General features: G+C 46.8%; 2 protein-coding genes and 1 pseudogene across 6 annotated transcripts in view; 2 read left to right on the forward strand and 1 right to left on the reverse strand.

Annotated features, from left to right (window-relative positions):
* CSGALNACT2 (chondroitin sulfate N-acetylgalactosaminyltransferase 2) overlaps nucleotides 1–12713 on the forward strand; it is a 61241-nt gene extending 48528 nt beyond the window's left edge. For both annotated transcript variants that reach the window (XM_066243692.1, XM_066243693.1), the window contains one exon: nucleotides 10403–12713. In XM_066243692.1, coding sequence (XP_066099789.1) covers nucleotides 10403–10695 — 293 coding nt within the window. In that variant the 3' untranslated portion in view covers nucleotides 10696–12713. The remainder of the gene's footprint in view (nucleotides 1–10402) is intronic.
* An 11762-nt stretch (nucleotides 12714–24475) lies between these two features.
* RASGEF1A (RasGEF domain family member 1A) lies at nucleotides 24476–104188 on the reverse strand. Of its 4 annotated transcripts, none has more exons than XM_066243698.1 (13): nucleotides 103893–104188; nucleotides 35004–35204; nucleotides 33675–33797; nucleotides 31692–31829; nucleotides 30600–30821; nucleotides 29880–29954; nucleotides 29372–29464; nucleotides 28867–28969; nucleotides 28701–28780; nucleotides 27824–28015; nucleotides 26856–26979; nucleotides 26400–26472; nucleotides 24476–26151 (listed from the first exon to the last, which is right to left on the reverse strand). In XM_066243698.1, exons 2-13 carry the CDS (start codon nucleotides 35196–35198, stop codon nucleotides 26127–26129), a joined length of 1443 nt encoding a protein of 480 aa, XP_066099795.1. In that variant the 5' UTR covers nucleotides 35199–35204; nucleotides 103893–104188; the 3' UTR covers nucleotides 24476–26126. The 4 variants fall into 4 exon arrangements, with proteins under 4 accessions (XP_066099795.1, XP_066099793.1, XP_066099796.1 ...); XM_066243696.1 differs by having other exon boundaries at nucleotides 26856–27024; XM_066243699.1 differs by lacking the exon at nucleotides 103893–104188 and adding an exon at nucleotides 52723–52852.
* Nucleotides 104189–118717: 14529 nt separating this feature from the next.
* On the forward strand, nucleotides 118718–121648 carry LOC136313030 (cold shock domain-containing protein E1 pseudogene; annotated as a pseudogene).
* The last annotated feature ends 22531 nt before the right edge of the window (nucleotides 121649–144179 follow it).

Below are 144179 nucleotides of genomic sequence, written 5' to 3' on the forward strand. Positions count from 1 at the left end.
ACCTGTGAATTATATTATGCTAAATGGAACAAACACTGCCTATAACGGAGGGCCTGAGTTGGGGTGAAGTATTCAAGGGGCAAAAAGGGAGTAGGGACTTACAAAATTCAAAAAAAGGAGAAAACCTTGGTCAAGTATAAAATGATTTGCTTGTAAGTGATGGTCGACTAAGAGATATAATGAGAGGGATAAGAGGGAAACAGAAAAAAGGAGAAAAAATAATAATTTAAATAAATAAATAAATATCTGTTGTATTAAGTGGAGCAAAGACTAAATACAATGGAGACCTTGGGTTGGGAGGAATGCTAATGAGTTAAAAAGCAAAGTAAAAAGCACCCAAAATGCCACAAAAACAAACAAAGAAACCCAAAACAAAACCAAAAAAAACTTGAGTCCCAAATTAAATAATTTTTTCGTGATTGAGGATTGAATGGTAGGAAAAATAAAAGGAGAAAAGAAGAAATGAATAGAAAAGGAGAAATAAGAAAAAGGGAAAAATGAAGGAAGAAAAAAGGAAAAGAAAAAAAGCAAAAGGGGAGAGAGTGAGAGTTAAGGGTTTTGGAGTGTATCCCTAAAGGAGAGTAAGGATGAAGAAAAGAAATAAAATGTAACACTAATGGGTAGTGTAGTTCAAGAAAAGGGAAGAATAAGATGGGCAAAGAATAAAAGGACCGAGGTGGAGGAAATAGAAATAATAATAATAAAGGCAATAAGATAGAAGAAACAAACAACAACGACGAAAAAATAGTGGAACAAGTTATAAAGTCTGTGGATTTTTCTTGATTTTGAGAAGTTAACTTCTTCCTTTTTCTTTTCTCTCCCTCCTCCTGGTCGGTGACTCTGTACCCCAGGCTCTGCCCCTGTGGAACGCTTAGGTAGGGATTTGCAGTTGATGAGATTCTACGGCAATGTCATATAGTTGGCTTCAGTCTCGTTGGTAGTCAAGGCTTGTTGGCGTTTGCAGGGTCCAACAATGAGAGAGTTTGCTTTCCCGGAGCATCCTAGTCTCCCCTTCCTGAGTTAGCAGCCTGGTGATCCAGCTATGAGGCTGCCACTGCTTCTGCCTGGGGAGTAAGAGGCTCAAAGAGCTGGGAAATCCCCACTCTATCCCCACTCAGCGCAAGGCTTTGGGTAAGGCTCTGGCAGTCAGAGCCTCCAGTGTAATCAGGCGGGGCTGGGAGCCAATTTTCTCAAGGTGACTTTCAATAAGCCTCTAGGCCTGTTCAGCGCCTAGCATTCAATGGGACCACTCTCCCAGGCTTTCCACACTTTGTAGCCTGTTTTGGCTGGGAAGAAGAGGCACTAGTCGCTGCTTGCAGTACAGATCTTAACATCTTCCAAGTCCCTCTTGTTAGCATATATCCCTGAGTATGAAGGCTCTGTCAATCAGAAGTTCCCCTGCCCCTTTAGCAAGAGGCACTAAAAAATATCATGCCTCTTGTCTTGGATTGCTGAACAGAGAGAGATCTTATCAGTTAGAGCCCCGTGGGTCAGTTGGGAGGTGCGCAGACTGTCTTTTTTTTTTTTTTTTTTAATAAATTTTTATAAATGGTAATGGGATGACATTAATAAATCAGGGTACATATATTCAAAGAAAACATGTCTAGGTTATTTTGTCATTAAATTATGTTGAATACCCCTCACCCAAAGTCAGATTGTCCTCCGCCACCCTCTATCTAGTTCTCTGTGCCCCTCCCCCTCCCCCTAACTCTCTCGCTCCCTCCCTCCCATGTCCTCCCTCCCCCCACCCCTGGTAACCACCACACTCTTGTCCATGTCTCTTAGTCTCATTTTTATGTTCCACCAATGTATGGAATCATGTAGTTCTTGTTTTTTTCTGATTTACTTATTTCACTCTGTATAATGTTATCAAGTTCCCACCATTTTGCTGTAAATGATCTGATGTCATCATTTCTTATGGCTGAGTAGTATTCCATAGTGTATATGTGCCACATCTTCTTTATCCAGTCTTCTATTGAAGGGCTTTTTGGTTGTTTCCATGTCTTGGCCACTGTGAACAGTGCTGCAATGAACATGGGGCTACATGTGTCTTCACGTATCAATGTTTCTGAGGTTTTGGGGTATATACCCAGTAGAGGGATTGCTGGGTCATAAGGTAGTTCTATTTGCAGTTTTTTGAGGAACCACCATACTTTCCTCCATAATGGTTGTACTACTTTACAGTCCCACCAACAGTGAATGAGGGTTCCTTTTTCTCCACAGCCTCTCCAACATTTGCTATTACCCGTCTTGTTGATAATAGCTAATCTAACAGGGGTGAGGTGGTATCTCATTGTAGTTTTGATTTGCATTTCTCTAATAACTAATGAATCTGAGCATCTTTTCATATATCTGTTGGCCATTTGTATCTCTTCCTGGGAGAAGTGTCTATTCATGTCCTCTTCCCATTTTTTTATTGGATTGTTTGTTTGTTTGTTGTTGAGTTTTATGAGTTCTTTGTAACTTTTGGATATTAGGCCCTTATCTGAGCTGTTGTTTGAAAATATCATTTCCCATTTAGTTGGCTGTCTGTTTATTTTGATATCAGTTTCTCTTGCTGAGCAAAAACTTTTTATTCTGATGTAGTCCCATTCATTTATCTTTGCCTTCACTTCTCTTGCCATTGGAGTCAAGTTCATAAAATGTTCTTTAAAACCCAGGTCCATGATTTTAGTACCTATGTCTTCTTCTATGTACTTTATTGTTTCAGGTCTTATATTTAGGTCTTTGATGCATTTTGAATTAATTTTAGTACACGGGGACAGGCTGTAGTCGAGTTTCATTCTTTTGCATGTGGCTTTCCAGTTTTCCCAACACCATTTGTTGAAGAGGCTTTCTTTTCTCCATTGTGTGTTATTGGCCCCTTTATCAAAGATTATTTGACCATATATATGTGGTTTTATTTCTGGGCTTTCTATTCTGTTCCATTGGTCTGAGTGTCTATTTTTCTGCCAATACCATGCTGTTTTGATTATCGTGGCCCTATAATATAGTTTAAAGTCAGGTATTGTAATGCCCCCAGCTTCATTCTTTTTCCTTAGGATTGTTTTGGCTATTCGGGGTTTTTTATAGTTCCATATAAATCTGATGATTTTTTGTTCCATTTCTTTAAAAAATCTCATAGGAATTTTGATGGGAATTGCATTAAATTTGTATATTGCTTTGGGTAATATGGCCATTTTGATTATATTTATTCTTCCTATCCAAGAACAAAGAATATTTTTCCATCTCATTGTATCTTTCTCGATTTCCCTTAACAATGCTTTGTAATTTTCATTATAAAGGTCCTTTACATTCTTTGTTATGTTTATTCCTAGGTATTTTATTTTTTTTGTTGCAATCGTGAAGGGGATTATTTTTTTCAGTTCGTTTTCTAATATTTCATTGTTGGCATATAGAAAGGCTATGGACTTTTGTATGTTAATTTTGTATCCTGCGACCTTACTGTATTGGTTTATTGTTTCTAATAATCTTTTTGTGGAGTCCTTCAGGTTTTCGATGTATAGGATCATATCATCAGCAAAAAGTGATAGCTTTACTTCTTCTTTTCCGATATGGATGCCTTTTCTTTCTTTGTCTTGTCTGATTGCTCTGGCCAGAACTTCTAGCACCACGTTAAATAAGAGTGGAGAGAGTGGACAACCCTGTCTTGTTCCTGATTTAAGGTAGAAAGTCCTCAGTTTTATGCCGTTTAATAGGATGTTGGCTGATGGTTTATCATATATGGCCTTTATCATGTTGAGATATTTTCCTTCTATACCCATTTTGTTGAGAGTCTTAAACATAAAATTGTGTTGTATTTTATCAAAAGCCTTTTCTGCATCTATTGATAAGATCATGTGGTTTTTGTTCTTTGTTTTGTTGATATGGTGTATTACGTTAACCGTTTTGCGTATGTTAAACCATCCTTGAGATTCTGGGATGAATCCCACTTGATCATGATGTATTACTTTTTTAATATGTTGTTGTATTCGGTTTGCCAGTATTTTGTTTAGTATTTTAGCATCTGTATTCATTAGAGATATTGGTCTGTAGTTTTCTTTCTTTGTGCCGTCCTTGCCAGGTTTTGGTATGAGGGTTATGTTTGCCTCATAAAATGTGTTTGGAAGTATTGCTTCTTCTTCAATTTTTTGGAAGACTTTGAGTAGAATAGGAACCAAGTCTTCTTTGAATGTTTGATAGAATTCACTAGTATAACCGTCTGGGCCTGGACTTTTATTTTTGGGGAGGTTTTTAATAGTTTTTTCTATTTCCTCCCTGCTGATTGGTCTGTTTAGGCTTTCAGCTTCTTCATGACTCAGTCTAGGAAGGTTGTATTGTTCTAGGAATTTATCCATTTCTTCTAGATTGTTGTATTTGGTGGCATATAATTTTTCATAGTATTCTACAATAATTCTTTGTATATCTATGATGTCTGTGGTGATCTCTCCTCTTTCATTTTGGATTTTATTTATTTGAGTCCTGTGCCTTTTTTCCTTTGTGAGTCTTGCCAAGGGTTTGTCAATTTTGTTGATCTTTTCAAAGAACCAGCTCCTTGTTTTATTGATTTTTTCTATAGTTTTTCTGTTCTCTATTTCATTTATTTCTGCTCTGATTTTTATTATCTCCTTTCTTCGGCTGGTTTTGGGTTGTCTTTGTTCTTCTTTTTCTAGTTCCTTAAGGTGTGAAGTTAAGTGGTTTACTTCAGCTCTCTCTTGTTTGTTCATAAAGGCCTGAAGTGATATGAACTTTCCTCTTATTACTGCTTTTGCTGCATCCCAGAGATTCTGATATGTCGTATTGTCATTTTCATTTGTCTGTATATATCTTTTGATCTCTGCGCTTATTTCTTCTTTGACCCATTCATTTTTTAGAAGTATGTTGTTTAGTTTCCACATTTTTGTGGGTTTTTCCCCCTCTTTTTTGCAGTTGAATTCTAGTTTCAAGGCTTTATGATCAGAAAATATGCTTGGTACAATTTCAATTTTTCTAAATTTGCTGATATTGTCTTTGTGGCCCAACATATGGTCAAGTCTTGAGAATGTTCCATGTACACTAGAGAAAAATGTATACTCTGTCGCTTTGGGATGAAGTGTCCTGTAGATGTCTATCATATCCAGGTGTTCTAGTGTTTCGTTTAAGGCCAATATATCTTTATTGATTCTCTGTTTGGATGACTGATCTAGAGCTGTCAGCGGTGTATTGAGGTCTCCAAGTATGATTGTATTTTTGTCCGTTTTTGTTTTTAGGTCAATAAGTAGCTGTCTTACATATTTTGGTGCTCCTTGGTTTGGTGCATATATATTAAGGATTGTTATGTCTTCTTGATTCAACTTCCCCTTAATCATTATGAAATGACCATTTTTGTCTCTGAGTACTTTTTCTGTCTTGTAGTCAGCATTATTAGATATGAGTATTGCTACGCCTGCTTTTTTTTGGGTGTTATTTGCTTGGAGTATTGTTTTCCAGCCTTTCACTTTGAATTTGTTTTTATCCTTGTTGCTTAGATGTGTTTCTTGTAGGCAGCATATAGTTGGATTTTCTTTTTTAATCCATTCTGCTACTCTGTGTCTTTTTATTGGTAAGTTTAATCCATTTACATTTAGTGTAGTTATTGACACTTGTGGGTTCCCTACTGCCATTTTATAAATTGCTTTCTGTTAGTTTTGTATCTTGTTTGATTCTTCTCTTTTGTTTTTCTATCATTTGTTTTTGTTTGTTTGTGTTCCATACTTCTTTCCTCTGTTGCTACCTTTTTTAAGTTAAGTGTTTTTGTGGTGGTTTTTTCAAGGGTGGTTACCATTAAGTAATGAAAAGGGTACCTACCATATTCATTGTAGTACCCTATCTTATGAGTATTTCTGCACTTCATCGTCCTTTGCTACTGTTAATCTCTATCCTCTCCCCCCTTTTTTTCCTTTGTTGTCACAGTTTAAGTTTGGTTTTATTGTGTTCTTGGTGGAGCTTGTTACTTGTGGTGTTGTTTTGTTTTGTTCTTTGTATCTGGTTGGAAAACCCCCTTTAGTATTTCCTGGAGTGGGGGCTTTCTGCTGATAAATTCCCTCATCTTTTCTGTATTTGTGAATGTTTTTATATCTCCTTCGTACTTGAAGGATAGCTTTGATGGGTATAGTATTCTTGGCTGAAAGTTCCTCTCTTTCAGGGCTTTAAATATTGGGGTCCACTCTCTTCTAGTTTGTAGAGTTTCTTCTGAGAAATCTGATGATAATCTAATAGGCCTTCCTTTATATGTTGTACTCTTCTTTTCCCTGGCTGCCTTGAGAATTTTTTCTTTGTCATTGGTTTGTGTCATCTTTATTATGATGTGCCTTGGAATTGGTTTGTTGGGGTTAAGAAAACTCGGTGTTCTGTTTGCTTCTTGAATTTGAGGATTTAGTTCTTTCCACAGGCTTGGGAAGTTCTCGTCTATTATTTGTTTGAGTATATTCTCTATTCCATTTTCTTTCTCTTCTCCCTCTGATATACCTATTATTCTTATGTTATTCTTTTTGATGGAGTCAGATAATTCCTGTAGGGCTTTCTCGTTTTTTATTATTTTCAAGTCTCTTTCTTCTTCTCTCTGTTGTGCCTCAAGTTGTTTGTCTTCTATTTCACTAATCCTATCTTCAATCTGGGCTGTTCTGTTAGCTAAGCTTGTTACCTCGTTTTTCAGCTCGTGAATTGAGTTTTTCATTTCTGTTTGATTTGTTTTTATAGTTTCAATTTCCTTAGTAATATATTCTTTGTGTTCATTGAATTGTTTTCTGATTTCCCTAAATTGCCTTTCTGTGTTTTCTTGTATATCTCTGAGTATTTTTAAGATTTCTATTTTAAATTCTCTGTCATTTAGCTCCAAGGCTTCCAATATGTTAAGTATTTTCTCCATAGATTTTTCCACGTCTATTTGTGTTACCTCTTTTTCTTTTGTATCCATAATATTCGATTTCCTCTTTCTTATTGGCATCTGAGGGTGGTCTTGTTGATAGCACTAATTAGAATTAATAAAAAGTAAAAATTAAAAAAAAAAAAAAAAAAAAAGGTAAAACACCCCACCAAAAAAAAAAAACTAATAATTTATTATTTCCCCCTTTTTTCTTTCTTCTCTTTCCCTCCTCTTCCCTCCTTAGGGAAATATCGTGATGACCTGTGAATTATATTATGCTAAATGGAACAAAAACTGCCTATAATGGAGGGCCTGATTTGGGGTGAAGAGTTCAAGGGGCAAAAAAAGGGAGTAGGGACCTACTAAATGCAAAAAAAAAAAAAGGAAGAAAATCTTAGACAAGCATAAGATGATTTGCTTGTAAGTGATGGTCGACTTAGAGATATAATGAGAGGGATAAGAGGGAACCAGAAAAAAGGAGGAAAAAATAATAATAAAGAAGAAAAAAATAAAAATAATAAGTAAAAGTCTGTTGTATTAAGTAGAGCGAAGACTAAATACAATGGAGACCTTGGGTTGGGAGGAATGCTAGTGCGTTAAAAAGCAACGTAAAAAGTACCCAAAATGCCACAAAAATAAACAAACAAACAAGAAAAAAACAAAAACAAAAGCGAAAAAGAAAAATAAAGCCAAAAAAAACCCTTGAGTCCCAAATTAACTAATTTGTTCGTGATTGAGGATTAAATGGGAGGAAAGTAAAACAAGAAAAGAAAAAACGAATAGAAAGGAAAAAATAAGAAAAAGAGAAAAACGAAGGAAGAAAAAAAAAGGAAGAGAAAAAAACAAAATAAAGCAAAACAAAAAAAAAACAAAAGAGGAGAGAGTGAGAGTTAAGTGTTTTGGAGTATAACCTTAAAGGAGGGTGAGGATGAAGAAGAGAAATAAAATGTAACACTCATGGGTAGTGTAGTTCAAGAAAAGGGAAGCATAAGATGGGTAGAGAATAGAAGGACCGAGGTGGAGGAAATAGAAATAATAATAATAAAGGCAATAAGATAGAAGAAACAAACAACAAAAAAAAAAAATTAGTGGAACAAGTTGTAAAGTCTGTGGATTTTTCTTGATTTTGAGAGGTTAACTTCTTCCTTTTTCTTTTCTCTCCCTCTTCCTGGTCGGTGACTCTGTACCCCAGGCTCTGCCCCTGTGTCACACTTAGGTAGGGATTTGCAGTTGATGGGATTCTATGGCAATGTCATATAATTGGCTTTAGTCTTGCTGGTAGTCAAGGCTTGTTGGCGTTTGCAGGGTCCAACGATGAGAGAGTTTGCTTTCCTGGAGTCTCTCTCCTAGTTCCCCCTTCCTGAATTAGCAGCCTGGTGATCCAGCTATAAGGCTGCAACTGCTTCTGCCTGGGGAGTAAGAGGCTCAAAGAGCTGGGAAATCCCCACTCTATCCCCACTCAGCGCAAGGCTTTGGGAAAGGCTCTGGCAGTCAGAGCCTCCAGTGTAATCAGGCAGGGGTGGGAGTCAATTGTTGTCAAGGTGACTGTTTAGTGCCTAGCATTCAGTTGGACCACTCAATCCAGGCTTTCCACACTTTGTAGCCTGTTTTGGCTGGGAAGAAGCACTAGTCTCTGCTTGCGACTAGTGTAGTATAGATCTTATTATCTGCCAAGTCCCTCTTGTTAGTATTTATCCCTGAATATGGAGGCTCTATCAATCAGAGGTTGCCCCCACCCCTTTAGCGAGAGGCACTAAAAAATATCACGCCTCTTGTCTTGGATCGCTGAACTGAGAGAGATCTTATCAATTAGAACCCGTGGGTGCGCAGATTTCGTGGGTTAAGCTAATTTCAGTGATTGGGTCCACAGCTGTGCTCCCGAAGGTATTTCAGGCTGCCTGAGCGCCCCTCCCCCAACGCTTGATTGTTAGCTTGAATGGCTGGGTGAGGTGCCCCGCCCACGGAGAGAATCTCCCAAGGAGGGAAGACCACCTTGGCGCCTCTCCCGCTCGCCCCGCTGCTGGCGGCTGGGGCGCACCGGGCGCAGGATAATGGGGCACCCTGGGTGTGCGGGCCAGTAGGTTGCTCTGGGCGCGTGGATTGCCCAGGGCACGCACGCGAATGGGGTGCTCCGGGCACCGGTTCCTGGGGTCTCTCACTCACAGTGCACGGGCTGCTGGGAACGTTAGCGGTGCTCGCTCTGCAACCGGACCGGGCGCGCGCCGGCGAGCAGCTTCTAAGTGTGGGCAGTACTCGCTCTGCAACTGGACTGGGCCCACACCGGCGGCTGCTCGCCGCTCCCGAGTGTGGGCCGACTCACCGCAGGCGCACTCCCTCCGCAGCTCCCGAGTGTGGGCGGTACTCGCTCTGCAACCAGACCGGGCGCGCGCCAGCGGCTGCTCACCGCTCCCCAGTGTGGGCTGACTCACGTCAGGCGCACTCCCTCCGCGGCTTGAATGAACGTCCCTGCGTTAGCTTCTTCTACACCCTCGTTTCTCAGATTCAAGTGATAACAGTCCTTTTGCTTTCAGTTTGTGTGGAACTCCGGAATGCTCCGAGGATAAATTTTTCTGTTTCTAGTTGATAAATTTGTTGTGATTTTGGGGAGATCTGTTGGACGCGCTGCTCACAGCGCCATTTCCGTGACGTCACTCCACTGTCTTTTAAGCTAATTTCAGTGATTGGATCCGCCGATGTGCTCTAGAAAGGATTGCAAGCTGCCCGCGCACCCCTCCCCAACGCTTGATTGTTAGCTTGAATGGCTGGGTGAGGTGCCCCGCCCACAGAGAGAAGCTCTGGTGTAGGGAAGATCACTTTGGCGCCCTTCCCGCTTGCCTTGCAGCTGGCGGCTGGGGTGCACTGGGCGCAGGAGAATGGAGTACTCTGGGTGTGCGGGCGAGTGGGGTGCTCTGGGCACGTGAGCGAATGGGGTGCTCTGGGCACGCCAGTGGCTGGGGACGCTCGCTCGCAGTTGCGCAGGCTGTTGCTCCCCCAGTATGGGCGGGCAGTTGCACGGTGGGTTGACTCACCACAGGCGCACTCCCTCCTCAGCTTGAATGAACGTCCGTGCGGTAGTTAGCTTCCTCCACACCCTCAGCTCCCTCCCCACTCTGAGATTCAAGTGATAGCAGCCCTTTCGCCTTCAGTGTGTGTGGAACTCCGGAATGCTCCAAGGATAAATTTTTCTGTTTCTAGTTGATAAATTTGTTGAGATTTTGGAGAGATCTGTCGGACGCGCTGCTCACGGCGCCATTTCCGTGACGTCACTCTATTTGACTTTCTAAATATTTCCTATGAACTTTGAAGTTTACAAAGCAATCTCACATATTTAATTTCATTTTGATATTCTTAACAGACCTTGAGCTCCTAGATGTCATATGGTAACTAGACTTCCAAACTAGGATGTCAGTCCTCAACATGAGGCATCTGTGGGCTCTATACCATACTGTCTCATTTGAAGCAGAACACTTAAACCTTTATTAGATTGACTGTGTCCTGGCTGCCAGGCAGTTACATACAATGTTAATTTTGACCCTACAGGTGGATTTGACATAGAAGTTAAAGGTTGGGGTGGAGAAGATGTTCATCTTTATCGAAAATACTTACACAGTGACCTGGTTGTGATTCGGACTCCGGTTCCTGGCCTTTTCCACCTGTGGCATGAGAAGCTCTGTGCTGATGAGCTGACCCCTGAGCAGTACCGCATGTGCATCCTGTCCAAAGCCATAAACGAAGCCTCGCACTCGCACATGGGAATGCTGGTCTTCAGAGAGGAAATAGAGACACACCTCCGCAAACAGGCGTACAGGACAAACAGCGAAGCTGCCGGCTGACTTCGTCTGAACCACAGACCAGCTTTATTTATTTGGCCTTAATTCCTGTCCCAGATGCAGTGCCTCTTTCAGAGCAGATATGCTTATCTTTTGTGTTCTTTCTGACATTGCTTTACTTTCACAGTTAACTTCATATGAGAAGAAAAAGCAACTGTTTCAATGCAGAGCCTCTGTTTTGTAAGAGTACTGCATTATGGAATCATTTAAAAATTGAAGTTTAGTGTTTGGTCCCAGAAGTAGTTTTGAGTTAGTTTCTACTCTGTGCTCATGCTCTGGGGCATCCTGGTTGCCTCTGGGCTGAGGGTGGGATGTGTGGTGACAATGGACAGGGAAGGAGCAGTCCGCTCCCACAGAGATGGAGACAGGTTGAGTGTGTGGACAAGGGTTCTTCACCTGCCGACCACTGAGTGAACTTCCTTGGTTTTTAAACGAAGATCTTTGGTCAGTTGCTTAAAGAATTTCTTTTTTTTCACTGAAACAGAGGCTAATTAAGTGACACATCTGAAATTCCCAGCCAGTCAAGAGAAGACAGAAGTTAAAACCCCTTAACTTCATGTTACTTAGTCCCCTGAATGTCTGCTTTTGAACAAATGGGTTACAGTAGAATGTACTCAGATTAGAATCTATGACTTGATTCAAAATATGAAGTGTTATCTGTCATTATGTTCAGGATTAGAAGTCAGAGTTGCTGTAGCCTGTTTTGAAATCACCATGGAAACATCACTGACAGACATTTATGTGTATTGGAACACAAGACACTAGTAGTGTGTGGGAACCTCAGTGTACATGAGCCAGGGCTGCCAGAGCCTCCTCGTGGTGGATGGTGCAGAGTAGATGAGCATAGCATGGCACTCTGTGGCTTTGCTTTGTATTGTTTCATTTAGCATGGGCCCATATGTATTCACTGTTCATTTTTTCCTAATATGTTATATGCTCCACCTGTATTTGCACTATTATAATACTTTGAGTTGAGAGTGTTTCACTGAAGGGAGAAAAAAGAAATTTAATGAGGGATACCATAAGATCACACTGATTTGAGAAAAAAGGAGGAGAGGGAAGGTAGTGCTAATGGAAATCTAAACTATAGAAAATTTTAGAGATATATATCACTTGCAGATAGAAGAATGATTTGAGGTATAATACATGAGATAAGATAAATAATAAATTATATTCGGATAGGACTATACCATGTTATTTATCACACATCTTTTACCCTGGGATCAATTACTAGATCCAGAAATTGGAGATGGTTTGAAACGTGTGGGCATGCATAGATTTTTGAAACCTTGGCTTTTTTTTTTTGGAGAGAAGGGGAGAGAGAGAATCATCCACTTGTTGCTTACTTTAGTTGTACATTGCCTCTTGTACGTGCCTTGACCAGGGGATTGGCCTGGTTACCTCAGGCTCAAGTAGAGCCAGTGACCTCGGGTTTTGAACTGGGTGACCTCAGCATTCTAGGTTGACACTCCATCCACTTCGTCACCACCAGTTCGGCAAACATTTGGCTTTTAAAAAGGGACCTATGTTGTATTCTTTCTATTTGTACATAAACCTCTGAAAAATCACAGAAGAAAAATCATTACTCTTTTGGCTCAGTAAATCATACCATCTGAAATATATATTATAAATTTCAAATTTCTTGGTGCTACATGAATTCAATTTTGTAATAACTCTTACTAATTATTATAAGTTTTAAGTTGGGGTAGCACTTAGTCTTGTTTTAAGATATGAAATGACTGTGCAAAATTATTCAGATTATTGTCTCCTTTTATATACAAGTATTTATTATGAAGGACAGTGAAAGTAAAAGAACCTAATTATTTGCAAAGGTAAGTTTCAGCTTGTTTTCTGACAGGATCAAATGACTTTATCTTTATTCCTGTTTTAATATTAATTTTAATTAACTAGCTGTTAATTTAAAGATGGAAGCTAAGCAGTGGAAATAGTACTATGTTTTTGGCATTAAACAGTACCAATAAAATATTTTATTACCAAAAATTAAATGAAAATGTAATAAATTAATTTTTTTCTGTTGTAAAATAGCATAAGTACAGAAATGTGTGCAGCTCTAATTGTGTACTTTAAAGAATAGTAAAGCAGACACTAAATCACCAGCTACCCAGATTAAGAAACAGAATGTTACCAATGAAAATCTTTCTGTGTGTCCCTTCTTGGTCACATCGCATTGCTCTGTCACTGTCCTGGTTTTTGTGGTAATTTTTCACTTGTTTTCCTTCTTAGTTTTCCCAACTGTGTGTGCATATCTACCCAATGGACTATTTAGTTTGCCTGTTTTTAATTTAAGTACATATTATTTCAGTATATCTTTTAAACTTTAATTCAGTATTATGTTTTCGAGGTTTACTCATGTTATTCTAAAAATTAATTGTTATTGTTGACTAGTATTCCACTGTGTGAACATGGTCATGCACTGCATAATGACCTTTTGGTCAATGACAGACTGTCTATATGACAGTAGTCCCATGATTATAATGGCGCTGACAAACCCTGTTACCTTATGATGTCTAAACATCAGAATCATTGTCTTGAGGACTAAGGAGCACGTCATCGCCTTTTTGTATCAAATTTATTAGGATGACATGGTTCACAGAACCATACAGGTTTCAAGTGTACAACCCAAGAAAACATCATCTGCACACGCATGGTGCACCCATCGGCCCAAGCCAATGTGCTGCATCTAGGAAAGTGTAAGAAACTAAGACAAATGGTGTAATTTTTTAAAAGAAAGTTTAAAAAGTTAAGTTTTATTTTCTTTGGTTAGAATAAGAGAGGGTCCTAAGTCTCTATGGTTAATTCCAATTTTTATTGTTGAAAGTATGAGTATGTTATTTACCCATGTGTTCTGTGTACTGTGTATTAAAATGGGAAGTACTGTTTACTTAACTACCTCACATGTATTAGGCATACTAAGTTAAATTATATGAATTGTTTCTCAATCTTATTAAAAGCTTAAAAATTTGGACTTATATGCACCACAAGTATGATAGCATTTTATTCTACCACAGTTTGGTAAACCAGAAAACAAAGTTAAGTACTTGGATCTGGTCAGTCAGTGCTCTTTGTGTGGCTCCTGTTTTAATAGAAGTGGATGAGTAAGCCCTGGCCGGTTGGCTCAGCGGTAGAGCGTCGGCCTAGCGTGCGGGGGACCCGGGTTCGATTCCCGGCCAGGGCACATAGGAGAAGCGCCCATTTGCTTCTCCACCCCTCCGCCGCGCTTTCCTCTCTGTCTCTCTCTTCCCCTCCCGCAGCCAAGGCTCCATTGGAGCAAAGATGGCCCGGGCGCTGGGCATGGCTCTGTGGCCTCTGCCTCAGGCGCTAGAGTGGCTCTGGTCGCAATATGGCGACGCCCAGGATGGGCAGAGCATCGCCCCCTGGTGGGCAGAGCGTCGCCCCCTGGTGGGCAGAGCGTCGCCCCTGGTGGGCGTGCCGGGTGGATCCCGGTCGGGCGCATGCGGGAGTCTGTCTGACTGTCTCTCCCTGTTTCCAGCTTCAGAAAAAAGAAAAAAAAAAAAAAAAAAAAAAAAAAAAAAAGAAGTGGATGAGTAATCAACTATTTCAAAAGGTCCAAGGATTGTTTTTAGGTATTTTAGTTATGACCATATTGTAGAGATCGATCATGGTACTAAAATAGAAATAAGACCGTTTTGGGGGGTGGGGGTGGGATGTCATTAAATTTGAGACTGTAGAGCCACATTTAAAATACCTCAGGCTAATTACTGTTAATTTTTTGTGTTGAACTTAAAAGCTTTGCCAGTGAGGTTAGACTAATTGGATTGTAATTGGAGAACAGTGTAGACTTTTCGCTTGTAATAAAACATTAGGTTCATTTTTAGAAGTAATAGAGCTTCCATTTTGAAAATTTAGTATTAAGGTCTTGGAATATGAATGAATACAATTTGTCATTTGTACAGTATTACCTATTTTGCTCCTAACATTTTAATTAACTACTGGAAATCCTTAACCAATTGCAGTGGTTTCTAGGGGGGAAAATGCCATGAAAACCCCCATTTATTTTTCCTCTTCATTTTCAAAATGATTTTGGTTGTTTTGATTAGAGTCTGTGCTAATATTCTTTTTGTACCACAGCCCATTTGAATACAGCTGAACTTAAAAAAAAAAAGATTAATTGACAGGATCTCATTTTTAATGAACTTAAAATAGCAAAACCACTATTTTCTTCCCCAAACCTGTAGGAAATAGCTTTTGCCAAAGTGAGGGAGTAGGATACTGTCAATATTTCACCTTGTTCTATAGGAGTGATGTGGTTTGTAGAGGCATTGTTTCTGTTCCCACCCCCTTTGCCCCCTCCACACCCCCTACCGCCTTTCCCTGGCTGCCACCACACTGTTGTCTGTGTCTGTGTGTTATTTATTTATATAGAGAATTTATTTTTGCTTATTCCCTTCACCTTCTCTCACCCAGCCCTCCTAATTCCCCTCCGTCTGACAGCTGTCAGCCTGTTCCCTGTAACCCTGCCTCTGTTTCTACTTCTTTCTTCAGTTTATTGTGTTCATTAGATTACACATGTAAGTGAGATCATGTGGTATTTGTCTTTCTCTGCCTGACTGACTTCACTTAGAATAATCTCCAGGTCCATCCATGCTGTGTTAAACCAACTGTTCTCAAAATGTGTATTGAAACCCCACTCTATGATTAGTTAGCCCATTCTAGACACTCAGGGCCATAGTGAACAAAACTACTGGAGCTCCTGTTGTAGTTCTGGAGACAGAGCTGTAGCACAGTACATTCCTCGCATGTCTGTGGTGGTGCTTGTGTGACCACGCCTGCGCTGCCAGACCTAGAGAAGCACAGCACGTAAACCATGTTTAGTGCATCACACTTGATATTGATGATGAACAACTGTGTTACCGGGTTATAGATATACTACACTTCTGTAATTTTAGAGTGTGCTCTTATGAAAAAAAAAGTGTGTGGTATTACGTTGGCAGCAGCCTCACAGACCTGTTCACTGCTGCTCCTGACCACATCACTTTCTCTTGTGCTTGATTTCATCCCATGTTGTTTTATAAATGTGGTGTAGCCCACATGTGCAGTATATACAGTCTACAGAAGCACACAGTGATGTCCTCGGCATTTTCACTCACTCACCACCCCCTCACTGACTCACTGAGAACAACTCCAGTCCTGCAGGCTCTATCCGTGGTAAGTGACTTGTACAGGGATTTCATTTTTATCCTTTATAGCACACCTTTACTGTGTTCAGATACATATGTACTTACCATGGTATTAAAGTTGTCTACAGGATTCAGTACAGGAACTTGCTGCACACGTGTGTAACCTGGGAGCAATAGGCTATACCATGTAACCTGAGTTTGTTTTAGGCTAACCATCTAGGCTTGTATAAGTGCACTCTTGCCTAATGACTCATTTCTCAAAATATATCTCATCATTAAGCAATGTGTAACTGTATATACTACAATATTTATTAATTCTACTGTTCATAGATATTTGGATTGTTTGTAGTTTTTTTTGTTTGCTTTTGCTGTTATAAGCAGTGTTGTCATAAATACTGTTTTACATGTCTCTTACAAGTGTGCAAGAGTTTCTCCAGGAGTCACGGCACTGGGCCATTCATTGTGTGCACATTCAACTCACTTTCTAGAGTAGATCGACCACATCCACACTGTGAAAGAGTTCACTTTGCATTCTTGGCAATACTTAATTTTGTCAGGTTTATTAATTCTTGCTAATAGCAGGTTTAGGCATGAATTATAATTTGCTTTTCCAGTCTTTTTGCCCATTTTTAGCAGTTCATAGAAATATTTCATGTATTCCGGATATAATTTCTTGTTGGTTACATATTTGCAAACACCTTCTCCCAGGATGTGATTTGTCTTCCCTTTACTACCCCCACCCCCTTCCGCTGGTAACCTCGATTACTGCTGTCTGTGTCTGTAAGTTTTTTATATCCCACATTTGAGTAAAATCATATGGTTCTTAGTTTTTTCTGACTTATTTCACTTAGCATGATATTCTCAAGGTCCAACTATGTTGTTATAAATGTCACTATGTCACTGTTTCTTATGGCTGAGTAGTATTCCATTTTATATATGTACCACATCTGTGTGTGTGTGAGACAGAGAAAGAGACAGAAAGAGGGACAGACAGGAAAGGAAAGAGATGAGAAGCATCAATTCTTCGTTGTAGTACTTTAGTTGTTCATTGATTGCTTTCTCACATGTGCCTTGACTGGGGGCCTACAGCAGAGTGAGTGATCCCTTGCTCAAGCCAGTGACCTTGGGTCCAAGCTGCTGAGCTTTGCTCAAGCCAGATGAGCCCACACTCAAGCCAGCAACCTAAGGGTTTTGAACCTGGGTCCTCTGCGTCCCACTCCGATGCTTTATTCACTGCACCACTGCCTGGTCAGGCTGTACCACATCTTCTTTAAACAATCCTCTATCAAGAGACACTTTGGTTGTTTTCATGCTGCGATGACCATGGGGGTGCATGTGTCTTTGTGAGTAAATATGATCTGAATACCTCAAACATATCTCTGCGTTTCCTGGTTAGGTCTTTAACCTAAGTAGAAGAGATCTTTGTGAGTCTAACGATTGTGTTTTACTTCATTCCAGCATCACCTTACTATATGGTCCATATTTTACCCACTAATCTGCCAAACCACTCTCATCTGTCAGATGTCCATCCATTCACAGGTCTGATGTGGATCTTCATCTGTTCAATCAGGCTTTCTGTCTATCATCATGCCGTTAGATTACAGTCTAGATTACTGTAACTTGACACAAGTTGTTATCTCTGAGAGTTAGTCCACTTGCCATGTTCCTAAAGATTGTCTATTTAAAACCTAGATACTTTCATGTATATTTTAGAATAAACTTGTTAATTTTCACAAAAAACCTTTATGAATTTGATTGGAAATTCAGTGAATCTATAGGGTCACTTTGGGGAAAATTCATATCCTTTCTGCTATAGAGTTTTCCAATCCTTGATCATGACCCATCTCTATAGGTCTCATTGTCTTCAGTTAAGTTTTATACTTTTTACACAGTGGCCTTAAGAATCATTTTTAGATTTTTCCTAGATACATTTTATTTTTGATGCCATTGTAACTATCTCTTATTTATTTATTTATTTATTTGTATTTTTCTGAAGCTGGAAACGGGGAGAGACAGTCAGACAGACTCCCACATGCGCCCGACCGGGATCCATCCGGCACGCCCACCAGGGGCGACGCTCTGCCCACCAGGGGGCGATGCTCTGCCACGACCAGAGCCACTCTAGCGCCTGGGGCAGAGGCCAAGGAGCCATCCCCAGCGCCCGGGCCATCCTTGCTCCAATGGAGCCTTGGCTGCGGGAGGGGAAGAGAGAGACAGAGAGGAAGGAGGGGGGGGTGAAGCAAATGGGCGCTTCTCCTATGTGCCCTGGCCGGGAATCGAACCCGGGTCCCCCGCACGCCAGGCCGACGCTCTACCGCTGAGCCAACCGGCCAGGGCAAGTTTGAAATCTTAGAAGAAAGATACAGAGTTGTTTGCAGTATACTCTTATTACCTGTGTAATATGAACAGGACCTATAGTGATAGCCTCTCTTTTGTTTCTGATATTATTTACTTGTGCTTTTTTTATTAGCTGTGCCAGAGGTTGACAAATTTTTTTCAGTCCTTTCAAATAACTGGCCTCTACAAGCCACGTATGACAGAGCCAATTGCTTCACATACTCTTAACATGGTATTTTCAATGTTTTTGCTTAAATTTTTTAATTCCTGTTGGGTATATAGAATTGGGCAAAAGTAGGCTTATAGCTGTTCATATAACAATACAATAATTAATAAATAAGAATGCAAGAATAAACTGTGTTTCACATACAGCAGTGAGCCTACTTGTGCCCACTCCTAAGTAGAGTTATTTGATTGGTTTTATTTTATTATCAAGGAAGTGATGTCAGTTACCTTTTCATATGCTTATTGGCCATATATCTTCTTTTGTGAAATGCATGTTAAAATATTTTTTTTGTTTTTTAGCTCCCTTTTTATTTTATTTACTTACACTTATTTATTTTTATTTATTCATTTATTTATTTTGACAGAGACAGAGAGAGGGATGACAGGGATAGACAGGGAGAGAGATGAGAAGCATCAATTCTTCGTTGCGACACCTTAGTTGTTCATTGATTGCTTTCTCATATGTGCCTTGACCAGGGGCTACAGCAGAGTGAGTGACTCCTTGTTCAAGCCAAGCCAGTGACCTTGGGCTCAAGCCAGCAACCTTAGGCTTCAAGCCAGCAACCTTTGGGCTCAAGCCAGAGACCATGGGGTCATGTCTGTGATCCCATGCTCAAGCCAGTAACCCCATGCTCAAGTTGGTGAGTGTGTGCTCAAGCTGTATGAGCCCACACTCAAGCTAGGACCTCAAGTTTTGAACCTGGGTCCTCTGTGTTCCAGGCCGACGCTCTATCCACTGCACCACTGCCTGCTCAGGCTTTTTTAAAAAAAGTTAATCCCAGAAGTTACTTCTGTATTCTAGATGTGAGTCTTTTGTCAGATTTAGATATTGCAAATATCTTCTACCAGGCAGGAGAGTATAATTGGTTCTTTTTGTTTTTGTTTTTGTATTTTTCTGAAGCTGGAAACGGGGAGAGACAGTCAGACAGACTCCCCGCATACGCCTGACCGGGATCCACCCGGCACCCACCAGGGGCGACGCTCTGCCCACCAGGGGGCGATGCTCTGCCCCTCCGGGGCGTCGCTCTGCCACAACCAGAGCCACTCTAGCGCCTGGGGCAGAGGCCATGGAGCCATCCCCAGCACCCGGGCCATCTTTGCTCCAATGGAGCCTTGGCTGCAGGAGGGGAAGACAGAGACAGAGAGGAAGGAGGGGGGGTGGAGAAGCAAATGGGCACTTCTCCTATGTGCCCTGGCCGGGAATCGAACCCGGGTCCCCCGCACGCCAGGCCGACGCTCTATCGCTGAGCCAACCGGCCAGGGCCTATAGTTGGTTCTCTTAATGTTATCTGTTAATAAACAAAAGTTCCTAATTTTAATAACGTATACTTTATCAATTTTCTTTCTTTTATGGCTAGTGATTTTGGTGTCCAATTTTTTTAAAAAGTAAAAATTTTTATATTTTCTTTTAGACATTTTACTGCCTGCCTTTAATATTTGGATCTGTGGGCCCTGGCCGGTTGGCTCAGCGGTAGAGCGTCAGCCTGGCGTGCAGGGGACCCGGGTTCGGTTTCCGGCCAGGGCACACAGGAGAAGCGCCCATTTGCTTCTCCACACACACCCCCCGCCTCCTTCCTCTCTGTCTCTCTCTTCCCCTCCCGCAGCCGAGGCTCCATTGGAGCAAAGATGGCCCGGGCGCTGGGGATGGTTCCTTGGCCTCTGCCCCAGGTGCTAGAGTGGCTCTGGTCGCGGCAGAGCGATGCCCTGGAGGGGCAGAGCATCACCCCCTGGTGGGCAGAGCGTTGCCCCTGGTGGGCGTGCCGGGTGGATCCCGGTCCGGCCCATGTGGGAGTCTGTCTGTCTGTCTCTCCCCATTTCCAGCTTCAGAAAAATACAAATATATATATATATTTGTATATTTGGATTTGTGATATATCTGAAAGTGATTTTTGTATATAGTATGCAGCAGGAGCCAAATTCATCCTCTAGAAGTTTTTTAGTAACAATTTGCTATGAGCAAAATCCATTTTGGTGTGTAAATATCTTTATCTTATTTTAAAATATGTTTGAAGGATATAGAATTCTAGATTGGGGTTACTCTCAGACCCGGGCTGATGTCACTTGTTTTCTGGCGTCAACTCTTTGTGTTGTGAGTGAGCTATCAACTCCACAGTTGTTTCATAGGTAATCACTTATTTTTTTTTTTATCTCTGTTCTGTGTCATTTGACTTATAGGTGTGCAGATTTATTTTTTTCTGATCCTGCTTGAGATTCTCTGGGCTCCTTAGATTGTTGCCTTTCATCGATTTTGAAAGATTCTCGGCTATTAACATTTTCATTTCTGCCTCATTCTCCCTCTCCCTGATAACACATGTTAAACGTGTATCCTTCATGCCTCTCAACCTGTTTCACTTTTCCCAGTCTTTATCTCTGTTACATTCCTGCAATTTCTTCATAATTATGACCAAATGGATTTGGGAAAGAAACTTTATTTGGTTATTCTAGAAATGAAAATGAATTTTTGAAATCCAACAGGTGGGTTTAACAAATTAGACACAGCTAAGGGAAGACATTTTTTAAACTAAAATATAGATGTGGGGAAAACAGCTGTGTTAGGCTTGCTTGCTGGCTCCCCACCTGCAAGCACTGGGCACAGTCAGTGCAGGAGCGCATGGGGGAGACTCACGTGTGTCTCTGAAAGCTCTGGTACTCTCCCAGATCACTCTCCGCCACGGTGAGGTGCAGTTCCTTGATCCCCTCCGCTGCCACTGTATGGGGCAGTTTTCCTGATCCCTTGCCCTTCACTGCGAAAAGTTTTCCTTTGCTTATTTGCTCACCTGACTCTGTGAGCCTCCAGTAAACAGGAATGGCCTGATACTTTCCAGCTCCACCGTTCCTCTACCGTCTCCCCAAATCCAGTATGAACCAGCCTGGCCTCAGCCACCAGCATTACAGGAGATCAGAACCTTTGCTTCGACAGGGTAACTTAGGGACAGTGCCACTTTAGGGCAACAATAAACTTGATCTTGGCTGGACTTTTTTTTCTTTTTACCACTGTGATCTGTGCTACAAAACTTAAGGAAATTCACTGAGTTGTGATTGCAAATTATTAGAGTTAAAATTTTCCTCATCTTCAGGCTGAGGGTAAATACAGGTTTGTGGAGTGTTTTATTTCAGATTCACTGTGATGCAGAGAGGTGTCAGCTTTGTGGACAAGGTCTCCTTTCTGACCCTTCTTCTGAAGCAAGCCCTGGACTTTCTTCCCTGCCCCACTGTAGACTTGGAAGTGGAAGCTCAGGGTCTCCGTCCTCTGGGCAGAAGCTGGCCTCAGTGCTTCCCTAACCCTCTGGGCTCCTGCCTTCATGGGGACGGTTTCAGTTTTGCATAACTTTGTTAGCAGGTTTCAGCAGGCGAGCACTTTGTCCTTCATGCTGCAAGAGGTGGACAGGAGCTCGGCTCATCTTCTAGACCTCGCTTCCTCCACAGGGGCTGCTGATCTGCACCTGAAGCTCTGCTGTGTGGGGGTATCTTTGTGGGGTTCAGCAGCTCTTCACCTTCCTCACAGCGTCATGGCTTCCTTTTTGGAAATTAAGCTAGAAATTGTGTTGTCAGAATCTGAGGTTACCAGCCTGGAGGTGAGTTTCTCATTTAGAAAGTAGTTTTGAATCTGAAATTTGTGTAAATGTATGGAATGGTTAAAAACATGTTACTGGCCCTGGCCGGTTGGCTCAGCGGTAGAGCGTCGGCCTAGCGTGCGGAGGACCCGGGTTCGATTCCCGGCCAGGGCACATAGGAGAAGCGCCCATTTGCTTCTCCACCCCTCCGCCGCGCTTTCCTCTCTGTCTCTCTCTTCCCCTCCCGCAGCCAAGGCTCCATTGGAGCAAAGATGGCCCGGGCGCTGGGGATGGCTCTGTGGCCTCTGCCTCAGGCGCTAGAGTGGCTCTGGTCGCAACATGGCGACGCCCAGGATGGGCAGAGCATCGCCCCATGGTGGGCGTGCCGGGTGGATCCCGGTCGGGCGCATGCGGGAGTCTGTCTGACTATCTCTCCCTGTTTCCAGCTTCAGAAAAATGCAAAAAAAAAACAAACATGTTACTCTTTGGTAATGTTAGAATATGTGTGTGTTGCTGTTCCTTTGAGGAGGGCACTTAAAATCTTGCTTCCCTTTCCCCAAAAGGTTCTGCTCTGCAGGAGGAACAGCATTGTGTAAATAGAGGGACCACTGCACGTGCTCAGCTCACAGTGCCTGCTTCCAAGGGACCAGGTGCCTGCTCCGTGCCTTCTGTCATTGCAGCCACCCTGCGAGAGAGAGCAGCAGCCGTTCGAATCATGAGACAATGTAAGGAAACAGGATGTCCCAGGGTACCCAACTGGGAGTTGGAAGCTAGAAATCGAACCTTCTTACACTTAGCCTGTTTTGCCTCCCCTAAGGAATCTAAACACCTATGTCATATACAGGTGTAGTAGATGACTTCACGTCTTAGCTTTGTCACAGAAGGCTCTGTGGCCTTCAGTGAGATCCTTAGCTTCTCTTCCAGTCACATCCGATCTGTGACATAAATTTGTTTCTGAAATGTATGGCAAGTGAAAGGTAGCATTCAGTCATCATGCGATGTTATTAGGAACTGCACACCATGCTGGTCACTAGCCACACAGCTCACAAGTGGCTCCTTCCCAGAAAGAGCCAAGATCTAGCGCATGAGACAGATGCCAGCAATGCAGTGGAAGGAAGGTGGGGCCTGGACAAGCTCAGTGCTTCCCCAGGAAGACGTAGGAGGCTCTCCCATAGTGTGTGTGGGAACAAGGAGGTACAGACTGTGGCGTGTTGAGTGTACTGTGCCAGAGAGATAGGGTACCCAGGAGAAGTGGGCTGTGAGGGTGAGCAGGAGCTAGTTCCTATAGAGCCTCACCTGCTGGAAGAACTCCTCAGGCTTGCCTGAGTCCCCGTTTCCCACTCAGCAGGTGTACAGTGGGCCTGAGCATCAATTCCAGAAAGGTCCCAGTGCCGCTCCTGCTGGTCTGGGACCCACACCCAGAGCATGGCCTGGAGGGACTGCCCTAGGGGTGAGCGGGAGAGCTCCAGCCAAGCAAGCTCACTGTCCACTTGCAGCTCAAGCTCCGTGTCCAAGACAGACCCAAATGAGCTGTCCATTCTCAGACGAAACAGGAAGAGACTTCCAAAATTAACTTTATCAAGAAATTAAGGATGCCATTGAATTTAAAGACTTAATAAGTGGTATCATTTATCCAAAACTTATACTTGTAGGTGTCCTCATTTGCTCCAAAAACCTGAGCACCTATTGTGTGCTGTCCACTCCAGAGGCCCTGGGGGAAGGAGGCAGCCTTCTGTCCAGTGCTGTCTGATGCTATTTAAACATGCAACCACAGCTGGCCTGACTACGTCTCAGTGCCCAGTACCTGTATGTAACTAATAGCTATTAGCCTGGACAGTGCAGCTGCAGAACAAGCCCTCTCTACAGGAAGTCCCCTGTTAGGCAGTGCTAGTCTGGTGGGTGTGACAGGAAATGGGCTGAGCTGGCTCTAAGGAGTAGGGTAAGGTTTGGTGAGACAGGCTGGGAAGAAGCAGGTGGGAGTTTGGCTTCCGTTCTAGTCTCTTCTTTTTCTTTTAATTCTGCAGCCTCTCGTGTGCCCTTCCTAAATCCCTTTTCTTTAGTGCTCTTGAATGTAACTCATTATAACAGAAAGAGCCCCTTCTAGAACTGCGTCCTGCAAACTGCTCTTCAGAAAGATGCCAGCAGGTACCCCATTTCCCCCACCCCAGGAGAGACCCACAGTGCTCACAAATAGTTAGTTCTGATGTGTCCTGCAGTAGAGCAACCTTTACAATCCTGTTTAAGTTGGGGTTCCCAAACTTGCATGACCATGTCACACAAGCAGCTTTTAACATCTTTTGGGATCATACTTTGAGGAAAGCAGGACAGGAACAGGCCACCTGAATAATTTTTGTTTTGCATTATTTATCTGAAAAGCCCTTTGTCAAAATGTGTCATGTGGATGACAGCTACTCCTAAAAAACCGTGGTGGGTCCGGCAGTCTTGCCGGCCACCAGCACCGGGCTGTGCAGTCTCACTGGCTGCGCACAGAGCAGGCACGTAGGGGAGCAACATGTTCTTTATTGATGCAAGTGTGTCCAGTCACTCAACAACTGACATGCTGCGTCACAGTACAGCTCTACACTTACAGTTCTTCGAAAAATACCAAAACATCATAGTTAGGAAATGTATCCAACTGGGAAGATGAGGTGGCAAACACAATATGCCAGGTATGAGGACCCAGTGATGTGTGCATGATGGAAAAGTTCCTTGGCACAGGTACAGAAGATGTCCTAACAGCATATTCCAAATATATACTCTCAAGTTTTAAGCCTTTATCTCAAATACATAAAGCATTATGTACTATCAGTATACAATATGTACTATCTGAAACATCTGAAAAGTACAAAAACACTGTGACAATACAGTGTAAATATTCTTGCTCCACCTAGAGCTAACGGTGACGTCCACAGCACCTCGTATCACCAGACACCTCCGTCCTGAGGCCGCGTCCGCACATCTCCGGGCCTCCCAGGTGCTGTGGGAAATACCTCGTGGGGCCCACTGGAGGCATCCAAGGAGACGGGGTGCACAGCAGTGCAAGCCCACTGTGAGGAAGGTGGAGTCAGCATGGAGGGCCCACCTCCCACTTCCCAGGTAGCTGGACGTCGCCATCCCACAATGAGGAAGTCAGGAATGGAGTGTGCTCCTTGAGTTTGGGGGTGGAAAACACCTCCAAGGGACAGGCAGCTGTGTGTGCACAGGGCTCCGGCAGGTGCTGGCCTGGCTGGTTTCCTGTCTCAGATGCAATTAGGGGAGGAGGCAGCTGTCCACTGGACACTGGTTCATGCGTGGTTCTTTCCACTTGGTGGTTGGGTTTCAAAAATGGCTTAACTGTCCCCACCCTAAGTCTATTTAGTTTGCTCTTCATTACAGCTAAGTGTGTCTCTCAGTGACAGCCTGGAAAACTGCCCCTGCCTTACATCATTTTAGGTTTTCTGTATTCCTAGAATGCAGCTGATGATTTACCAGACATATTCCAACAGAAAAATGTGCTGCCAGGTGTCCCGTGGCCCCTCTCAACCCCATAGATCCCTGACAAAGGAAAAGAAAAATGTGAACTTGGGAAAGCCTGCACTCTGCAGTTTGCCTCCAGTAGTGTGCACAGGAGACCTCCTGCCTCCCGAAGCCTTACTGGAACCTGGGCCTCCCTGGCGCAGGCTTTGTGGGCAGGTGCCTGCAGTCCAAGGGGAGCTGGCACAGCGCCTCCTACAGCACACAGCCAGAGTGGCAGGAGGCGGCCCCCAGCCCCCTAAGGCACTAGCCCGACAGACACTGGCTGGAAGGGCTTCCAAGCAGGCAGGGTACACATTGGTTTTGGTTGGGTTTTTTTATATATTTTTTCATAAGATGTGAATATAATCAAAAGTAGAAAATAAAAATCTACATTTCATTAAGACCAAGATTTTATCATGGATGCCATCTCCCGTGACACTCTTTCCCCACCCTCCCCGAACCAGGGCACTGCCCTGTTACTTAAAATAAACAAACAAAACTCTGTGCCAAAGGCTGATGCATGAAATAATTACCATTTTCCCCCGGTAAAAGTTATATACAAAATTGACCCCAACCAGTGAGGCCACCTCGTCTCAACCCAGGTCAAGATTAAAGCTTGGTCCATGTGTGTGCTTCATCCACGTCTGCAGCCGCCTCCACACCTTCAGGCTCTGTTGAGGAGAGTGGTCCTAGAGGTCGACAGGGCACCGCAGTCAGTGTGAGCACGCAGACTGCAGGCCCAGCTATCGGGAGAGGCCCGCTTTCCAGGAACCAGCGGCCACAGTCAGCCCCCAGGCCCCGGCCTCCTTCCCAGAGGGAGCTGCACCGGGGTCCCTGCTTTCCCCGGGCTGCCTTTTGGAAGGATGGACTTAGTTCTCCCCCTTTCTCACGTAGAGCTGGTCTGGGGGACTCCCAGGCTGGCCCCTCTCACCCCTACCTCAGGGTCTTCCAGCTGTCCTTTTCCATGTGGTTTTCGGGACCTTCATTCTCAAAGGAGGCGATGAAGAGCGCTGGGAGACACAGGGCCCTCAGCACTGTGTCCATGTGCAGTCAGCCCACCACCGGGTCAGGTATCCCTTCTCACCCTCACTCCAGGGCACAGCTAGGCTAGCAAGGAACTCCCGGACCAAGGGAACAGTGCCCTCTGGCCTGGGCTCGTCCACACGTTGCTGTGTGCGGTTCCAGCCTCATTAGGCCCTGGGCTCCCTGTGACTGAGAAGCTGCCTGGCTCTCTCAGGAGGACTTGGGGTCTGGTCTCCTTTTGACTCTATCTTTCATGTGAACTGCCCACACCCCACTCTCACAAACTCCCCGTCAGTTGAGCTTCCCTGTGTAACATGAGGCCCTGGGTGAGGGGAGTCTGGGGACGTGGACTACATGGGGGCGGCCTCACCTTCCTCACTGTAGATGGGTGCCGTAAGCAGGTAACTCTGAACCTTCTTGTCCTTTTCAAAGGGACACTCCACCTGTGTCCATGTCCTGAACTCGTGGATCTGTCTGGAGATCTCCCAGAATTTCTGAAGAGCCACAGAACAAGCTGGGTGTTCACTTGCCACCTTAAGCTAGAAGACTGGTGAGTGATAGGGCTGTGTATTCTGGGGTCTGCTGCTCAGCCCCTGGTCCCAGCAACAAGACAGTGGCCCTGCCCAGCTGGCTTCATGGCCATGGAAGCACTTGTCAGAGCCAGCAGGTGTTCCAGGACATACTTTCCCGCCCTCGACTTGGGCCATCGTGATGGCAGCAGTCTTTGTCTCCCCCCCGTCAGCTCAGGGACCCCAATAGGGCCCCATCTGTGACCCAAGGCTGAAGCAGGCATGTCAGCCAGCAAAGTACCACTACCCAGGACACTGCGATCTCACTCTGGGTCCTGGGTGGGAATACGTAACTCCCACCCCTTACCTGTGTGAGGTGAACACTGAACCACCTAGCTCCCCTACGCCACCCCTGTCACCTTTGTCCTACCCTCCTGCCCTTGGCCAGACAGGTCTCCACTTCCATCTGGAATTCTGTTGCCTCCTCCTCCCTGCTTCTGTCCCTCCTGCCTGAAGCTTTCCTGATTCCCACACCCCCAGAGGTGGCTCCTTTGTTTCCACGTGGGGTCAGTGTTGGGACCAGTGTCCTGGGAGGAATGTATGTTCCCTGTGGTTCCGAGCCCTATAACCAGATCACCCACCCAGGAGGGTAGGGCCAACCTTACACCTCAAGATCAAATAGTATGACCCACCTTGGAACCATCAGTCCTAAAGACCTTTTGCCACAGGGCATGGTCTTGCTGCTTGCCCAGCCCTGAAGGAGTCCCCTGCCCTGTGCTCCTCTCCTGGCCTGGCCCCTCCCCTCAGATTGCTGTGGGGCAGAGCTCACCTTGAAGTTGATATGCCCATTGGGCAGATGGGTGGCGTGAATTTTGTGCAGGAAGTAGATGTCTTTAACGAAGAGGTTGAACACAGGAATAACAATCTTCTCCCGGCTGCTGTTAGCCATCTGGGACCTCTGGGTGGCCCCCTGGAGGGCCGTGCGGTAGTTGCAGAAGTTGCTAGATGGGTCCATGTGGTGCTGTGTACAGAAGGTAGGGAGCCACACATGGTGGGCAGAGCAGAAAACCAGGTGAGGGGCGTGATGTGTCCTCTCTGAGCCACTCAGGCTGTCACCCAGAAAAGGCCTTCCTTCCATAGAGCCAGGGGCGCCATGCTTAGCACAGGCCCCAGCCTTGCGGGTTTGGTCTGACGTAGCTGAGTGTCCCTGCTCTGCTGAGCCTGGTCTCCTTCCTCTCAAAACCTTCCCTCATTCCTCTGCTTAGACCAACACCTCCCAAAACTGACCAGCTCCACAGACACATGTTGCAAAAAAAATGGATTTTGTCATCAAACATATCTGGGCAAGGCTACACAGGAACTCCCCTGTCAGCCTCAGGACCACCCAGATGACCTAGTGCCACGGAAAGTTGGGCCAGGGTCAGGTCCCATTGCTGTTCAGTCAGCAGCAACCAGTGCAGGACTTGTGAGCCCGCCTTTGTCAACTCTCTACCGACTACTCCCCAGAGCTTGCTCTAGGCGAAGCCTGATGACGAAAGTCAGGGCTGAGGAGAGTTCAAACATCTGGCCTTCCAGCATGACCAGGTCAGGCAGGCTGCACAGCCCAACACCAGCCAGCACTGTGGACAGCAGGTCCTGGCAAGGGGCACAGTGGGAGGGGAGGCCCGCCCTCCTCAGGCCAACACAGGGTGAGGCTGGGTGCCTACCTCCAACATGTCGAACTTGGCCGTCTTAACTTTGGACCATGTTTTCTTTAGCCGAGCCACAGGACTGAGGTTCATGCCAGCTGCAGAGGGCAGAGGATGGCGGGCAGGGTCAGGATGGGGGTCGGGTGACAGAAGCTGGTGGGAAGCCCCAGGCCCAGGCACTCACAGATGATGGCCATCATGGAGTTGAAGTTCCCGATGTTGAAGCACTCCCGGGCCACGTCAATGAAGAACTCCAGCATGCGGGTCCTGTGCTTCTTCTTCACAACCTAGAGGCGGCCGGCAGCTTCCGTGTGAGCCCCACAAGGGTTCCCCTACACCAGGCCCTGGAGGGAACCTGGTGGAGCTACGCAGGGGCCCACAGAGCTGTTGGAGCCATGGTGGGGGTACTGGCAGGCTGCAGGGGGGGGGCACGCAGCTGAGGCATCTCCAATGTCAGGCAGAGGACAGGAGGGCAGGCAGAGAGGACGGAGGGCCCCTGAATGAGCTCACAGATTGTACTGGGCACAGGGTGCACTCCGCAGATGGGGACGGGGTCAGCACTGCCAAGGCTCTGGCAATGGAGGCTTCTCATCTCCACTCTTGAGTTTCACATCTGAGTGTCTCAGGCAGCACCATGAGACTGGGGAGGAGATGGTGTCGCCCTGCCTGTGTCCACCAGCAGCGCTTACCCGGCACACCTCCGTGGCCACTAGCATGCTGAGACAGTTGAACCAGTTATCATAGGCCTCCAGGCTGTGGGTCTTGGTCAGGTCCCCTCGGCACTGGGGAGGACAAAGCAAGTCACAGGAAGCCCAAGAATGCTGCCAGTGGGTGTTGTCCAGCCCTGCCCTGCCCTGCCCTGCCCCCAAATGGAGGAACGGGAACCTCGGCCACAGGAGGAAACAAAGTGTACGGGGGCAACTGGACAGGTCCTTTGGCTAGCTTGGGTCTCTAGGAAGCCCAGGGCTAGTCTTAGAGTCCAGGCTGGCTGCCCAAGTCCCTGGGAATGTTGGGCCCCCTCCCAGCATGCATCACCCTCTGTAGCCTTCTGCTGACCCCCTGGAGCAGGTGCCGGAAGGCCAGACCCACATCCAGGGGGTCGTGAAATCAGATAACAGAGATGCTCAGGTGTGCTGGGTGGGGTCCACACCCACCATCCATGGGTTTAGGTGCCAGGCCCATCCTCCAGCTCCTCACCCTGTGCTTATCCCGAGAGTCCATGTGGGTGATGATCTGCATCAGGTCCTGGGGGTGAATGCTGCTGACCCTCTCCTGGGACAGGAGACAGTGCAGAAGTGATAAGTCCTGGGCAGGCCCCACACTTGGGTGGAGGATATGTTTGGAGCAGCAGTCAGGATTCGCCTGCAGGTGTGCTCAAGAGCCCCTCCTTGATCAGAGCACCCAGCCAGTGGGCAGGTCCTGCCAAGGCCCCCAAATGTACCCCACAGGTCTGGAAGGCCCTCCCCAGAAAGGGAGGGAACAAGGCCTCAAGGGAGGGAGGTAGAAGCCCCAGGGCAGTGGCTTCCCAGTACAGGGGACATTCCCAGCCCAGGGAAGAAGCAGGATAAGCTGACAGAGTAAGGAAAATGGCTCTTCTTTTCAAAGCCCCTTACCTCCTCCCTGGCTGATCTTCCACCCTGAGGCCACTTCAGTCCTCAATACCCTGTCCCCTCCCATTAACACAGGGATGCTGTGCTTCCTAGGACCCAAGCATCAGGAACAGAGAAACCTGCTGTTTAAGTGGACACACACCAGCCAGAGGCAGTGATCAGCTGGAAAGCAGGCTTCCCCTGATACCCCAGTCTGCCCAGCGAGAGAAATCCTGCAGTGCTTATACTGAGAAAGGTGCCAGGACCCAGCATGAGCATGAGTAGAGGCTCCCAGCCCCATCCTGGGCAGGCACACTGCACCACTGACCAGTTCGATATGAGTCAGCTGCTGGGCCAGCACTAGGGGGTCACAGCATAGGGCCAGGATATCTTTCTGAGTAGCTGGCGGCTTGCCCTTGAGGATGGGCCCTTTGTCCACAGCTGGTGTGCGGAGCTTCTCCCGAAGCTCCTGGAGTTGGCTCCGGGCAGCCAGGGACAGCAGCAGGCTCTGCATCATTTGGGCAATGGCCTTCTTCACCGTACCATTCTCCTGTTGGGTCAGGAGCAACCGAGGTGTCAGTGTGGGCCAGTAGCAAAACCACTACCTCTGGCAGGACCATCACCTCTCCACAGACATGCCTGACTTCAAACTCTAGGTCTTTCAAACCTGCCATCAGCATTTAAGCTTGACAGAGAGGGGTACAGTGCAGGCTCCTCTGAAGCCTTCCAGAGAGGGTGGCTTAGCAGGCTGTTCTATGAGAATGAGATCTGAGGACCAGAGAGGACAGCCTGAAAACCAACTTCACTGGAAGCAAAGGTGGCCAGCAAAGCTACTTCTCAGGGCTGTCCCATAGCAAGAGGGAAGAAGGCATTCAGAGGGCTTCTTCTACAGCCAGCAGCCTTCCCTCCCTGGTTGGGGGCAGACCTAGTCCTTCCTGCCAAAGCTCTCCCTAGGCTCTTTGATCCTCTGGGCAGACCGGCACTGCTGAGCACATGGAGCACCATCTTTGTCACGGTGCAGCCAGCCCAAGCTCCCTGTCGCCCTCCCAGGTTCCATCTCCACTGAAGGCACAAGCAGGCTGGGAACCAGGAAAGGTTGACAGGCTCTTCTCTCTAGGCCCCCACTCTACCCACCCAGAGCCCCAGTGAAGGTGAGGCCAGAGCTCATTCCATGTCCTCAGGCCAAGGTCTTCTCCCTGCTCAATGTCTCCCACATGCAGAGCGGAGTCTAGTCTGTGCTGCTAACATGAGAGAAATGACCAAAGGGAGTCCCCCAGCTGTCCTCCTGGGGGAGTTATAGGAAAGGGTACCACATACAGAGCTATCCCTAAGGAACCCCTCACACACATACACACACACACACACACACACACACACTCACACACCAAGGAGCTCCATCAGAGTTGCAGGAGGACCTCACCTCATCACACTGCATGATCTGGTGGGTGATGGCCTTCAGTTCGGCCATGGCCTTCTCATCCTGGAAATCATAGGGGAAGGCCTCTGTCCATTCCTTCAGCAGCTGCGCAATCTTGGCTGAGAAAGACTTCAGCATGGCCTGGGGTGGTAGGGCACAGAGTGAGGCTTGACTCACCAGAATGAGTGACAAGATGACAAGTGGTATACCAAACCCCCCAGGACCCCTGTGCTGGTGCAGGAATGACCCCTAGCTGGTCCACCTGCAGTTTTGTCATACCTGCTTTGTTTCATACTCCCTTGCAGACCCTGAGAAAGAAGATAGACCCCTGCTTAGCTAACTGGGCTCAAGAAGGACCCCTGCTTAGCTAACTGGGCTCAGATTTTAAAAAACAGCTTAGCAGCCATTTCTACACAGGGATCTCTCACCCAAGCCATGCTTCAGGGAGAAACCTACACTGATCTGCCTGCCTGCAGTATGCTTCTGCCATTTGAGCCAGCCCTTATAAAGGAGTTCCTGGAATTGTATTTCAGCCAATAGAACTGATGCATTCTCTACCCAATCAGGGCTGCTCAGCTATAGCATCTTCACCCACCAGTCAGAGCAGCTCCATTCTGACATTTTTTTGAACCAATCAGATTGTAAGGATTTGGAGTCCTCATTTGCATGAGGATGGGCCAACCTGGACAGGAGCTTCTCTATGTAAATCAGCTCCACACCTGCTTAGGAGGATATGCCTTCCCTTCCCAGTAAAGACTGGTTTCCTGGCTGGATCTGAAGCACCAGACAGCTGGCCAAAGCACCCCAGAGCTGCCTCACAGCTGTGTCATGGCTGCCTCATAGGTGTGCTGCTTCATAATTGAGCTCATCACTTCTGAACTGTTCTCAGCTGTTCTATACAATTGAGTTGCTTGCACTGAATAGTTTCTTTCCCCACGAACCCCCAAATTGGGGATTCTTGTTGGCATTAAATTGGTGCCAACAACCATCAGTTGACACCCATAAGTCAGCATTCTTTTTCACTTAAGTAAATTCATTTTTAAAAACTTGCCTCATCACTGCCATGGCATAAAAAGCTAGTTTTGTTTGCTGTAGTTACCCATCAACAAGAATGCAATGAAAAGCTAGCAAATTCACTTACAGTAAATGAGAGGCTCTTGACTGCCCCCTCAGGTAAAGCAGGTTAGCAAGTGCTGGGGAGGAACACAGACCCATGGAGGCAGCTTCCTCCCCATTTTGTGTCATTAAAGATGGTCCTGGCACCCTGCTGTGGCTCCAGGAGAGGAGAGGAGGTAGTGCCAGGTGTTTGGCTGAAGTATCCCCCTGAAATGCCCACATGGAACCACCACCACCTCTGCCCCTGGCACCTCCTGTGCTGCCACCACCACTTCTTGCCCTCCCTGATCACCTGCCCTGCCTTCCCAAACTGGGCCACTCCACCTACTGATGGCCAAAACTGCCCTCGGGGCCAGGCTCCCAGAGGACCCAATGTACCCCAGCCCTGCATCTTCCCAAGCCTCTGCTACCTCTAGCCTACCTGACTCTGGCTGCCCTAGCTCTAGCTGGTCCTTTAGTGACAGTTCCCCATGCCTGGCAGAGCCTCTCCCAGCCGGCCCCACAATCCCATTGCCACTGTTTCTGGCCAGAGTCCACTGCATGGGCATCCCAGGCTTTGCTGTTATTTCCTTCAGATGTAGCCAGGGCTCCGTTTTGAGGGTCCTGGCACTGGTCAGGAGAGCTGGCAGAGCAGTCCACTGGGGCCCTTTCTTGGGGGGGGGGTGAATGCTCACCAGCAGCAGTTACTTCCGCATTCTGGGAGGTGAGCCACACCCCAGGTATGCCAGGGGGCCAGAAATAAGCAAACCTGCCCGCCTCAGGGAGGGCCTCAGGCCAAGCTCAGCCAGACCCTGTGCTGCCTGCTGGCTCTGAGCATGCTTCTCCTGGAGCAAGGGTGACAGGGGCAGCCTCCAGTCAGCACACCTTTACCTTCTCAGACCTGGCCTCCAGCTGCTGCCTCTGCTCCACGGAGATCTGCCCCACACGGACCAGCAGGTCATGAGGGGACATGAAGACTCGGGAGCTCAAGAGAAATGTGAAAATGTATGTTCTCTGAAGAAAGGAAGAAGAGGGAGAGAGGGTGACATGAGGTCAAGCCTGGTGTAGGCCCCACGCTGCTGCTCTATCTGGCCCTGCTGGCTCCCAAGCCCAACGTCACAAGGCGGCAGCCATGGTTTCTGCGTGGTTTACTTCACCCCAGTGGTGGGATTCAAATAATTTAACAACCAGTTCTCTGCCCTAACGACCACTTTAAGTATTAAAGAAAGGTATTTATTATTTCATGCATTTAATACTTAAATAAAAATAATAAAAGAGGTACATAGAACTAGATTATAAGAAAGAGTTTTGTTTTATTTTTTGTATTTTTCTGAAGTGAGAAGTGAGGAGACAGAGACAGACTCCCTCATGCACCCAACCGGGATCCACCCGGCAAGCCCACCAGGGGGCGATGCTCTGCCCATCTGGGGCGTTGCTCTGTTGCAACCAGAGTCATTCTAGCACCTGAGGCGGAGGCCATGGAGCCAATGGAGCCTTGGCTGCAAGAGGGGAAAAGAGAGAGAAAGGAAAGGGGGAGGGGTGGAGAAGCAGTCGCTTCTCCTGTGTGCCCTGGCTGGGAATCGAACCCGGGACTTCCACACGCCCGGCCAACGTTCTACCACTGAGCCAACTGGCCAGGGCCGTAAGAAAGAGCTTTAAGATATTAATGAAAAACATTAAATAATACTTGACAAAACAAACAATAAAACTGTTAAGATATTTCCATACTGCTTCCTGATTGGCATCCTCACTTGCAATTTTTTCACCAATGGACACAATGTACATTACTATGGACTATGGACGCTTAGAATATACTGTTGCACAGATGAACATTAAAAAAGAGTAAGGAATGTAAATTTGTGATTTCCACATTGGGCGACTGCCCAGGCACCCACCTTAGAGAGAACCCTGACTACAAGTGCCATTTTAATAAGTGGTTCGCAAAACTCAACAAAAAGTTAGGTATTGGTTCTGCCGAACCTGTGTGAACTGGCTGAATCCCAAAACTGGGCCTGGCCCTTTAGACTCCTCTTCATCCCCCAGGGCCCCGCCCATAACTTGTATCGCTTGCTTGTGCCACCAGGGCTCTCTTCCCCTTTTTGGAGGCCACAGGGAAGTCATACCTCTCCCCTGATCCTCCCTCCCCAACCCAGAAGCAGTTACCCCTGGAGCCCAGATCTCCCCCACCAGTCCCCACTTTCTCAAGGCCCAGGCACTCACATCAGGGTAATGGTCCACTGTGGGGACCAGGTGCTCCATCAAGGCCTCCAGGGTCCCAGAGATGAGGCGTCCATCCTGGAAAATGAGATCCCCGGAGCCGCTGGCCACGCCTCCACACTCCCCCATGCTGGGCTGCACCAGTCCACTACAACTGGGCCCAAGTATACTGGAGAAGATGACGGATGTCTGGGGCATAGTTTCCTATGAGAGAGGAACAAGGCTGTGAGACATCCCAGGAGTCTCCCCCGGGTCCTCCTCCTGGCCTCATGGTGTGAGTGGTGTGCTATTAAGACATCAGCTGGTGTGGGCAGGCCTGCCACCGCTAGGTGTCTGATAACTGTTTCTTCATTACCTATCCATGCACACCATGCCTCCTTCCAGGCACTGGGACACACAGAGCCCTGCCTCCTGGGATTATATCACACTGGGAGAAAAAAAAAATATGGAGAAATACAATGCCAGGAGGAGAGCTTGAGCACATGAGGTGAGGGATGGGTCAAGGCAGCCTTGGGTAGGTGGCATTGAACAGGTGATGGCGTTGGCGTGGCAGCTCTCTAGGAAAAGAAAGAAATGTTCTAGGTACAAGGGACAGCAGATGCCATGGCTCTGAGGCCACTGTATGCTGAGGGATGAGCAGGGAGAGTGGTCTGAAACTAACAGGCAGGCTGACCCCCAGGGGCCAGAGTGTGGCACGTGTTTCTCTACAACAGGAAGTGTGGGAGCCCTGAGTACAGCAGTGACCTTACAGCAGTGACCTGACTCAGGGGGAAGGCCACCTTGGCTGTGATGTGGAGACCAGGTGATGGGTTTTGCCATAACTCAGGGAGACCTTGCTCAGATCAGGAAACCAAGACAAGTGGCATAGGGAAACTGAGGCAGATAATTAAATGGCCAAGCAGTTTACAGCCATCTAGTAAATCACAAAACCCCAGGTTCCCTAAACAAGGACACTGAAGATGAAATGGTTTACATGTCTCCTCCCCAACCAGAGGGAGCTTAAATCATCCTACTCACAAGAGATGGAAAACAGAAACCCAATTAGTGTGATTTGTGCCATCCACACCCAAGAACAGAGAAGTCAGAGGAATATATATCATTTGGGTATATCAGCATAAAGCTGAGAATATTCTATTGAGGACCTGCCCTAAGACCACCCCTAACTCTCAGCCTTTAAAACTCTCAAGAGGAAGGACCTCACCTGACCTGTGGTGGCGCAGCGGTTAAAGTGTCGACCTGGAACACTGAGGTATCCAGTTCAAAACCCCAGGTTTGCCTGGCCAAGGCATGTATGGGAGTTGATGCTTCCTGCTCCTCCCCCGCCCTTCTCTCTATCACTCTCACTCTCAAATAAATAAATCATAGAAAAGCAAAATTAAAAAAGAGGAAAGACCTCTCAGGAGCACGCCTGCATGATTCCCTTCCCCCTCTGCTTCCCCCTGTTGCCCCCCCGGGGTGTCACCTCTTGCTCCTGAGCTGCAAGGGCCCTTCTACTACCTCTATAACTCTCTAAATAAACTCTAAACTTTCTCTTATAACTTGAGTTCTTAACTCTGAAATGTTTTCTTTGCTGAACTCAAGAACTGAAGCCTAGCCTCGCCGCCAGCATGGTAGCAGCAGCGGAGGAGGGGAGAGGGGCTGATTTTGGAGAACGTCAAGGATGGTCTCTGGCCCGTGTGACTGATCTGCCTGGGGAAGGCATGAGGGGTGGGGTTCGAGGAGACACCTGGAACTTGTCAGGCATGTTGAATTTGAGATGCCTGTTAGACGCAGATGTCTGGGGATGGGGTGTGTCCGGGCTAAGGCTGCCCCCACCCTCGGGCTGTGTCATGGGAGCAGAGGGTTCCCACCTCGCACTGCAGCAGTGCCTGTGCTGGAAGTGCTTGTGCAGCCTGGCAGTCTGCAGCCCTATGACCCACTAGTTCCTCATTGCCTAAGGCAGCCAGCGCACCTGGTAGGGGCTGCATGGGGATTTGCCAGCCTCAGGCCTCCAAAGCTAGTGCTCCCTCTTGCTGGCCTGGTGTGGCCTGACCCCCCCACCCCTCCCCCTTACTCCAGACAGTCCCACCCTTGGGGGGCAGGTGGGCTGAGTTAGAGTGGAGGAGATAGGCCTCCCTGACTGGGCAGGGCACAGCCAGGCTATGCCCTCTCCTGTTACTGGCAAGCAGATGCCCTGCCCCAGAGCCAGCCTCCTCAGGCAGCCACATGCCCCTCCCTTGCTGGTCTGGGCACCTCCTCATGTTTAGAAGGATGGAAAGTGCACACCCCCTCCCTGGGCTCCTTGACCCTCAGTGCTTGCCGTTGATGCCGCTGTCCCAGCCCTAGCCTGCTCTCTGACCCAACCAGGGCAAGACTCTAGGCCAGTGGTAGTCAGCCTGGTCCCTACTGCCCACTAGTGGGCGTTCCAGCTTTCATGGTGGGTGGTAGCAGAGCAACCAAAGTATAAATAAAAAGATAGATTTAACTATAGTAAGTTGTTTTATAAAGATTTATTCTGCCAAATTTAGCGAAAATCCCACATAAAGTACTTGGTAAGTAATTATTATTATATGCTTTAACTTGCTGTAACTCTGCTTTATAGATTTTATAAAGTAAAGTTACTTCCCTACTTTATAAATCACCATTACTGTGGAACTGGTGGGCGGTTAGAAAATTTTACTACTAACAGAGATACAAAAGTGGGCGGTAGGTATAAAAAGGTTGACGACCCCTGCTCTAAGCCATCCTGGCCTCAGTTTCTCCACTGTGCAGAGAAAAATGTAGCCATGATTATTTTACTGCCATGAGAGATCCCGGGGCTGCTGTCCTCCAAGGAGGGCACAATGAGAACAGACTCCATCCCAAAGTACATCAACTGAGCCTCCTGGCCAAACATCTAGAGGCATCTTAGAATCCTCTGGAAATCCTTTGCAAGGAGGGCAAGAGATCAAGGCAAGTTCCTGTGAAAAGGAAGGATTGGAATATCCACAGCCCATACTCGGTGCTGCTTCTCTCCCAGACAGGGGCTAAGACTCAGAACACACCACTCTGCACACGCTTGGACCCTGCTGTGTCAGAAACCCAAGGCTGGCCCTCTGTCTGAACTCTACCAATCCTCCTGGGGTCCTGATGCCGTGTAGGCAGAGAATCACTGATCTGAGCAAACCCTGCATTCTTTAGATGTTGAAAAAGAAACTCAGTGGGAAAGAAATTGGCTGAGGAAATTCGAGGGTTTCCAAGTCCAGTACAGGTGTCACTATCTCCAGGAAGCTTCCTTGGGTTAATCCCTAGACTACTGATGCATGTGGTTAGAAATGGCCTTTACATCCTCCTGCCCAGCTGGAGCCTGGCCCATGATGCTCAGTAACCATTTGTGAAGTGAAATGGCCCAGTTGGGCTTCCCAGGCACATCCACACCCTCAGTTGCTCTGCTGCGCCTTCACTGGCTCCCGGGCCACCTGAGCCCCAGCACCTCACTGGACACCCATGTGCTGCGGGCTCCTTCCCCAAGATCACGGAGTTCTAGTTTCAAAGGTGACCAAGCATGATATCCTCTGTCAGCTGGACATCCTGACCCCTAACTTCTTCATCAGAGTGGGCATTTTTTGAGCCACTGGCCTCTCCTGCTGTGGAGGCTGCAGGCTGCTCTGGTCAGGAGGTGGTGAGGGAGGAGCACTCTAACATCCACGACACTCACACTCACAGTCCCTGTAGGCTATGCTGGTTCAGCCTGCAGGGAGACCCATCCCAGTGCTGAAGGGACTGAGCCAGTGGGGAGCCAGCCTGGAGACTCATCCCCACACCCCTGCTGCCCACAATGGGGTTTGAGCTTAGCAGGAGGCCAGGGTGCTGAGTTCTGTGCTGGGCACCAGCTCACAGGTAACCCACACACTGCCCGTGCAGCACCCCACACACTCATCTCTTCTGCTTAGGGCAAGTGGCCCCTCCTGCTGCAGCTGGGCCAGCGACCCACAACTGAACTCCCCAACTGCACAAAATTCCATGTTTGTCATTTTAAATAACATCACTAGAAGAGTCCTTAACGTGTACATAAATGCACAGAAAACATCTGGCCACCCACAGCCACACTGACTACAAAGCTTCCAGCAAGGAAGAGGCGACATTCACTTTCTGTTCCAAACATTTGTAAACTATTTGGTAACTTTTCTAAACATCACATATAGTTTTGTCACTTTTTAAACAACTGTTGTTTTAGTATAAAGAGGCTCAGTTTTGAAATTAGCACTTTGTTAAAGGCATATCAAAGAGGCAGGGGCCCCAGGGCTGGGCCTGTGGACGTGGGCATGGTGTTCATCCAACAGGCCACTTATGAGGATTGGCTCTGAGGCCAGGGCTGGAATTCCCCTGGGGATGGGTAGAACCCACAGAGGCCTCGGGCAGACCTTTCTGACCAGATGTCCTGCCCATATGTCACTCCTCTCCCCTCCTCTGCGCACAGAGCACCATGAGTACCAGGGACCCCCAGAGACCTTTCCTTGCCCCACCTCAGTCCCCAGGAAAGCCCAACCTCACCTGGCCATAAGCACCAGGCTCAGGAACAAATGAAAGGAGGCAGGTCCCCTGAGCGGGTCCTCCTGGGCAGTAATTTAGGGTTGCCTCGGGTATGAATCCCAGCTCTATCACAAACCAGCAACTTGTTCCTGAACAATTCTCACCAGCCTCAATTTCCCCAGCTGTTAATGGGGATAACAGGACTACCCCTGCTGAGCCCTCTGGCAGCCCCGCTGGCCACCACACCCAGCCCTGTGGTCCTTTCTGTTCTTGCACTGATGACCCAGCAAGAGAAGAAATCACAGCTTCTGGTCACACACATGGGTGATCTTACCCCCACGTGGCCCCCTGCTCAGAAAAGGGCCACTCAGAGCAGAACAGGAAATCTGGGCTCCCTGTTGGGAGGGAACACACAACAAGAGCAACCCTAAGAACACAGTAGCTAAGACTGAGTGCTTCACAGCCACCTCCAGTGACAACATCACAAGCTGAATCATATCCTCAATCTTCACGAAGACCCTACACGAGAAGTACAATCCAGTGGTCGAGGCCAGGTGGGTTGACCTTGGCTTCTGGCAGACCACAGAAGAATCGCAGAATCGAAAGGCATGGGAGCACTTCCGTTTATGGGATTCTCGCATAGACAGGAGAGCAAATGCACCTGGGAAAACCACTTATCAGGGTGGTAGGCCAGCAATCAGGAAAACCAACCCCTGCGGTGGTGGACGAGTGGTCCACACCGAAGAAAAGCACTCGTAGTCTTACATAGGCTATACACACACGTCTTTCTGCCACATGCTCATGCACTAATCATGCAAAGTGTTTACAACTGGAAAACCAGCGAGCAAGCCTAACACAGCAGCTTTCCCTACAAGAAGCCATTCTCTGCATGCTGCAACTGAGGACACGGCACAGAGGCGAAGGGCCCCAGGTCACACAGCGATACAGCACCAATGCCAGGATGGCAGCAAAGGCAGCCAAAGGCCTGATCATCAGAATCATCAACCCTTCAGAGTCTGATTTTCTTCATCTGTGCCATGGGCACAAGGCACCCTACCTCAGAGATCTGCTGGGAGGACTAAATGAGACCTCTTTGGAAAATGCTGTGAACTAGACACAGAATCACCACTCCCCGAGGAGCCGACTCTACTGCCCTGACTGCTCAGTGCCCCCCACAGGCCATGGGGCATACCCAGGACACAGAAGTGCTGGGTTGCTCTTGACACACAGGCTCCCAAAGGCCCCAGAAAGCCAGGTCCTTCAAAGATTAATAAATGTGTCCCAGACCTGCAGTATCACTGGAGACTTTTCCACGGTGCACATTCTGAATCAAGACTGACTCTTCTCTGGAGTTTTAATTCCTCTCCTAAAACTTCCCCAACCAGCAGCACCATCACCTGATTGACTGCTAAAATGCAGGATGCAGGACCTCGAGTTCCAGCCCAGGCCTGCTGGGCCGAGCTGGACATGTTCGGCACATGCTTGTCCCTTTGAGAGGTTTAGCTTGCAGGTAAGGAGCATTGGTTTCACCTTGCCAGTGCCTCTCAGCTGTGGCTGCATACCAGAAGCACCTAGGAAGTTTTAAAAACGGCCTTTGACCAGCCCCCCACGGCATGATTCTGATTTCACTGGCCTCGGCTCTAGCCTGGGCACTGCCATTGTTCAAAATTTACCAGGCAAAATGGGGGGCAGGAAGCACAGGGAACTTCTCTCCTGCCTCCATGGCTTCTGACTTGGTGGAGAATTCAAGAAACCTCCCAAGGTCAGGCCCAAGGGGTAGGGAGGATGGAGCTGGGGTGGGCCAGCCTTCTGCACCTGCCAGGCCTTGTCTCTGGCCCAAGTCAGCTGGAGCTGACCTTGACAAAGCAGCAACCCTTCTGGGAAAACTTGGGGGACAGATTTATACCCAGCCTGCCACCTCTGACTCCTTGCAGCTCCTCCTCTGTTCAGGCAGGAAGGCAAAAACCTTCTAATTAAAGACACAAGTGGCTTACAGCCAGACAGTTGGAAGTGAATCACCCTCTCCTAGAAGCGGGGACTTGCAAGCTTCCCACCTCCCACATAGGGCCGGGGTGGGAGGCACAAGGGCAGGCCCAGGTTCAGGAGGAGGGACCCTCCTGCCAGCTCCAGAGAGAGTGACTCTGAGTTCAGAGGCAGCAGGCATGTGCTTATTTCACACATGAGTTTACTTGGCTCTCTGGAGCCACCATCAAGAAAGGGGAGGTCCTAAATATCTGCAGGGAGATGATGTCAGAGTAATGGCATCATGAGAGCTACCCCGATCTCTTCCCTTGAAATTTCAACAAATTTAACAGCTAACTCAGCAAAGGAATCCCAGCTAGGCTCGCAGGCTTGCCTTAAAGATCTGCGCATCCTATCCACTAAAGGCGAGAAGGGTAAAAATTGGGGGGGGGGGGAGGGATAAGAAGCACTCCCAGTCGGGCTCCAGAGATGGAACAGGCCTGTTCTATAAGCTTTCATCTGCTGGGAGGAGCAATGAGATTAGGGGAATTTGGTGTGATACTGAACCAAAGCAGCAGAATGAGGGGTCAGCCCTCAGCCCCCACTCAAACAAAGACACAAAAAGACATGTGTGCCCCCCAGCCTCCCAAATACTGCTTTCCTCCCCCCTCACAGGTACAAAGAGTGGCAGAGATATACTGCACAGCTGAAAAACAGAGGTGCTCCATGTCTGATCCCCTACTCTGTTAGGACACAGTGAGGAGCACCCTGAGGCCTGAGACTTCCATTACTAAAGCCATAAACCCTCACAACACACCCCAGCCATTATCACAACTGCATCCCCACCTCCACCATCACAAGAGCAGCTTCTCAGTAGAGGTCAGCCTGGGATTTTACATAGCTAAAACTTGTAACACAGCACCACCTACTGGAAAGACAAAAATCTTTAAAATTTTATTTTCTTCTAATTGTTTTTGTTATTTAATTTTTATTATTGTTTTATTTGTTTTTTAATTTTTTTTTGTATTTTTCTGAAGCTGGAAACGGGGAGAGACAGTCAGACAAACTCCCGCATGCGCCCGACGGGGATCCACCCGGCACGCCCACCAGGGGCGACGCTCTGCCCACCAGGGGGCGATGCTCTGCCCCTCCGGGGCATCGCTCTGCCACGACCAGAGCCACTCTAGCGCCTGGGGCAGAGGCCAAGGAGCCATCCCCAGCGCCCGGGCCATCTTTGCTCCAATGGAGCCTTAGTTGCGGGAGGGGAAGAAAGAGACAGAGAGGAAGGGGGGGGTGAAGCAAATGGGCGCTTTTCCTATGTGTCCTGGCCGGGAATCAAACCCAGGTCCCCCACACACCAGGCCGATGCTCTACCGCTGAGCCAACCGGCCAGGGCCTGTTTTATTTGTTTTTGATTACTGTTTTTTATTTTGCTTGTTCTCTTTAATTTTTAAATTTAATTTTTTATTAATTTAACTTTTAAATTTATTTTTATCTGTTTTTTTGGGGTTTTTTTTGCTTGATTATTAACAATACTACTCTCAAATGCAGCCACAGCAGAAAAAAAAAAAACAGGGCAGCAAGATGGCGATGGAGTAGGCAGACATATTAACATCCACCTCCAAGAACCAAAGTGGATTACAACTTAATTTTAAGAACCATCATCTGGAAAAACCAAATTTGGACTAAACTAAGAGGACTCTTCAACCAAGGAACACTGAAGAAGCCACACTGAGACTGGTAGGAAAAGCGGAAACGCGGAGAGGGCTGCCCCACTCCCCAGAGCGAATGGCAGCCCGGAGAGACTCACGTGGCGGGAAGTGAGTTTAGCAGAGAGGGGAGGGTCCTAAGCCCCAGGAACAAAGCCACAGCCTAAAGCCCCAGAGCCTAGAAGAGGCATATGGACAGTATTTAGCTGGAAACAAGTCAGGATACTGTTTGTGAGAGAGATTTCTCAGACTCAGGATTCTTCTAAAAGAGACCGCACAGAACACCTCTTTCACAACCACTCACCCGGGGTTCCAGGGGATGGGGAGAGAGGAGAGGACTGGAGTAGCAGAAAGAGAGTATAATCTAGGAGGCACAGGGAGAAACACTTTGAGGGACAGCCACCCTAACCCCTGGACTGAGTCAAACCGCAAATCTGAAGTGAATATTTCCCCTGGAACCAGCAATACCAGCAAAGGGAAGCAGGACACCAGCCAAACAAGCTCTCCCACGGCACTTAGAGCAGAGTTGCTTAGAAGAAGGGAGTCATCAGGAATACAGTATTGAGTGCTAAGGTCTGAGCTGCAGCGCCCCCACCCACACTGCTGAGGGCTCGCCACTGAGGGCAGTGGCTGGACATGAAAGCACAGTCCTGTCAGCGGGGGCAAAAGCCGGGCCATCCACGACTGAGGCCCAGCATGAGCTTAGTCTTGCCTGGTGGGGGCGCAGGGGATGCACAAAGAGGTCCAGCTCAGTTGCAGGCAGAGTGAGCAAGAGAAAGGGCAAGGCAAAAGCTGGAGAACTGGCGGAGAGCCGTGGCTGAGCAGGGGCGTGCAGCCCCAACCCTGGAGCCAGGTCTTGAGGCCCTTGCGAGCACAGGCCCACCTGCGGGGGCAGGGCAAAAGCCAGAAATGGGCAGGGCTTAGGTGCAAAGCCCTACCTGTGGTGCCATGGCTTGCAGCCCCAGCGCAGAGCGCAGCCCCACCTGAGGGGTTGGGGCGAAGGCCGAGGCAGGACAGGGCTTGTAACCCTGGCATGTGAACACAGCCCCACCTTTGGAGGACAGGCAGAAACTGCAGTGACTGCCGCAGTAGGCCAGCGCCAGCAATGCCCATATTCGAATGCCTGAGGCAGCAGCAGAGGGGGTGGCAGGCCTTCAGACAGACCACACTTAGGGAACACAGAGGCTACACCCATTGGACTCCTGTGGCCACACCCTTCTCATACACAGACAAAATGGGAAGGCAGAAAAATTCAACCCAAATGAATCAAGAGAAATCCCCAAGAAAGGAATTGAATGAGTCAGATATAAACAAATTACAGGATGCAGAGTTTAAAATAATGATTGTTAGGATGCTCAAATATCTTAGAACAACAGATGATCATAACGAACAACTAAATAAAGAGAAGGATGCACAGTTTAAAATAATGATTGTTAGGATGCTCAAAGATCTTAGAACAACAATAGATGATCATAATGAACAATTAAATAAAGAGATAGCAAGTATAAAAAAGGATATTGAAATAATAAAAAAGAATCAGTCTGAAATGACAAATATATAGATAATATCAGAAATGAAGACCATAATGGAAGGAATTAAAAGCAGGATGGATGAAGTTGAGGATCGAATCAGTGAGTTAGAGGACAAGATAAACGAAGGCATGGAAGCAGAGCAGAAAAAAGAAGAGACTCAAAAAGTTTGAGGAAACTCTAAGAGAGCTCTGTGACAACATGAAGAGAAATAACATCCGCATCACAGGGGTTCCTGAAGAAGAAGAGAAAGAACAAGGGATAGAGACTTTGTTCAATCAAATCATAGCTGGAAATTTCCCTAAATTGATGCAGTAAAAAATTCACACAAGTTCAAGAAGCACAGAGAATTCCATTAAAGAGAAACCCAAAGAAATCCACACCAAGACACATCATAATTAAAATATCAAAGCTAAGAGATTAAGAGAAAATATTAAAAGCTGCTAGAGAAAAAAAAGACTATCACCTACAAAGAAGCCCCCATAAGGATGACATCTGACTTCTCAACAGAAACATTTGAGGTCAGAAAGGAACGGCAAGAAATATTCAAAGTAATGCAGAACAAGAGCCTACAACCAAGACTACTTTATCCAGCAAGGCTATCATTTAAAATCGAAGAAGAAATAAAAAGCTTCCCAGAAAAAAAAACTCAAGGAATTCATTACAACCAAACAAATGCTGCAAAAAAATGTTAAGGGGCCTGTTGTAAGCAGAACAAAGGGGAGAAAGAATATAGTAAGAGAGGAAGATAGCTTTAAAGAATAAAATGACAAGAAACAACTACATATCAATAATATAAATGGATTAAATGACCTAATCAAAAGACATAGGGTAGCTGCATAAATAAGAAAACAGGACCCATACATATGCTGTCTACAAGAGACACATCTCAAAACAAAAGATACACATAGACTAAAGGTAAAAGAATGGAAAAAAATATTTCATGCCAATGGAAATGAAAAAAAAAGCTGGGGTAGCAATACTTATATCAGACAAAATGGACTTTAAAACAAAGACTATAGTAAGAGGTAAAGTAGGTCACTACATAATGATAAAGGGAGCAATCCAACAGGAAGATATAACCATTATAAATATCTACACACCTAACATAGGAGCACCTAAATATAGACAGCAGACTTTGACGGATATAAAGAGCGAGATCAACAGCAATACTATAATAGTAGGGGATTTCAATACCCCACTAACATCACTAGATAGACCCTCAAAAAAGAAAATTAACAAAGAAACAGCAGACTTAAAGAACACACTAGATCAACTGGATTAAATAGATATCTTCAGAACCTTTCACCCTAAAGCAGCAGAATATACATTCTTTTCAAGTGCTCATGGTACATTCTCTAGGAGAGACCACATGTTAGAGCACAAAAGCAGTCTCAACAAATTTAAGAAGATTGAAATCATATCAAGTATTTTCTCTGATCACAATGGCATGAAATAGAAATCAACCATAACAGAAAAACTGAAAAATACTCAAACACATGGAAACTAAATAGCATGATATTAAATAACAAATGGGTTAACAATGAGATCAAAGAAGAAATTTAAAAATTCCTAGAAATGAATGATAATGAGCACACAACAACTCAAGATTTATGGGACACAGCAAAAGCAGTCCTGAGAGGGAAGTTCATAGCACTACAGGCATACCTTAAGAAGCTAGAAAAAGCTCAAAAAAACAACCTAATCCTGCATCTAAAAGAACTAGAAAAAGAACAGCAAGTAAAGCCCAGAGGTAGCAGAAGGAAGGAAATAATAAAGATCAGAGTGGAAATAAATGACATAGAGGCTAAAGAAACAATATAGACCTGATGAAACCAAGAGCTGGTTCTTTGAAAGGGTAAACAAGATCAATAAACCTTTAACCAGACTCACCAAGAAAAAAAGAGAGAGGACTCAAATAAATAAAATTAGAAATGAGAGTGGAGAAATAACAACTGATACAACAGAACTACAGAAGATTGTAAGAAAATACTATGAAGAACTGTATGCCAAAAAATTAAACAACCTAGGTGAAATGGACAAATTCCTTGAAACATATAATCTTTTAAAAATCAATCTGGAAGAATCAGAAGACCTAAACAGACTGATTACAACAAATGAGATCGAATACAGTTATCAAAACACTCCCAACAAACAAAAGTCCTGGGCCAGATGGCTTCACTGGTGAATTCTACCAAAGATTCAAAGAACTAACTTCTATCCTTCTCAAGCTACTTCAAAAAATTCAAGAGGAGGCCCTGGCTGGTTGGCTCAGTGGTAGAGTGTCGGCCTGGTGTGCAGGAGTTCCGGGTTCTATCCCCAGCCAGAGCACACAGGAGAAGCGCCCATTTGCTTCTCCACTCCTCCCCCTCTCCTTCCTCTCTGTCTCTCTCATCCCCTCCTGCAGCCAAGGCTCCATTGGAGCAAAGTTGGCCTGGGCACTGAGGATGGCTCTATGGCCTCTGCCTCAGGCGCTAGAATGGCTCTGGATGCAACAGAGCAACACCCCAGATGGGCAGAGCATCGCCCCCTGGTGGGCATGCCGGGTGGATCCCAATCGGGTGCATGTGGGAGTCTGTCTGACTGCTTCCCCGTTTCCAACTTCAGAAAAATAAAAAAATAATAATAAATTTAAAAAAATTCACAAGGAAGTAAGACTTCCAAACTCCTTTTATGAAGTGAGCATAATTCTGATTCCAAAACCAGGCAAAGACAACACAAAGAAGGAAAATTATAGGCCAATATCCCTGATGAATTTAGATGCTAAAATCCTCAACAAAATATTAGCAAACCGGATCCAGCAATATATGAAAAATCATATACCATGATCAAGTGGGATTTATTCTGGGGAGGCAAGGCTGGTACAATATTTGCAAATCAATCAATGTGATTCATCACATAAAAAAAAAGGAGAAAAACTACATGATAATTTATTTTTTTTTAAATAAATTTTTATTAATGGTAATGGGATGACATTAATAAATCAGGGTACATATATTCAAAGAAAACATGTCTAGGTTATTTTGTCATCAAATTATGTTGCAAACCCCTCGCCCAAAGTCAGATTGTCCTCCGTCACCCTCTATCTAGTTCTCTGTGCCCCTCCCCCTCCCCCTAACTCTCTCCCTCCCTCCCTCCCATGTCCTCCCTCCCCCCCCCACCCCTGGTAACCACCACACTCTTGTCCATGTCTCTTAGTCTCATTTTTATGTTCCACCAATGTATGGAATCATGTAGTTCTTGTTTTTTTCTGATTTGCTTATTTCACTTCTTATAATGTTATCAAGATCCCACCATTTTGCTGTAAATGATCTGATGTCATCATTTCTTATGGCTGAGTAGTATTCCATAGTGTATATGTGCCACATCTTCTTTATCCAGTCTTCTATTGAAGGGCTTTTTGGTTGTTTCCATGTCTTGGCCACTGTGAACAGTGCTGCAATGAACATGGGGCTACATGTGTCTTCACGTATCAATGTTTCTGAGGTTTTGGGTTATATACCCAGTAGAGGGATTGCTGGGTCATAAGGTAGTTCTATTTGCAGTTTTTTGAGGAACCACCATACTTTCCTCCATAATGGTTGTACTACTTTACAGTCCCACCAACAGTGAATGAGGGTTCCTTTTTCTCCACAGCCTCTCCAACATTTGCTATTACCCGTCTTGTTGATAATAGCTAATCTAACAGGAGTGAGGTGGTATCTCATTGTAGTTTTGATTTGCATTTCTCTAATAACTAATGAATCTGAGCATCTTTTCATATATCTGTTGGCCATTTGTATCTCTTCCTGGGAGAAGTGTCGGTTCATGTCCTCTTCCCATTTTTTTATTGGATTGTTTGTTTGTTGTTGAGTTTTATGAGCTCTTTGTAAATTTTGGATATTAGGCCCTTATCTGAGCTGTCGTTTGAAAATATCAGTTCCCATATAGTTGGCTGTCTGTTTATTTTGATATCAGTTTCTCTTGCTGAGCAAAAACTTTTAATTCTGATGTAGTCCCATTCATTTATCTTTGCCTTCACTTCTCTTGCCATTGGAGTCAAGTTCATAAAATGTTCTTTAAAACCCAGGTCCATGATTTTAGTACCTATGTCTTCTTCTATGTACTTCATTGTTTCAGGTCTTATATTTAGGTCTTTGATCCATTTTGAATTAATTTTAGTACACGGGGACAGGCTGTAGTCGAGTTTCATTCTTTTGCATGTGGCTTTCCAGTTTTCCCAACACCATTTGTTGAAGAGGCTTTCTTTTCTCCATTGTGTGTTGTTGGCCCCTTTATCAAAGATTATTTGACTATATATATGTGGTTTTATTTCTGGGCTTTACATGATAATTTAAATAGATGCAGGAAAAGCATTTGATAAAATCCAGCACCCATTATGATCAAAACTCTCAGCAAAGTGGGAATACAGGGAGCATACCTCAACATGATAAAGGCCATCTACAACAAACCCACAGCAAACATCATACTCAATGGGCAAAAATTAAAAGTGACCCCCCAAGATCAAGAACAAAGCAGGGGTGCCCCCTTTACCACTCTTATTCAACATAGTTCTGGAAGTCCTACCCACAGCAATCAGACAAGAAAAAGAAATAAAAGGCATCCAAATTGGAAAAGAAGAAGTAAAACTATCATTATTTGCAGATGATATGATACTGTATACAGAAAACCCTAAAGTCTCAGTCAAAAAACTACTGGACCTAATAAATAAATTAAGCAAGGTGGCAGGATATAAAAATAATACTCAGAAATCAAGAGGCATTTTTATATACCAACAATGAACTGTCAGAAAGAGAAATTAAGGAAACAATCCCCTTCACTATTGCAACAACAACAAAAATAAAGTACCTAGGAGTAAATTTTTTTTTGTTTTTTTGTTTTTTTGTTTTTACAGAGACAGAGAGAGAGTCAGAGAGAGGAATAGACAGGGACAGACAGACAGGAATGGAGAGATGAGAAGCATCAATCATTAGTTTTTCATTGCACATTGCTACACCTTAGTTGTTCATTGATTGTTTTCTCATATGTGCCTTGACCGCAGGCCTTCAGCAGATGGAGTAACCCCTTGCTCGAGCCAGCAACCTTGGGTCCAAGCTGGTGATCTTTTTTGCTTAAACCAGATGAGCCCGCGCTCAAGCTGGCGACCTCGGGGGTCTCGAACCTGGGTCCTGGGCATCCCAATCCAACGCTCTATCCACTGTGCCACCGCCTGGTCAGGCTACCTAGGAGTAAATTTAACTGAGGAGGTTAAAGACTTGTATCAGAAAATTTCAAAACATTGATAAAAGAAATCAAGTAAGATAAATACAAGTGGAAGCATATATTGTGCTCATGGTTAGGAAGAATAAACATCATCAAAATATTTATATTACCCAAAGCAATTTATAAATTTAATGCAATACCAATTAAAATACCAATGACATACTTCAAAGATATAGAATACATATTCCAAAAATTTATATGGAACCAAAATGAACATGAATAGCCTCAGCAATCCTGAAAAAGAAGAATAAAGTGGGAGGTATCACACTTCCTGATATCAAGTTATATTATAAGACCATTGTACTCAAAACAGCTTGGTACTGTCAAAAAAAACAAGGATATAGATCAATGGAACAGAACAAAGAACCCAGAAATAAACCCACAGTTCTATGGACAACTGATATTTGACAAAGGAGGTAAGAGCATACAATGGAGTAAAGACAGCCTCTTTAACAAATGGTGTTGGGAAAATTAGACAGCTACCAGCAAAAAATGAAACTAGACAACCAACTTACACCAGTCACAAAAATAAACTCAAAATGGATAAAAGACTTAAATGTAAGTCATGAAAACATAATCATCCTAGAGGAAAACATAGGCAATAAGATCTCCGACATCTCTCGCAGCAATATATTTGCTGATTTATCTCCACGGGCAAGTCAATAAAGGACAAGATGAACAAATGGGACTATATCAAACTAAAAAGCTTTTGCACAGCTAAAGACAATATGAACAGAATAAGACAAACCACACAATGGGGGAACATATTTGACAATATGTTCTAATAAGGGTTTAATAACCAAAATTTATAAAGAACTTGTAAACTCAGGAAGACAAACAATCCAATAAAAAAAATGGGCAAAAGAAATGAACAGACACTTCTCCAAAGAGGACATACAGGTGGCCAATAGACAGATGAAAAATTGCTCAACATCACTAATCATTAGAGAAATGCAAATTAAAACCAAAAAGAGATATCACCTCACACCAGCCAAAATGGCGCTCATCAACAAAACAACACAGAATCAGTGCTGGCAAGGATGTGGAGAAAAGGGAATCCTCCTGCACTGCTGGTGGGAATGCAGACTGGTGCAGCCTCTGTGGAAAACAGTATGGAGATTCCTCAAAGAATTAAAAATCGAACTGCCTTTTGACCCAGCTGTTCCACTTTTAGGAATATATCCCAAGAACACCATATCACTGATTCCAAAAAAAAATGCACCCCCAGGTTTATGTTCACAATAGCCAAGATCTGGAAATATCTCCAGTGTCCATCAGTAGACGAGTGGATTAAAAAGCTTGGTATATATATATACAGTGGAATACTATGGGGCCATGAAAAAGAAGGAAATCTTATCTTTTGCAACAATACGGATGGACCTGGAAAATATTATGTTAAGTGAAATAAGCCAGGCAAGAAAGAAAAATATCATATGACCTCACTCATTTGAGGAATCCAAGGAACAATGTGAACTGAGGAACATAATTAAACCTGAAGGGGAAGGGAGCTCTTGGGAGGGGGGCAAGGAAGATTTTGAGGGGAATATGGGGGAGGGGGAATGCATTCGGGGCAACACTAGAATCTATGTAAACACAGTAAATTAAAATCAATAAAAAATATCTCATGCAATGGAAATGAAAAAAAAGCTGGGGTAGCAATACTTATATCAGACAAAATGGACTTTAAAACAAAGGTTATAGTAAGAAATAAAGAAGGTCACTACATAATGACAAAGGGAGCAATCCAACAGGAAGATATAACCATTATAAATATCTACACACCTAATATAGGAGCACCTAAATATATAAAGCAGACATTGATGGATATAAAGGGCGAGATCAACAGCAATACTATGATAGTAGGGGATTTCAATACCCCACTAACCTCACTAGATAGATCCTCAAGAAAGAAAATTAACAAATTAAAAATTAACAAATTAAAAAAAAAAAAAGAATACCAAAACTACCCAAGAGAGGCAGTTCAGAAAGAAAATGAAAAATTTCCAGAAAGCAATCTCAATCATATGGAAATCTTAAAGTTAAACGATAGGTAATTTGGCCCTAGCCAGTTGTCTTAGCAGTACAGCATTGGCCCAGCATGTGGATGTCCCAGTTTGATTCCCTGGCAAGGCACACAGGAGAGGCACCCATCTGCTTCTTCATCCCTCCTTCCTTCTCTCACTTCTCTTTCTCTCTTTTTCTTCCCCTCCTGCAGCCATAGCTCAATTGGAGCGAGTTGGCCTGGGCACTGTAGATGGCTCAATGGCCTCCACCTCAGGTGCTAAGAAGAGCTCAGTTGCTGAGTAATGGAGCAATACCCCAGATGAGCAGAGCATCACCCCCTAGTGGGCTTGCTGGGTGGATCCCGGTTGGGGTACATGCAAGAGTCTGTCTCTGCCTCCCCTGCTCTCATTGAACAAAAGAAGAGAGAATTCAAAATTGAAGTTCTGAAAATACTCAACAAGATACAAGAAAACAACTGATAGGCAATTTAATTAGCTCAGAAAACAACAAATACCTCACTAAGGAGGTTGAAACTTTAAAAACAAAGATGAAAAACTCAATATATGAATTGAAGAATGAGCTAGCAAGTTTTGCTTATAGAACAGGACAGACAGAGAAGAGAATTAGCAACATCAAAGACAGGAAACTAGAGTTGCTACAGAGAGAAAAAAAGAGACCCAAGAATTTTAAAAAATGACAGAGCTCTACAAGAACTGTCTGGCTCCATCAAAAAGAGCAATATAAGAATAATGGGTATTGCCTCACCTGTGGTGGCACAGTGGATGGAGTGTTAAGTTGGAATGCTGAAGTTGCCAGTTCAAGACCCTGGATTTGCCTAGTCAAGGCACATATGGGAGTTGATGCTTCATGATCCTCTCCCCTTCTCTCTCTCTCTCTCCTCTGTAAAATGAATACATAAAATTTTTTAAAAAGAATAATGGATATTTCAGAAGAAGAAGAGAGGGAGAAGGGAATAGAGAGCTTATTCAAAGAATTGATTAGAATTTCCCAAGTCTATGGAAAGAGTTAGATCCTAAAATCAAAAAAAAGCAAACAGAATGCCTAGTTACCTCAACCCAAACAGGCACATTATAATAAAAATATCAAAAATATATGACAAAGAATCCTCAAGGCAGCTAGGAAAAAGAACATAAAATATAAAGGAATGCCATCAGGTTATCATCAAGTCAGAAGAGAGTGGACCCAAACATTCAAAGTACTGAAAGAAAGGAATTACCAGCCAAGAATACTATATCCATTAAAGTTGTCCTTCAAATATTAAGGAGAAATGAAAACTTTTCCAGACGTACAGAAGCTGAGGAAATTTATTACCAGAAAAACCTCATTGCAGAAAATACTCAAGGGGGTTATCCTATTGGATACAAAGAACAAAACAACACAAAACTACAAGTAAAAGCTCCAACAAGATTACAATAAAAGCAAGAATATCTGTGACAACAAAAACATAAAAGGGGAGAGGATAAAGGTTTGAAGTAGCAAGGAAGGATGAAGTTCAGAAGCACTCACAAGACAAAAGACTCTTGTATATGTGAAATTATTTTTCTCAATAACCTAATGGTAACCACCCATGAAAAATCCAATAAAACATATAACTTAAAAAGAGAAAATAGAGGGAAAGAATATGGAATACCACCAAACAAAAACAAATGACAGAAACACGGAAGAGAAGAACTGAAGGAGACACAGAGCTACTACAAAACAAAACATAAAATGGTTATAGAAAACCCTCATATGCCAATAATTACCCTAAATGTAAATGGACTGAACTCACCAATAGGCACAGAGTAGCAGAATGGATCAAAAAGCAAAACCCAGCTTGACTAGGCAGTGGCGCAGTGGATAGAGCATCAGACTGGAACACGGAAGACCCAGGTTCGAAACACAGAGGTCGCTGACTTGAATGCAGGCTCTTCTGGTTTGAGCAAGGCTCACTAGCTTGAGCCCAAGGTCGCTGGCTTGAGCAAGGGGTCACTCGGTCTGCCATAGCCCCCCCAGTCAAGGCACATATGAGAAAGCATCAATGAACAACTAACATGCCACGAAGAAAGAATTGATGCTTCTCATCTCTCTCCCTTTCTATCTGTCCCTATCTGTCCCTTTCTCTGCCTCTGTCACACATACACACAAAAAGCAAAATTCAACCATATGCTACCTTCTGGAAACACATCTAAACTGCAAGGAAAAAAGTATATTCATAGTGAAAGGTTGGAAAATGACTCTCCAAGCAAATAATACCCAAAGACAAGAAGGTGTAGCCATATTTATATTAGACAATACTGATTCAAGACAACAAAAGTAACAAGAGACGAAGATGGACATTTCACAATGATAAAGGGGACATTATATCAAGAAGACATAACACTTCTTAATATATATGCACTGAGCCTGACCAGGCAGTGGCACAGTGGATAAAACGACTGGGATGCAGAGGACCCAGCTTCGAAACCCTAAGGTTGCCAGATTGAGCAGGGCTCATCCTGCTTGAGCACAGGCTCACCAGCTTGAGCGCAGGGTTGCTGTCTTGAGCGTAGGATCATAGACATGACCCTATGGTCACTGGCTTGAGCCCAAGGTTGCTGGCTTGAGCAAGGGGTCACTCGCTCTGCACATATGAGAAAGCAATCAGTGAACAAATACGGAGCTGCAATAAAGAATTTATGCTTCTCATCTTTCTTCCTTCCTGCCTATCTGTCCTTATCTGTCCCCCTCTCTCTCTGTCTTTGTAAAAATACACACACACACACACACACACACACACAAATTAGGGAACACCAAAATATATATAGCTCTTCTAGCAGATCTTAAAATAGAGACAAAAATGCAATCATAGTTGGAGATCTCAACACACCATTGATAGCTTTAGATAGATCATCCAAACAGAAAATCAATTTTAAAAATCAGCCTTAAATGACACACTAGACCAGTGGTTCTCAACCTGTGGGTCACGACCCTGGCAGGGGTCAAACGACCAAAACACAGGGGTCGCCTAAAGCCATCAGAAAATACATATTTCTGATGGCTTTAGCCGCTGAGAAGTCACGCTACCGTCTGCAGCAGCACTATTCAGCTTGAACGCACATGCTGTTACGGACTTGCCTTGCGTTCCAAACTGAATGCCTGCGGTCATGCGCAGATGTGATTGCATCATCCGTCTGGGGCCTAAGGGGTGGGGGGAACGCTCCACAGTCCATAGCAGCGCATTACGTGTGTCCGGCGCTTGCTGACATCATCTGTGGGCGGGTGCAGCAAGCGCCGGAGGACAGAAGCCTAGGAGGCGGAGAGGCAAGAGGCGAGAGCCAAGAGAGCCTGTGAGACAGCCTGCTGGTGTAAAAAAGGTTAATAATGTAAACACACACCATACACACAATACTGTGTAAGTGTAAGGTGCTTTGTGTGTAACCATTACACACTACACAAAGCAGCTTACACTTACACAAAGCACCATACATTTACACAGTGTGAACTACTTCGGTCTTATACTATAAGAGACCACTATAAGATGTAGTTCACACTGTTCCCCCAATGTATAATTATCTCCCACATCTCCCACTATTTTCCCATATTCTGAATGAGGAAACTGCTGACATCAGCGGTTTCCGGCATTGAATCCGCCTCCTATTGATTTCATTGGGAGTGCGGCGGATTTTGTGGAAGAGAGCTCCCGAGAATCTCGGGTTACCACACAATCCGCCACAGCCTCCTTTTGATTTCAATAAGAGGTGGAGAAATGATAGTTTCCAACACATTTCTTCTTCTCCTATTCAAGTCAATGGGAGGCCGCAGCAGATTCCGCTCAAATATAGAGCATGTTGCTTAATTTTTTCCACGCTAGAACTTTTCCTAGAGCGGAAAAATTCCAAAGGTGGAATCCACCACCCCCAATAGACTGGAAGGCCTCACACTGAGGAATCTGCTGTGCGGATTCTGCAGTGTAAAAGATCTGCCTCCTATAGAAGAAATGTGTTGGAACTGCATTTCTGCCATACAGGGGATCTCTCTTCTGCGGAATCCACGGGTCTCCCATTGAAGTAAATGAGATGTGGATTCCACCGCAGAAACCGCTGCTTTATAGTGTGAAAGAGCCCTGAAAGATACCGTGCTGTGCAGAGACTGCAGTGTATCCTATGATGTAGTTCACACTGTTCTATATAGAAAACTTGCCACTAATCTGGAAAAAAAACAGATCCATTAGTTAAGCAGCTATTTACAGAATGGTAGCCCCAATACACTAGGTAAGGAGGTCCATTAGTAATAAATATTTCTCAATATATAATTAAATATTGTTTTTGTGATTAATCACTATGTTTAAATTATGTTTGATTTGTAGCAATGAGAATACATAATGCATATCAGGTATTTACATTCCGAATCATAACTGTAGCAAAATTACAGTTATGAAGTAGTCACCAAAATTATTTTTTGGTTTGGGGTCACCACAACATGAGGAACTGTATTGCAGGGTCACGGCATTAGAAAGGTTGAGAACCACTGCACTAGACCAAATGGACATATTAGACATTTATAGAACAATTCATCCCAGAACATCAGATTATACATTCTTTTCCAGTATGCATGAAACATTCTCAAGAATATACAATGGAATACTACTCAGCCATAAGAAATGATGCCCTGTTGCCATTTACGACAACATAGGTGAAACTTGAGAACACTACACTAAGTGAAATAAGTAAATCAGAAAAAGATAAGAACTATATGATTTCACACATAGGTGGGATATAAAACTGGGACTTATGGACACAGATAAAAGTGAAATGGTTACCTGGGGAAGGGGATAAGGGGAAGAGAATAAAAAAGGACAAATACATGGTGAACGAAAATGATTAGACTTTGGGTGATGGGCACACAACACAATCAATAATTCAAATGATAGAGATGTTCACCTGAAACCTATGTACTCCTATTGATCAATGTCACCCCATTATACTTAATTCCAAAATGAAAAATATCTATGTATCTTCCTAGCCAAGTCTCAAGAGGTACCTGGGTGCCAGATGAGAAGGCCACATCTATGGCTTGTGACCTAGGGCCTCACAGCCACCAGCAGGCCACATAACTCCTGCCCTAGGCTACAGGTTCTCACCTGTGGATCCATCCAGTTCACATGCACAGCTCAGAAGTCAGGGTGGGGCCAGGCAACAACTGGAGCAAGCATGGGTCAATGGAACACTAGACCCAGAAGAAGTCTGCTTCCCCACCCCTACTGGACAAAAGCTTCTCCCCACAGACAGCCTTGAGTCCTGTCAAAAGACCTCGCCTGTGTCTGTGCACGTGTCTCTTCCCTCCTGCTCCCCTGGACCACACTTCCCAACAAAGTGCTCACACATGAGATTTGCCAAAGGTTCTGGTCTCTGGAAAAGCCAGCCCAAGGAAGAGCAGCTGGCGTCCTATTTCCATATCCCCTCCCACATCTAGAATAGACATGCTGACAGCACATAGGTTAGGAAGGACACTAGTTTTGCAGCTTCCAGGCATGGGTGTGGGGTGTGGTGGTGTGGGAGGAGATTGCATGGCACACAGCTTCTGGCCCAGAACGTGTTCACACGGCCACCTATGCAAGGGCACGTCGGTACAGGTGTAAATGCCATTCTTCAGATGCTGCTCAGCCTGGCACCAATGCTGCCCTCAAGGGCACATTCTGGGGGAGAGGAGGCAGGCCTAGATGACCATTCACCCCCCACTGCCCAGGGTGTCTGCACAAAGCACATTTCTCAGCCCAGAGGGACTAAAGGAGAAACACTGGAAGGTGGCACTGGTGATAACTGGCCAGCCTCAGACACAGCCAACTCTGCCCCAGCTGGCAGTGGGGATGACAAACTGGGAAGGGGACTGTCTCGACAGGAGCAGTGTCAGGCCTCCATCCCACTGTGAAGAAGAACTGTCTGGGGCAGGTTCCCAGGGCACCGTCAGAATGTGAGGACCCCTTCCAGACCCTAGAGTCTGCAGTTCTGAACATTTCTGAGAAACAGAAGTAGAGACAAGCTTCCTCTTGTCTAACCTTTAAATGTCTATTTTCAGGAGTTGGAGCCCCAGTGTGTGCTGGGCTTTATTTACCCTTCTCATCTAACCTGGATCAATGCAGAGGTGCCCATTTCTCAGATAAAGGCTGGCATGACTTGGCTCGGGAGGCAGCGACGACAGGTCTGCCCAGCCTGCCTGCCTCACAATCCAGTTTCTTCTCAGGACTGTCACTTCCTCATCCCTATGCTAGCCTGGCATGACCCTCTGAGGAGCTGGGAAAGCAGGAAGCCCTTACCCTGTACATACAGAAAAATGTTCATTCCTGGGCATTCTGCACATGATTCCAGGGACAGGGCTCCCAGAAGATAGTCCTGTATGCCAAGTTGAGAATCTAAGCTTCCAGCCCTGGCTGGTTGGCTCAGTGAATAGTGTTGGCTCGGCATATGGATGTCCCGGATTCAATTCCTGGTCAGGGCACACAGGAGAAGCGCCCATCTGCTTCTCCACCCCTCCCACTTCCCTTTCTCTCCCTTTTCCTCTCCTGCAGCCAGTGGCTCAATTTGAGCATCAGCCTGGGACACTGAGGATAGCTTGGTTGGTCTGATCAATGTCAGCCTCAGGCGCTGAGGATATCTCAGTTGATTCGAGCATTAGCCCCAGATGGGGGTTGCCAGGTGGATCCTGGTTGGGGCGCATGCGGGAGTCAGTCTCTCTATCTCCCTTCCTCAAAAAAAGAAAAAGAAAAAAAACAAACAAACAAAAAAGAATCCTAGATTCCTGGAAAATGGACAAAAATGGCCCATGCCACAAGAGCCCCCAGGAATCTTCCCAGACATGGAGCTGGGAGCCAGCAGCCCCTGCCCCTGCCAGGCTTTGCAGAGGGTGCCTCCTTCAGCGTTGGCACACACACGGGCTTCTATTTTTTAACCTACTCAACAAAAATGGATATTATTTTTAGCTCAGCAGGCTTCGGACCTCACAATTAGCAACTGAGAATTACACATATCGCCAGCCTCCCTGCTGCTGGCTGAGCAAGAGAACCAGAGAAAGCACACCAGTAGGGAGCAGGGCACCAGCCGTGGGCCCCCACCCTGCCGGGCCACTTAAATCAGGAGGGCAGGGCTTGGCAGAGATCTCAGAATGGGTGCTTTAGTGGCGCTATCTCAAGCTTCATCCTGATTCCAAAAAACATCCAGCCTCCGTGGGAGCAGGGCAGAAGCCCCATTGGCAATTAGAAGACACAACCAGGGAGGGACAATGCTGGCTCACTGAACCATGCCAGTGGCATGTGAGCCCAGCTCTGGCAGCCGAGGTGGGGCCTCCTGTCCCATCCGCAAAATGCACTCTGTTGCCCTTCTAAAGGCTGGTGGCCTGGTTCTCTGACATCACGTGCACTTGGGGTGTGGCAGAGGGTGGGGTGCTCCACCGAGCCTGTACTCCTTGCTTATCTGTCCACTTATTCATTCATTCAATCATAATGTCAATAAGGACCTGCTTAGACACTGGAGACACAGTGATGAAGAAAGCAGGGCCCACTGTTCTGCTAAGCCCCCACAGGAGCAGGCTGTGGCCGGCACTCATGATGACCACACAGAGAAGGCCCTGATATAAGGGATTAGATGAGGTCAGTGTTTGAAATGGGAAAATGACACTGGCCTTCCCCAGGTGGCGAGATCTAAGCAGGTTTGAAGGAAACTTCTGGAAAAGAGCAGTGTGAGCACAGAGCAGGGCTGGTACCAAAGCATTCAGGCCCAAGTGAGACCTGCAAGCCTTCCCTCTCACTTGCTCTCTAGAAACAGTCTTCCCTGAAGCACCGCCTACTTGCTCACTCACTTCAAAATAGATAGCTCCTAATTGTTTGGGTCAGTCCTGCTAAACGTAGATCTGTGCCAGGCTGCCCCTTACCCTGCCCCAGTCCCTGGAGTCAAGTCACACGGTGTCCCCTTGCAGGGCTCTGGGCAGGGGTAAAGGAGGGGTCCCTCCTGCCCTCCTCCAGCACAGTCCCACTCAGGCCTGCATGGGAGCTTCAGGTGGGCACCTTAGGCCAGGACCTGGGCAGGTGACCCCCTTGGGGGGATAGTCTGGGAAGAGGGATTAACAAAGGGAGCCCTCGCTTTACACAGCAGGAAACTCTCAGTAGGAAGTCACAAGTCAGATCAAATTTGTAAATAAAATGCTTGTTTAAATGCATGGCCCCTACCTTCACCCCATGTTCAGGATTCTTTGAGCAAATGTAAAACCTTTGAGTAAATTTTAGGGGGCCCTCTACATTAGGAAGGATTTGAGTCTACCCTTTGGGTCCTCTCTAGTCACCCCACCTGAAGGGGGAGACTGGGAGTTCTACGCCTGCCAGGCTGAAGCCATCAGGATGCTGAAGGTGACCTTGACTCTCTGGAGCCTGTGACTCTAAATTATAACTAAGAACCTGCCTGGCTGGGGAGGTAGAGAGTAGTTCTGCTGATGATCCTGGGGCCCTGGTCACATACTTGCTCAGATACTCCTTGTGGACGGGGAGAGGTGAGCATTCTGGCAGGCCTCCTGGTTCACACAGAGGCTCAGAGACACCTGGGGACAGACCGCAGTGCATTCTGCCTGTATTTTCTCCGCCCATGTCTTGGACCTCCTTCCACCAGCTGCACAGGAGAGTTAAGTTCACCCCCTAGCAGGACAGGTGAGGTGGCAGAGACTGCTGCAGCCCCTTATTTCACCCATGGTCTCACATAATCTTCTGTCCTCCAGTCCTGGTGTCCCCCTACTGGTTTCACAGACAAAAAAATGCAGCAAAAGCTGGCAGTAGGTGTGACAGGGAGAACTCAAAGAGTTAAAATTTTAGTCTGAGTAATGGTGACTATGGTTATGGTCAGTGGGCTTACTGATTAATGCAGGTAGAGACTTTGTTCCAGAAGCTGGGATGTCTGAGTGGGTTTGTATGACTTACTGATCTCTGCCAGGGATCCACCTTTGTGGCCCAGGGCACTGCAAGTAGTCCACAGTTGTGGCCCAGGGGTCTGCAAGCAAAGTCTTCAGCTATGATCCAATTAACTTTGACTACAATCTAATTAACTCTAGCTTAAAATTCCAAAACACTTACCCTTTTCCTCCTCTTATAAAAAGGTTGACTTGGTACATCATGATCAAGTGGAATTTATTCTGGGGAGGCAAGGCTGATACAATATTCACAAATCAATCAATGTGATTAATCACATAAAGAAAAGGAAGGAGAAAAACCACATGATAATTTCAACAGATGCAAAAAAAAAGCATTTGATAAAATCCAGCACCCATTTATGATCAAAACTCTCAGCAAAGTGGGAATACAGGGAACATACCTCAACATAATAAAGGCCATCTATGACAGACCCACAGCCAACATCATACTCAATGGGTAAAAATTAAAAACAATCCCTTAATATCAGGAAGAAGGCAGGGGTGCCCCCTTTCACCACTCTTACTCAACATAGTTCTAGAAGTCCTAGCCACAGCAATCAGACAAGAAGAAATAAAAGACATCCAAATTGGAAAAAAAGAAGTAAAACTATCATTATTTGCTGATGACATGATACTGTATATAGAAAACACTAAAATCTGAGTCAAGAAAACTATTAGACTTGATAAATGACTTTGACAAGGTGGCAGAATATGAAATTAATATTTATTAGATATCAGTGGCATTTTCATACATCAACAATAAACTGTCTGAAAGAAAAATTAAGGAAACAATCCTCTCTTCACTATTGCAACAACAACAAAAAAATAAAGTACCTAGGAGTAAATTTAACCAAAAAGTAAAAGACTTGTACTTGGAAAATGATAAGACATTGAAAAAAGAAATCAAGAAAGATATAAACAAGTGGAAGCATATACCATGTTCATGGATAGAAAGAATAAACATCTTTAAAATGTCTATATTACCCAAAGCAATCTATAAGTTCAATGCAATTACTATTAAAATAGCAATGGCATACTTCAAAGACTTAGAAGATTCCAAAAATTTATATAGAACCAAAAAAGAGCACGAATAACCTCAGCAGTCTTGAAAATGAAGAATAAAGTGGGAGGTATCACACTTCCTGATGTCAAGTTATTTTACAAGGCCACTGTAATCAAAATAGCTTGGTACTGGCATAAGAACAGGCAGACACATCAATGGAACAGAATAGAAAACTCATAAATAAACCCACACCTTTATGGACAATTGATATTGGATAAAGGAGGTAAGAGCATACAATGGAGTAAAAACAGTCTCTAATAAATGGTGTTGGGAAAATTAGGTACATGCGGAAAAATGAAACTAGATGACCAACTTACACCATTCACAAAAATAAACTCAAAATGGATAAAAGACTTAAATGTTAGTCACAAAACCATAAACATCTTGGAAAAAAACATAGGCAGTAAACTCTCTGATATCTTTCATAGCAATATTTTTGCTCATTTATCTCCACTGGCAAGTGAAATAAAGGACAAAATAAACTAAAAAGCTTTTGCACAGCAAAAGACAATATGAACAAAATAAAAAGACAAACCACACAATGGGAGAACATATTTGACAATACATCTGATAAGGGGTTAATAACCAAAATTTATAAAGAACTTGTAAAACTCAATACCAGGAAGGTAAACAATCCAATTTAAAAAATGGGCAAAGTAACTGAATAGACACTTCTCCAAAGAGGTCATACAGATAGCTAATAGGCATATGAAAAAATGATCAACATCACTGATCATCAGAGAAATGCAAATTAAAACCACAATGAGATATCACCTCACACCTGTCAGAATGGTGCTCATTAACAAATCAACACACAATAAGTGCTGGTGAGGATGTGAAGAAAAAGGAATCCTCCTGCACTGCTGGTGGGAATGCAGACTGGTGCAGCCACTGTGGAGAACTGTATGGTGTTTTCTCAAAAAATTAAAAATGAAACTGCCTTTTGACCCAGCTATCCCACTTTTAGGAATATATCCGAAGAATACCAAATCACTGATTCAAAAGAAGATATGCACCCCTATGTTTATTGCAGTATTGTTTACAATAGCAAAGATCTGGAAACAGCCCGGGTGTCCAACAATGGACGAGTGGATTAAAAAGTCATGGTACATATACACAATGGAATACTATGCAGCCTTGAAAAAGAAGGAAATCTTACCTTTTATGATGCCATGGATGGACCTGCAGATTATTATGCTAAGTGAAATAAGCCAGGCAGAGAAATATAAGTATCATATCATCTCACTTATATGTGTAATCTAATGAACAAAGTAATCTGAGGAATGGAATAGAGGCAGAAGTGAGGTCACAGTGAGCAGAGGGACAGCTGTCAGAGGGAAGGAGGATGAGGGGATAGAATCAGAGAAGGTGAAGGGATTAGTGAAACTATATATACATAACACAGAGATACAGAAAACAGGACAGCACACTGTCACAGGGGGTGACAGTGAGGGTGTTATTATAGTCAGTGGGACACTTAAATCTATGTTAACACAATAAATTAAAATTAATAAAAATTTTAAAAAGGAATGCAATATCCTGGAATTTATACTCTCATGCCCCCTCCTCTCATCCCCATTTTAAGCCGAGCACGCCTTCTCCTACAATATTAAGCAAGCCAGTTCCTTACTAATTATCTGTTGGAATGGAAATTATCCTAAACCTGTAAAGCAAAAGAAATTTAATGTTGAGGTCCGAATCATTTTGTGACAGTCACTTGTAACCTTTTACTTCAATTTCTTATATGCATTAAAATTTATTTATCATTGTAATATCCAACTGATATTAATAAAACACTTTATTTAAAAAAGAAAAGGTTGACTTGGGACAGGATGGGGAGATGGCTTTGGGAACATAACCCTATCTTCTCACATTGCCAGCCATCTGAATAAGCACCCTGTCTCTACTAATTAGGCTCCATGCTGACAGGCAGCTTGAACAACAGTATTTCCAGCCTGACCAGGCAGTGGCACAGTGGATAGAGCAGGCGTGGCCAACAGTTTTTGCCCCCGGGCCAGATTAGAAAGAAAACTTTTTTCACGGGCCAGATAAAATATTAAAATTTAAAAATGTTAAATACAAAAATGATTAGTTTAAGTAAACAAAATTGTATTATGTAATTTATATGTGAATAAATGTGAGTGAAAAAATCTTAATATACAATATTATTTTAAAAATATATTTTAATAAAAATATAATTACATACCGTATAAATATCCAAACTGTATCGCAATCAATCAAAACAATATATAATTAATAGAATGAGCTTGAAGGGGTTATGTTGCAAATAAAACAATTATTTCGCTTTACAAACAGCCTGGACACATTTTCAGTTATCAACAGCAGCTATTGTCTATGCTACAATGCCACTTGATTCAGCTCCCTTAACCACAAAAATAACAAATTTTTTTTACCTTGGGTGCGCGCTGGCAAACTCTGCCTAAAAGAATGTGGGCTTCACATCACCACCTCTAAACGTCAAACAGTTTACATTGAGTACAGACAAGTACAAAAGTTGTAAATCTTTATAATGAAATTTTTTTTAAAAATAAAGAAGTATCGCGAATCCATTCGACCAATTATTGGAAGTTAACTCTAGATTAGTCACACACGTAATTCTTTTCCGCATATCACTATCTTCTTAAATATCTCGATTTCCAATAATCAAAGATGCTTCTGCTTCTGAGTAGCTGGGATTTTAAAGTAGCAGAGAATATTAAAAATTTAATCGTGGGCCACATAAACTTATTACACGGGCCAATTCTGGCCCGCTGGCCATATGTTGGCCATGCCTGGGAGAGAGTGTCAGACTGGGACGCAGAGTACCGGAGTTTGAAACCCTGAGGTCGCCAGCTTGAGTGCAGACTCATCCAGTTTAAGTGTGGGCTCACCAGCTGAGCACAGGGTCACTGGCTTGAGTGTGGTATCATACACATGATGCCATGGTTGCCGGTTTGAGCTCAAAGGTCACTGGCTTGAAACCCAAGGTTGCTGGTTTGAGCCCAAGGTCACTAGCTTAAGCAAGGGGTCACTTGCTCTGTTGGAGACCCCTGCCTCCCAGTCAAGGAACATATGAGAAAGTGATCAATGAACAACTAAGGTGCTGCAACAAAGAATTGATGTTTCTCATCTCTCTCCCTTCCTGCCTGCCTGTCCCTATCTGTCCCTCTCTGTCTCTCTTTCTGTCTGTCTCTGTCACACACACACACACACACACACACACACACAAACAACAATAACAACAACAACAAAAAACCAAAAATACACCAATATGTCTATGGGTCACTTCACCATGGCCTCTTAGGGTCCCACTTGCATTTCAGGATACTGGGAGAGAAGGAGAGACGGGGGAGCTCTCTTATTTTCAGGAGAGCCTAGGGTCGCTAAGGGCAGAAGGCACTGGACCCTCTGGCTGGAGGAGCACAGGGTTGCTCACCTCAAGCACAAACCCTCCCTTCTCAGGTCCTCCTTCCTCTCCCCACTTCTTTAATTCCCCTGCTCTTGAAAGCTCAGTGTCTCTCTCTCCCTCACTCCATAACCCCACCCCTTCCCATTCTGGGACCCAAAGTTTCTTGGAGCTATTAGAGTTAGTGTAGGTAGCTGTATATTACTAAAGAAAGGGAGCAAAGGGACTTGGACACTAAAAGCCTGCCTCATGCCTGACCAGGCGGTGGCGCAGTGGATAGAGCATCAGACTGAGATGCTGAGGACCCAGGTTCGAGACCCCGAGGTTGCCAGCTTGAGCGTGGGCTCATCTGGTTTGAGCAAAAGCTCACCAGCTTAGACCCAAGGTCGCTGGCTCGAGCAAGGGGTTACTTGGTCTGCTGAAGGTCCGTGGTCAAGGCACATATGAGAAAGCAGTCAATGAACAACTAAGGTGTCGCAGCAAAGAACTGATGATTGATGCTTCTCATCTCTCTCCGTTCCTGTCTGTCTGTCCCTATCTATCCCTCCCTCTGACTCTGTAAAGCCTGCCTCATTAGGATGCTACAGCTTCACACACTCCCCAAGGGACCTCTGCATCCTTTTCCCTCAAGACTTAATCCCTGAAGCAGGCAGGAAGGATCATTACTGGTCATTACTGGGAGGAATAAAAACAGCAGGAGAAATTCCTCTGCTGGGCACGTGCGCAGTTGATGCCAAGATGGTGCTGGGGAGGTACGCACATGCACGGTGGAACCCAGATGCTGCTGCAGAGCTCTTGGACACTGCAATAGCAGTCAACATAGACGTGGGGAGGTGCTTCTATAAAACTTGGAGGAATGAGCAGTAGAAACAAAAATGGAAACCATAAAGGGGCCGAGCCCAACCTGGGAAATGGATCAGATTGGCTAAGGGACACAGAACCCCAGAAGATCTAGGAAATGTTTTGGTTAGGGGGATGACCCAATGCAAGCCCAGGAAAGACTGTGAAGTTGAGTGGTCAGTGTGAAAGAACACCTGGTCCTTCCCAAGCCCGGGGTAATATAATCAGCCTAACAAAGCTCTAGCGCTCATTCTCTTTCTCTCTCTCTTTGTTCACACGTTCTCTCTTGGTTCTCTCTCCATAGCAGCCATGCAGCCCTAGCAGCCACCTGGGCCCGTGGCAGACCCTGTGGACTCCAGACACGGCTCCCAGCACAAGCCTGGGTTGGCAATGCAGTGCTAGTCGAAGGGCAGCTAGGAAGAGAGACTTTGGCAACTGGACAGGAACAAAAGCCGACTGAACTAAGCTTTGATATGGAATGAACCAGTGGCATAGAATTTGTGGACCCTGATCTTTGTTCTAGACCTGATGAAGACAAGGTTGGACTTTTTCTACAGCAAGATGGACAGAGATGAGACATTAGGAACCTGCATACAGCCTTCCATTTAACTCTGTTAAATTTTACACCACCTCAACCTCCCACGTTTGTTCCCCAAAATGTTGTATTCGCAGCTCCACAAAAGAACACCATTTCCACCAATGACATCAGGACTGTGACCCCCACCTGGGGCCAGGTGTTGCTCGCCCAGTGACCTGCTAGTGCCAGGCCCTCTGATGTTACCTGCATAGAGCACAGGTGATTAACACCTACTTGAGAGTCTTCATGTTTAGCTCACCATCATTTCCAGAGAGTCTAATGGGTGCAAGAGGTTCTGGAAGCCTGGACCCTGCAAGTCAGACCTTGCATCCGCCCCCAGGGTGGTCCCAGGCCTGTCTGTCCTCTGCCTCACACGGGAACCCTCTCCCCTGAGCTCCGCTGCCCATCTGCTTCTGGCTCCTCCACCCGCAAGGATGGAAGGGCCCAACTTCTACAAACCCCAACAACCGAAGGGTACAGCACACAGCTCCCTGCTGGGTGCTGTCCTTCCCTTCCCCAAACCTCAGCTCTCAGTTCTTCCTAAACTTTGAGCTGAAATATGTCTCCCTTAAGCTCTAGAAAGCCCTGGTCCTGCCACCTGGGCCAGCATGCCACAGATACTCAGGGTCTGGCTGCAAGCATAAGCTGGGGGGGCCAGCAGGCTAGGAGGAAGGCCTGGGCACCCCCTAAGCAGGAAGCCAGCACCCTCCTCTGTACCTCCAGTGCCTATTTCATAGGTGGCAGTGAGCAGGGCATGAGGCCACTATGCTCAGGACGTGTTTAGGTCCTGCTGGTTTGGGTACCATCACAACTGCAGGACAGTGATGGGCACTTGTGCTCCAGGTTACCCACTACCTTCCTAGACACAGATTACAGGGGCTGCTGCTGCCCCTGTCCTTGATCCCGCCTCTGGGGCTCCTCTCACCTCCTCATGCCTCGTACTGTCACTGTGCCCCTCCCCAGACAGGGAGAGAAGGGAGAGAAGCTGCCCCTGCTCTCAAGCAGGCAGACCCATGGCCTGGTCACACTGCCGTGTGTGGCTGCCTGACCAGTGTCGGGTGGGGAGTGGCAGAAGTGACACCTCTGTGGACAAGCCTCTTTAGCCCTCACCCTCCTCCCTCTGCACTCTTTTGGACAATCCTTGGGGACATGGCTGACCCCAGCCCTGCAGCTCCCATCTCTGCATCCCTCCAGCCAGTGGGCACTGGGGGCCAGAGGGCGAGCAGTAACATTTTCATGTAAGCTTAGCTTCAAGAAGTCATATTGCCAGATGCCATGAGGATGGCCACATTCACCCTCATGTGCCCTTTGGGCTGCAAGCCCGACTCTAGCCAGGAGGCCACTGCCATGGGAACCAGAGCTACCCAGCACCTCCCCCCGCTCCTCCTTCAGGGAAAGGGACAGTGCTGACAAATAAAGCTTTGTTACAGATGCATGCTTCATGTTTTCCCTTCTGAATCCCTTCCTATTTCCAAATACTATTGCATTGATTAGAGCAACGGTTCTCAACCTGTGGCTCGTGACCCTGGTGCAACGAGAGGAATCTTGCATCTCCTCCTCATAGTCTTACATACAAATTCTGCTGAGTCTGGGGGGTTTTTTTCTCTTCTTTTTTTCCTCCTTTTCTCCCTTTTTGTCCAGTGAGCTTCTCCCATGGCTGCTCAGGGGACAAAATGCCATTGTCCATAAATAATCGTCTGATTATTGAGATTGGAGGGGCCTGAGGACGAGCAGGGAGAATTTCAAGAATCCCTGCCCTTTTCCGCAGGGTGGGCAGCTAGCATACGGGCTCCCTCAGGGCTGGGGGAGGACGCCCGGGGCCTCCGCTACCCCTTCACCGCTTGCCTCCTTCCTTCAAGCTAATTCCATCTGTTGTTACAGTGCTCTGTGGGTGGGTGGGCGACTCGAACTCCAGGAGGCTGAGCTGGATGAGGGCTTGAACTCAAGAGAGTGTACAAACTGCGAGGAAACTGGGGGGTCAGCCCTATCATTTTTGTGAGCCTCCTCAAGGTGCCTCCAAGGTGGAGGTGGGGAGCTGGGTGCAGATTCCCACTTCAGGTGAGAATGCCGCTCTTGGATGCCCTGGGTGTATGGGCACCCACTCAAGGCTGCTGCTGAGTGGAGTGTGGTGCCATCACAGGAGCTCCCACCCATTGGGGGGAGGGCCCTGGGCTCCAGGAGGGAGCATCTTGCCCAGGTCCCTGTCTGAGAAGCAGTGCAGCATGGCTATGAATGAGCAACACAATGAAGGGATGGTGCCAGAGCTGAGGGTCCCTGAGAAGCAGGGAGGCTGGGCCCCTCTGGATGAGCAGGTGGGATGGGGGACCTTCCCAGGAGCAAATAGCAGCTCAACCCCCACAAGGCTGCTGGGATACTGGGGTGTGGGAAAAAGGAACACACAGTTCTTTTATATTTAAGTGACATCTAATTATGTTAAACAATGATTTTCCTTTGTGTTTAAAAACAAACAAAATCTAATTTCCTTCACTTGGATTTTCATTCTCCTGGTAAATGTCCAAAGTGGGTCCCCTGGGTTCCCACTGTGCTTCATGAGCAGGGGCACCTGGGTGCCAAACAAGGGGTGCACTGGGGAAGGGGCAGCCAGCTCCCTGCTGGGCCCAGAGAGCCATGGCCTTGTCCAGAGGCCACATTTTCTCAGAATCAGGACCAGGACACATGTCTTGGCCCTCCAATAAAGACATCTCCCACCCTGTGTACAAGCAGCTTTCTGTCACATGCCTTGTGTTGCCTGGCCCTGGACACTTAGAGCCTGGTGGCCAGAACCCAACCAGTGCCCAGAAGTACCAGCATCACACCCATCCACCCTTGCCAGGGTAGCACACTCCCTTCACTCTGCTGCTCATGCTGCCTGGCATGGCAGCCACAGTCCCATTTCTCAGACAAAGGAACAAAGGCCAAAGGGCTTAAGCCATCAAATCTTGGTCTTAAATCTCTGAAACAGGGTAGCCAGGGTTTGAACCCTGGTGAATGTGTCCACTATGATGTGATCCAAGCCTGAGACCCTCTGTGCGGGCTCAGGAGAACGGCGAGTGGGGACTGGCCAGGGCTCCTGCGAGATGGATAAGGCCTTGCCCATAAGTACCACCAGCTTGGGATGCACAGATTGGGACCAGGGAACTCAGTGCTGCTGGGGGTCAGGCCAGGGTCAGAGGACCAGCCATGCAGGTGCCCCTGAGGGGCTCTGTGCTAGGCAGCCAGACTCGGGCCCTTCCTGAGACAGCCCAGCACTCTGACTGCCAGTGAGTGACATTCACGGATGACTTTCCACCTACTGGTCATCCCACACATCCCTATAGTGGCCTCCAAGGCATTCTTGTCCACTTTTCAGATAAGGTACAGCCCAAAAGGCTGACAGCCTGAGGCCACATTGGTCAGGTAGGGTGGAGCCAGGGAAGCAGCCCGGGTCTTGTGCCTGCAGGCTGGTTCTTTCTGCCAAGGGCTGAGAGTGAGAGGCAGATTCTGAGAACACACCTGCCGGCTACATCCAAGAAATGGGCCCAGTGCCCAAGCACAACGCAAGTGGCTCTTCTGCACAGGCCAGAGGACAGCCCAAAGGACAGCTAGAAATGTCTAAACTTTCTGACACATGGTAGATACCCCAGGAGACAAGTGGCGGAAAGGGACGCAAATACTGCAGTGTGATCTCTCCAAAGAGGGGTTAGAAACATGAAGAAACAAGTGCACGAAACATCACGCCCTGAATACAAAATGGCATGTTCTTCTATTAGAGTTCTCACACACCTGGTTCATGCGTCAGAGCACCAGAGAAGCCCCAATAGAGTTCCCAAACAGACAGAAATGCACAGGTGACAGGATGATACAGACACACAGGTGAGTATGAATAACCACAGAACAAACCAAAAATAATTTGCCCACTTGATAAAAACTTCCCTCAACTACATTTGTGTTAAAAAATGATCAAAACTCCAATTACAAACACATCAGAAAAATAACCCTTATGAGAAAACTCCTTATGAAATTGTATATGGCCAATGCTATACTCAGAAAAAATTAATAGACTTCAGCGTATATATATATTTTTAGCGAGAGAGGCAGAGAGAGAGACAGAAAGAGGGACAGACAGACAGAAAGGGAAAAAGATGAGAAGTATCAATTCTTCATAGTGGCACCTTAGTTGTTCATTGATTGCTTTCTCATATGTGCCTTGACAAAGAGGCTACAGCCAAGCCAGTGACAACCTTGAGCATCAAGCCAGCAGCCTTTGGGCTGAAGTTAGTGATCATGGGGTCATGTCAATGATCCCATGCAAGCAGTGACCCCACACTCAAGCTGGTGAGCCTGCACTCAGTCGGCAACCTCGGTCCTGAGTCCTCTGCGTCCCAGGCCAATGCTCTATCCACTGTGCTACTGCCTAGTCAGGCAACTTGAGTATATTTTACATAAGCAATAAAAAATGAAAACAAATGAATTAAACTCTTGATTCAAAAAGCTAAAAAAAGAGCTTCTTCTAAACAAAACAGTCATACAGCAAACTGGAAGAAAGAATTACTGAGATAAATTAGTGGATTTAATGAAAGAGCAAGAGTAGAACTTGCTGATTAAACTCAAGAACTAATTTTCTTTGAAAATGCAAATTAAAAAATAAACCTCTGAAATTCTAATCAAAAAAAAGATAGAAGAAAGGAAGGAGACTGGCAGAGAGGGAAGGAGGGAGGGAGGGAGGGAGAGGCTGGTGGAGGGAGGGGCAGGGAATGCAAAAATCCAGCCATTGGTAATGATAAAGGGAATGTAACCACTGATGTGAAGAGACTGTAAAAGAATACACTATGGGCTCTGGCCAGATTGCTCAGTGGTAGAGCATCTGCTCAGTGGAAGTCCCGGGTTCAATTTCTGGTCAGGGCACACAGAAGAAGCGACTGTCTGCTTCTCCACTTTTCTCTCTCTCTCTCTCTGTCTCTTTCTCCACCCCGCCTCCCACAGCCATGGCTTGATTGGTTCGAGCGTATCAGCAAGGTGCTGAGGATGGCTCCATGGAGCCTCCGCCTCCACCTCAGGTGCTAAAAATAGCTCAGTTGCGGCCCCAGATGGAGGTTGCGGGTGGATTCCAGTCTGTCTATCTCCCCTCCTTTCACTTAGAAGAAAAAGAAAAAGAAAAAAAAAGAATATATTATGTAAATCTGTGCTAAAAGATCTGAAAGCATGATGAACTGGGATATTATCTAGAAAATATAAACAACCAAAATAGACTGAAAATATTTAGAACCCAAAAATGACCAATAACCACGGTACAAATTAAGTGAGTTGACAGCCAACTAAACCTCAGGGAAAAATAAAAGCAAGCCATAGCTGGCCCTGGCCTGTTGGCTCAGTGGGAGAACATCAGCTCGGTGTGTGAAGTCCTGGGTTCAATTCCTGGCCAGTACACACAGAAGAAGCCCCCATCTTCTTCTCCACCCCTCCCCCTCTCCTTCCTCTCTCTCTCTTCCCCTCCCGCAGCCAAGGCTCCATTGGAGCAAAGTTGGCCCAGGCACTGAGGATGGCTCTGTGGCCTCTGCCTCAGGCACTAGAATGGCTCCTGCCGCAACGGAGCAACGCCCCAGATGGGCAAAGCATAGTCCCCTGGTGGGCATGCCAGGATCCCAGTTGGGCACATGCAAGAGTCTGTCTGACTGCGTCCCCACTTCTAACTTTGGAGAAGCACACACACACACACACACACACACACACACACACTCAAAAAGCAAGCCATAGCTGAGACAGTTTCTAAAGTGAATTATTTCAAGCCTCAGATTTTTATATGATATCTAAACTAGCTCAACTACATCATTCATATGAAAAACTTTCTTATCCATTGTATGAAGTTAACATAACTATGGTTTATAAATGTGTCAAATATGTCCCCTAATAGAAAAGTTCATATCCTTGAGGAAGCATGGCATAGGAAATACAATCCATAATATTGCAATAACTATGTGCGGTGCCGGTGGGGTGCTCGCAAAGTCGAGGGGGACACTACGTAAAGTATACGATTGTCTAACCACTGAGCTGTGCACCCAAAACCAATACATAATAGTAAAAAAGAAAGTACATATAAATTTTTACCAATGAATACAGATGAAAGTACCCTAAGCATCCTATCGGCAGAATGAACCTGGTAGCCATTTAAAGCACAATCAAGCCTGACCACTGGGATTTAACACAGGAACACGGGATAACTTCACTCATAAAAGTTAATAATTCAACACACTAATAAAGTCTAAAAAGGAAAGAAATTTGATGATTTTGCTGAATACAAAAAAGCCTTTTGTGAAACTGAGTATCTATTTCCAGTGTACACTTTTGGCGATTAATGTGGGAATCTGATTAATGGTCCATGAAGAATAATATCTACTTGAAACTTAAGGCCAAGTTCAGACTTAACAGTAAAACAAGAGAGTCTTGTCATTAATATGAAAAGCAAGCCAAGACAACTGTTATTACTTAATGTTGTTTAGCACCTTTTAGGAAACACAGGATAAGACTGTAAATAAAAGAGCTCTTAGAAATAGAGAGGTAAAATGTTCCTCATGTGCAGTAATATGATTAATTTCTTGGGTTTTCTGGGAAACCAAACTGAAAACCTGTTCCAACTAATAAGAGGTTCGATCATCAGTTACTTAACATACATTTTTAAAAAATCAATAGCTTAGTTATTAATCTCCTACAGTTACAGGTGTCCCCATCCCCAAAGACATTCCCATTCAGTCGATGAGAGAACAGAAACCAGCGGTTGTGAGTGAGCAGGTGCCTGCATGGCTGTGGGCTCTGGGCCTCCTGGCTCTGCAGGCCTCCCAGCCATTGGCCCGGGACACGGTCTCCTCAATGGACTTGCTCTGCCACCCAGGTCTACCATCTGGCCCACAGTCCTCTTTCCTGGCCCATGACACTGTACCATTCTGCCCTCTGGGCGGGGCACTGCGGATTCCAGCCTCCTCCAGGAACTGGTTCTCCCTCCTAAGGATGCTGCTTGTGGACTGTGCCCCAAGGGAGAGCAAGTCTGGACTCAGCCAGTCCCAGGACAAATGTGGGCTCCCCTGCTCCTGGTGTTGCTGCAATCTCAGACCTCAAAGCCTTGGCTTCCACTTGTGTTCTAGGAGCAGCAACCTAGTGGGGGTTAAATGAGACCTGGGAGCTGTCTCTCGATCCCCTCATGCTAGAAGGCAGTGGACTCTGCCAGCACAGCCATACAGACTTTTGGGAAGTACCTTGGGCTTGGCCTCAGCCCAGCACGCTGGTCTGAGCAGGTCATTGAGGGCAGGTTATTCCGCTGAGGGCTGAGGCACAGAGTAATGTGTTCTCCAAAGAAAACCAGCTGGAGACTGTGGAGGCCACAGGGCCCTTGGGAGCTGCAAGGCTGCAGAGGCCAGAAAAGGGAAGGACCACACGCAGAGGTGGATTTAACAGTGGATGGCACACTGGGCGTGCGCCCTGGGCCCCGACTTTTGAAGGACCCCATAAAACCCCGACTTGACACTTTTTTCTAATGTAAGGGGCCCAATATTTTCTTCTGTGCCCAGGGCCTCAACTGACCTTAATCTGCCTCTGACCACAGAGGCCCCTGGCTGCTGTCTTACACACTCCCACCTGACTACTCACCCCAGAACCCCTCAAGTGTGTCGGCCTCTAGGTTCCCCTTGTTCTGGAACCCACAAGGACCCAGCTAGCACAGAACCTGGCACAGTGGAGGTGTCCTGGCCTGGGGACTAGCTCTGACCCTGGAATGCTGGGCTAAACTCAGACAAGCTGTGGCCCCTGTGGGCCTTAGTTTACCTATGTGTAAAGCAAAGAAGCAGAACTAGGCGTCTCCACAGGCTGTTTCCTGATCATGGGTTTGTTCCTTCTTTCCTTCTCTCACTTATTCAGTCAACAAACACCCATGAAGCCCTGCTGGCCTAAGCCTCACACTTGGAAGTAGAAGAACCTATGGACTTCAGTGTCTGCTAGGGGAGACCGATGTAACACCACAGTGCAGTGTGAGCAACTTGGGATTAAGGGTCTTTGCTGGGTGTTGAGGAGGCACAAGGGTGGGGGAACTAATACTGAATGGAGAAATTAGGAAGGGTTTCCTAGAAAGCGTGGTTTTTGAGATGGGCTTCCAAGGATTACTAGTTTTCCAGTGGGTTAGGGGAAGAAAGAGCAGAAGAACAATATCACAGGTTTCCTGGCTGACACCTCAGTCCCAACAGACCCAGCCCTCCTCTGATCATTTACCAACAGCTCCCCTGAAAGGTGAAGGTGAAGCAGCCAGGGGTGTTGAGGGTGCAGGCAGTTTCCACAGGTACCCCAGCTCCATCCTGGGCCCAAGTCAAACCCTACATATGCCAAAGCCAATATGTAATTCTCTCCCCCTGGGGGGGACTCCCAGACTGCTCAGCCCTCAAAAACTGCACCACTATGGTCCCTGTACTTGGTGATTATATGACCTGCAGATAGTGCTGTTCCCTGTATTCCTGCATCTCTACCAACCCCAAGGCTTGCTGCAGCCAAGTCCCTACCAGATGCAGGGGCTCCCTCAGCTCACCGCCCCTCCAGGTGGAGCTCACGTGCAGAGTCTCCCGCCTGCCGCCTGCGCCTGCCGGTAGGAGCCCCAGCAGGTGGGAGCGTGCTGCTTGGGCAAGCTGGGCCCAGGGACAGGCTGTCCTTAGCCAGCAGGTACATGTGTAGGCAGTGTGGCCAGGAAGCTGCAAGGGGTCCGCAGAGAGGACCGAGCAGTGAGGAGCAAGCTCAGTCTACAAGTCTGCACTCCAGGCCAGACCTCTGCCGGAACTTTACTCTCCCGGAGATGATGTCAGGTAGTCTTGCCCACGCACCACCTCCAGGACCCACCACCCTGCATGTCACACACAGAAGCCCTACCTGGGGCTCCAGAAACATCCTGGCTGCCTGGCCACTGCCTCCCGCCCTCCTCCACCTGCACCCTTTCTCGCCTCTGCTGAGGGTAGGCAGCGCTCTCCCTCCTGAAGTGGTCTGCCTCCTCTCCGAGTGTAGCGCCCACCTCTGCTACCAGCAAGGTACTGTGCTTTACCTCCAGGGTGTGTCCACCCTGGTCCTTCTCTCCTCCACTCTGAGCCCTTCCTGCTCTGAGCCCCCGGGCCACTGTGCTGGCCTCAGTGTCCTCTCACCTGCTCTACTCCTGACACCCCACCTCCAGTCTGGACCCTGGACACACAGGTAGCTTCCCCTTCAAGGCCTTGGCCCACCTTTTCCTGGCGCACTCCTCTGCTCCCTCACCCCCTGGTCAGGTCTTCATGCACAGGGCGCACATGCTGGTGCCTTCCTTGACCACCCTACCCAAGGCACAAACAGCACCCCCACACTGGGAGTCAGTACTCTGGGCACCAAATCGTTGAAGCCCTGCTTGCCAGACTGAGGAGGCTGTCATTGCTGTCTTCTGGTGCCCTCATCTGCACCGTCTGCTCAATGCTAAGGGGGATGGAACATGGGGGCACACTGCACCTGGATCACACTGCACCCTCACATTGCCAGGTGCATCTCATAGACAGGGCTTTAATAAACAGCCATGCAAATGCAATGCTGCTGCATGCTCAGGATCAATTCTAGGACAGGTCCTTAACTTCCCTTCCAGGAGGAAAGAAGTTACCCTCACCCTGGAGTCCACACTCCTAAACACACTGGTACTTGTGAGCCCGCAAAGCAGAATCCTGAGCTCGTCTGCCTCTCCCTCTCTCACACACACCCTACAGATAAACATGCCAGAAATTTCACACTCTCACTCCGGGCCTTGTGCTCTCTTCACAGACCCCTTCCCCATATACCTCCTCCAGGGCAAACAGGTGGTTGTGGGCCCCCCAAGGCTGAGAAACGACCCAGGGTCCTCTTCTCTTTTATAAGCCTGACTGTGCCAGTCCTGGGGCAGCCATCCTCTTGAACGCTCTGCTACTGGGACTGCTGGCTCCTGCCTCCCCTCGCCCTCTCACTCCACAGGAGTCCCAGCCAGGTTTGCTGGTGTCCTCAGCCACAGCCCATCACTGGTGTCAGCAGGACTTGTTGGGAAGGGCAGTGGCAGCCTAGGCCACCCCCCTCCCAGTTCTGAGGCCTGGATGCCACCCATGTTGCAGCAGGTGCCTTAGTAGAGACCATGCAGAAGTGGTTCCTCAGGCAGGCTCCCTCTGGGCCAGACTAGAAGTGTTCCAGAATGTCACACTCCTTCACGGGAGGTCAGCACCCCTTCCCCAGCTCTGCAGAGCAGGAACCCCCACAGCCTGGTACTGCTGTAATCAAGAGGTTGTCCCGGACAGCTACAGACAATATGAACAGAATAAAAAGACAAACTACACAATGGTAGAACATATTTGAAAATATTTCTGATAAGGAGTTAATAACCAAAATTTATAAAGAACATGAAAACTCTACGCCAGGGACATAATCCAATCAAAAAATGGGCAAAAGAAATGAATAGACACTTCAAAGGGAACATACAGATGGCCAACAGCAAAAGAAAAAACGTTCAACATCACTAATCATTAGAGAAATGCAAATTAAAACCACAATGAGATACCACCTCACACCAGTCAGAATGACACTCATCAACAAAACAACACAGAATAAGTGCTGGCGAGGATGTGGAGAAAAGGGAACCCTTCTGCACTGCTGGTGGGAATGCAGACTGGTGCAGCCACTGTGGAAAACAGTATGGAGATTCCTCAAAAAATTAAAAATCAAACTGCCATTTGACCCAGCCATCCTACTTTTAGGAATATATCCTAAGAACACCAAATCACTGATTCAAAAGAAGAAGTGCACCCCCATGTTCATGGCAGCATTGTATACAATAGCCAAGATCTAGAAACAGCTCAAGTGTCCGTCAGTGGACATGTGGATTAAAAAGCTGTAGTACATATACACAATGGAATATTATGCAGCCTTGAAAAAGAAGGAAATATGGATGGATCTGGAAACTATTATGTTAAGTGAAATAAGCCAGGCAGAGAAAGAAAAAATCATATGACCTCACTCATTTGAGGAATCCAATGAACAATGTGAACTGAGGAACGGAATAGAGGCAGAGGTGGGATCACAGGGACCACAGGGAAAGCAGACAGAGGGAAAGGGGATGAGAGGATGGGATCAGAGAAAGGAAAGAGATTGGTAAAATTATATATACATAACACAGCGTTATAGAGAGCAGAAAAGCAAATGCTGGAGGGAAGGGGGGAATGCATTAGAGGGAGGGGGACGAGGGGGTTGTTGAGGGGAATTCAGGGATGGGGAGGATGTTTTCAGTGGGACACTTGAATATCTGTAAACACAATAAATTTAAATAAATCAAAAAAAGAAATCATAAAAAAAAGAGTTTGTGCTAGTGTTTGCCCAGCACCTGTGTGTCACACCCTGCAGCCTTACCAGAGGCTCCAGAATCATCCTGGCTGCCTGCTCGCACACTGCCCACAGCCTGTGTGTCACACACTGCAGCCCTACCAGAGGCTCCAGAATCATCCTGGCTGCCTGCTCCCCACACTGACCACAGCCTCTGTGTCACACACTGCAGCCCTACCAGAGGCTCCAGAATCATCCTGGCTGCCTGCTCCCCACACTGCCCACAGCCTGTGTGTCACACACTGTAGCCTTACCAGAGTATCCAGAATCATCCTCGCTGCCTGCTCCCCACACTGCCCACAGCCTGTGTGTCACACACTGCAGCCCTACCAGAGGCTCCAGAATCATCCTGGCTGCCTGCTCCCCACACTGCCCAGCACCTCTGTCTCACACACTGAAGCCCTACCAGAGGCTCCAGAATCATCCTGGCTGCCTGCTCCCCACACTGCCCAGAACCTGTGTGTCACACACTGCAGCCCTACCAGAGGCTCCAGAATCATCCTGGCTGCCTGCTCCCCACACTGCCCAGCACCTGTGTGTCACACACTGCAGCCCTTACCAGAGGCTCCAGAATCATCCTTGCTGTCTGCTCCCCACACTGCCCACAGCCTGTGTGTCACACACTGCAGCCCTTACCAGAGGCTCCAGAATCATCCTGGCTGCCTGCTCCCCACACTGCCCAGCACCTGTGTGTCACACACTGCAGCCTTACCAGAGGCTCCAGAATCATCCTGGCTGCCTGCTCCCCACACTGCCCACAGCCTGTGTGTCACAAACTGCAGCCCTACCAGAGGCTCCAGAATCATCCTGGCTGCCTGCTCCCCACACTGCCCAGCACCTGTGTGTCACACACTGCAGCCTTACCAGAGGCTCCAGAATCATCCTGGCTGCCTGCTCCCCACACTGCCCACAGCCTGTGTGTCACACACTGCAGCCCTACCAGAGGCTCCAGAATCATCCTGGCTGCCTGCTCCCCACACTGCCCAGCACCTGTGTGTCACACACTGCAGCGCTTCCAGAGGCTCCAGAATCATCCTGGCTGCCTGCTCCCCACACTGCCCAGCACCTGTGTGTCACACACTGCAGCGCTACCAGAGGCTCCAGAATCATCCTGGCTGCCTGCTCCCCACAATGCCCACAGCCTGTGTGTCACACACTGCAGACCTACGAGAGGCTCCAGATTTATTCTGGCTGCCTGCTCCCCACACTGCCCACAGCCTGTGTGTCACACACTGCAGCCTTACCAGAGGCTCCAGAATCATCCTGGCTGCCTCCTCCCCACACTGCCCACAGTCTGTGTGTCACACACTGCAGCCCTACCAGAGGCTCCAGAATCATCCTGGCTGCCTCCTCCCCACACTGCCCACAGTCTGTGTGTCACACACTGCAGCCTTACCAGAGGCTCCAGAATCATCCTGGCTGCCTGCTCCCCACAATGCCCACAGCCTGTGTGTCACACACTGCAGACCTACGAGAGGCTCCAGATTTATTCTGGCTGCCCGCTCCCCACACTTCCCACAGCCTGTGTGTCACACACTACACTGCAGCTCTTACTAGAGGCTCCAGAATCATCCTGGCTGCCTGCTCCCCACCCTGCCCAGCACCTGTGTGTCACACACTGCAGCCCTACCAGAGGCTCCAGAATCATCCTGGCTGCCTGCTCCCCACACTGCCCACAACCTCGGTTGGGCGAGTTCGGGGTGGAGCCCCCAGGGGACTGGGCAGCGGGGTGCGGGGGAGCAGGGAACCTAGGGGACCAGCTGGGTGGCAGGGAACGTGTGGTGTATCCAGGCAGGCATGGGCAGGGCAGGTAGCGTGTGGACAGGTGTTGCATGGATGCTGCAGAGGGTGCAGGACTGTGGGGCAGGAGCTAAACGCACTTGGGGGTGGGGCGACATCAGGGCTGCGGTGTGCAGGAGGCAGCGGGAGGGGGGGTGCCCCATAGGCCTGCCGGGCAAGGGGCTGCGGTAGGAGCACAGCCCGCACTCTGGGAGCCCCACACCCTCATCACCCTCCTTGAGCCTTCCTCCCCTCCCCCCTCACCGCAACAAGCCAGGTGCTTGGCTGGCGTTTGGCTTGAATGCTCCCCTTGACGGGGTGCTCACTCTAAACTGCTCTGGCCTTGACCACCACACTGAACCCTGTCCTTCAATTTCTTGTAGTGAATGCGGGGACACAGCAGTTGCTTCTGTGGGAGGACTCAGCTGAGACACACGCGGGGTGGGCCTGACACATGACACACTGAGGCGTCATCCTATCCCCAGGAGTCCCAACGCTGGGAAGCAATCCTGCCAGGTGACAGGTCTTCCCAGCCACCATGTTTCTGCGGTGGCCCTGACTCAGGCTCTGAGAATTCAGATGAAAAAAACTGAAGACTAAGGAACACCCTCCCTGGGAGAGGTGGAACCAGAGAGCCCAGAGGCTGCGTGGGGAGAGGAAGTGGGGTGAGATTCTTGCTTCCTGTAACAGGAGAAGCAGGGGACCCCGGGACAGGATGCCCTGGGAGGGTGGGGGGCCCAGGAGTGTCCAGGCCAACCCTAGGATGCCACCCTTGCCCAGGAGCTTTGAGACAGCTGTCTCTCCTCCTGGCGGTCCCTTGGTGATGACCCACTATCTGACCAGGCCCCTATGGGAAAGATGCTCCCTGCTCCACAAAGCTGGAGCCTTAGCATCTGGGTTTTGGAGATGGAAGGAGGCCTGAGGCAGGTGACTGACCCTGCAGAACAAAGGAAGACACGGCATCCTAAGTGCCCCCCAGGGGTGCTGCAGGGTCTGAGACCCTGCAAGACTAAGAGCTCTGGATTTCAGGGTGGGGGAGGTCAAGGGGAGGCCAGGTTGCCAGCGTGGGTGGCAGTTTGTACTGTGCCCATGGGACTGACCATATACAAGTGGGCAGAGGGGGGGGAGCAGAATAGTTTGGCTCTGTCTCTGGCACTAACTACCCAGCCCCACACTGCCTGAGGGTGCCATCCACCCCGACTCATCCCTCAGGGAAGCCATGCAGGCAGAGCTTGCGTTCCAACCCTGAGTGTGATGGGCCGTGCTTAAGTTATTCTTTTCCATGGAAGGTGTGCCAATACCCAGGGAAGATGTTGGGAGTGCCAGTTCCCCTTGGCTGCTGATCCTGTTCCCAAGAGACCTGAACCAGCTGGGCTTGTCCCCTGGGGAACCCATACCACCCTCTGTATTTTCCTAACTCTGCCCCATTGATACTCCCTTTTGCAAAATATTCTAAGCCAAAGAATCACTAATGACTCCAGGCAGCACCAGAACAAAAGGTATGTGCATGGGCGGGGGAGTGGGGGGACAGCTAGTCCTAATGATGCCCCCCTCATATCTCAGAGGTTACAGCTCTGCCCAAATAAACAGCCCCCAAGGGGGCTCAAACCTCCATAGACCTCTCTTCACAGCCTTCACTTGTCCTTCAACTGTGGCCTCTCTTTGTCCTGATGTGGTAACAGATGCAGGGACAGGATGCCCGCCCACCCTGGGTGTGGAACTAACTGCATGTATGTCACCAGCACGTAACTGAGGAGCTGACCAGAACAGGCTGCCCGGGACACAGCTGGTCTCTGCAGCCAGGTCTGTCACTGATCTCCCATCAGCAGGCCAGCAGTAGTCAGGTGAAGAAGGGCCTTCAGCTGACCCCAGGGTTGCCAGGTACATGCCCCACAGCTCCCCACTCCTCAGCCTAGCTCTCTGCACACCTGCCCTGCCCCACTCTGCACAGGGACCACACACAGGGTGGCAGCAGTACTGAGGCCACACAGGCCAGGCGGGGACCTGAAGGCACAGCAGGCAGGGCAGCGGGGCTAACTGTACAGAAGCATGCCTGCACTCTGCCAGCTTGCAGGGGTCCTGACACACAGCACCACATCCCGCTGAGCCTGGCAGGGAGCTCGCCATCCTGCAAAGACACGTGTGGCAGAGCCTAGCAAAGAGAAGCCCCCCTCCAGGACTGATGCAGCCTGCACTCCCTGCTCACAGACGGGGCCGTCTTGGGCATGGTGCTGAGGTCCCAAGGGCCACCTCACCTCTGTGCCTCAGCACCCACCCTGGAAAAGCAGGTTATTTACTTGACTGCATGGGAGCAGCACCCTCCAGACATCTGGGTCCCTGAAGGACTGACTCTCAACTTTGTCATCAAACAGCTGAGCAGTCTCACCCACCGGGATGTTCTGTTCTGTGTTCTCCTCAGTGCTCACCACTTCTTCTCCTCTCCTTGCCCTCCACTAGCTTCTCCCTCCAGCTGGCACACCAGAAGGCTGCACTTGGCGCTTGGCAGGGAAACTTTGTGGGAGCTGATTGTGAGCAGGCAAATGGGCTCCAGAGCCAGCCCAACAGGTGCCCTCCTCTCGACACATGCTGGCTTTTATTACCTTGGGGATTCGTCCACTTGACTTTTACCTCTAAGCCGTATGTTATTACCCACCCTCCAAATTGTCCTTCTCCTTCCTCCTCTGCCCCCAGTGCTTTTCACCTCCTCCAGGAAGCATTCCTGATCCTTGGAGCAGCCTGTAGGGCCTCACTTTGGACTGCCAGTTCATTCACAACATACACCTTAGGTCCTAGTCTTCCTCCCACCATCTCAAGGACAGCTAGTGGCTCCCTGAAGGGCCTCACTGTGTGAATCGGAGCTCCTGTCCAGGATCCTTGAGTTGAATGTTCTGTGTTGGATTAGTGATGTCTGACTCAGGGGAGGGTGTGAAGAAGGAGTCACTAGGGCCAGGGTCTGATTCCCTCGTTTGCAGGTCCTTCAATAATTGACTGGTAGGTGCATTCCTAACTAGTCTATTTCCTTATTTACTTTTTAAAAAGCTGATGAACATTTACCACGTGCTAAATTCTCAGAAACACGGTCCCTGCTCTTTGATTCACTCATAGGGCCATGAGATGCAGGTTGGCAAACAAGTAAACAAAGTAAACAAACAAAATTACAGCTGATGATGGGAAAGGCTGTGGCATCGAGTTGGTGAGTCGGGAGACTTCCCTGGGAAGGCAAGCCAGGAGCAGAGACTGCCATGCTGGGTAACAGTTGTCCGTGGAGGTACCCAAAGCAGGCATGCTAGGCAGGGGGCACAGCAAGTGCAAAGGCCCCAAGGCCAGGAAGAGCTTGGTGTGTTTAAGGCACAGAAAGATCAATGTGGAGGGGGACGGGGGGCTATAGTAAAAGACAAATGGACACCCATAGCTCTCCTTGGCATTCTCCAGAGGCGCAGCAGAGTGGACAAGCTGGGGGCCAGGGGGGATACACGGTACCTGAGAGGCTTTCCACACCTTCTGATGCAGAAAGCCTCGAGGTTCTGACACCTTCCCTTGAGGCCTGCAGCTGTCACAGTGCAGCTGGAGCGACAGCTTTTACCTCTTTGTGGCTGAACCTGCCATAGCTATTTCCCAACTGGATGGAAGCACTTCACTGTTTCTAGCTAGGTCCAGCCATCCATGAGCAGCATCAGGGCTGCAGATTCCCCTGCAGCCTCCCCACACAGTCTTCTGAAGCTAAGCCCAGCATCTGCCCTCTGCCAGGGGTCATGGGGATCCCCCAAAGTAGAGGGCTCACTTTGCAGATCAAGGCTTTGTTTCCATCTGTAAAGGGGGGAGGAGGCTGAGGCCAAGAGTCGGGTGTGAATCGGGGTTAGAACTCCTTACTTCTTCCCCAACTCTTAAAATCTACAGTGGAAGCTGGGGGTGAGGGTGGGGGAATGAGCTGCACTCTTCCTGTCTGGCCCTTCTATGCTACCCTCTCCGTCTCAGGGGCTGCAGGGTCTCCCCAGCTCTCTATTGCTCTTATACATCTAGTCGAGTCCCACTGGCCTCTACTTCTCAGAGGGTTTGGAGCTTACACCTTCATGCCCAAGTCACACCATTGTGATAGTACACCATTGTGATAGTACACCAGGTGTTCTGAGCCTGAGCGACAGGAGTGGGCGTCAAGTCTGGGAGGTCCAGCAGGCAGCCCCACTCAGTGGGCATTTGGTGCTGCCTTCCATAAGGCTGTGTTCACTAAGCACAGTGTTTCTTCTAAAGCAAGTCTGGAACTATTCCTGTAGCCCCAGATCACTGTGCATCAAGTTTCAAGCAGAGGTTCTCCCTGAAGTCAGGGCTCATAGGAGGGAAGAGGGAGGCAGCCTCTTCATGCCAGATGAGCAATGACACGAGTAGCGCTCATGTTCCCTTTGGGGTCTAATCACATGAGACCCCTGATATGGCTGCCTCCTACAAATGGGAGAGTGAGCCGTGGGCCCCAGGGCCACCCCCAATGCCACCTGAGGCTCCTGCTTCTCAACAGCCCTAGCCACAGAGCAAAGCTGCAAAAGCTGGGGACTTTCCTCCTGGGCACAGGTCGCCAAATTCCCAGGCATCTGGAGAGGAAACCAAGAGGTCAATGGGGTTTCCAGCAACCTCCTGGGAAGTCCCAGGTAGAGGAAAGTACTGCCCAGCCCAGCCCTGGCCTCTGGCTTGATGGAGGTGAAAATGACACAGAGGGTCATGTGTGTGGATGCAGGAAACCCTCCAATGTCACTACTCTGCCACTGTCTGCTCCCAGGAGCCCACACCAGCCTGCACCACCACCATTCTCACTGTGACTCATTTTCACTCCTCCAGCTAGCCACCTGCTCAGGTTTGTTCCTTCCTTCCCTGCCCACTGCCACCACCCTTGCCTTGCTCATTACCCTGGGTGTGGGCCCCTCCAGGGATGTGCAGTAGTGCAGGCTGAGGGACCAGCTGACTCCAGTGCTGAGGCAGTCCCAGGCTGCACCTCTGCCCAGTCTGTCCAAAGGTTGCAGAGAATCTGGAGCCCTGTCCTTCTCTGCTGATCTTGGACCGCAAACTCCTGGGGGCAGGGGCTGCTTTTCATGGGGCTTCTTGAGTCCAATCCCAGTTGTGGCTGCTCAGTATGTCCCCGAGGACTGAATGTCCAGGATTAAAACATCACAACTTTGTCATTTACTTGTCATAGTAACCCCTGTGAGTGCTGCTGGCCCATTTTATAGGAGTACAAACTGAGGTCTGAAATGTAAAGCAGTGTGTCCAAGACACAGGACACTAGTCAGGGTCAAAGTCAAAACCAAAGCCCAGCCTGACAAGTGGTAGCACAATGGATAGAGCATTGAACTGAGATGCAGAAGACCCAGGTTCGAAACCCCAAGGTCGCCGGCTTGAGTGCGGGCTCACCAGCTTGAGCACAGGGTTGCCGGCTAGAACATGGGAGCATAGACATGACCCCAAGGTCGCTGGCTTAAGCAAGGGGTTAGTTGCCCTGCTGGAGCCCCCCAACCCCTGGCCAAGGCACATATTAGAAAGCAATCAATGAGCAACTAAGGAGCCGCAATGAAGAACTGATGCTTCTCATCTCTCTCCCTTCCTGTCTGTCTGTCCCTGTCTGTCCCTCTCTGTCTCTCACTAAAAAACAAAAAAACCCCAAAGTTCAGAGTACTACCTCAGGGGCCTGTGGAGCCCAGTGCTGGGGTGGGAGATGGGGAGATGGGGTCAGACTTTGGTTTAGTAGGTGAGTGACCATTTCCAAGAGAACCTGTCACACAGCTCTAGAGGGATAGCCTGTGGCAACCAGGGCCTGGATACCAGCTCTGTCTGCCTGCTGGCTCCAGCCCCTCTCCCTTCTAGGAAGACCAGCCCAGAGTGGGGCAGGGGCATCAGCAGTCTGGACTCCTCTCGGACACCTCCCTTCCTCCTCTGGTTGCCAACACTAAAAGTTGCCTCGTGCATCTGAGTCAGGGAGGCTCCTCCAACCTTCCCTCCTTCTACCCCTGCCCTGTGCCCTAGAACCTCAGCCAGTATCTTTCGCAGGCGTCCCCAAACTACGGCCCGCGGGCCGCAATGTGGCCCCCTGAGGCCATTTATCCAGCCCCCACTGCACTTCTGGAAGGGGCACCTCTTTCATTGGTGGTCAGTGAGAGGACCACTGTATTTGGCAGCCCTCCAATGGTCTAAGGGACAGTGAACTGGCCCCCTGTGTAAAAAGTTTGGAGACCCCTGTTAGAGTCTGCGCAGTGTGTCCCCGGCCCTGTGCTCTAGAACCTCTGCCAGTACCTTTTATTGTAGAGTCTGTGCACTGTTCCCCTGCCTGGGGGAAGCACCAAGCAGGCAGGAGTCTACCCCCCGAGGTGACCCAGAGACCTGACACAGGCCAGGACTGCTATACAGAGCTCCCACACTCAGTCAGGTGGGCCAGAACTCACACACTCCTAGACCTGGACCAAGAGAGACTGAGCCAGGTAAGAATATGTCGGCCTAGGGCTGGAAGCCCTGGGCTCCATGCCAGGCGGAGACACTGGAGAGGGGCCAGGCCCCTAACCATGTGCAGCATTACCTTGCCCTAGAGCACAGTTTACAGGTTACCTCCTTTTACAGAGGAGGCATCGGAGATACAGAAGAAGAGCCGCTTATGCAAGGCAGGAGGTGGTAACGCTGCACCCTCTCCACCTAAGAGAGAAGATCATGTGGGACAGAGGTCTCCCGATTCCTTAGTAGAGGGAAGAGGGCAAGAGGGCCCACACCTGAGCATGTGCTCAGTACTGGGGAGTCAGTGTCTCAGAGTATGGGCAGCCAGGAGAGACACATGACAGAAGCCACAGCTATAGCCCCGGGGCCCCAGCCAGGACACTGGGGCACCTCTGACCAAGGCCTGGGCCTGGCATCCTTGGCACCTCCCACCAACCATGCCCTAGCAAACCATCCAAGTGCCCACTTGCAAGAGACAACAGGGCCAATCAGGCCCAGGAACTCAGGCCTCAAAAATGGTGATGGATGTCACCTGGCCTCACACAAGCAGGACTACAAGGGAAGGTGGCTGATCAACCCACATGGGGGGCTGGGGGAGATGGTCTTTGGGGAACTTATGAATGGGTCCACCTGGGTATTGTGTGCTGAGCCTCCATACACCCTAGGGAGAGCCAGAACTGGCAGGTGGGGAAACTGAGGCTGGTACTGTCACAATGCTTGTCCTGAGCCCAGTCAGGCTTGGCACTGAGCTGACCCTGGTGGCTCTGAGTGTGGCTTCCATTACATCATGTGGACAACAAGAGGAGGGGAGTCTGGCCACCTCACCCCACTCAGCAAAGCAGCACAGAGGTTACTGAGTGCCGGTGCATGGGCCACCTCTACTGGGTGCTACAAGCAGACTCAGAAGCCAGACCTACCAGGGGTGACTACAGGGCCTGGAGCCACAGCAGGGTGCCCAGAGCCCAGGTGTTTACCTGGGGCACGTTGACAGAGCTCCTCTTTCTCCCTTCTCTCCTGTAACAAAGAAAGAGAGCACAATGGGAGCCAACAGCCCTGATATCAAGTGGACAACCCCTGGTGTGCAGAGAACCTGCTGAAGCCCCTCAGGGAACTCTCCTGGACCCTCTCTCATTGCATCTGACCCAGAGTGCTCCTCCCCTCCTCCAGCCTCTGCACCTCACAGGCCCAGAGGAGGAACAAGAACAGGCCTCTCTCAGTGGTACCTCTGAATGCAGTGCCAAGGGCTCCCCCTGCTCCTAGAGCAGGTTCTGTCTGGAGGCCAATAGCAGGCCCCCTCCCCTACAGTACCCCTTTCTCCTCTGCACCTCCTGGCCAGCCCCTTAACCTCTTGTTTTTTCATCTGTAAAAGCAGGACAGAGCAGCCCTGCCTCACAGGGTTATGAACAAACAGACTGGATGTGCGAGCACAGACAAGGTACCTACCATGCCCCACACAAACAAGCCTCTGTAAGCCTAGGCACAGCCAGCATTACATCCTCCACCCATACCCCCCAGCACCTGGCCCCACGGGGCATATCTGGGCTGCCCTCAATAAGCCCCTATGCTCACAGCCCGTGTTGGCACCTATGGAGCAGAAGGGCAAGCCTGCCGCTTATCTCTGGGGTCCCCCAGCCACGTGTAGGACAGAAGGAGCGAGGAGGGGCTGCAAAGGCCCTGAGGATGCTCCCTGTCCTTCCTCCTCGGGCTCATGGAAAAGGCCCCACAGGTCATGGCTGGACTGGGCTTGAGCTTCCTCCCATTAGAATTTGGCATTCCATTCTCCCACGAGAGGGGCAGGGTGAGGGTGAGTGGCTCAGCTATAGGAGAGGAAGGTGGAGGTCAGGAGGGTGTGACCTGTAGGAGGTGTGAGCTGGATGAGGCACAGATGCAGGCTGTGGAGGCGGGGATGGGGGTATGCTGTTCAGGGGCAGAGGCTGCACACAGTCCAAGCTAGGGCAGTGCCAGGGCAGGGTCCAGTCTGGGTCCAGGGTTCACTAACACCAGGCAGACTTTAGCCCAGAGATGTGGGGCTCTGCCAGGGCTTCAGTTCCAGGCCCCAGACCTGAAACAGTCCAAGGCACAGGTTCCCAAGTGTCAGGCCCCCACAGTGAGGCTCAGGGTCCAAGCACACTGTAAGCTAAGGCTATGGAGGGGAGGCCTTCACCTTCAGTGGGTAAGCAATGGCCCAGGGGGCTGGACAGGGATGGGGGAAAGGAGGACAGCATCCTTGGTGGAGTGGAAACCACGAGAGAGTCACTGTGGGCGACGAAGAAGGAGCTGAAGGGGAAAGGCACGGTGGGCAGCAGGCTGGTCGCCCTGGCCAGTGAACACTGCTCTGTGGGCGAATGAAGGAAAGGCCGTTTTGTGGCATCAGACATACCTGCCCCCACATGGGACTTCCCATGGGCTATGACAGGTCCGGGGTCCTACCACACACATCCCTCCTGCAGCTATATCTCTGCCCTTATCTATCCAGGACCCATTTACTTGCCCCTTGCACTTCCCGGCTCCCAGCCTTAGACATATAGAAGGGGCCCCACTGTGCCATGGGACTAGTGAGGAAAGGGCAAACTTCAGCCTGGGCTCTGTGAGCAAACAGCCTTCAAACTCCAAGTGTCCCTAGTGAACTCCTCGGACCTCGTGGGAGACTGTCTATTCCTCACAAAGACCCATCCCCACCTGCCAGGGCTGACAGAGCCTCATCCCTTCTCCATGTGGAAGGAGGTAACCAGACTGTGGCCACACCACTGGACCTATCTTTCCTGCTAATGCACATCCAGCACTCTGTGCCCAGGCTGCCCAGCAGGTGAGCAGACCAGAAGGATGTGAAATCATATCTGCGTGAGGGTCTGGGAAGCAGGAGGAAGGAGGCACTGTGCGGCCAGCCAGCCCCACCTGGCCCTGCCCAGGCTGCTTAGGCCATGCTGGGCAGGGCTAAAAAGCAGGTGGCTCAAGGTGAAGGCCACACTGCTGGGAGGCACACCCCAGGCTTCTATGAAGAAAGCCTTGTCTGATTGTGCCTTTGTCCAGCACTACTCCACTCACACAGACAGGAGGTCCTGGGAGGTTCATGGAATAACTGATTTTATAAGGAACATTTATGGAGCCCTGTTGATGAGGGAACATTCTTTACAGAAGCATTCCACAGATGCAGTTGGAAGATATAACAAAATTAGAAAGAAAACCTCGATGCCATCCTTGACTCAGATAGTGGTTATTAGTGCTTGAAACTGTCAGGACTGGTGAATGGATGCCTGGTAAGGAGGGTCTACCCCCCATGCTCACACACACTGCAGCCAGACCTGACTATGTAGACTCCCACTGCAAGGCAACGCCAAGAACAGCTCCATGAAAGATTCTTGCTAAAATAACACAAGCCCCCATGAACAAAGTCATTTGAGCGAAATTCCAGGTTAGAGGAAATTCTAGGAGTTGAGGAGCTCGTTAAATGACACCATGAAGAAGCACACAGAATCTCGAAAACAGGACATCCTGCAGACGACTCACCAAGTTTCTTCAAGAAGCCAGTGGCTTACGAAAAGGTAGTGGGAGAAGGAGAGGCTGCTTTAGGTTAAAGGGGCTTAAGAAAAAAATAACCAGGTGCCACAAATGGATTTAGTTTGGTTACCAACTTTGCAAAGCAACTGTGAAAAGGATTTTCAAGACAAGGAACATTAACTACGTACTGAGTGTTAGATGACAGCAAAGAATAGTTGTTAATTTTGTCAAGTGTGAGAATGATTGTGTGGTTTTGTCTGAAAATGGCCATTTGTTTTATTTATTTATTTTTTCTTCTTTTCCAAGTGAGAGGATGGGAGATAGAAAGACAGACTCCTGCATGTGGCCCGACCAGGATCCACCTGACAATCCCTGTTCGGGGGTAGATGCTCCGCCCATCTGGGGCCATTGCTTGAATAAACTGAGATATTTTTAGTGCCTAAGGCAGAATGCCCAAAGCTGATGCACTTGAACCAATACAGCCATGGCAGTAGGAGGGATGGAGAGGGGGAGAGAGAGAGAGAGGAGGAGGTGAGGGAGGGGTAGAGAAGCAGACAGTCACTTCTCCTGTGTGCCCTGACCCAGAATCAAACCCAGGACTTCTACACACCAGGCAGATGCTCTACCACTAAGCCAACCAGCCAGGGCCAGTTCTTGTCTGTTTTAGAGATCCACACTAAACTCACGGGTTTGGTCTCAACACTTCAGAAAGAAGGAGAAAGAATAGAGCAAAGGAAAAGAAAAGAAAAGGGAAGAGAGGGAAGGAAGAAGGGAGGAAAAAAATTATGTAGTGAAGCTGGTGAAATCTTAACTGCTGAATCTGGATAATGAGAACACGGGAGTTCATTGTTCTACTCTCTGTACCCCACAGTGCATTTGAAGTTTTTCATAATAATGATTACTTTATAACATGGTACCACCTCAGGGATATATACAGTAGGAAATCTAGAAGCTACCTCCAATACAGATGGCAGCTGAGGACAGGATAAAGGTGGTGTTTCAAATCAGTGAAGAAAGGTAATTATTTAGTAAGTGATGTTGGACAAATGGGTGGCATCTGGAAAAAAATTAAGTTGGAGTCCTACCAGATGGATCATATATTCATATTTGAAAAATGAAACCATACACCTCTGAGAAACAAGAGAATTCCCTAATGGTTTCTGAGTAGAAAAGCCCCATGAAATTACTGCTAGGCAATCATGTGGACCTACAGAAACAGTAATTCTGCAGGGTCCACATCTAATACATATGTTACAAAACCGTAAGAAAATCTGTGGTTCTGGCTACATAAATTTAAAAAACTCTTCATGCAAAAACCATAACAAGCAAAATGAACATACCATAAGTTAGGGAAAAGATTTGCAACTAATACTCCCAAGTGTCAGTTTCCTTAATATAGAGAGAGCACTTTTATGAATCACTAAGAAAAGTGTCATAAACCCAACAGAAATAGTGATAATAACACAAACACCAGGTCACAGAAAATACTGGTGGAGTTTATACCTATGAAAATAAGCTCAAGCTCATTCACAGTAAGAGAAATGCTAATAAGATTGCAATGAGATACCATTTCTCACCTGTCAACTGGGCAAAGATGAGGGGGTGGAAAAACAGGTGCCCACACACTTCGACAACAGGAGTGTAAATTAATGTGGCTATGGAGGATTGTTCTGCAGTTTTTCAAAATTACCAATTTTCAAAAGCACCTCCATTTCACCTTGCGATTCTTCTCCTAGTGATTTATTCTAACAATATGCTCACATATGTGCAAGATGACACATGTGCAAGGATGTTACTGAAGCACTGCTTATGAAGAGAGTGAGCACAGTCTGAATGGCCACCTTGCAGTGTCTCGATGAGTGGACTATGAGACAGCCATCAGTGGGGACCACGCAGGTGTTAAAAACAGCAAGGCGCTCTGTGTACACTGAGAAGGGGCTCCCAGACGCACTGTGAAGAGAGACAAAGTGGGGCACGTGGTGTGTGACAGGGCGCTGCCATGCGCATGGCAAGGACAACGCGCTGCATGTGTGTGTGGACCAGAGGGTCCTCAGAAGCAGACAACCTGCACAGAGAGGAGCAGGAGCTGGAAGGAGATGTGGGGATGGAAGAGGACCTGCTCTACATAGACCCTTTTTACTTTTTAAATTAAATACATCACAGCTATTAAACTAAATACATCAATAGGATTTGTAAATTAAGGAGGGGGAAGGGGAGTCCTTCATCTTAGAGAAAGAAAGAGCTGGAGAGAGGGGAAAAGGGAGAAGGATGAGAAAAAAGGTGCAGTGGGTCACCCAGAGTGGCCCTCCCAGAGTCCCCACCCACATGGCCATTTATCTCTCCCTCTCAGCTTCCCAGGGCACCCCAGACCCAATGCTATTCCTTCCATCTCAGCCCCTTCTCCAAAGCATAACCCTCAGGCTCTCTCCTAGAGGAGGTGCAGGGCTCTCACACTGGAGCTGAGGACATAGCTGGTGTGGTAGATGAGGTGCCCCTCTGTCGGAGCCACCCATATGTGAACATGGATAAACTGTGAAGTGCTATGAGAGCCCAGCCACACCGTGGTCCCCTGGCTCACCCCAGGGTAACTCATCATTGATGGCCCAAGTCCACAGCCTGTTTGCCATTCCCAACCAGCATTGTCCTCATCAGGGCATGGGACTAGCTCTTGCCTTTGCAGGGAGCCCCCTGCCTCCAGATGTCACTGTGGTTTCCTGCTTCCTCCTTTCAGGGTTTTCCTCAAGTTCTGCCTTCCCACTGAGGCTGCCCTAATACTCTGCTCTAAACTGAAAGCCCACAGCCCTTTTCCTGCCCCCAGTTACTCTGGCCTGGCACACAGGTTCTCCCCCTGCACTTCAGGGAACAGGATGATCAGACATCTCCCCAGGTCCCTGTGCTTCTTCCATGGCTTTGCCTGAATCCAGCTCAGGGGAGGGGTGAGCCACACCTCAGGGTGTGTGTGTTATATGATGCAGTAAGGGCAGGCCTTGGCTCTGTGTCCCCAGGCAGAGTTCTTAGACCCTCAGAACCTTGCTACTACATGGGTGGCAATTTTCACACTCACCTTGGACCAGCCTCTGTCTGATCGCCCCTCCACAACTGCCTCACACCATAAGTATCTGGGTGCCACCTTCCTCCAGGTCTCAGCCTCCATCTCTCTCCTACATGGCTGGTAGCGCCCTCCAGCACCTACATCTTATGAAGGGGTATTCTTCCCAGACCTCTTCACCCAGCAGCAAGTGATAGAGCGGGACAATGACAGCTTCCAGAATCCATGTGCACTATCCATGCGCAGGCTGTTTATCTCTTGTTCCTCCCGCAACACAGCTGTCTGCAGCCAGGGTTTCTCTTCACCGGGCTTCCTCAGGGAACATGTGGGCCTCACACTGGCCATCCTTGCTGGCCTGGGGAAGGCTGTGCCCCCTCAGAACTGACACAAATGGACATACTCATGGAGTCCCAGTCTGCTCTCCTCCCACTGTCCAGGGCCTAGCAGCCAGGGCTTCCGACCCATACACATAGCTGAAGTCTAGTGTGGGTGTCAGACTGGGGCCAAGACATAAAGGCCGCTGAGGCAGCACTGTGGAGGGCCAGGGCTTCCAGAGTCACCTGTAGGAGAACAGTGACACCCTCCGGGAAAGCGACACACCACAGACAGGCTCCAAGTCGCTGGGGGAGTGCACAGGAGCATATTTATAGAGGCCTGCTTGCCTCTGAACCACACAGGGACCTGGGGCTCTAGAGACACTGCTCCAGTCAACCTGTCCTTGAAATATGAGGCACAGTACAGATTAATTCAACTAAGCATCATCTGAATCAGGGGGGGGGGGGTATGGGGGTATTTAACTCTGAGATGAGAGATTCACACATGAGGATGCCCACTGCTGGCACTGACAGACGAGCTTACCCCGTCAGAAGGCCAAGGTGAAAGGCAGGAGCAGGGTAAAGACGCCTTCTGGCAGAGGGAGCAGGAAGGATAAGGTTAGGGCTCTACCCACCCCTGCTCTGCCCTCATCTCCTCATGGCCAACCTGGTGCCCATGTCCAGCTTCAAGGGGAGAAAAGCCCTCAGAGGGAGAGACCACAAACCACCTATCACACAGTGTCTGAGACCACAGGCATAGTGTGCTTTCGGGGGAAGGAGGGGCTATGGCCACACCAGTTGTGGAGTGGCCTGCACAGGGAGGTCTGGCTGAGCCCAAGCTGCAGAAGGCAGACAGGGAAAGAGGAAGGACAGGCCACAGTTTGGGCAAATAGGCCACAGGTGCTTCTACAGGACGGGACTGAGACCCTCATCTTAAACTCATTTTGTGCTGTATTTACGTGAGGGAGAGAGAGCTGGGAACAGGTTCCAAATCTCACTCTGTAGCCTCCTAGCCACACGACTGTGAGTTAGAAAGAAGTGACTTTCTGTAATCCCCAACGAGTCAGCCGCTGTTCTCCGGCTCTCAGTGTGGCCCCGGGTCCTCCAGCACCCAGAACCTCCAGGTTCTGGGCAGCAGCATGTGCACCAGAGCATTCCGTGGAAAATGCTGCTGAGGCTGCTGATCTGTGAAAACTTGGGCTGACCCTTCCCAGCTTTGGAGTCTGGTATGCCCACCAATGTCCCCGTGCCAGCAGGCTGCATTTATACAGGCCCCTGGGGCCACAATGACTGGCTCCTATTCTCCCAAGCCACTGGCCTAGTGCAGCCACTAAGGCCTTCTGCCCAAAGCTGCTCAGGACTGGGGGCTGGCAGCTGAGGAACTGTTAGATACATGTTTACCACAGCCCTGCAAACTTGTGTGTACCCAGTCAGAATGGTGCAAGTGGGTGGGTTTTTAATTTTGAACAAATTGAGTTGAAAAGCAGAACTGGTCCCCACTAGCCCCTGGAGGGCCCCCTGTACCTCATGGACTCTAGTGCCAGCAGCTCCCGGCTTCTGCCCCGAGGCAGGGAGCACCCTTGGGAGTTTAGGGCCCTCCCTGGAAGAAGGTGCACCCTTTGGAGCACAAAGAAAGGAAAGTCCAACATGTGTGACTGGGAAGGCAAGGACAGGACACAGAGGGAAGGTGGGGTTGAGGAGGGCAGCTCCGTTTGAACCAGCCAATAGTGCGGACAGCAGAATTGCTGAGGGGCCCGGCAGGTGTGGACCAGGCACTGGACCTGGTACTCTCATGGGCCAGGCCCACAGTCCCTCTTTGAGCCAAACACAACCACAATGACTGACTGCCCAAGCGGCTCAGCCTCTTCACACCTCTCTCCAGGTCAGTCCATGTGTTAACACCCCTAAGCCAGGCTGCAAGAAGCCAGGAAAAGCTCATGGGCTCCCTTGCTGCAGGCTTGGCCATGTGGGGACCCCAGGGAGCTAGCCATCACTGAGCATGACAGCTTGGAGTGGGTGATGAGAGAGTGGCTGGGGCTAGACTATGGGCCCCAGACCCCCAGGCCAGGGCTCCTCAACCTGCACTGCCCTCACTGGCCTGAGGCCAGGGACCTTCAAGTGTGGTGGGCTCTGGACAGTCTTCAGTCTCAAGTTCTCCTATCCTTGTCCTTCCCAGCCTTCTGCCACTGAGCCCAGGGCTGACCACCCTCAGTGTCAGTCTGTCCTTCCCTAGAAAGAGTCCCTCCATGCAAAGAACACAGTCCTGGAGCCCAGCAGGGAGCAACACAGTGCAGAAGATGCAGGTACACAGGGATGTGCCCGGGAAGGTGACCTGACAGCCAAGCAGCCAGGGTTGCATGAGCCAGGACAACGGCACTGCAGGCAGAAGCTGGCTAGCAGGAGGCTGTGAAAAAGCAACAATGTCCTGCCTGAGGGAGGCAATAGTGCAACCTGGATGCTGCTGCTGGGGCCCACCCATTGCTAGGTCCCCTACTGGCCTGGGATACCTGTCCCCCAGGGCTGCTGGCATGTTGCCCAGTTCACACCTCTAACCTTCTCCAGAGGTCTGCAGCGGTCAGCAACTAGCAGCTGACCAGTAAAGAGGACCAGAGCCCAACTCCCCGCCTTAGTGACACACATTTGTGGTTCAGTCCACGTTCAGAGTTAACCATGGGGTTAGGCTGAGGTGAGACTTGGCGGAAATTGCACCTTTGTCTGACATTGTCCCCTTTCCAACTACACTTGCTCACCCCCTTCAGGTGTCTCCTGAGAGCACACCCCCTGCGCCTCTTGCTTCTGAATCCCCAACTTGGGCTCCGTGTCTGCGGAACTTGACCTCAGCCGGCCATTAAAAGGCATGGATGAGATGAGTGAGCACCCCAATACATGGGATATGCTGGTTACCACCATCACAAGTCCCCTGTGCTTGGACAGGAAGGGCATCCCAACAACTGCAGGTGGTGGAGAAACTGGGAGTCCTGCCCACGCTGAAATCTCAGGTGTAAATGTGAGTTCAGGGAAGCATGGCGGGGGGCAGGCGAGGTCACAGTGAAAGATGGGGAAAGGCTCAGGTAAAAGCCTCTAAAGAAGTACATTACCCACTCTGCAAAGTGCTCCCCTCACAGAGGGAAAGCCTGCCTCTGCCCTTCCCTTCAGACCCAGGAGGCTCATCATCAGTGAAACCGTTATGATGCCAGCATAAAAATAATGTCTAGGCCTGACCAGGTGGTGGTGCAGTGGATAGAGCGTCGAACTGGGATGCTGAGGACCCAGTTCGAGACCCCGTGGTGCCAGCTTGAACGTGGGCTCATCTGGTTTGAGCAAAAAGCTCACCAACTTGGACCCAAGGTTGCTGGCTCGAGCAAGGGGTTACTCGGTCTGCTGAAAGCCCACGGTCAAGGCACATATAAGAAAGCAATCAATGAACAACTATGTGTCACAATGCACAACAAAAAACTAATGATTGATGCTTCTCATCTCTCTGTTCCTGTCTGTCTGTCCCTGTCTATCTCTCTCTCTCTCTGACTCTCTCTCTGTCTCTGTTAAAAAAAAAAAAAGAATATATTAAAAATAATGTCTAGGACATTAAATTAAGTCACACCATATTGAAACACTCAGCAAAACCTTTGCACATGCACACACACATGCACACACACATGCACACACACATGCACACACGTGCGACAGCATACAATATACTGAGCATGAACAAGGTGGCACGAAGGCTCTGCCACACCGCCTGCTGCTCTTTCTTCTCTCCACACTGCACCCTTGAGCTCCTCCTGGCATAAGTCACTTGATGCAGATCCTCCCCTTTTCTTCTTCTAACAGGGTCCCCAGGCTCCTCACTTACAGTAGCTCTTCAGGCCCAAACTCTGGACATGCCTGGAGTCCTTCCCTCCAAGGCTATGAATGGCTGTGACCTGGGGCCACATCTTGGTGGCCACCTTGGCCAGACAGCATGCTTTAAAACTCCTGGTCTCTGCAAGATCCTGGGCAGGGCAACTCCCCCAGACCCAACCAAGTCAAACAGCAAGCAGAAAAGCCAGGGGATTCCACACCTCCCTAGGGTACAACTTAGTCTTCAGGAGGCCTGGCCACTGCTCCCTTCCTCTAACCCCTGCCCAAGGCACCCACTTTATAGCCCATTTCCCACTACCAAGGCCAAGGAGGGGGCACCTGGAACAAAGTTCTCAAAGAACTGGACTCTCCGGACAGGACCAACTGGTGACGTATTTGCTGTGCCACTATGCCTGTGTCCCACAAGTACCTCTCATTGTATTTTTGCCATTTAATTCCATTGTCATCTCATACCCATCATGATTTATTCTTTGATGCAGTAAATACTTATATGTGTTTTAAATTTTCCAAATATTAGATGATTTAAAGCTGTGTTTGTTATTAATTTCTATCACAACTACATGAAGGGCAGAAAGCATGGTCAGAATCCCAGTGCGTGTGTGCAGGCGATTAGGAAAGCTCTCCCATCACTGACCGCGGTGTTCTGCCTGGGTGCAGGAGCTCATCTGCCCCTGGGGCCATGGCACATGTGCTGTGGGCAGTTCCCCAGGTCCTGCCCTGTGTGGAATGCCCACTTGTGAAAGCAGTTCTAACTGCTCTGGCCCGTCCCAGAGGAGCAGCTCACACCCTGGACATCCCTGGTGTCATCACTCCCTCCTTAGTCCTTGAGAATCCTCACTTTGCTGACCAAGCAGTGACCCAGGGTACCAGCACCCAACAGTCCCCCACTGCAGCCAGTACCCACAGAGTCACATCAACCACACTCACCTAGATGGGGGGTGAGTTGGGTCCCCAGGCTAGAGGAGTGAGGGTCACAGGGCCTAGGAGGTAAGGCCAAGCAAGAAAGGCCCTGGCCTGCCATGGGCACTTAGATAGTACATGAGCTCTCCCAGTGGGCAGCCTAAATGTTCTCCTGCTAATGGCCCCACCCACCCAGCAGGGGTCACCCACCACTAACAACAACAAAAATGAAGTGAATCACTGACACAGCCAGCTCTGAGTAACTCATGAAGGCCATGGAGGCTCCACTAGGAAGATCACAAGCTTCTTCTACTTCTACATGAGCCTCCAACTCCACCAGCCCTAACGTCCTAACCTCCTCTGGTCCACACACCCAGCTTCCTGAGGGCAGACACCTGGGGCCCAGCAACCAGGGCCAACCCTTCACACCCAGCCAGCTCTCACCATGCTGTCTGTTACCTCACTGAATCATGACCATATCCTCAGAGGAGACACGAAACCTGGAATCTGGAGAGGGCTTGTGCAGAGTTCATGGCAGGGCTGGGGCACAGAATCTCTCTTCAGGGAAGTCTCAAGCAGAAATCTGGGCTCATGAGCTGGATTTCTACAGTGACAAAGTGGGACCTCTCACCCCTAGGAAATGCCCAGGACCATGGCTGGGCACAACCCCCTATACCTCAAGTCAGAGGCCCCCCTGGGCCTGCCTGGTGACCCAGAGGCTGAGATCCAGACCATACCCAGGTAGAACTGAGGCTTCATGACATTTACATCAGGAGAGTCTGGATACCAGGGTCTCAGAGCCACAGAGCAAACCGTGTCAGGAGAGGGGCCCACACAGTGAGCAGCCTGAGTGGGGTGGGCAACAGGCTCTGCTAATAAACCCATCAGAATGCGTGTCCTCTCCCAGCCCCCTCAGCTTCGGGGTGAGCCAGACTCCTCCACGCAAGAGACTCTTTGTTAACAGAGTTGCCACAGCAACCAGATCCAGGGAGGACTCTCTTCAAGTTAGAGTCTGCGGGTGACACTTGGATAGATGGAAGTGGTGGGGACAACAGGCAGGAGGAGCCTGGCCTCCAGCCCCACCCCCACTACTAATCCTTCCGAAACAGGTCTGGGACCCCAGAGGCCTTCTCCTTGCCTGTCCCAGAGCTGGTGGGTCTGCTCCCTTCTCCTCTCCCTGAATGGGGATCGCAACTGGAATCCAGGCCAGGCACCCACCCACCTGGCGCAGGCTCCCACACCCAAGTCTGTGCCTCCACCGCACCACACACAACTGCTCACAGACCTTTACACACATATCCCACCAATGTTTGCTGAGCCTACCAGTGCGGCCACCATGTCCGAGCTCAGTGTTTAACCGGAGACTATAGCCAGGTGTAGACGTGACTCCAAGGAGTCACAGATGGGAAATCATTCGGGGGAGCACACAGCAGAGGCCCAGGCCACCTGGCACAGCATGCCCATACTGAAAGCACCCCCAGGAAGGCTGGGGCCGACTCGGTGGGCAGAGGGGCACCTGCATGGAAACAGAAGCCTCTGAGCATCTTTACAAAGAGAAGGCTAAAAAGGTCGCCTGGCAGTGGTGTGAGAAGGGACTTCAGGAGAAGGAGGCTGCTGCAGCTGTCCAGGCCAGGGAAGGCAGTGGTAGGCAGGGACAGGTAGAGGCAGTAGAGGAGAGATCTGGGATGGTGGGCCAGACTGCCTGATAATTCAGTCCATGCAAGGGGGGTCTGGCAGAGGCACGTGGGAGACCCCAGCTGTCCTACTTGCTCAGATGGGGGTGTAAAGGACAGCAGAGGTTTGGGGCGTGATGACTGTGCACAAGCTGCCCATGGTCACCTGGGAGGCATCCAGCATGCACCAGCTTGATTGTCGACAGAGCCCAGAGGTCAGGAGGGGCTAAAACGAGTTGGAAAGGGATCAGCACCAAGGAGAGAACAGAAGCTGTGGTTGGAGAAGAGAGGCTGCAGATCCAGGTCCTGAGGAACCGGAACACTGAGTGCCCAGGAGAGGATAGGGAGCCTGCAGGGAGGCCTGTAGGAAGGCCGGCAGACATGGAGGCCCAGGGCTGAGCCTGCAGAGCCCAGGTGACCAACGCCTGAGGGCAGAGGCAGTGAACACCTACAGATGTCCACAGGCCTCTGAAGACCAGTTCCCTGGAGTGAAGGGAACACTCCAGATTGGAGTGGGAAGTAAGGATGTGGAGTGAGCAGAGAACATGGCTTTAAAGTCCACCTGTGCACGGGAGAGGACAGGAGGGCGGAAAACAGCTGAAGAGGCAGACAACTGAGGTTTGTTGTGTTTAAGGTGGGAGAAGCTCTATGCAAGTAACTTCACCTGTCAGCTAGGGCAGCAACACCTCACCTATGAGGAGGGGGTTCGAGAGCTGGACAAACAGAACGAAGTGCCCCGAGTGCCCAACACTGTGCCCCATGGGGCTGGCTCCCTGACTCGGGGGATTCTCCATGTGTATCCCACAGAAGAAATGGGATGCTCTCCTCTGGAGAGTTAGGGAGACTCACAGAGACCCAGCTGTGGGCCCCTCCTCCTAAGCTGGTGGTTGTAAACTGCTCCCGAAACTCACCATCCACCACAGAGAACCCCACAGTCTGCTCAAAGGGGAGACAGCGGGATCTGAGCGCCTGCCACAGTACTGGGCAGCAGAGGCTCGGTCTGTCTCTCCGTGTGGGTGGTCATGGTGGGGACAGGAACAAAAGGCTCTTCTTCTCTTGTGCTGTCTACATCCTGGAAGCTACACTGACGCTGAGGAGCTGCCTGCCTGTCAAATAAGTGAGGCAGGACCACTGACTGTTATCCTGAATCATGCTAAAACATACCTATGTGTTTCTTAGGAAATATGGTTCTTTTGCAGATGAGAGCATTCAGAAACCTGAGGCCATCACACTGCCCACCCTCAGACAGGGACAGCAAGGGGACAGACAGCACTCACACCTCCACCCACTCCTGGCCCTGGTAGGCATCAGGATAGATGCTAACACTATCACACTTTTGGTGACACCTCTCACAAGCCTTTCTTTTCAGGGCCTAAGGCTCATCCCAGGAAGCCCACTCCCAAGGCCCTTCTTGCCCTAGGAAGCCTGCTCTTCCACCCTGGCCCTGGCCCTCCTTAACTCTGAGAAGGCCAGGATATTGTAGGGGGTTTCCCTTCCGTGGCTCCAGCCACACCATTGCCAGGTTGACCTCTGCTGACCTTCCCAAGTCCAGCTCCAGGTTTGTTAGAACGGCACTTCCTGGTGTCCACAGTGCAGGGGTGTTCTGAATGGATCTGTAGAGGCCAGCCCCCTCTGGGTCAGGCCAGTGCATCCTTTACATTCAGTCCCTGACACACACCCATGTATACACAGCCCTCTGTGTCCAGAAAGGGGTGAGAAGGGCATGCACTCTTAAAAGAGGGCAGAATGTCCTCCTCAGACCCCCTCAGGTCAGGGGGTCCTGACATGTGACTAATGGGTGTCAGAGGCCCTCCCCCCATGGCAGTTTCCCTGCCAGTGCCGCCTGGGAAACATGTTCCTAAGTAAACACTCATCAGATGGAGGTGGGCACCCGAGGGCAGAGGAACAAGCGGCAGCTTGGAGTGGGTAGGAGGCACCCAAGGCAGATCTCAGCACTACGAAAACCAGCCCCAGCAACCAGGGCTGCAGCAGGTGGCCTCAGGGGGTTAGACAGAAGGGGAAGGAGTCCCAGCAGGGCAGAGGAAAATGGGCCAGGGCTGGGGGCCACGTTGAGTCACCATCACCTGCATCTCTGTCCCTTCCACCATGTCCCTGGGACTTTCTCCCAGCAGGCCTTATGGGGAACTAGGGGCCCTGTCTGGGGGAGGGTCATGCACCTATACCAGCCATGCCCCCTTCCAGCACCCCAGGGCAATGACTAGACCTTAAAGGCCCAGGTTCTGGCCCTGCACCTTCACTTGACATATTTGATAAATTTGGGTTCTGTGATACATGTGGCTTGAGAATAGGGTTCTGTGGCAAAATACCAGCAGTCAACCAAAGTTATCATAAGCCTGCTCATTCTACTCATGATTGTACAGGGAGAGACAGGTGTGCTCAGTGGCTCTGGGGTCACACCTGAGCATCTGGCCTCAGTGAGCTCTGCCCTGGATGGCCAGGGGACAGAGAAGTGGGTCTGTTCCTCAACTAGGGGGTGGGCTACTTGTGCTAGGGACACCCTCCCCAGTCAGCCTGAGCCCACCAGCCACCAGCCTTGCTCAGGCCTGCCCAGTACAAATGCTGATGGTCTGGGCATTTCTCCCTCCTCCTCCTCTGCTTGCAGTTGCTAAGTTACATTTTAAAAAAATCCCTCTGCTCTGTGTGAACTGTTCCATTTCCATGACTTTCCAGGTGGAAGGGAGACATCAGGCTGGCAGTTCTAGACAAACAAACTTGCCGGCTGACTTTCAGGCACCATGGCAGGCATACACAGGGACACCAGCTTGTGCTCCCAAACCCTGGGGCCATCTGCAAGAGTACACAGCTGCCCTGGGAATGTCCCTATGTGGGTTTGAACTGCTCCCTCCCTTCTCAGGAGCCTGTGGGTTCTGCTGCCACCTTTGATCAGGTTCTCTCAGAGAGTATAACCCACATCTCTCAGAGCAATAAAAGGCTGGAGAGACAGAGAGCCCACCTACGTGCCCCAAGCCAAAGCTCCCCCACTTCCTCCCACTCAGGATCCTCCTCCTCTTATTCTGGGCTGGGGTTCTGAAGTTCTACCACAAAGTGTCCCTGTATGTAATAGAGGGAAATTCCCTTATAAGTCACTGAAACCACAGTATCATTCTACAGATGGGGAAACTGAGTGTTGGAGGGGCGTGCAGATGTCAAGACCTGTGGCATCCCTGGTTCTCTGCTTGTGACAGGAGCTGCGGCTGGCTCTCTAGGCCTCCTCTCTAGGCAGGGAAGAGCCTAGACCCAGATGAGGCTGGGCTGGGCAAGGCTCCAGAGGGAGTTGGGAGACCCCTGAGGGGCAGAACAGGCCACTGCCTCTGTGAGGCTGCCCTGCATGCCAACCTGACTGTCCTGAGCTCCTCTAGCAGGCAGCCACCTGGACCCTTCCCTTATACCAAAGGGTGGGAGAAGGACAACAGCGGTGGGGAGGGTGACACAAGTGGGACTACCAGCTCTGAGATGGGAAGGAGTGAGCCCCAGCCAGCACCACATCTTAGCTCTCAAGCCGCCCCCAGTGGGCAGGCAGCATCCTTGTGAATATCCACTGGCTTCTGCCCTCAGAAGCAAACAGAGATGCCGGGAACGACCCGCTGCGTGTTCCCTAGACAGCAGGTGCCTCCTCCCCCATAACACACACCACCATCACCAGCTGCACCTGCCCCAGCCCCTGATCCTGCAAGGCCTGGGGCAAAGATAGCACGGTCCTTCAAATGACCCTGCCCGTGGTACACGGGGCGCCATTCTCGCCCTGGCCCATGCCATCTCCCCTCAAATGCTGAGCTCATCCCCAATTCCTCCCGAAACAGCAAGGGAGCGAGATGCCATCGCGGGCCCCAGAAGGCAGACAAGCAAAGGGAAACTTCCAACTGCGTAGCCCCGATCTCCACAGGCTCCCCAGCCCCCCTTCCACGCCAGGGCCGGGACAGCGGACCAACGGGCCGGTGCCTACGACCGCCCGCCGTGTGCGCCCCCGCCACGCGCGGCCCCGCCACACCCAGGCCGAGACCTCCGGTGCTCCGTCCAGACGGAGGGGGAGTTCTCAGCAATTCCGCGCGGGGCTTCCGCCCACCCTCCTCCACGCGCGCCTGCCGAACTGCGCCGGGAACCCGCGCCCGGCCCCACGACGGCCGCGCCCGGGAGATGCACCAGAGGGGACGGCCCGCGGAAGCAGAGGGACCGCGAGCCCGAGGCCGGGCGGCCGCTGCCTACCTGGGTCCGGGCCCACGAAGCTCCTGCACGACCCTCTCGCCGCGATCGGGCCCGGAGCAGCGCGCTGCCGGCGCTGGCGGCTCATGCTCCGCGCCCGGGCACCCGCCCACCCGCCGCCCCCGCGCGGCGCCGGCTGCGGGCAGAGCGGCTCCCTCCGCAGCTGGCGCCGGGAGCGCGGGCGGGCGAGCGAGCGCGGAGCGAGTTGCGGAACCGGCCTTGAGCCCGAGAGAAGCCAGGGCGGGGGCCGGTGTGAGAGCTCGGAGCAGGCGGGCGCGTGGAGAGGGGCGCAGGACAAGGTGCCGTGGCGGAGAGAGAGCAGCGAGGCCGGTCGCTGGGCGGAGTCAGGGCGGAGGTCGGAGGGGAAGGGCGCAGGGAGAGGGCGGCCGGCTTTCGTTTTTAGGAGGATAAGACAACACAGCCCAAAAGGTAATGTGGCCACCTCCTTCCTGTAAAAGGTGCTTTGGGGACTCCCGCGAGTTGCCAAAATTTGTATCAGTGGCATCTGACAGTAAAAGCGCTTCCGTGGGCACATCCTGGTCCCTTTGGTTAGTTCCTTTGACCATCACAACCACCCAGTAAGTTTGGTGTTGGTTTTGTACCCACTGGACAGGTAAGAAAACTGATGATTGGGGAAGTGAAGTGATCCTAAAGGATCACAGAGCTGGTAAGTCTCAGAGCAAGGGTCCAAAATCATTTGCGAGATTCCATAGTCCCCATTCTTCAAAAACAGTAACAGGAGGCCTTCTGACCCCCCAGTGGAACCTCCTGTGTCTATGAAGCGACAACCCTAAGGGGTCAGGAGTGACCTTTGCAGGCAGCCCAGACTCAGGTGACTGTGAAAGGGATCCGGGGGCAGGAAGCCTATGGGGTAGAGGTCTCCGGGTAGAAGATTGGAGAGGTGCCCTGTAGCACCCCTTGGAGAGACTGAAGACCTTTCTTATTTCATTAAGTACATGTTCATTGAGCACCTACTATATGCCAAGTGCCATGTCTGGACACTGATACTGGTGTGAATATTCCTGTCTGACTAAAGTTTGTATTCTTGTGGGAAGCAGGCAATAGAAGCACAAGAAAAGCCCTGCCGGTTGGCTCAGTGAATAGAGAATCAGCCCCAAGGACTTTCCGAGTTCCATCAGAGGTCAGGACATATATACATGAAAAGCAACCATCTGCTTCTCTTCCCCTCCCTCTCCCCCTTCTCTCTTTCTTCCCTTCTGGCAGCCAGTGGCTCAGCTGGGGTGCTGAGGATAGCTCTGTTGATTGGAGCATCTGCCCCAGACTTTGTTTGCCAGGGTAGATCCTAGTCAGGATACATGAGGGAGTTCATCTCTTTATCTCCCCTCCTCTCACTTTAAAAAAAAAAGCACAAGAAAATATTCCACATGCCAAATGATGCAGAGAAAAACATGGCAGGGAGAGGGGTTAGGGAGTGCAATTTGTGGAGTTATTTTATTTTGGGTAGTCAGGAGATATTTGCTGAAAAGGTGACTGAGGCAAGCCATGCTAAATTTGAGGAATGAACATTGAGGCAGAGGGAACAGGAAATGCAAAGGCCCTGAGACAGGAGTAATAAGGAGACCGAAAGTGGTGTGAAAATGAGTGAGTGGTAGAGAGTGAGCTTGCAGGACCTGCCAGGTGAACAGATCAGAGCCTGGTGTCACTGGCCCATTGCAGTTCTGACGGGGAGGAAGTTACAAAGCTGGTGGAGGATTTTACGTTATGGTCTTTTTTTTTTTTTTTTTTACAAAAACATTTGATAATGGAAAATGTCAAACATTTACAAAAGTAGGAGCTAAGAAGATGTAATAAACACCATAGCCCTACTGCAACAATTATCAATACATGGCCAATTTTGTTTCATCTATACCACCACTCACCTCTCCCTATATTACTTATTTAAGTGAAGATGTATAACTTTTTGTAGGTATAATATACATAGATGATAGTACACAAATCATAAATTTGTGCTTGATTGACTTTCAGTGAGAATATTAATAACCATCTGCACCTTGATTTTCACTGTGGGAAAATTTTAGATTACAGATTCATATTCTTTAATGGATGTAGAACCAGATAGATTATTCACTTTTTCCTATGTCACTTTTGCAATATTTTGCATTTTATCTAAGTTTTCTGATTTACTGACAAGTTGTTCATAACATTCTTGTGTTATCTCTCAGGTGTCTGTAGGCCAGCGGTTCTCAAGCTGTGGGTCACGACCCCGGCGGGGGTTGAATGACCAAAACACAGGGGTCGCCTAAAGCCATCGGTTGAGAACCAATGCTATAGACTATAGTAGTGTTGTCCTACTTTTCACTATGATTTTGGAAATCTTTATGTTTTCTCTTTCTTTTCTTCTTCAGTCTTGCTGGGGTTTTGTCAATTTTATAATTTTTTCCAACGTATCAACTTTGTTGAGTTTTCACTATTGTGCCTTTTATTTCATTGTTTTATTATTCCTACTTCTAGGGATATTTATTATCCTTTTTTTCAGTTTCTTAAATTGGAAGCTACACTCATTAGCTTTTTTGTTGTTGTTGTTTGTTTTCTTTGTTTGTTTTTAGCTTTTTGGGGTTTTTTAGTGAGAGACAGGACAGACAAGAAGGAGAGAGATGAAAACCATCAACTCATATTTGCAGCACCTTAGTTGCTCATTGATTGCTTTCTCAAATGTGCCTTGACCGGGGGGCTCCAGCTGAGATAGTGACACCTTGCTCAAGCCAGTGACCTTGGGCTCAAGCCAGCAACCTTGGGCTTCAAGCCTGCTACATTAGGGTCCTGTCTATGATCCCATGCTCAAGCCAGCGACCTGCACTCAAGCTGGTGAGCCCATGCTGGTGAGCCCACACTCAAGCCAGCAAACTCAGGGTTTCGAACCTGGGTCCTCAATGTCCCAAGCTGACACTATCCACTGCAACACCACCTGGTCAGGCTACACTCATTGATTTTCAACTTTCTTTTCTGCTATATACATTTGTGTGTGTGTGACAGAGACAGAGAGAGACAGAAAGAGGAACAGGAAGAGAGAGATGAGAAGCATCAATTCTTCGTTGCGGCACCTTAGTTGTTCATTGATTGCTTTCTCATATGTGCCTTGACTAGGGGGCTACAGCAGACCGAGTGACCCCTTGCTCAAGTCAGTGACCTTGGGCTCAAGCTGGTGAGCTTTGCTCAAATCAGATGAGCCTGCACTCAAGCCGGCAACCTCAAGGTTTCAAACCTGGGTCTTCTGCATCCCAGTCTGACACTCTATCCACTGTGCCACCACCTGGTCAGGATATTTTCTTTACACACACACACACACACACACACACATTTAAAGCTATAAATTTCCTTTTGAGCACTATTTTACTGTACTTAATTTGTGCCTCTCAAATTTTAAGTGCATTTTTCTTGTTTAGCTCAAGTTTTTGTTTTTATTTTTATTTTTTTGGTGAGAGAGAAACAGGGACAGTTAGGGACAGACAGACAGGAAGGGAGAGATGAGAAGCATCAATTCTTTGTTGCAGCACCTTAGTCATTCATTGATTGCTTTCTCATATGTGCCTTGACCTGGGTCTACAGCAGAGTGAGTGAACCCTTGCTCAAGCCAGCAACCTTGGGCTTCAAGCCAGTGACCTTTGGGCTCAAGCCAGTGACCCTGCACTCAAGCTGGTAAGCCTGTACTCAAGCAGGATGAGCATGTGCTCAAGCTGGAGACCTCGGGGTTTCAAGCCTGGGTCCTCTGAGTCCCAGTCCAATACTCTATCCACTGTGCCATCAGCTGGTCAGGCTAGCTCAAGTTGTTGTTTTTTTTATTTCCATTTTGACTTCTCTTTTGGCCTATGGGTTTTTTGAAAGGGTGTTCTTTAGTTTCCAAATATTAGGGGGTTTTTCTATTTATTGTCCTGTTATTGATTCCAATTTAATTATACCACAGGCAGAGGATATACTTTGAATGATTTTAATTTTCTGAAGTCTACTGAGACGTTCTTTATAGCTCAGAATATGTTCTGTTTTAGTAAATGTCCTGTATGTCCTTGAAAAGAATAATTACTCTATACAGATCAGTTAGGTCAGATTGGTGAATCACGTCTAAGTCTCTGTTGTATGGACTTGTGTCTCATATTCTGTCAGTTCCTAAGACAAACTAGAGACAATCCACAAGCCCTTCACTGAGCGAGGAAGTAAACAAACTGCGCTGCATCCAGACAGTTGAATTCTACTCAGCAACAACGTGGATGACAGTGAAAGAAGCCAGACTCAAAAGCTCAAAACTGTATGAATCCATTTATATGACATTTCTAGAAAAGGCAAAATTATAGAGATGGAGAACAGATCAGTGGTGCCCAAGGGCTGGTAGAGTGGCGGGAAGGGAGGGTTAACTGTACAGCATGCGGGAAATTTTAGGGGCCCTGAAAATGTATCTGTATCTTGATGCATGGTGGTGGTCACATACCTGTATATCAAAAAGAGTGAATTTTACTGTATGTAAATTTGAAATAAATTTTTGGGTTTGGGGAGGTTGATGTTTTGTTTTGTTTTTTCTTTTTTTTTTTTTTTTTTTTTTTTTTGCATTTTTCTGAAGCTGGAAACAGGGAGAGACAGTCAGACAGACTCCCGCATGCGCCCGACCGGGATCCACCCGGCACGCCCACCAGGGGGCGACGCTCTGCCCACCAGGGGGCGATGCTCTGCCCATCCTGGGTGTCACCATGTTGCGACCAGAGCCACTCTAGCGCCTGGGGCAGAGGCCACAGAGCCATCTCCAGCGCCCGGGCCATCTTTGCTCCAATGGAGCCTTGGCTGCGGGAGGGGAAGAGAGAGACAGAGAGGAAGGCGCCGCGGAGGGGTGGAGAAGCAAATGGGCGCTTCTCCTATGTGCCCTGGCCGGGAATCGAACCCGGGTTTGTTTTGTTTTTTGAGAGAGAGGAGGGGAGAAAGAGAGACAGACAGATTAAAACATTGGTCTGTTCTTGTATGTGTCCTAACTAGGGATCAAACCAGCAACCTTTGTGTATCAGGACAGTGCTCTATCCACTGAGCTATATGGCCACCCCTTAAAAGAATTCTTTTTTTAACAGCTTTTTTAAGAAAAATATTTCATTTATTTGTTTTGAAGAGGAGGGGGGGGAGGAATGGGGGAGGAGCAGGAAGAATCAACTCCCATATCTGCCTTGACTAGGCAGGCCTGGAGTTTCGAACCAGTGTCGAACGAATGTCAGCATTCCAGGTCCACACTTTACCCACTGTGCAACCACGAGTCAGGCTAAAATAATTCTTTTTTTTAGACAATTAATTTTAATGGGGTAACATTGATTAATTAGGGTGAACAGGTTCAGAGAAAACATCTCCAGCTTATTTTGACATTTGATTATGTTGTATATCCATCACCTAAAGCCAAATTGTCTTCCGTCACCTTCTATATGGTTTTCTTTGTGCCCCTAACCTCCCCCCACCCCCTCTCTTCTCTTCCCCTTCCCCAGGTAACCACCATACTCTTGTCCATGTCCCTGAGTCTCACTTTTATGTCCCACCTATGTACGGAATCATATAGTTCTTAGTTTTTTCTGATTTACTTTTTCACTCAGTATAATGTTATCAAGGTCCATCCATGTTGTTGTATCTGATGTCATCATTTCTTATGGCTGAGTAGTATTAGTCTATAGTATATATGTACCACATCTTCTTTATCCAGTCATCTATTGAAGGGCTTTTTGATTGTTTCCATGTCTTGGCTACTGTGAACAATGCTGCAATGAACATGGGGCGGCGTGTGTCTTTATGTACAATTTTTTTGAGTTTTGGGGGTATATACCCAGTAGAGGGATTGCTGGGTCATAAGGTAGTTCTATTCTTAAGTTTTTTGAGGAACCACCATACTTTCTTCCATAATGGTTGTACTACTTTACATTCCCACCAACAGTGAATGAGGGTTCCTTTTTCTCCACAGCCTCTCCAACACTTGTTATTACCTGTCTTGTTGATAATAGCTAATCTAACAGGTGTGAGGTGGTATCGCATTGCACTTTTGATTTGCATTTCTCTAATAGCTAATGAAGATGAGTATCTTTTCATATATCTGTTGGCCATTTGTATTTCTTCCTGGGAGAAGTGTCTGTTCATGTCCTCTTCTTATTTTTTTATTGAATTGTTTGCTTGTTTGTTGTTGAGTTTTATGAGTTTTTTGTACATTTTGGATATTAGGCGCTTATCTGAGCTATTGTTTGAAAATATCATTTCCCATTTAGCTCGGTGGCTGTCTGTTTTGTTGTCAGTTTCTCTTGCTGTGCAAAAGCTTCTTAGTGTGATGTGGTCCCATTCATTTATCTTTGCCTTCACTTCCTTTGCCTTTGGAGTCAAATTCATAAAGTGCTCTTTGTAACCAAGGTCCATGACTTTAGTACCTATGTCTTCTTCTTCCTCTATGTACTTTACTGTTTCAGGTCTTATATTTAGGTCTTTGATCCATTTTGAATAATAGTACAAGGTGACAAACTGTAGTCGAGTTTCATTCTTCTGCACTTGGCTTTCCAGTTTTCCCAGCACCATTTGTTGAAGAGGCTTTCTTTTCTCCATTGTGTGTTGTTGGCCCCTTTATCGAAAATAATTTGACCATGTGGTTTTATTTCTGGGCTTTGTATTCTGTTCCATTGGTCTCAGTGTCTATTCTTCTGCCAGTACCATGCTGTTTTGATTATCGTGGTCCTATAATATAATTTGAAGTCAGGTATTGTAATGCCCCCAGCTTCGTTCTTTTTCCTTAGAATTACTTTGGCTATTCAGGGTTTTTTATAGTTCCATATAAACGATGATTTTTTTGTTCCATTTCTTTAAAAATGCCATTGGAGGGTTTCCGGAAGATGGCAGCGGAGTAGGCGGATGCACAGACACCCAGCTCTCAACACCAAACTGGAATACAAATCAATTTAGAAAAAATCAGCATGAAAAACCAACACTGAACTGCAAGAACAGCTCTCAAAAACCAAGGAGCAAAGAGGAAGCCACAATAATCCTGGTAAGGAGTGCCTGAATCTCCTCTGCTTACAGGAAGGGAAGGAGGGGAGTGAGGCTGAGAGCCCAGAGAGGATTTCACAGAGGAAAAAGAGCAGAAACTACTCACAGCCACTTACCTGGCGACCAGGGAGCAAGGTGGGTTGAAAAGACCAGCTTATCTCCCAAGTGGAAAAGACAGGGAGAGGGACAGACTGTGAGGGGCTAAGGTATGCAAGAAACAAAATAAAAAAGCTGACTTATTCGTGCTGGAGGCGGCCATAGCTGGGGGAGGGACTGAACCTTTCACAAAATAGAGCTGAAGTGCTTCTGGATCAGAGATCTCCGGACATCTATCCAGCTCCAATCAGCACAACAAGACACAGCTGAAAACAAGAAGTGGGGAGGAGGGGCAGTAACTCAGGTCTCCATGGAGATCTGAGATACACCTCCCCCTACTGAAGCTGAGAGAAAAAACCCTGCCCCCAGTGAGATTAGTTGGAGGAAGAGACCTTCAGCGTCTCAGGTTACACCCACAGCATTCCTGGACACAGTTTCAAGGAAGCCCCCTGCTGAGATCAGTTAACAAGACTATCACCTGTTAAGAAAACAAACAAATCAAGACTTCAAAGCTGCCCAAATCCGAAAGTGGATTACAAATAATAGCTGATACCAACCCACGAAGACCTAAAAATAACACAACTGAAAACTGGAGGCAGACAACACCAAGCCTAGACTCAATCAACTCTACAAATAAAAAAAAAAGAAGAAGATGAGAAAACAAAGGAGTGCAATCCAAATGAAACCACAAGAGACACTTTCGGGAGATGAACTGAGTGATATGGAAATAATCAAACTTCCAGATGCGGAGTTCAAAATAATGATTGTAAGGATGCTTAGGGATCTTAGAACAACAATGGAGGGGGAGTTTGAAAACCTAAATAAAGAAATAGCAAGTATAAAAAAGAATCAGTTGGAGACGACAAATACAATATTAGAAATAAAGACCACAATGGAAGGAATTAAAAACAGGATAGATAGAGCAGAGGATCGAATCAGCGAGTTAGAAGACAACTGGAATGAAGGCATGAAAGCAGAGAAGAAAAGAGAAAAAAGACTCAAAAAGTCAGAGGAAACTCTTAGAGAGCTCTGTGACAACATGAAGAGAAATAACATCCGCATCATAGGGGTTCCTGAAGAAGAAGAAAAAGAACAAGGGATAGAGACTTTGTTCAATCATATCATAGCTGAAAACTTCCCTAAATTAATGCAAGAGAAACTCTCACAAATCCAAGAAGCACAGAGGACTCCATTAAAGAGAAACCCAAAGAAACCTACACCAAGACACATCATAATTAAAATACCAAAGCTAAGCGATAAAGAGAAAATATTAAAAGCTGCAAGAGAAAAAAAAGTTATCACCTACAAAGGAGTCCCCATAAGGATGACATCTGACTTCTCAACAGAAACACTTGAGGCCAGAAGGGAATGGCAAGAAATATTCAAAGTAATGCAGAACAAGAACCTACAACCAAGACTACTTTATCCAGTAAGGCTATCGTTTAAAATTGAAGGAGAAATAAAAAGCTTCCCAGACAAAAAACAACTCAAGGAATTCATTACAACCAAACCAATGCTGCAGGAAATATTAAGGGGCCTGGTGTAAACAGATAAAGTGGGAAAAGAATACAGAAAAAAAAAGAAAAAGGAATACACCTTTAAAGAAGAAAATGGCAATAAACAACTACATATCAATAATAACCTTAAATGTAAATGGATTAAATGATCCAATCAAAAGACATAGGGTAGCTGCGTGGATAAGAAAACAGGACCCATACATATGTTGTCTACAAGAGACACACCTTAGAACAAAAGACACACACAGATTGAAGGTAAAAGGATGGAAAAAAATGTTTCATGCAAACGGAAATGAAAAAAAAGCTGGGGTAGCAATACTTATATCAGACAAATTGGACTTTAAAACAAAGGATATAGTAAGAGATAAAGAAGGCCACTACATAATGATAAAGGGAGTAATCCAACAGGAAGATATAACTATTATAAATATCTATGCACCTAATATAGGAGCACCCAAATATATAAAACAGATTTTGATGGATTTAAAGGGCGAGATCAACAGCAATACTATAATAGTAGGGGATTTCAATACCCCACTAACATCACTAGATAGATCCTCAAGAAAGAAAATTAACAAAGAAACAGCAGACTTATTGGAAACACTAGACCAACTCGATTTAATAGATATCTTCAGAACCTTTCACCCTAAAGCAGCAGAATATACATTCTTTTCAAGTGCTCATGGTACATTCTCTAGGATAGACCACATGTTAGGGCACAAAAGTGCTCTCAACAAATTTAAGAAGACTGAAATCATATCAAGCACTTTCTCCGATCACAACGGCATGAAACTAGAAATGAATCATAGCAGAAAAGCTCAAAAATTCTCAAACACATGGAAACTAAATAGCAGGGTGTTAAATAATGAATGGATTAAGAATGAGATCAAAGAAGAAATAAAGAAATTCCTAGAAACGAATGACAATGAGCATACAACAACTCAAAATTTATGGGACACAGCGAAAGCAGTGCTGAGAGGGAAGTTCATAGCACTACAGGCACACTTTCAGAAGCTAGAAAAAGCTCAAATAAACAACTTAACCCTGCATCTAAAAGAATTAGAAAAAGAACAGCAAGTAAAGCCCAAATGTAGTAGAAGGAAGGAAATAATAAAGATCAGAGCAGAAATAAATGACATAGAGGCTAAAGAAACAATACAGAGGATCAATGAAACTAGGAGCTGGTTCTTTGAAAAGGTAAACAAGATTGATGCACCTTTAAGTAGACTCACCAAGAAAAAGAGAGGACTCAAATAAATAAAATTAGAAATGAGAGCGGAGAAATAACAACTGACACAACAGAAATACAAAATATTGTAAGAAAATACTATGAAGAACTGTATGCCAAAAAACTAGACAACCTAGATGAAATGGACAAATTCCTTGAAACGTACAATCTTCCAAAAATCAATCTGGAAGAATCAGAAAACCTAAACAGACCAATTACACCAAAGGAGATCGAAACAGTTATCAAAAAACTCCCAACAAAGAAAAGTCCGGGGCCCGATGGCTTCACAACGGAATTCTACCAAATATTCAAAGAAGAACTAACTCCTATCCTTCTCAAACTATTTCAAAAAATTCAAGAGGAAGGAAGACTTCCAAACTCCTTTTATGAGGCGAGCATAATTCTGATTCCAAAACCAGGCAAAGACCACACAAAGAAAGAAAATTATAGGCCAATATCTCTGATGAATATAGATGCTAAAATCCTCAACAAAATATTAGCAAACCGGATCCAACAATATATGGAAAAAATCATACACCATGATCAAGTGGGATTTATTCTGGGGAGGCAAGGCTGGTACAATATTTGTAAATCAATCAATGTGATTCATCACATAAACAAAAAGAAGGAGAAAAACCATATGATAATTTCAATAGATGCAGAAAAAGCATTTGATAAAATCCAGCACCCATTCATGATCAAAACTCTGAGCAAAGTGGGAATACAGGGAACATACCTCAACATGATAAAAGCCATCTATGAGAAACCCACAGCCAACATCATACTCAATGGGCAAAAATTAAAAGCAATACCTATAAGATCAGGAACAAGGCAGGGGTGCCCCCTTTCACCACTCTTATTTAACATAGTCCTGGAAGTCCTAGCCACAGCAATCAGACAAGAAGAAGAAATAAAAGGCATTCAAGTTGGAAAAGAAAAAGTAAAACTATCATTATTTGCAGATGATATGATATTGTATATAGAAAACCCTAAAGTCTCAGTCAAAAAACTCCTGGACCTGATAAATAAATTCAGCAAAGTGGCAGGATATAAAATCAATACTCAGAAATCAGAAGCATTTTTATACACCAACAATGAACAGTCAGAAAGAGAAATTAAGGAAACAATCCCCTTCACAATTACAACCAAAAAAATAAAGTACCTAGGAGCAAACTTAACCAAGGAGACTAAAGACTTGTACTCGGAAAATTACAAAACATTGATAAAAGAAATCAAGGAAGATACTAACAAGTGGAAGCATATACCGTGCTCATGGTTAGGAAGAATAAACATCATTAAAATGTCTATATTACCCAAAGCAATTTATAAATTCAATGCAATACCAATTAAAATACCAATGACATACTTCAAAGATATAGAACACATATTCCAAAAATTTATATGGAACCAAAAAAGGACATGAATAGCCTCAGCAATCTTAAAAGAGAAGAATAAAGTGGGAGGTATCACACTTCCTGATATCAAGTTATACTACAAGGCCATTGTACTCAAAACAGCCTGGTACTGGCATAAGAACAGGCATATAGATCAATGGAATAGAACAGAGAACCCAGAAATAAACCCACAGTTCTATGGACAACTGATATTTGACAAAGGAGGTAAGGAAATACAATGGAGTAAAGACAGCCTCTTTAACAAATGGTGTTGGGAAAATTGGACAGCTACCTGCAAAAAAATGAAACTAGATCACCAGCTTACACCACTCACAAAAATAAACTCAAAATGGATAAAAGACTTGAATGTAGGCCGTGAAACCATAAGCATCTTAGAAGAAAACATAGGCAGTAAGCTCTCCGACATCTCTTGGAGCAATATATTTGCTGATTTATCTCCACGGGGAAGTGAAATAAAAGACAGGATAAACAAATGGGACTATATCAAACTAAAAAGCTTTTGCACAGCTAAAGACAACAAGAACAGAATAAAAAGACAAACTACACAATGGGAGAACATATTTGACAATACGTCTGATAAGGGGTTAATAACCAAAATTTATAAAGAACTTGTAAAACTCAACACCAGGAAGACAAACAACCCAATCCAAAAATGGGCAAAAGAGATGAATAGACACTTCTCCAAAGAGGACATACAGATGGCCAATAGGCATATGAAAAAATGCTCAACATCACTAATCATTAGAGAAATGCAAATTAAAACCACAATGAGATATCACCTTACACCAGTCAGAATGGCGCTTATCAACAAAACAACACAGAATAAGTGCTGGCGAGGATGTGGAGAAAAGGGGACCCTCCTGCACTGCTGGTGGGAATGCAGACTGGTGCAGCCACTGTGGAAAACAGTATGGAGATTCCTCAAAAAACTGAAAATCGAACCGCCTTTTGACCCAGCTATCCCACTTTTAGGAATATACCCCAAGGACACCATAGAACGGCTCGAAAAGGAGAAATGCACCCGCATGTTTGTGGCAGCATTGTTCACAATAGCGAAGATCTGGAAACAGCCCAAGTGTCCGTCAGAGGACGAGTGGATTAAAAAACTTTGGTACATATATACTATGGAATACTACTCAGCCATAAGAAATGATGACATCGGATCATTTACAATAACATGGATGGACCTTGATAACATTATACGGAGTGAAATAAGTAAATCAGAAAAAAAACTGAGATGAATCCATACATAGAAGGGACATAAAAATGAGACTCAGAGACATGAACAAGAATGTGATGGCAACAGGGGCGGGGGGGTTGGGGGAGGGGGGAGGGGGTGAAGAAGGAGAGAGGGGTTAGGGGAGGGGAGGGGCACAAAGAAAACCAGATAGAAGGTGACAGAAGACAATTTAACTTTGCGGGAGGGGTATATAGCACAATCAAATGTCAAAATAATCTAGAGATATTTTCTCTCAACATATGTACCCTGATTTATCAATGTCACTGCATTAAATTTAATAAAAAAATATTAATATTAAAAAATAAAAAAAAATAAAAATGCCATTGGAATTTTGATGGGAGTTACATTGAATTTGTATATTGCTTTGGGTAATATTGTCATTTTGACTATATTTATTCTTCCTATCCAAGAACAAGGATTATTTTTTTCATTTCATTGTATCTTTTTCAATTTTCCTTAACAATGCATTGTAGTTTTTATTATATAGGTCCTTTACATTCTTTGTTATGTTTATTTCTAGGTATTTTGTTGTTGTAACCATGAAGGGGATTTTTTTTTTTTTTGAGTTTGTTTTCTGATGTTTCATTGTTGGCATATAGAAAGGCAATAGACTTCTGTATATTAATTTTGTATTCTGCGACCTTACTGTATTGGTTTATTGTTTCTAATAGTCTTTTTGTGGAGTCTTTGGGGTTTTTGATGTATAGGATCATATCATCTGCAAAAAGTGAAACCTTTACTTCTTCTTTCCCAATTTGAATGCCTTTTATTTCTTTCTCTTGTCTGATTGCTCTGGCTAGAACTTTTAGCTCCTTGTTTTACTGATTTTTTTCTATAGTCTTTCGGTTCTCTATTTCATTTATTTCTGCCCTGATTTTTATTATTTCCTTTCTTCTGTTGGTTTTGGGTTGCCTTCGTTCTTCTTTCTCTAGTTCCTTAAAATGTGAAGTTAAGTTGTTTATTTGGTCTCTCTCTTGTTTGCTCATATAGACCTGTAGTGATATGAGCTTCCCTCTGGGATGCTTTTGCTGCATCCCAGAGATTCTGATATGTCATATTGTCATTTTCGTTTGTCTGTATATATCTTTTGATCTCTGCTTTTATTTCTTCTTTGACTCACTCAATTTTTAGAAGTATGTTGTTTAATTTCCAAATTTTTGTGGGTTTGTTTAGTTCATTTTTGCCATTGAATTCTAGTTTCAAAGCTTTGTGGCCAGAGAATATGCTTGGTATAATTTCAATCTTTCTGAATTTGTTGATGTTATTTTTGGCCCAACATATGGTCAATTCTTGAGAATGTTCTATGTACACTGGAGAAAATTGAATACTCTGGTGCTTTGGGATGAAATGTCCTGTAGATGTCTATCAGATCCAATTGTTTTAGTGTTTTATTTAAGGCCAATATTTCTTTATTGATTTTCTGTTTGGATGAATGATCTAGAGCCATCAGTGGTGTATTGAGGTCTCCAAGTATGATTGTATTTTTGTTGGTTTTTATTTTTAGGTCAGTTAGGTATCATATATTTTGGTGCTCATTGGTTTGGTGCATATAAAGAAGTGTTATGTCTTCTTGATTCAATGTCCCCTTTATCATTATGAAATGACCATCTTTGTCTCTGATTATCTTTGCTGTTTTGTAGTCAGCATTGTTAGATATGAGTATGGCTACACCTGCTTTATTTTGGAGAATCATTTTCCAATCTTTCACTTTGAATTTGTTTTTATCCTTTAGCTTAGACGTGTTTCTTGCTACATACAGTTCTTTCAGCTGAAAGACGTGTTTCTTTCAGCATACAGTTGGATTTTCTTTTTTAATCCATTCTGCTACTCTGTCTTTTTATTTGTGAGTTCAATCCATTTATATTTAGTGTAATTATTGACACTTGAGGGTTTCCTATTGGCATTTTATATATTGCTTTCTGACAGCTTTGTATCTTGTTTGGTTCTTCTCTTTTGTTTTTCTATCATTTATTTTTGTTTGGCTGTATTCCATACTTCTTTCCTCTGTTTCTTCTGTTTTTAAGCCATGTGTTTCTGTGGTGATTTTTTCAGGGGTGGTTATCATTAAGTTATAGAAAGAATACATATCATATTCATTGTAGTACATTATCTCATGAGTGCTTCTGCACTCCATTCTCCTTTGCTACTAATCTTTGTCCTTTCCCCTTTTTTGTTTTTGTTGTCACAGATTAACCTTGTTTTTATTATGATCTTGATGGAGCTTTTACTTGTAGTTTTGTTTTGTTTTGTTCTTTGTATCTGATCAGATAACCCCCTTTAGTATTTACTAAAATGGGGGTTTTCTGGTAATAAATTCCCTCATCTTGATGGCGGCACTGGAGAGGGGGCGCTGAGCTGTTGGGTATGAAGTGTAATGGAACAGACTTTACCACCTGAAACTGCTGCTTCAAGTTCAGATCAAAGAACATAACCTTCAAACAACCAACAAGACCAAAGAAGAGTACACTTAAGTTGAAGACACAACACTTGATCTGAAACAGGAAGTTTGTGCCTACGCAACAGCTTTGAAAGAGCACTTCCCAACGCTGCTAGTAGTCTTTGTTTTCTTCGGTGCTGTGCTGTGAGATTGCCCAGTGCAGCAGCAGTTATATTCTTTATTAGCTTGATAGATCACTTTCTCTCGCTCTTTTCTTTTCTTTTTTTTAAAATACTAGCAACTTTCATGCTTTGAAACGTGTGCTGAAGAAGAAGAATCAGCAAATACTACTGAAAGTGCAATATTTGAATATCACTGCAAGATGAGCTTTGATCCAAACCTTCTCCACAACAATGGACACAATGGGTACCCCAATGGTACTTCAGCAGCACTGCGTGAAACCGGGGTTATTGAAAAACTACTAACCTCTTACGGATTTATTCAGTGTTCAGAACGTCAAGCTAGACTTTTCTTCCACTGTTCACAGTATAATGGCAACCTGCAGGACTTAAAAGTAGGAGATGATGTTGAATTCAAAGTATCATCTGACCAGAGGACTGGGAAACCCATTGCTGTCAAACTGGTGAAGATAAAATCAGATCCTCCCTGAAGACCGAATGGATGGACAAGAAGTGTTTTATCTGACTTACACCCCTGATGATGTGGAAGGGAACGTTCAGCTGGATACTGGAGATAAAATAAACTTTGCAATTGATAACAATAAGTATACTGGTGCTGTAAGTGCTCGAAACATTATGCTGTTGAAAAAGAAACAGACCGGCTGCCAGGGAGTAGTTTGTGCCATGGAGGAGGCGTTTGGCTTTATTGAAAGAGGTGATGTTGTAAAAGAGATATTCTTTCACTATAGTGGATTTAAGGGTGACTTAGAGGCCTTACAGCCTGGAGATGACATGGAGTTCACAATCAAGAAGAGAAATGGTAAAGAAGTTGCAACAGATGTCAGACTGTTGCCTCAAGGAACCGTCATTTTTGAAGATATCAGCATTGAACATTTTGAAGGAACTGTAACCAAAGTTATCCCAAAAGTACCCAGTAAAAACCAGAATGACCCATTGCCAGGATGCATTAAAGTTGACTTTGTGATTTCTAAAGAACTTCCCTTTGGAGACAAAGATACAAAATCCAAGGCGACCCTGTTGGAAGGCGACCATGTTAGGTTTAATATTTCAACAGACCGACGTGACAAATTGGAACGAGCAACCAATATAGAAGTTCTATCAAATACATTTCAGTTCACTAATGAAGCCAGAGAAATGGGTGTAATTGCTGCCATGAGAGATGGTTTTGAATTTATCACGTGTGTGGACCGGGATGCTCGTATGTTCTTCCACTACAGTGAGATTCTGGATGGGGACCAGCTCCACATTGCAGATGAAGTAGAGTTTACTGTGGTTCCTGATATGCTCTCTGCCCAGAGAAATCATGCTATTAGGATTAAAAAACTTCCCAAGGTCACGGCTTCGTTCCATTCCCACTCAGATCATCACTTTTTGGGCACTGTAGAAAAAGAAGCCACTTTTTCCAATCCTAAAACCTCTAGCCCAAACAAAGGCAAGGAAAAGGAGGCTGAGGATGGTATTATTGAATATGATGACTGTGGGGTGAAACTGACTATTGCTTTTCAAGCCAAGGATGTGGATGGATCTACTTCTCCTCAAATAGGGGATAAGGTTGAATTTAGTATTAGTGACAAACAGAGGCCTGAACAGCAGGTTGCAACCTGTGTGTGACTTTTAGGTCATAATTCTAACTCCAAGAGGCTCTTGGGTTATGTGGCAACTCTGAAGGATAATTTTGGATTTATTGAAACAGCCAATCATGATAAAGAAATCTTTTTTCATTACAGTGAGTTCTCTGGTGATGTCGATAGCTCGGACATCACCAGAGATGGGGGACATGGTTGAATACAGCTTATCCAAAGGCAAAGGCAACAAAGTCAGTGCAGAAAAAGTCAACAAAACACACTCAGTGAATGGCATTACTGAAGAAGCTGATCCCACCATCTACTCTGGTAAGGTCATTCGCCCGTTGAGGAGTGTTGATCCAACACAAACTGAGTACCAAGGAATGATTGAGATCGTGGACGAAGGGGATATGAAAGGTGAGGTCTATCCATTTGGCATAGTTGGAATGGCCAACAAAGGGGATTGCCTGCAGAAAGGGGAGTGTGTCAAATTTCAATTGTGTGTCCTGGGCCAAAATGCACAAACTATGGCCTACAACATCACACCTCTGCGTAGGGCCACTGTGGAGTGTGTGAAAGATCAGTTTGGCTTCATTAACTATGAAGTAGGAGATAGCAAGAAGTTCTTTTTCCATGTGAAAGAAGTTCAGGATGGCATTGAGCTACAGGCTGGAGATGAGGTGGAATTCTCGGTGATTCTTAATCAGCGCACTGGCAAGTGCAGCGCTTGTAATGTTTGGCGAGTCTGCGAGAGCCCCAAGGCTGTTGCAGCTCCACGACCTGATAGGTTGGTCAGTCGCTTAAAGAACAGCTCCCTGGATGATGCCAGTGCTCCTCACCTAATGGTTCTTCGTCAGCCAAGGGGACCAGATAACTCAATGGGATTTGGTACAGAAAGAAAGATCCGTCAGGCTGGTGTCATTGACTAACCACATCCACAAAGCACATCATTAATTAATTATGATCAAGTTGGGGAGATTCTGGTGAAGGGTTCTGAATATCTCCCTATTCATCCCTCCCCAAAATCTGGAATACTTATTCTCTTGAGCTATTACACAAGTTTTAACACCTTCCTCGTGATATGTTTAAAAATAAATAAATAAATTTAAGAAAACCATTTTAAAATTACAAAAAAAAATTCCCTCATCTTTTCTATATCTGAAAATGTTTTATTTCTTCTTCATATTTGAAGGACAGCTTTGATGGCTATAGTATTCTTGGCTGGAAGTTCCTCTCTTTCAGAACTTTAAATATTGGGGTTCACTCTCCTCTGGCTTGTAGAGTTTCTGCTGAGAAATCTGATGATAATCTAATGGGCCTTCCTTTATTTGTTGTATTCTTCTTTTCCCTACCTGCCTTGAGAATTTTTTCTTTGTCATTGGTTTGTGATAATTTCATTATGATGTGCCTTGGAATAGGTTTTTTTGGGTTAAGATAACTCGGTGTTCTGTTTGTTTCTTGAATTTGAGACTTTAGTTCTTTCCACAGGCTTGGGAAGTTCTCGTCTGTTATTTGTTTGAATATGCTCTCCATTCCATTTTCTCTCTCTTCTCTTTCTGATATACCTATTATTCTTATGTTGCTCTTTCTGATGGAGTCAGACAATTCCTGTAGAGCTTTCTCATTTTTTTTAATTCATAAGTCTCTCTCCTCTTCTCTCTATAGTGTCTCTAGTTGCCTGTCTTCTATGTCACTAATTCTCTCCTCTATCTGGCCTGTTCTATTAGCTAAACTTGTTGCCTCATTTTTCAGTTCACAAATTGAGTTTTCCATCTCTGTTTGATTCATTTTCATAGTTTCAATTTCCTTGGTGATGTATTTTTTTGTTCGTTGAATTGTTTTTGAGCTCTCTAAATTGCCTTTCTATGCTTTCTTGTATTTCTTTGAGATTTTTAGGACTTCAATTTTTAGTTCTCTGTCATTTAACTCCAAGGTTTCCAAGCAATTGAAATTTTTTCTATAGATTTTTTTCCTCATCTATCTGAGCTACATCTCTGTCTTTTGTATCCATGATATTGGATTTCTTTTTCTTTAGTGGCATTTGAGAGTGGTATTGTTAATAACACTAATAAGAGATGATTAAAAAATAAATTGAAAAAATACTGTGAAAAAATGAAAATTCTACTGTGCTAAGTGGAACAAAAACTACATAGAATGGAGAGCCTGAGTTGGGGGGAAATGACAAAGAGATAAAAAATGAAGTAAAAAACACACAAAATGCCACAAAGAAAAAATTTGAATCCAGAATAAAATAATTTGTTTGTGAATGATGATTGAAAGGGAGAAAAAGTGAAAGAGAAAAGAAGAAAGAAGAAAGAAAAAGTTAAAGTTTTTGGAATCTAACCCTCATAAAAAAAACAAACATAAGAATGGAAAATGTAACACCTATGGGTAATGAAGTTCAAAATGAAAAGGAAAGAATAAGACGGAAAGAGGATAAAATGACCAAAGTGGGGGGAAAAAAACAAAAAATACAAGAAAAAATTGGAAAAAAGTTATAAAAAATATGATTTTTTTTTTGTGGTTTTGAGAAGTTATCTTCTTTTTTCTTTTTCTTTTCGGCAGGTGGCACTGTACTACAGGTTCTGCCCCTGTGGCACTCTTGTGTCTCTACTCAAGATTTGCTGCCCTGGCCGATTGGCTCAGTGGTAGAGCGTCGGCCTAGCGTGCGGAGGACCCGGGTTCGATTCCCGGCCAGGGCACACAGGAGAAGCGCCCATTTGCTTCTCCACCCCTCCGCCACGCTTTCCTCTCTGTCTCTCTCTTCCCCTCCCGCAGCCAAGGCTCCATTGGAGCAAAGATGGCCCGGGCGCTGGGGATGGCTCTGTGGCCTCTGCCCCAGGCGCTAGAGTGGCTCTGGTCGCAACATGGCGATGCCCAGGATGGGCAGATTATCGCCCCCTGGTGGGCAGAGCGTCGCCCCTGGTGGGCGTGCCGGGTGGATCCCGGTCGGGTGCATGCGGGAGTCTGTCTGACTGTCTCTCCCCATTTCCAGCTTCAGAAAAAATGAAAAAAAAAAAAAAAAAAAAAGATTTGCTGATGTGTTACTATGGTGATAACATAAACTAGGCCTCAGTCCTGTTGGTAGGCAGGGCTTGTTAGGGTTTGCAGGCTCCAATAATGGGAGAGTCCATTTTCCTGGTGCCTCTTCCCACACCTTTCCCTCCTGAGCCAGCAGCCTGGGGACCCAGCTATGAAGTTGCCCCAGACACTGCTTGCAGAGCAAGAGGCTCTAAGAGCTGCCAAGTCCCCCTCCAACACCATTCAAAGCACAATTCTGGGTAAAGCTTTGCCAACCAGAGCCGCCAGTGTAAGCAGGCAGGGCACGGAGCTGATTGCTTTTCAGGTGCCTTTCTAAGAGCCTCCAGGCGTGTCTAGTATGCCTCAGCACTCCGCGGGTCTACTCTCCCCAGGCTTTTTACCCTTGTGCCCTGTTTGGAAGCCTGTAGCCCAGCCCACACCACTTCTACAGTGCTCTGAGGTTTGCTTTGTGGGAATGTGCTTTGTAACCTGTATCGGCTGGCAGAGGCACTCTGCCCGGACAGGTGCAGGCCTAGGGATCCTGGCCCTTGCGCACTTCCTGTGCTGTTGGTCGGGAAGCCGGGACCACACAGAAACTCTGGCTATAGCCCATGCAGATGTCCACTGCTGACAGTCTCTGCCCTAGCCTGTCCATCCGCAAACACCCGCACCTATGCCAGAGGTGCCAGGTGGAGCCACTTACAGACTGCCCATGATCACAGATCGGGGGTGAACAAAGCCCAAAGCTGCTCTGGTGTCAGCCTCCACAGGCAACCCCCTTGCCCACCTCTGCCGGGGTCTGCCACTTGTGCTAGCTCCATGTCTGTGATCTCAGGCTGAGCCCCGGCACGCACTCTCATCGGCTTGATCGTCTGCCCTAGCCCAGCTTCTTTCCTCTCCCCTAGCCCTCCCTTCCTCTCAGTTCCAAGCAAAAACAGCCCTTCCTCATATCATTGAGGAAAGTGGAATACTCCATTCTCTGTCTTGTTTCCTTCAGAGTGGATTATATATTAAGCCACCATTTTGCCCAATCATATCTTTGTTTGGTGTATGTGTATTTCAGATGCTCCTGAGATTGTATTTCTGTCTCTAGTTGTTGGCTTTGTTGAAATTTCAGGGGGAGATATCAGGAGCACCCCTCACGGTGCCATTTCTCTGACATCACTCCTCACTAAAATCATTCTTAATCTTCAATATAATTAGGGGTTCTGCCTGACCAGGCAGTGGCATAGTGGATAGAGCATCGGACTGGGACGTGGAGGACCCAGGTTTGAAACCCCGAGGTCACCAGCTTGAGCGCGAGCTCATCTGGTTTGAGCAAGGCTCACCCAAGGTTGCTGGCTCAAGCAAGGGGTCACTCGGTCTGCTATAGCCCCCCAGTCAAGGCACATATGAGAAATCAATCAATGAACAACTCAGGAGCTGCAATGAAGAATTGACATTTCTCATCTCTCTCCCTTCCTGTCGGTCTGTCCCTATCCATCCCTCTCTCTGACTCTCTCTGTCTCTGCCACAAAAAATATATATAGGTATAGGTATAGATATAGATAGATAGATATAGATATAGATATAAATATAGGTATAGATATAGATATAGATATAGATATAGATATAGATATAGATATAGTTAGGGGTTCCTATGACTGCCTTGTCATTTCTTTCTGTTCAGATGTTATTCACAGATTTTTGTTTTTCTTTTTTTTTTTTTGTTATATCTGTTATTATGGCAGGGAATCAGGATGATTCATTACTGCCAATGAATATAGCATTGCTACTGTTGCCAGCAAGATGAAGGGGTCTCTAGGGTGTACAGTGTAAATGGAGCAGTTAAAGGCCTGATGCAATGGTCAGAGGATGGATGATGGTGGTTTAGATCAGAATGGTAGTGCTCATGGTGATGAGAAGTGTTTGCAACTGGATATATACTGCAGATAGAGCCAAAAGTGGTTGGGTTGGAGAAGAGGGAGGAGGGCACAGTCCTGTTTCCCTAAGCACTCTTGCTGCCCACCTTACCCTGGATTCCTCCAAGATGCATCTTCTTTTTTATTTTCTTTTTTTGTTACAGAAACAGAGACAGTCAGAGAGGAACAGATAGGGACAGACAGACAGGAAGGGAGAGAGATAAAAAGCATCAATTCTTCATTGTGACACCTTAGTTGTTCATTGATTGCTTTCTCATATGTGCCTTGACCAGGGGTCTACAGCAGACCAACTGACCCCTTACTCAAGCCAGTGACCTTGGGCTCAAACTGGTGAGCCTTGCTCAAATCAGATGAGTCCACGCTCAAGCCGGCGACCTAAGGTTTCGAGCCTGGGTCCTCCGCCTCCCAATTCGATGCTCTGTCTACTGTGCCACTGCTTGGTTAAGCCATTGCTTGATTTCTTGTATGTGCACTGACCAAGGAATCGAACCTACAACCTTGGGGTAATGGGATGACACTCTAAGTAACTGAGCTACCTGGCCAGGGCTTTTTTATTTGCCTATTTAATGTCATTAAATATCTCCCAAACTCCTTTAATGTGGTTATTTGCCAGCATCACTTCCCCTAGGGCACCTTCATTCTTTCATCACAAACATTTTCCTCATTTATATTGATGTTTCTTTTCAACAAGCTCCTCTGGCTGCAGATTTAGAGTCTCTGGAATCACAGCAGAGTCAACATTCCCCTGGTCAAATATTTCATCTATAGCTTCATTTACATTCAATTCCAGTTTCACTCCCACAATTACTACTTTTCATTTACTTGCTGCATTTTCATGTTTGTTGGTCAATTCCTTCTTTCAGTCATCCATTGCTTTTTGTGTGTGTGTGTGACAGAGACAGAGAGACAGAGAGAGGGAGGACAGACAGACAGGAAGGGAGAGAGATGGGAAGCATTAATTCTTCGTTGCAGCACCTTAATTGTCATTGATTGCTCTCTCATATGTGCCTTGACCAGGTGGCTACAGCTGACCAAGTAACCCCTTGCTCAAGCCAGCGACCTTGGGCTCAAGCTGGAGAGCCTTGCTCAAACCAGATATGCCTGTGGTTAAGCTGACGACCTCTGAGTTTCAACCCTGCATCCCAGTCTGACACTCTATCCACTGCCCCACTGTCTGGTCAGGCACAAAGACCATCTTAATATCTATCAATGTAAGAATTTTTATGAATTTATTTGAGCCAAACTGACGACAATTGCCAGGAAGCAAAATGTCAATAGACTGAGAAAATGCTCCAGGAAATGGCAGTTTTACCACTTATTCTACACATCAGAATCAAACAGGAAGATGTAAGGGGGTTACATGAAGTTCACTGGTGATAAATTTAGGGAGGCGGGAGAAAGTAAAGCAGGGAAGTCTCTCTGGGAATGGATAAAAAGTAAAACCAATAGACATTCACTTCTTTTACATTGGTGGGTATAGGACAGTTAAAATTAATTGTTAACCATTAATAATTGACACAATTATGGTAACAATGAGGGTTCCATGGTCTTCTCCTCTGGTGGAAGATTGTGTCCTGAGGGGTCTGGAAAATTGAAATTGCCCTGACATTCCGAAGGTATGTTATTATAGATGCAAAAAGACAACAGACAGGCTCTATTAAGGTAAAGATTAAGGGAAAGATTGATCTTTGTTAAGAAAGATATCAGGCTCTGGCCAGTTGGCTCAGCAGTAGAGTGTTGGCCTGGCATGTGGAAGTCCTGGGTTCAGTTCTAGGTCAGGACATACAGGAGAGGTGACCATCTGCTTCTCCATCTCTCCCCCTTCTCTCTCTCTCTCTCCATCTCTATCTCTCTCTCCCCCTCCCACAGCCATGGCTCATTTAAAGCAAGTTGGCCTTGGCCGCTGAGGATGGCACCATGGCCTCATCTCAGGTGCTAGAATAGCTCAGTTGGCAAGCAACAGCCCCAGATGGTCAGAGCATTGCCCTATAGGGGGCTTGCCATATGGATCCCATTCAGGGTACATGCAGGAATCTGTCTCTTTGCCTCCATGCCTCTCACTTAATAAAAAAAGAAAATAAAAAGAAAGATACCGGCTTAGAACACAGCTACCCACCATGACTTGCTTTTAGTTAGAACGTTTTAATTTCAGATCTTCCTGTGTGGTTACTGTAGGCTTCTGAATTTGTATGGTCACCCTGCAGGCCTCCTTGAACTTGCCAGGTTCAGCATGTGGCCCCTTTTGTGGCCACACATCTCAGTGCAGGCAGGGGTGGTTGTGAGGAGAGAAGGGGAAGGCAGAACAAAGGAAACCAGAGGGGGTTGTAGGCTCTTGTTTGAGGATGCTGGGCTCTCTGTATGAGTCAGCACAGTGAGCTCAGGTAACATGCCACCAGTTGAAAGTGAGCAAATCTCCTGGAGGCCTGAAGGCTGGAGTCTGCTTCCTTTGAGGTTAGCTCCTAGAATCCTTTCCACAAACAGGCTGTTTATCAGTATGTACATTGGTGTAAATTTACAAGTCACCATTTACAGAAACAAGTTTAAAAGACTAGTGGGGTTGGTTACACTGGTCTTTATTCCCACACCTCTCATTTAAACTTTCACTTCTAGATATGTATGCCTGTTTTAGAACTTCCGAGAATGGAATTGAAGGGGATCCAAGTTTTGCCTAAAACTGCCTTTGAGGATATTGATTTTAACTTGGTTATAAAGAAATAAGACTCAAAGCAAACCTTTGACCCTCTGCTTCAGGAAGGAAACCTTAGCATGACCACCTTAGCATTAGACAGGAAGAAACCAAGCAGGGGCCTGTTAACAAGGTCATTACTATCTGTGTCCCATTGTTTCTGAGTTGTCTAGCAAAAACCTGTAAATAGCCAATTTTCACTTTTAAAATCAAAGAGCCTATTTTCCCCCTTTTCTGGTTCATCCAAAATGACATCTATATTCAATTTTGCCTCACTGTCTTTGGAATTTTCAGGCTGATGTGAATTCACCATATGCATGTATTAAAATTTTATCTTCTGTTAATCTGCTGTATGTTATTTGTATTATTAGCCCAGCTAGAAGTTAGAAGGTAGGAGGAAAAGTTATTTTTTTAGCCCCCACAGAATCATATTCTACATTTTCTACTGTCACTTGCTTGTATCATTAATACTATGTATGTGAGGGTCACCCATGTGGATGAATGTTGTTTGTTCATGTTGACTGTTGTTTGGTATTGTTATAATTTTTTTACTAGTTCTACCCATTAGTAGACATTTGGGGAACTGACAGATTTTTGCAATTATTTACTTATTTACTGAACAAATATTTCTTGAACACTTGCTATTTGTCAAGCATTACTTTAAGCATTGCAATGGAACAGTGATCAAAACAGGTAAAATTCCCATCCCATATGCATATTATAGGAGTGGATGACAACAATAAACAGAAAAAAAAAACAGATAAATTACACTGCTCACAAAAATTAGGGGATACTTCAAAATGAATATGAAGCATTGAAATATTCCCTAATTTTTGTGAACAGTATATATATTAAAAGATGAGAATACTAATTAGGAACAAAAGCAGAGAAAGAGATGAATGACAGAGGTTGGGAGGATGCACTTATATGGTGTTTCCCACTGAGTGAGACCTAAGCTGACTTGAAGAGGGTGAAGATGGTGCCAGATACCACCTGGGGCAAGGTGTTGCAGCAGAAGAAGGAGTCGGTGCAGCAGTCCTGAAACAGAATTAATACAGACGTGTCTGCGTAATACAGTTCTGGTCTTAACTACCCAGCATTAAGACAAAGTTTATTGGTAAGAACACAGTTCCCACAAGACTGCTCTTACTTCTGACACCAACCACAAGCACAGGGACCCCAGGCCACCTGAAATTCTGACCAACTGGTTATAAATTTGGAGGTTCCCATTACCTCTTAAGTTTGATAATTCTGTTACTAGCAGAATGACGAGATCCCCATTCTTGTTTTCTTGAAGGAAAGAATTTAAGAGACTTTGTCAAGAGACAAAGTGCAACAAGCAAAGCAAGGATTTACTGGCTGTGCAGGAATGCACTCAGAAGGGACTAAGCAGGCAACTCACTCGAGAGAATGGATGCCCCGATTTCTTACAGAGCTGGAGACATAGAACAAGGAAAGGCCTGGGATAAAAGAAGCAACAGGAATAAGCTTAGGTGGACCCACTTGAGTTCTCTAGAAATGTGATAGGAAAGAAATGAGCCTAGGTGGGGCTGCTTTGGTTCACTGGAAAGTCAGAGGAAATAGGGCTTTGGAGACAGGTTCAGGAGGTTAGCCCAGGACAAGCTGCAGCTGTTCATTGCTCCCCTGGTTGCAAGTCTCGTAAGGTCCCTTAGATATTAGGAGAAAGAGAGAGACAAAGAAAATGTGCCTGGAAGAAAAAAGAAAAAGGAGTAAAAGAGAAGGAGGAGGAGGAGAAGGAGAAGAGGAGGGCACAGGAGTACTCCTAGGAGGGAGAGTGTGCAGGGTCTTCTGTCCTAAGGGTTTTTAAGGGTAGAGATTTTAGGGAAGGTCCCATAGGAGGATCTCAATAGAATATATGTCAAATTTCCAGGGGTGTTCTTTTAAGTTCATGGTTTCCCACTTGTTGGCTGGCACTAGGACAAGGGGTCATTAGCCAATGCAGCTGGTCCTGAGACAGCCATGGCATCACTTGTCCGGTTTTGCTGCTTTTCTGGGCCTGAAGCTGAAACACAACTGAGAACTAGATGTCATCCCTAGTGATTAATGCTTAAGGGCTCTTCCCTGGCCCTCTTGTTCACGCCCCTGCTAAGGGGTTCTAACCCACATGACTAGCAACATGGCAGGGAAAGAAATGTCAAAGGGTCTAAACTGCAAGACCAACAATATTCTAAAGGAGAAAAGGTTACCCTGGGGAGAGGTCCTTGTTTTCCCAGTTTTGCCCATTGCTCGGCACCTGGGGCTTCCCACCCTGATGACCCTTTGTGCCTGGCTTATAGTCCTTTCTCTGCTAATGTCTGTCTAACTGCCTACCACAATTCATTAAAACAACTCAAAGGACTCACATCATCATATCAGTAGATGCAGAAAAAGCATTAGATAAAACCCAGCACCCATTTATCATCAAAACTCTCAGCAAAGTGGGAATACAGGGAACATACCTCAACATGAGAAAGGCTATCTATGACAGACCCACAGCCAACATTATACTCAATGGGCAAAAATTAAAAGTAATCCCCTTAAGATCAGGAACAAAGCAGGGGTGACCCCTTTCACCACTCTTATTCAACATAGTTCTGGAAGTCCTAGCCGCAGCAATCAGACAAAAAAAAAGAAATAAAAGACATCCAAATTGAATAAAAGAAGTAAAACTATCACCTTGACCTGGGGTTGTGCAGTGGATAGAGCATCAGCCTGGGATGCAGAGGACCCAGGTTTGAAACCCCAAGGTCACCAGCTTGAGCGCAGGCTCATCCAGCTTGAGCACTGGGTTGCCAGCTTGAGCGTGGGATCATAGACATGACCCCATGGTTGCTGGCCTGAGCCCAAAGGTCACTAACTTGAAATGTCCACGCTACCCAAAACAATCTATAGATTCAATGCAATTCCTATTAAAACATCAATGGCATACTTCACAGATCTAGAACAAATATTCCAAAAAATTATATTGAACCAAAAAGGAACCCAAATAGTCTCAGCAACCTTAAAAATAAAGAACATGTTCCCCAAGTCCAAGTTGGCCCCATCACCATGCCAAATCCCTGAAAAATGCAACCCAACCACAGTTCAGTCTGTTAGGAGCTGTCACAGGGAGCAGGAGTCCAGGAAAGTTCCCCACAGGAAAAGTCCGCATGGCACTGGAATTGTTGTCACCATTCTATACTTTGCAGCTCATGTCCAAGTCCCAATGACCGCTGCTTCTAGCTGGTAATGATTCAGGCAGACTGGAAAAAGCCATTTGCAGCATGCGTGGATATGGAGCTTCTGTTTTCCTCTGCCTGGAGAGTTGAGACCAGGTTGCTTTTCCCTGGAGCTCTGTGACTGTGGCCTGGTAAAGAGAACCTTGGGATACACTAAGCTGGGTGGCAAAGGTAAATTCATAATACAAGTTGGCAAAAGGAGGAAAGAGAGCTCTAAATTAAGAGTAGGTCTCAGCCTGAAATATGAGTGGGGCATTGAGGTAGGAGGGATAAAGGAAACACTATATATTAAGCAAAGCAGCAGAAAATAGGACTATCAACACCCACAACAGAGATCTTTGAGGGAAGAATAAAAAACCTGACTATTCAGGCAAAACATAGTTAAGTGGCCCTTGTGCAAATGAGATCAGTTTACCTGCTTCTTGGAAGAAATACCCTAGGCTCGTCCACAGTGTCGTAGATGGGGCTGACGGCCCTGGGCACCTTCAGCCTTCAGTGGCAAACCCCAGCTTTCTGGGCAAGGTTAGGTCATAGGTGGCTGGAGCAGGGCTGGAAGAGACTGAACCCTCCCTTAGAGGAGCGAGGGGGAAGCCCACCTTCCAGTGTCCCTGTTTCCTCACAGCAGAGGCGTGTAAGCCTGGCAGGCTTTAGCTCAATGACCTTCCTTTCCACTATTGAAGCAGGACCCAGATGGCATCCTATGAGACCCTTTGGGGTGTTGGAGCCTTTAAGGGTGTATCCTAAAAGCTGGTAGTTCCCCTGATCTCTATTGGGCTTTTTCTGCCTCTAGGTATCTTAAAAGCCATTCTCAGAAGATCTCACTGAGGGGTTTGAGGATCCTCTTCCTCCTATATAAATCTTTTCCATATATCTGGAGCTATTTGGAAAAAAGACAGAACAGTGTTATTAGCTAGGGGAACATGTTAAGGACACTACTCATTCATGGATTCTTGCTGTATTGGCCAAGAGTTTGCTTAAAGGCTGTTAATCACTGTAAAAAAAATAGAGGACTGGATGAAGAAGATGGGGCACATATACACCATGGTATATTATTCAGCTAGGAGAAAGGGTGACATCGGATCGCTTATAGCGGAATGGTGGAGTCTTGGTAGCATTGTGTGGGCTGAAATAAGCGAATCAGAAAAAAACAGGAACTGCAGGATTCCATACATTGGTGGGACATAAAAGCGAGACTAAGAGGCATGAACAGGAGTGTGGTGGCTATGGGGGTTGGGGGGAGGGAAGGAGGGAGAGGAGGAGGGGAAGGGGTACAGAGAGAACTGGATGGAGGGTGGCGGAGGACGATCTCTCTTCGGGTGATGGGTATGCAACAGAACTAAATGACAAGATAACCTGGAAATGTTTTCTTTGAATGTATGTACCCTGATTTATTGATGTCACCCCATTAAAATAAAAATTTATTTATAATAAAAAAAATAAAGAACAAAATAGGAGGTATCACATTTTCTATTACCAAGCTACACTACAAGGTCATTGTAATCAACCAGCCTGGTACTGGCATAAGAACTGGCATACAGATCAATGAAACAGAATAGAGAATCTAGAAATAAACCCATGCTTGTATGGCAAGTTAATATTTGACAAAGGAAGCAAGTGTATATACAATGGAGTAAAGGCAGTCTCTTTAAAAAATGGTGTTGGGAAAATTGGACAGGTACATGCAAAAAAATGAAACTAGACCACCAACTTACACCATTCACAAAAATAAACTCAAAATAGATAAAAGACTTAAATGTAAGTCATAAAAACCATAAAACTCCTAGAAGAAAACATAAGCAGTAGATTCTCAGCACCTCATAAAGCAATATTTTTGCCGATATATCTCCTCAGGCAAGGGAAATATAAGACAAAAACAAATGGGACTATATCAAACTAGAAAGCTTTTGCAGAGCAAAAGTAATCATTAACAAAATAAAAAGATAACCCACTGGGTGGGAGAACGTATTTGCTGATACATCTGATAAGGAGTTAATAACCAAAATTTATAAAGAACATATAAAACTCAACACCAGGATGGTAAACGATCCAATTAAAAAATGGGCAAAGGACTTGAATAGACACTTCTTCAAAGAGGACATACAGATGGTCAATAGGCATATGAAAAAATGCTCAACATTACTGATCATCAGAGAAATGCAAATTAAAACCACAATGAGATACCACCTCACACCTGTCAGAATGGCGCTCATCAACAAAACAACAAACAACATAGGTTGGAGAGGATGTGGAGAAAAGGGAGCCCTCCTGCACTGCTGATGGGAATGCAGACTCATTCAGCCACTGCAAAAAGCAATACAGAGTTATCTAAAAAAAAATTAAAAATGGAACTGCCTTATGACCCAGCTATCCCACTTCTAGGAAGATATCCAAAGAATCCCAAAACATTAATTCAAAAGAAAAAATGCACCCCCATGTTCACTGCAGCATTGTTTCCAATAGCCAAGATCTGGAAATAGCCCAAATGTCCAACAATGAATGAATGGATAAAAGAGCTGCGGTATATTTACACAATGGAATGGTACACGGCTGTAAAAGAGAAGGAAATCTTACCTTCTACGAAGCATGGATGGACCTGGAGATTATTGTGCTAAGTGAAATAAGCCGAATAGTCTCAGCAACCTTGAAAATGAAGAACAAAGTAGGAGGTTTCACACTTTTCTGTTATCAAGCTACACTACAAGGTCATTGTAATCAAACCAGCCTGGCACTGGCATAAGAACAGGCATGGTAAATGGACAGCCAAAGAGAAAGACAAATACCATATGATCTCACTTATATGTGTAAATATATACTCAGATATTTAATAGTTAAGTACAGTTGCTAAGGCACCTGGACACTGAAATATTTTTCCTACTCTGGCCAATACGCTCAGTGACTAGAGTGTTGGCCCGGCATGCAGATATCCTGGGTTTAATCCCCAGTCAGGGTACTCATGAGAAGTGACCATCTGCTTCTCTTCTCCTCCCTCCCTCTCTCCTTTCTCTTTTTCTTTCCCTTCGCTCTCGCAGCCAATGGTTTGATTGATTCCAGGGTTGGCCCTTGGCACTGAGGATAGGTTGGCTGATTCAAGCATCAGCCCCAGATGAGAATTGTCAGGTGGATCCTGGTTGGGGTGCATGCAGGAATTTGTCTCTCTATCTCCCCTCTTCTCACTTAAAAAAAAAAGAAAAAAGAAAAGATTTTCCCACCAAAACCTCATCAGGTCAAGCCAAGAATAATTCTTGTCCAGTGCTGTGCCCTAGGGCAACAATAGGAACACACACCTAAAGAGGCAGCACCAGCCAGTGGTAAGAATGGATGAGAAATATGAGAAAGTGATAGTAATGGTATTGATTCAGCATTGAGTGCTCAGTATGTACTGGGTGAACACCCCATTTCAAATTACCTCCAGAGGGAAATTTTTCTAATATCACCAAGTTAAAGTAGAGAAAGTTGGGGCTCCCAAAAGGAACATTTAGTACACTGGTTACTCTATCAACCTTTTATTTAATTGTGTGTGTGTGTGTGACAGAGACAAATAGAGAGAAGGACAGATAGGGACAGAAAGAGAGGAAGGGAGAGAGATGAGAAGCATCAATTCTTTCTTCGCAGCACCTTAGTTGCTCATTGATTGCTTTCTCATAGCTGCCTTGACCAGGGGGCTACAGCAAACCGAGTGACCCCTTGCTCAAGCCAGCGACCTTGGGCTCAAGCTGGTGAGCCTTGCTCAAACCGATGAGCTCACACTCAAGCTGGCGACCTCAGGGTCCCAAACCTGGGTCCTCCGTGTCCCAGTTTGACACTATTCACTGCGCCACCGCCTGGTCAGGCACTCTGTCAACCTTTTACATGTTATGAGAATGAGAATTAGTGGGCTAAACGAAGTAACAAAAAAAGAGAATTAGTGGGCCAGTCCTGCCTTGTAAAGAAAACTTCAAAAGTGAGCAAATTTATTGACACCCAATCCTATTCCCCTCCCTTTACTACTTACCTGGGATTGTCTCAGAGACAAGAGTGGCAGTAAAGGCAGGGAGAATGCTGGAACAGTCTTTGACTGCCACCTTCTGGCTGGTGGGGGTGGGCTCAGCCCTGTTTCCCACAAATAAAAACTGCCATGGATGGGAGCCTGAGCTTTAACCTGCCTGACTCTAAGGCCAGGCCCCAGTAAGGCCCCAGCGTGGGTAAAATGATGGGCCTGGTGAAACTGTGGCCTGAAGGAGGAGATGCTGTGCCTGGCTTGGTGAGAAACACAAAGGAGTTATCTGGAGTCACAGGAATTTCAGAGAGATGAGCCAACACGGAGCAATTGAGAGACACCTACAGATAGCAATATTAAAGAAATCCCCTGGCTGGTTGGCTCAGTGGTAGAGTATGGGCTCTGTGTGAGGAAGTCCTGGGTTCAATTCCTGGTCAGGGCACACAGGAGAAGTGCCCATTTGCTTCTCCACCCTTCCTCCTCTCCTTCCTCTCTGTCTCTCTCTCTTCCCCTCCCGCAGCCAAGGCTCCATTGGAGTAAAGTTGGCCCAGGCGCTGAGGATGGCTCTGTGGCCTTTGCCTCAGGTGCTAGAATGGCTCCGATTGCAGCAGAGCAACACCCCAGATGGACAAAACATTGCCCCCTGGTGGGCATGCCGGATGGATCCTGGTTGGGCGCATGCAGGAATCTGTCTGACTGCCTCCCCGTTTCTAACTTTGGAAAAATACAAAAAAAAAAAAAGTCCTTAATTATACTAACAGTGCTGTGTGGATGCTTCTCATCTTTCCTTGCCTGCCTGTCTGTCTGTGTCTCTTTCTCTCTGTGTATCTCTCAAAAAAAAAAAATCTTGGTTTGACATCCTTTTTCTTTTCATACTTTTTTTTCTTACAGAGATAGTTAGAGGGACAGATAGGGACAGACAGACAGAAAGGGAGAGAGATGAGAAGCATCAATTCTTTCTTGCAGCACCTTAGTTGTTCATTGATTGCTTTCTCATATGTGTGTTGACCCAGGGGCTCCAACCAAGCGATCTTTGGGCTTCAAGCCAGACCACGGGGTCATGTCTATGATTCCATACTCAATCCAGCGACCCCATGCTTAAGCTGAATGAGCTAACATTCAAGCCGGAGACATGGGGGTTTTGAACCTGGGTCCTCTTTGTCCCAGGTTGATGCTCTATCCACTGCGCCACCGCCTGGTCAGGCTTTTTCTATACTTTTTATGTTATCTCACTGCTTTCTGTCCTACGTGGTTTATGATAGGAAATACGCTTGGAGTGTATTGAGCCATTTTTTATATATCCTAATTTAAATTTTTAATCACTATCTTATAAAGGAGTGGCAATAATTATGCAGTTAATTAATGTCATTAGTGTTGAGGTAAGAACAACCAAAGCTGTAGAGAATTTTATAAGAGTTTATTTGAGCCAAACTGATGACCTATGCTGGAAAGCAAGATCTCAAATGTTCCTGAGAATAACAACTAGCAGTTTCTTTCATGCTTTCGGAATTAAGGAGGGAATGGGTAAAGTGACTAGCAAGTTCCACAAAACACACAGTTACAGTAAAATTTCAAAGAGGAGCTTATTAGCCGCTAGCTACACGGGGCACAATCTCAAGTCATGTAGCCCCACTATAGTTCTTGTTGCAGGAAGTGACCCAACGGAGGATAGACAGATCACTCAATCAATAAAGGAAGGAAAATTTATTAAGCCAGCGAAGCATGTGGAGTGTGTAGCTCTAAAACACAGGCTCCTCAAAGTTGATTACTTACAGGTTATATACCTTTATAGTATCCAAGCAATGTGCATGGAGTTTCTTTGTTTAAGGTTTCCCAGGACTCAAGGAGAGGGGAGGAAACGTTTTGGTGAGGTAAACAAGGGGTAACGGGTTTCCAGATCAATGGCCATAGTTACATACAGATCTTGCTATTCTTGTTTTGTATTGTAACTATGGGATATAGATAATTTATCACTGGCTGACTCGGTTACCCCAGCTGGCTCCTGTCTCTTGTATTCTTTTCATTTCTTCTTTCTCAGGGAAGAGGGGCCTGACCTTCCTTCCTCATTCACCCCTTTGAGAGTTCAGAATTTCTTTTATACTAGAGTCTCACATTCTTCATCTGATCCCAAGGGGAAGGCCTGATAGTGGTGGATAAAGTATACATGGGCTGTGGTTGTGGCTGTACTGTGGCCTCTATCACGTTCTCTATGCTGTTTATTAATAGAGGCAACAAACATGGACCTATTAAGCAAATTTCTAGGAGTATTAAGACTGCTCCTATTAGGGTTTTAAACCTACCAAAGGCTGAGAACCATCCCCTAAAAAGGCTATTAGGCTATCAATGCCAAACTTGCTCAGGCGCATGTGTCAGTTTTGTCATCTTCTTGACAAGATCCTCAACTGCCTGGCCCTGGTCATCTATTTGCAGGCAAAAATTAGTGAGATTGAATTTCCTACACACTCTTCCTTCTGCTGCTAGCAGATACTCTAGTGCAGGGGTCGGGAATCTTTTTGGCTGAGAGAGCCATGAGCGCCACATATTTTAAAATATAATTCCGTGAGAGCCATACAACGACCCATGTATGTTACGCATTACCCAATAAAAATTTGGTGTTGTCCCGGAGGACAGCTATGATTGGCTCCAGCCACCCACAACCATGAACATGAGCGGTAGGAAATGAATGGATTGTAATACATGAGAATGTTTTATATTTTTAACGTTATTGGGTTTTTTTTATTTAAGATTAGTCTGTGAGCCAGATGCAGCCATCAAAAGAGCCACATCTGGCTCGTGAGCCATAGGTTCCTGACCGCTGCTCTAGTGCCAACCTGTTTTGGTAGATGGCATTTCTCATCTGAGTCTGTTGATGTGCAAGGAGGGTTAGAGTTCTCCCAGTCGCATTGGTAGTAATTTCTTCTTTCTTTTTTTTTTGTTTGTATTTTTCCAAAGTTAGAAGCGAAGTGGGGAGGCAGTAGATTCTCGCATGCACCCAACCAGGATCCACCAGCATGCCCACCAGGGGGCGATGCTCTGCCCATCTGGGCCATTGCTCTGCTGAGGCTGAAGCCATTCTAGCACCTGAGGTGGAGGCCAATGGAGCCATCCTCAGCGCGCAGGCCGACATTGCTCCAAAGAAGCCTTGGCTGCCCGAGGGGAAGAGAGAGATAGAGAGGAAGGAGAGGGGGAGGGATGGAGAAGCAAATGGGCGCTTCACCTGTGTGCCCTGGCCGGGAATCGAACCCGGGACATCCACATATCAGGCCGACATGGTTGGTAATAATTTCTAAAACTGCCTGCAATTGGATAATCCGGTTTAACATATAAATGGGGGTGCGGTACCCCCAAGATCTTTTCTCTGCCCTGGTGGCATGTCTATAGTATTGGATTATACACTCTGGGGGCCACTTATCATTTTTCTAGCCTATCTGGAGTTCTCTTTTTACCCATTGTAAGGGCTGTGGAGCTGGGTAGCCAAGCAGTTTCCCTGTTGTCAGAGGCAAGAGGAAAAAGGAGGGCTTTATTATACCTATCACACAGCTTCCTTCCCATTTCTTGGAGAGATGGGTATAAGCCCTGTTCCCACAGATCCAGTAAAGTCCACATGGTGCTATCCAGTCGCTGGCCCTGCTTGGGTACTGCCAGGCTCCAGTTAGCTCAGGGAATCTGGCCAATGGATTTCTCTCCATCTGGTTTCCCCACCACACACTCTGCTTGGAGGTGGCATTATAATACCATTGCCCACGGCAAGTCAGTTCCCTGACTGATTCAGTCAGATCTCCTCCTCCCCTGGCTAAGCAGCACTGCCCTATGATAGTATGTTTTAAAATCCATTGGCTGTCCTCAGAGGTGCAGGGGGTCATTATATTTGGCCTAGCCTCTGTGGGAACTAGTTCCTTGGCTTCCCACAGCCATCTGTCCCTGTTAGAGTTCCCCCACATTCATAGCAAGAGGTGACATTTAGGGACTGAGCTATTCCCTCAGCCATCCGAGGAACAAGTTCTTAGTTGTTGGTGGGAGTGGTGGTAGGGGTCTAATTATTTCTTCATAAAAAGATTTATATAATTGGAAGGCTTGAACCAGGTGGTTCTGTATCTGGCCCTGGATGATGAGTTGAGCATAGGGGTTTAAGCCAGCTCCATCAATGCCAAGGGTTAATACCTCATTTCTCCTCCAGCGGGGTTCCAGAGGACTGGTTATAACTAGCTGTGAGGGATTGCACCCATGGCTAGTACAATTGGGCAGGGCTGTTCCTTTCCTCAGGTATACTTCCCTTTTCTGGGAACTATCCTTTTCCCAGATTGCCCATAAGACACATGACCGATATACACAGCTGGTTTCACAGGTGAAACTTCGTGAGCATATGTACTTTTCTTCTACCCTGTAGCTTCTTTCCCAGCGGAGAGACCTGCAGGTCCTTCCTTCATCCCGTGTTGCCTGGCTCATGGCTGCACGTGTATCAAACCCAGTGCGACTTGTCTGGAGTTTCCTTTAACTTTGGTCTGGGCTATAATTGGTCCTTCCACCCATCTCCCCCATCCTCCTGCTGTTATTTTTATTTCAAATATTGATGAAGTAGGAGGATCTGTAGGATTATAACAGACATAGACTGGTTATCCCCTGGGTCACACACTGAATATTGAGTCTGATTAGAGGTACAGGTTCCTTTCTGAGTTCCCTTACACTCATAGAAGCTATAGAAAAGCAAGATGATGGAGACCTTTTGGCCTTCCTTGGTGACATGGATTCACAGTTCACAGTTTTCTGCCCTTGTTTCCCTCCCTCCCCGGAGTCCGATTGTAAGGAGTCCCATAGCGAGGTTCCTCAGGCTTTAGTTGTCCCAGTTTGCGACTAGAGCAGGGCATGTTGTCCTTCTCAGGATCAACTTACAAGAGTTGGCAGAGTCAGTCTGCTGTCCACGAAGATGTCTTCACTAGGGCAGCAGGCTTCAGGTGGCTATGGGGAATCTAGGCAGGTATGCCTTCTACCTTGGCAGCAGTGGGAGTGGTCAGGATCATGGTGTAGGGTCCCTTCCACCTGGGTCGGAGGGGAGCTGGATTCCAATCCTTGTCCCACACCTGGTCTCCTGGGGAAGAAGAATGGACAGGGGCAAACACACTGGAGCTCTATCTAGCATCCACTTGGATATGGTACCAGCTACCTTACCTAAAGCTTCTGATTGCCTATGACATAGGCCCTATGTAGTCTGTTTCTCCTAATTCTCAGGGAGTCCCTGGCAAGCTATGTAATATTGGGGGAGGCCTATTGTATATTATCTCATAAGGTGAATACCTGGTGCTCTTGGAGAGGGGGCACTGAACCTTAAACAATATTAAAGGCAAAACTTGTACCCATTTAAGACCTTTTCCTGACATAATTTGCTAAGCCTTAACTTCAGAGTCCTATTCATGCATTCCACTTTTCCTGAGCTCTGAGGTCTATGCCATGTGAAGCTTCCAGGTGTTGTCCAATGCTTAAGCTGTTCCTTTTACTACCTTAGCCACAAAGCCTGGGCCATTGTCGAAGCCTACCTGAAGTGGCAGTCCAAACATTGGAATGACTTCTCTGAGCAGTGCCTTTGTTACTTCTCTAGCCTTTTCAGTCCAAGTGGGGTAGGCCTCTACCCATCCTGAGTAGGTGCACACTAACGCCAATAGATACTGGTAAGCTTGACTCTTGGGCATCTTGGTGAAGTCTACCTGTATACCCTCAAAGGGGGCTTCCCCATAGGACTGAATACCAGGGGGTGCTGAAGGTCCTTGTTCTGCATTATTCTGATGGCGGGTTGAGCAGCGTAGGCTGACTTTCTTGACTAGGATTGCCAAGAGAGGGATATAGAAATATCTCCCTAGCAGTTTTTCTGTCTTTTCTTGTTCCAGATAGGTGGCAGCATGCAAAGCCTGGACTACTGCTGGCCCTAACAGATGAGGAACAACAACTTTACAATCTGGCAGTTGCATCCAGCTGTCCTTTAATTCTTTGGCCCATTCTTTTTCTGTCTACCTTTTCTCTCCTTCGGAATATCTGGGTGCAAGTTCTAGGGCTCACAGGATGAGAGGGTCTCCAGTGCCCTTGAGGTAGGGCAGGGTAGAAGCCCCCTTCACCTCTGCATCTGCTCTGGCGTTTCCCTGGGCTTCTACCGTTCCTCCCTTCTGGGGTCCTTGGCAGTGGATCACTGCTACTTGTTTTGGCATGGGATAATGATTTTGTACCCTTTGAGTCTTTGTAAATGCACCTGGATCCCTTCTAAGGCCTCCCTAGGAATTGGGTATTATTTCTGGCTGATAGGCAGTGCCCTGTCAGGTTTTAACTCTGTCAGGTAGGTTTTAACTCTGTCAGATAGGTTTTAACTCTATCCTCACTGTCACTTGGTTTATTGCCAGCCTGGGGCGGGGGTTCTTCAGCCCAGACTCCAGGGTAGTTTTGAATTAGTTTTTGGCTTGGAGGCTTCCCAGACACGGCAGCAAAAATCCTCCACTCTTCCTCTCTGGTTGGTTAGAGTTAGAACAGGTCTGGGCTTAGGCACTTGTAAGTCCAGCTGGCTATTGTCAGCAAAAGATATAGTAGCCCTTAACTTGCTCAGCAGATTGTGTCCTAATAGGGGAACTGGACAGTCAGGCATGTATAAAAACTGATGTATAACTTCATGACCTCCTATTGTACATTTACAGGGCAGACAGAACACCTATTCAGCCTGTGTTCCTGTAGCTCCTATAATGTCCACTCTACAGGTGCAGAGTGGCACTACTGGCTGTGCCACCACTGAGTGGTCAGCCCCTGTATCAATCAGGAAATCTATCTTCTGGCCCCTACCTCCATGTGGACCATAGACTCAGTGGGGGCCCCTGAGTCTGGTCACTCTCAGTCTAAGAGGGACTCCCAGCTGTTGAATAGTGTGCCTTCCCCTTGGGAGGTGGCTGGCGAGCATGCCTCCCCCTTGTCCCGGTTGGGACATTCGTTTTTCTAATGACCAGTTTCCCAGCAGATGGCACACTGATCATGTCGCAGGGGAGCTCTGCCTGACTGCCCTTTCTTGCCTTTGCCTGTTTTATTTTCATTCTCAAACAGGAGAGATTTTCCTTTTTCCTTCTGCTGAAGGGCAGCAGCTATGAATTCTGCCTTTTCCTGCATTCAGTGCTCATCTTCCTTTCTGCTTGTAATCTCTCTGTTCACACAGACTTTATTGGCTACTTCCAGGAGTTAGAATATATTCATTTCCACAAAGCCTTCTAATTTCTGGAGTTTCTTTTTTCTATCTCCTGCACCCTGGCTGACAAAGGTCATATTAACCATTCTTTGGTTCTCTGGATTCTCTGGGTCAAAAGGGATATAGATTCTGTAGGTCTCACACAATCTCTCATAAAAGTCACCAGGACTTTCATCCTTCCTCTGCCACCTTGTTGATATTAGTGGCCTTCTGGCCTCTCTTCCATAGGCATTGGAGGAGAGAGAGCCTCTCTATATCTCCTGAGTCATCTCAAACCCTCCTCTTCATTTGGGTTCCACTTAAGATTCTCTCCTGGCATCTGGACCCTTGCATATTCCTGGGGTTCTGGTGTTCCTCAGGAGCATTCTCCTCTAGCCATTTAGTTGCCACCTGCATATTCCAGCATCTTTCTTCTATGTTGAACAGAGTGAGGAGCAATTGATGGCAGTCTGCCCACGTAGCATTATGGGTCTGGAATATGGATTGCATGAGATCTATTAAGGCCTGAGGTTTTTCTGTGTAAGGGGGAGTGGGGTTCTTCCAATTGAGGAGGTTAATGGTGGTGAAAGGTTGATACACTAGCACTAGACGTTCCACTATATTTCTTTGCTCATTTATTACTGTGTTTCTTACTTCTCTCAGAGGCATCTGAATACCACGCATTGTTTTTTAGCGTAACCTCCCAGCTGGGGGGGAGAGCCTGGGCCTGATCTGGCAGTGCAGTGGGAGTCACTTCCAGCTCAGGCTTGGGCAAGCTTATGCTGGGACCTGATATATCTGGCAACAATGGGCCTGAGTCAGTGGCAGTCTCTGGGGTGGACAGAGAGTCAGGTATAAACAGGTAGAGCCTCGCCAGTACATAAGGTGGAGGAGTCACAGTTTCTGCTTATTTTGGTTCACTAGGGGTTAAAATTTTGGGCTTTGGTTGCTGCAGCAGCTCTCTGGGTCTGGTGGAATGCTTTCCTGCCTTAGCTGCCAATACTGTAGAAGCCTGACCTCTAAGCTAAGTGGGTGGGTGCATAAGTAGTGTAAGCCCTGTGTCTATGTAGGGAAGCTGGCCGGAGTGGCCTGGATCTCTAGTGACTCCCTGCCATACCTGCTGTACAGCAGACTTATCCAAGCTTCCTTCTGATGGCCACCCTACCCCAAAAGTAGGCCATTGTAACTCACACAAAGCCCTCAATTTCTCTGGAGACATAGTAACCCCATAATCCCCTGAGAACCCTTTCTTAAAATTCTTTACCATTGTGGCTGAAGGAGTGGGTTTTTCCTGTGAACCTTTCATACCCCCCCTCCCACGACAGACAACAGTCATGCCACAAGAAGGAACGGGGGAAGGAAAAGGGAAACTTGGAGGGGATGCCACTCTCTTCAGTCCATCACCAGACACTTCCCTCACGGGAATGGCAGGCCCTCTTGGCTTATGGCAGGCTGATATAAACCATCAGCATGCAATTCTGCCTCTGAACCATATGAGACGCCCTGCGGGACTGCGGTTAGGGACCCAACACTTGCTTCGGCCCTGTGGGAAAGAGTCAGAACCCTCTCCCATTGTCCATCTCATTCACTCTGCACTCACTCTCTTTCACTCAACCTCCCACACACCAGTGGAAAATTCACAGT

This window comes from Saccopteryx bilineata, chromosome 9 (assembly GCF_036850765.1).
Source record: "Saccopteryx bilineata isolate mSacBil1 chromosome 9, mSacBil1_pri_phased_curated, whole genome shotgun sequence".
In the NCBI taxonomy this organism is placed as follows: Eukaryota; Metazoa; Chordata; class Mammalia; order Chiroptera; family Emballonuridae; genus Saccopteryx; species Saccopteryx bilineata.

Bases quoted from the DNA above. Each gene is read 5' to 3' on its own strand.
- RASGEF1A (XM_066243696.1), bottom strand. From the start codon at position 35,198: ATGCCCCAGACATCCGTCATCTTCTCCAGTATACTTGGGCCCAGTTGT. The intron at 28,781-28,866 runs GTGAGTGCCTGG...TGCCCTCTGCAG, and splicing joins CTCCATGATGGCCATCATCT to CTGGCATGAACCTCAGTCCT. The intron at 26,152-26,399 runs GTAGGGGTGAGA...GTCGACCTCTAG, and splicing joins GACAGCTGGAAGACCCTGAG to GACCACTCTCCTCAACAGAG.